The 144,179-nt window shown below is 35.2% G+C and overlaps 5 protein-coding genes and 2 long non-coding RNA genes across 16 annotated transcripts in view; 4 read left to right on the top strand and 3 right to left on the bottom strand.

Moving 5' to 3' along the window:
- Positions 1 to 6,606: 6,606 nt before the first annotated feature.
- LOC125652617 (uncharacterized) lies at positions 6,607 to 8,047 on the bottom strand. Its single transcript, XR_007361624.2, has 3 exons — positions 7,814 to 8,047; positions 6,871 to 7,052; positions 6,607 to 6,704 (listed from the first exon to the last, which is right to left on the bottom strand). It is a non-coding gene; the product is annotated as an uncharacterized LOC125652617 (long non-coding RNA).
- A 9,551-nt stretch (positions 8,048 to 17,598) lies between these two features.
- On the top strand, positions 17,599 to 18,553 carry LOC125649198 (uncharacterized). Its single transcript, XR_007360616.2, has 3 exons — positions 17,599 to 17,658; positions 18,100 to 18,281; positions 18,456 to 18,553. It is a non-coding gene; the product is annotated as an uncharacterized LOC125649198 (long non-coding RNA).
- A 20,553-nt stretch (positions 18,554 to 39,106) lies between these two features.
- On the top strand, positions 39,107 to 72,824 carry LOC125649789 (uncharacterized). The gene is made up of 19 exons (XM_056166166.1): positions 39,107 to 39,254; positions 39,516 to 39,692; positions 53,919 to 53,999; positions 54,143 to 54,688; positions 54,798 to 55,055; positions 55,167 to 55,278; positions 55,365 to 56,505; positions 56,949 to 58,113; positions 58,316 to 59,706; positions 59,816 to 60,491; positions 60,586 to 60,702; positions 63,378 to 63,691; positions 65,043 to 65,150; positions 65,387 to 65,540; positions 65,924 to 66,101; positions 67,696 to 69,263; positions 69,384 to 70,619; positions 70,713 to 71,237; positions 72,412 to 72,824. Exons 1-19 carry the CDS (start codon positions 39,107 to 39,109, stop codon positions 72,678 to 72,680), a joined length of 10,164 nt encoding a protein of 3,387 aa, XP_056022141.1. The 3' UTR covers positions 72,681 to 72,824.
- A 4,516-nt stretch (positions 72,825 to 77,340) lies between these two features.
- Positions 77,341 to 82,032, bottom strand: LOC125651010 (uncharacterized). Its single transcript, XM_048879612.2, has 2 exons — positions 81,953 to 82,032; positions 77,341 to 80,697 (listed from the first exon to the last, which is right to left on the bottom strand). The coding sequence occupies exon 2, from the start codon at positions 80,695 to 80,697 to the stop codon at positions 77,572 to 77,574; it is 3,126 nt and encodes a 1,041-aa protein (XP_048735569.2). The 5' UTR covers positions 81,953 to 82,032; the 3' UTR covers positions 77,341 to 77,571.
- A 780-nt stretch (positions 82,033 to 82,812) lies between these two features.
- On the bottom strand, positions 82,813 to 91,018 carry LOC125651480 (uncharacterized). Of its 2 annotated transcripts, XM_048880102.2 has the most exons (4): positions 90,874 to 91,018; positions 90,499 to 90,693; positions 84,276 to 84,666; positions 82,813 to 83,214 (listed from the first exon to the last, which is right to left on the bottom strand). In XM_048880102.2, exons 1-4 carry the CDS (start codon positions 90,880 to 90,882, stop codon positions 82,835 to 82,837), a joined length of 975 nt encoding a protein of 324 aa, XP_048736059.1. In that variant the 5' UTR covers positions 90,883 to 91,018; the 3' UTR covers positions 82,813 to 82,834. The 2 variants fall into 2 exon arrangements, with proteins under 2 accessions (XP_048736059.1, XP_056022231.1); XM_056166256.1 differs by lacking the exon at positions 90,874 to 91,018 and having other exon boundaries at positions 90,499 to 90,741.
- A 4,328-nt stretch (positions 91,019 to 95,346) lies between these two features.
- The window catches only part of LOC125650360 (sorbitol dehydrogenase-like), an 85,798-nt gene continuing 36,965 nt past the window's right edge, over positions 95,347 to 144,179 (top strand). For 2 of the 9 annotated variants that reach the window (XM_048878587.2, XM_048878588.2), the window contains exons 1-8: positions 95,353 to 95,591; positions 95,858 to 95,891; positions 96,511 to 96,675; positions 102,537 to 102,696; positions 102,883 to 103,001; positions 105,061 to 105,126; positions 105,494 to 105,669; positions 109,509 to 109,630. In XM_048878587.2, the coding sequence (XP_048734544.1) occupies positions 95,544 to 95,591; positions 95,858 to 95,891; positions 96,511 to 96,675; positions 102,537 to 102,696; positions 102,883 to 103,001; positions 105,061 to 105,126; positions 105,494 to 105,669; positions 109,509 to 109,630 (890 nt within the window). In that variant the 5' untranslated portion in view covers positions 95,353 to 95,543. Of the gene's footprint in view, positions 95,592 to 95,857; positions 95,892 to 96,379; positions 96,408 to 96,510; positions 96,676 to 102,536; positions 102,697 to 102,882; positions 103,002 to 105,060; positions 105,127 to 105,493; positions 105,670 to 109,508; positions 109,631 to 111,655; positions 111,864 to 125,978; positions 127,446 to 131,882; positions 131,934 to 144,179 lie in introns of those variants that run through there. The other 7 variants (XM_048878590.2, XM_048878589.2, XM_048878583.2 and 4 more) reach the window with 7 other exon arrangements.
- Positions 137,751 to 142,694, top strand: LOC125650362 (diencephalon/mesencephalon homeobox protein 1-like). Its single transcript, XM_048878593.2, has 3 exons — positions 137,751 to 139,991; positions 140,171 to 140,376; positions 141,983 to 142,694. Exons 1-3 carry the CDS (start codon positions 139,769 to 139,771, stop codon positions 142,412 to 142,414), a joined length of 861 nt encoding a protein of 286 aa, XP_048734550.2. The 5' UTR covers positions 137,751 to 139,768; the 3' UTR covers positions 142,415 to 142,694.

Genomic DNA, 144,179 nt, shown 5'->3' with positions numbered 1-144,179 from the left:
CTGCTACCAAAAGAACAACCAAAAAACAAAACAACAACAACAAAAAACACACCAAAAAAAAAACAACAACAACAAAAAAACAAAACAAAAAAACAAAACAAACAAAAACCCCTAAACAATCCATGAATCAATCCACATTTCGTTTAGATGAAGTTATTTCTTGATGCTTAAAGTCCAATTTCCGTTTTCGAAACTTTCTAATTCGAGTACCTTCGTATCTCTGATGTATTCGAATGACCTTGCTTTCATTTGACTTTAAACTTCCAAACCGTAGGTTCTAGTCCATATTCGAGAACATGAAAAGAACAGCGATCAACCTTATAACTTCTAAAAGGAATACAAAATTAAGGGTTTGGCAAACACGGACCTCTGGACATAGGTGCATGCGAAAAGTAAGCATACCCTGATGACGGGTCACACCCGCCGTAAGCTCTATATCTCGATCAGGTAAACGGAGTAATCTGCAGTCAAAATCACTGGGTAAAGAACCTTCTAACAATCAGTATGATACACATCAGACAGCAACAGACCCAATGAGAGGTTGAATTGGCAAACTAAATCGTTATAACGACCAAAGAATTTGCGAAATGCAGATTTTAAACGAGACCGTTGAAACCCTTGTAACATTAACTTGTTTGTCAGTAACCTACCTCGATAAAAAAAGATCACACGCAGAACAAGTTCTTGCATATCGAATTATATGAGAGACAGAGACACCATAGGCAGGTGATAATGGAATATTGCTGCACAAATATGGATGGAAGAGCTAAAGTCGGCCTATTTGTCATCAAGTTGAGTTGTTAGTTTGCCATTAACAGCAAATGTTCAATAAAATATTTAAGTACGAAGTAGATGTGAAAGGCTGTGGTGTTTTTTATTTTGAGTTCACTGGGATATATCGAATCTACAAATGAATGAAAATTATGATTGTTAATAGATAAAACGTCGTCGATATCAATGTCCAGTTAAAGGCAACAGCAATACATTTTTGTTTCTCAAGTAGAAGCCTTTGAATAAACTCTACTTAAGAATATAAAAAAGGCCAGCTAATAAAGGAGCACATTTTGAGCCCATGGGAATCCCAAACGAACTGTTGGAAGACCTGGTCATGATCACCAAAGACTACGAAGATATTGTCGATGAGGAACTCCATTATATATGTAAGACTCTAAAGTGCGATGGTCGCTCCAAAGTGCGATGGTCACGCCAAAGTGCGATGGTTTCCTATAGGCACGCTACGCCGATGGGTTCATTAACGTTTGTGACGTCACGTTATTATGACGTCGTTCGTAACGTCTTTCAAAATCAAACCGAAGAAATCCAACGTTAATTTGCTCCAACGAAGGTTCTTTCTGCTGACACCGTCGTCTTTGGGATATTGTAGGAAGACACGGATGAATAAGATGGACATGTACGATTGCAAGGGCAAGGTTTACGTTGGTGAGGGTAGTGAGCACAGCAAAGTACAATTGTTATCGAAATATCTACTTTGCCCGAGCATGCTTTGATTCATGATCATTTATTACTTGTGATGTACACGTAATAAATCCTGGGGAGGGGGGAGGGGGTTAATGCTATAATGCAAAACATTATATGCGATTTCGCGTTTGAAAAGAAGTGCGTTTAGTGAAATAAATAAGTTATTATTTTGCATGGATTTTGCATTGAACAACGCACGGTTGGTACATTATGTACCAAAACACTGCGTCGATTACAAACTAACGGACTTCGGTGTGCCACTCCATCGTACGTTTGTTCATTAATGTGTACCATCGGACTTTGGCACAGACCATCGCACTTTGGCGCAGACCATCGCACTTTGGCGTGGCCATCGCACTTTGGAGTCCTACATACATATTTCCCAATGTCAGTCCTCGATTTTCTAAATCATACTTTGAAGATTCTGTGAAATTACGTACTAATTCTCGCTCATCATGATTTGCTTCTGTCAATGCACGAGGATCCGCTCTTTGTCAATGCACGACAACCCGTTCTTTATCAATGCACGAGGATCCGCTCTTTGTCAATGCACGACAACCCGTTCTTTATCAATGCACGAGGATCCGCTCTTTGTCAATGCACGACAACCCGTTCTTTATCAATGCACGAAGATCCGCTCTTTGTCAGTGCACGACAATCCGCAGTTACCGAATTTTCTTTCATTAAGTCAAATGCTGTCTGACATGTTTGACACATATTTTTAAGGCCGTTCTTTACACACTGATTTGACTATAGATTGCTCCGTTTATCTGATCAAGATATGGGGCTCATAGCGGGTGTGACAGCAGATGTTAACTCCTCCTAGGCACCTGATCCCTCTTATGGTATATCCATGGGTTCGTGTATGCCAAACTCTTAATTTTGTATTCCTTATAGGAATTATGAGATTGATCACTGTTCGTTATCTTCACCTTTTTGTTTAAAGTTGAAAAAAGTTTAAGATGCTCATTTCTTCAAAGTCCTAACCTGTTGTTGTCGGTAACATATGTACAAATTGTATTAATAGAAATTTAAATGGTGAAAACTATTTAAACGATAGATCTCCGCTAAGAATAAGAAAGACAACTCGTGCGTCAAAATAGATTTACCCAAATGATATATCTTTGTTGCAGAACAGGTAATCGGATTGTAGACACATTTGATTTTGAGTGCATATATTTGCTATAAAAAAGTTAAAGGTATGATACTGAATTGCTAAAATAAGCATATCACTCCACGAATAAAATCTGCTATAATACGGTACCTTCTATGTGTATTTTGGGTAGCAAATAAAATTTTCTAAGTCGAAAGTCAGTTGTACAAAGTTTCTTGAATACATAATAACGCATTTCGTTGTGATACTCTATCTGGACGGTCTTTGTAAAGTTCTAAGTGGGGTCAGCTTAACGTTTATTGTAAAACCATTCATCTGAAAGTTAGCACTTATCACTTAGTAAGCTAGGAAGAGCTGCGGAAACCATTGCATAATATATTCATGTACGATTTACCTTGCTTGATTAGGACCAAAACTGATGTCTTTGTAGACTGTTTAATGCAAGGATATTGCGTGCAATCAGTCTGTTTTGACTCATGATAATAAAGGTAACTTTTAATTTCACTTCAAATCTTAATTTGACATTCCTTATATGGATTTGGAGATTGATTGCTGTTCGTTGTCTTCACTTTTTCAAAAGTACTTGATGGAAATATTACCTAGGCTAGATATGCCAAGTAAATCGAAGAGATATTGGATTTCACAGTGCATCCAAACCAGGGATTGAGTTCAATGTTTGAATGTTAATGATGCCGATACCAGTGGCGTTTATCGTATGCAAAAACATGAAATAAAACGAGATGAAATCGCAAATAATGTGAACTGAAAATAGTTGTGGGAAATGTACAAATTCATTGTTCGCACCAAGCCCGAGTAATCTTGTTAAATGAACTGCTAATAAGTTGTCTATTTCACAAGAAATGTGCATATTTCATATCCAACCATCTGATTTCTGGAACATTTACTAAAATAAAGAGATCATAGATACTAGAAGACATTGTGTAATTATAAACCTTGTGGTATACAAATTGAATTTGATATTTATTGGATATTTGGACTCTTCTTTCTTCAATATGTCAAACTGTTTTTACACTATACATGTACATTCATTTTCTGGATTGTGAAAATGAGGATTTCATAAGAGGATGGAGAGAAAGATTGTTTTTATCATGTGACTAACACAATATAGGTCATTTACATGTATGTCAGTAAGACTGTTTAGATGTATGTCAGTAAAATGGTTAGATGTCAGTAAACTGGTTAGATGTCAGTAAAACTGGTTAGATACCGGGGTGTAGAATGACGTTACACTGGTTGTTGTGGATGAATAAAATGACAAGTTAACGTACAATCTCGTCACGGTAGCGTACGCCGGTTAACGTGGAAAAACGAAGAAAACAACGGTTACTTCCAATGACTTTACATTTCAATTTTCATTCATCACTTTTACATCAAGTGATACATTTTGCTGCTTGAAATACGAGTATATCACTTTTTTGCAACAAACTGAAAAATCATCATCCAAACAAAAACAATCACTTTAACATTAGTTACATTTTATGCTTCTCTACGCATGTACTGCCGTATTAATCATCAACAATTATGATAAAACAAATTTCTCATTCTGTGAGTTTTGTCATTAAACTGCAAATACTGTTTGTGTAGTTTTTATTTTATGATCATTGCAATTGGGACTTTCTCTGCGGTTTGCTTTGAATTAGTGACAAAAACCGCCAAAGTGCGATGGTCTGATACGCCAAAGTGCGATGGTGTGGCATGCCGAAATGCAATGGTTTGTAAACGACACAGTGTTTTGGTACAGACTGAACCAATCGTGTGTTGTTTCACCAAAATATCAGTGCAAAATCCATGCATAAAAATAAGAATAAGAACTTTTTTCATTACCATTTAGTGGTCATGTTATTAAACACAAAATTTTCCAACGTGAAATCGTATAGAATGTTTTGTATTACAACATACCCCCAGGATTTTAATACATATACACATCAAAGTAATAAATGATCATGAATTAAAGAATGTTTGGGCGAAGTAGAGAGTTCGACAACAAATGTACTTTGCCGTTCTCACTATCCTCAACAGTGTAAACCTTGCTGTTACTGTCGTCCATGTTGTATTTCTTCGGTTTTATTTTGAAAGACGTTAAGAATGATGTCATAGTGACGTGACATCACAAACGTTGCTGAACTGCGCACCACAAACTTCTGCCAGAGTTCGTTAACAAATTCGTAGGTGATGTAATGAGGCCTCGACGGAGAGTTTGCCCCGCACCATCGGACTTTGGCGTGACCATCGCACTTTGGCGTCCGTAACGTTAACAAACCATTGCATTTTGACATGACCATCGCACTTTGGAGCGACTATGGCACGTTGGAGTCTTACATATATAATTCCTAACGATTTCTGTATAGTAAGACGGAAATTACAACGTTACATGTAGGGATCACGGCGGATGTGACCGGTCAACAGGGGATGCTTACTCCTCCTAAGCACCTGATCCTACCTCTGGTGTGTCCAGGGGTCCGTGTTTGCCCAACTATCTATTTTGTTTTGCTTATAGGAGTTCTGAGATTGAACACTGTTCGTTATCTTCAGCTTTCATGTATGTTTAATTTTGATCAGCGGATAACTCAGATGCTAACATGCATACAGTCGGGTGCCTATTCTAGGTCAGGGCACATGTAGATTTAAATTGATTTAAAAACTAATCATTTAGTCTTTAAAATCCACTTAAAAGTCAATATTTCGCAAATTTATGGTTGCTATAATGATCTAATTTACCAATACAATCTGCCATTAGGTAAAATGCTGTCTGACGTGTTTCATATCAATTATTAGGCTGTTCTTGGTACACTGATTTAGACTTTGAATTACTCTATTTACCTGATCAAGATATAGGGCTCGCGGCGGGTGTAACCGGCCCACAGAGGATGCTTACTCCTCCCAGGCACCTTATCCCACCTCTAGTGGGTCCAGGGGTTCATGTGTGCCCAACTCTTAATTTTGTATTTCTTATAAGAGTTATCAGATTGATCACTGTTTCTTTATGGAGGGTAATCATGTTAAAAAATCCAAGCATGTGAACTTGTTAATCGAAACTTGTAACCGTGTTAATTTCGCAGCTTCAGCCATGTATGTGTGTAACTCGGGGGTGTACGTTATGTATATAAACGGAAATACTGTAGGGATGTCCGCGTATAACGTAAGAAACAATGATGCATTTTTATAAAGAGAAATGTAAGATAAAAAATCAAACGATTACATAAATGAAGAGTGCAACACTGAGGTATACATTTTTGAGAAACATAGCTTACACCCCCTGAGTTACAAACATACATAGCTGAAGCTGAGAAATTAACACGGTTCCAAGTTTCGATTAACAAGTTTACATGCTTGGATTTTTTTAACACGATTATCCTCCATATTTCTTTAGCTTCAGATTCCTTTGTAAAAAAAAAATCCTTTGCATAGAAGAACTTATTAGTTGACATGAATCACGCAAGACAATATTCGTCTTAATAACCGGTTATATTTAGAAATTATCTTTTTTTACTCTAACCAAATATGGAAAATTTTCGATAAGTAATTGATTGTTTCACTCATATGGAGACGTCACCAATACTGGTGAAGGGCTTCAGATTTAGGCCTATGCTCAGCGCTTACGGCCATTGAGCTGTGAGGGTTCTTTAGCACGACACGGGACATCCGTTTTTAAGGTCATCTCAGAGGACCCGTGACATTCACACCTGATGCCGAGGATTTAGCGATGGAACTGTAGCTACCTGTTTTAACGACTTAGGTCTGTCGCGGCCGAGATTCGAACCCTCGACCTTCCGTATGCAAGGCAAACGTTCTACCCCTAGATCACCGCGGCGGTCGCTAATTAATTTTCTTTGACACGAGTTCCAGTAGCCATGGGAGCTGTAGCTATTTTATAACTAGCTATTTAATGAATGTAGCTATTTTATAACTGTAGCTATCTTATAACTGATTGGTGTCTATTCCTGAGAATTTACATGCTTTAATGTACACAGACTGAACACAAACGATTCAGATTTTGTTCACATCAATTTTGTTTTATTCCAAAGGCGCACAATTGTACAATAGGAACTTTGTCCCCATGCAGTTGTCTTCCTGAAGAGCCTTTAAAATTCTGAAAGTATACAGAATTCACTTTTATTATAACAAAATAGAAAATATACATGATCACCAATAACTGAAATAGAAGTATTAATAGAGAATAAGAGAAATTTAAAAAATATATTTGAGCTTTTCAAATCGACTAACACAAGATGTATCAATTAAAATGAGATCTTTACCACGATTATGGATGATTCCCCGAGCTTTGCCATGGGGTTCCTCCACCCTCTGCTAATGCTCGGTTGGGATCGGTTTCCTGATTATTGTCCCCGGTATTGCCGCCATTGCCTGTGTCGTCTCCAGTAACGCCATCCATAACATTAGCAACCAAGAGAACAAGAGCGAGGAAAAACAACAGTCTCTGTAAGAAGAGTAAGATGGTTGTGTTAAAATGAATGATCAAATAAAAATCGAAATAATGTTATGCTCTGAACTCGTTATTTTCTTAAACTGAATAGTTTTACAGCTGTGGCATATGGGGAATAGTCTTCTTGAATAACATGTTCAGTATTTTAGATGAAAAAAAGAGCAACAAATCCCGGATACAACAAATAATGATTACCATAGCATAACGGCAAACTGACAACTCAACTGTATGACAAACGGGATGATTTCAGCTTCTCCATCGTCAGCTTCCCATATTTAAAGAGCAATATTCCATTTTCACCTGCATATGGTGATTATATCTGTCAACTGATTCGATACGCAAGAGCTTGTTCTGCATATGGTCAGGTTTTAAATCGAGGCAAGCTACTGACAAACAAGTTAATGGTACAGGGGTTTCAACAGTCTTGATTAAAGTCAGCATTTCGCAAATTCTATGGTCGTTATAACTTTATTTTGTATTGCTTATAGGAGTTGTGAGATTGATCACAGTTCGTTATCTTCACTTTTCATACAAAAGAGAAAATTGACCAATGCAAATGGATATCAGATTATTTTGTACTGTAGACTGAATACTCTTGATATCCAGTTTTCCCATCCAGTCGGTCAACTAACTTATTTTCGAACAACAAGAAATTACAATGGCGATGTAACGACACAATCGGTCTGTTGAGTAGGTTTATTTCCAATTGCAAACACAGTTTAGGAAGATAATCACAGAAATTAAAGAGATCTTACCATTTTCTGTTAGCTGTTGGTGTCTTGAATCCACAATTTCTTAGACTACTGCTGTCAATATCATTCCTTATATAGCAGAGGAACCAACTACGTTCATGCGGGAATGCGATGTGTGTGGATTTGATTCGATGTTGACAATCCTCATATTCGCGCTGTATCAATTCTACTCCGCCCTTTAGTACTCTATATTTATTTTCAGATCCGACACTCTGGATGTTGAGTGCGGTTTGTGTGTGTGTGTGTGTGTGTGTGTGTGTGTGTGTGTGTGTGTGTGAAATAATATTTTGTTTGCATTCAGATGATTAGATATTTTGGTTGGTTCTTTATTTGTTTTACGTCCTGTCATGGATTTTTACGCCCGTACTGAGACGTCACCAGTTGGTGATGTACCACCAATTTATACCTATGCTTGACGCTCATGGTCATAGCAACTAGGCTTCAGTAACGGTCCAAAGCCGGCCGCGACACGGGTCCTTCTATCATAAGGTCATACCCGAAATATTCGTGATTCTCACTTATATAAGCCGAGCAGTTTGCAAAGGAGCAATCACTAACTATGTTGACGTGGTCATGACACGATTACAAGTTGGTAAAATTTTAATATTTTTTACTGGGCAATTGAAGTAGTAGGCGAATAAAATATTTTGAAGGCATTGATCTATATTTCTGATTATTTCGACAATTCAAAATCGTGTAAAAATTGATATATAAATATTGTCCAAAGAAATTTCTTTTTAAAACATGTAAAGAAAATAGTACAAGTTCACTGAGCTAACGAACTGTTAATAATATAATGGAATATGTTCATTGTACATTTACTGTTCTTCACAAAGTTTAATCCCAACAAATGAATATCTTTTTAAAAGTTATACAATCATCAGCTTCGCGTTACAGTGAGTGTCGTAGAAACAACATGTCATCTGTTTCTGGAAAACTGTAGAGAAAGAAACCTAGTGTAACATCGAATTAGAATTTCTGAATAAATTAAATATACTCATACCCGTCAATAATTAGATATTCTGAGTGGAAAACACAAAGAAATTCATCAACATTACAAAATTTCAAATGGTTGGTAGTTTAAGAATACATCGTTGCATTTAAAGATAAACAAAAATAAATATTTTAGACAAAAAAAAAAATAGTTTTAGAATTATTGCAGAAAAATTGCCACTTTAAAGATCGGTAAATTCATAGAGTATGAAGAGCATGGGGGTAGAGAATTGTAGATAAAATAGGTTGAGATATGTTAAAATATGTCATAAAATATGTTAAAATATGATGTACTTGATGAATGCGCCAAAGCATGTCCACCAATTTGCTCTTTTTTCGCTATTTCAGGATAATTATCGAAAAAGAAAAGTAGATATTTTATTAATCTCATCATAATATTACTGATTAAGTAAAATTCAGTTACAACTTACTGACATTACTACATATATGAAACAATATTAAATATGCAAACAATAACTCTGGAGCAAGCGTTTCTGAGTATCTGGCAAATGAATGCGGATGATTGAAGACGAAAACCATGGACTGAAGAAACGAACAGACATACATTTTGTTTATTCAACAATTATCAAAACTTATTTCTTCTGTGAAGCAAGCATCAATAAACATAACCACTAGTTACGGATTTATTTCATACATTGTACTGTTAAATTTAACTTGTCATTATAACATCGCACTGGCTTACTCCTCCTAGGTACCTGATCCCACCTCTGGTATATCCAGGGGTCCGTGTTTGCCCAACTCTCTATTTTATATTGGTTATACACGTAGGAGTTATGAGATTGATCACTTTTCGTTATCTTCGCATTTTATCCGTCACTTTTAAGCGTGTTCACTCCTTTGCTCGTTTTCGCTACTTCGGGGTATTCATTGAAAACAAAAAGATTTTCACCGCTTTCACGATAATTACGTATCAAGTAAAATTCAAAATAAGTCTATGGACTTCACCTCATATATGAAAGAGTATTGCAGATATATGTTAGAATATGTAATGGAGCTAATAATTTAATATCGTATTCTTTATAGCCTAATTATTTACTATCACTATTACTCATTGCCACTCTTCTCTTTTTTCCCCCTTTAAACAAAATATTCTTTTGTTCATATACTGCGATCCGATTTGCATATTGTTTTTATTTGTCAAAAATTACACTTTTAAAGGATTGATTTTATAGTTACTAAATATACGTGTATCTAGATTATATTTGTATATGCTGGTATGAGAAATAAAAGATGTGAAAAGTCTCAGAGAGTGGACAACGATAAATTGTTTAAATTTAACATTAAACTGATGTTAATTTCCTGTCCAGAAATAAACACCAGGGACAGATACAACAAATGTTCAACAGAGAGGAACTATATTATGAATGTTTCTAAAACTGTGGACTTTTTTGCGCAGTACCAAGTTTCACATTTCAATATATGCAGGTAGATTAAAAATGATGCTGTCAAATTACCTACAATGTAAATGTATGCTGATCTATACCCATAAACACAACGGGATCTAATCACTGCATTAGAATGACAAAGAAATGAAATTTAAGAATGCAGATAAAGAAAACGTGTGAAACTCACCAGATCGTTATCATCCTAGAAATTTCAGGTTTAATGTACATTTTGCTTGACAACACATAAATAACATGATCCAACATTTTACCTCTTTAATGGAAAGCATTGTCATTCTAATACAGGTATTATATCCTGTCGTGTGTTTAGGTAATGCGATACCATCTGTGGACGACTCTTATCTGGTGTATTTTACTTCGAGTTCACGGGGATATATAGAACTGACTGAAAATTATTATTGTTAATAGATAAAACGTCGATATATTTAAGTGTCGAGTTGAAGGTCACAGTAAGAGGTTGGTTTTTCTTATGTATCAGTTTTTGAATAAATTTTTGCCTCGTAGGAATATAAAAACAGGTCAGCTGATAAAGGAACACAATTCATGCCCATTGGTATTTCAACAGATCACCTGATCACCAAAGACTACGAATATATTGATATATTATCAATGAGAAACTCCAGCAATTGTTTTTAAAAATATCAACTTGTTCGTAGAATTAGAGAGGCGTTTAACAAAGTAATCTTTTGAATGGCTGATCACAAGATAGGGATTCAACTTTCTATGTCAAAAATTCTCATATCTAATTCATAAAAAAATTAGTCTATAACTTATCGTAAGGAATGGCCGTGTAAAGTGTTGAAAAGTCATACGTTTTGATGTTGTTATTTGAGAGAAGATTTGAGATTTCCAAGTCCTAAGATTTTTTTTTTAGAATTCATATTTGAGTTACATCACTTCTGGCATACATTGTGGCACAGTACGCATAAAATTTCTCTTTCACAGCAGTTAACAGTTTAATGAGGAGGAGCAAAGATAGGGGCTTAGTAGAACATTTCCTGAATCCAGCAATGTACACGTATTTGTGAAGTTTACAAATCCAGTTTAGGAACGTTAAATCATATTCATCCGTCTCATTGACTGGTATATTAGGCCAACTTTTTTAAAATATCTGCTTTACGGGAGCGCCGACCCAAATTTAGGCAAAATTGAAATAAAAATGAAACTACCCGTTCATTGTTTTTTTTTTTAATTCTTCCACCGACCGTTTCTTGTTGTATGAAGAAGAAAAAATAAAACGTCAATCTAGTTCCCGTCACTCATTGATCACTCTTTTGGAGTGACCAATGAGTGGTGGGGACGGGAACCAGACTAATAGGGGTATTTATAAAAGGAGACATGTCATTGGATGATTCCACAGGCATCATCCAATCACTTTGAAACGTATGACGATTATTCGGCTTGAAACCGTCACGCCAAGATGTCAACTCTCCACAACATGAGGCATTTTGAGTGATCGTTACTATTCACCATAATGATAAAACTTCATAGATCTAAAAAAAAAAAGTGAATCTCAATTTCTCTGTCAATGTCATTAACGAGATGGGCGATTCCGTGGTTGTTACGAAATGTTATGGTGAGGGTGACATTGAAGTTACGTAATCTCAGCTGAGATTCAGCTCAGCTGGATATTTTGACTGATGGGCATCCAGCCGAACCGAATCTCAACCGAGATTACACTGTTATGTTCCAGGTTTGCATGACTTTGGGTACGCATTATCGCTGAAATATTTCATTGACACAACCTGAAGTATCACTATAGAACTTTCAATACTTGTTTATGAATAAAAGTACACGTGAAAGACAGATAAAAATTGAGAATTCAACAAAATCTATGACAGAGGAAATTTCGATGAAATTGCTCCACAATAAAAACGATCTATATATCAATTAAATGAGGACATATAAACAAGTCATTAACAGCTGTAGGGCAGTGACCGTGCTGCAAGAAAAATAAATGTTCATTTTATTTGTATTCTTTTGTTAATCTGTGATATGTCTGTGTATATGCATGCTATGTGTCTAAGTTATTGGTACTGAGGACCTAACCTGTCCTATCCTGGATCCCATGGGAAGTTGACGCTGGAGGAGCTGAAATTGAGTTGTTAGCCTGCCATTAGCATCTATGTTCAACAAGCATTCTGAGAGTATTGCATGGCAATACATAGTTCCCCACCGATTGCAAAAATTACTGTACCACAACAATATTCAAAGTTCATAATGTAGGTTATGGTAAAATGGAAAATTGGGGAACCAGGATAGGAAGTCAACTACTATTCGAGTAGAGACTAGACTAGAAAAAAAAGAGAAATCAACAGACCGAGACGAAATTCGAACTTGATCTGTAAGTTGTTATGGCAAAACAATGTACCAAATATCAAATAAATATTTGCAAGTACAACCAAAAAAGTCCGGAAAAATGATAATTCACGCTATTTTTTTTAGTCTAAGGGCCATAACTAAGTGAAAAATCAACGGACCAGGATCAAATTCGAACTTGATCTGTAACTTGTTATGGCAAAGCAATGTAACAAATATAAAAAATATATCTACGAGAACAGAGAAAAAAGTGTGGAAAACTGGACTGACGTACGGAGCGCAAACCTAAAGACTCCTTAGACTTCGTCAGTAGGGGACTAATACAATATTTAAGTACGAATCAGATTGTCTTAAATTACACACTTATTTACAACCTTACCTAAACGAAATGAAAAAAAAAATATGGTTAAACCTACAGGAAAAATCTTTTCGAAGTTTGTTTGGAACAACAAGATTGGCAGAATATCAAGAAAAACTTCGATTTCAGTTTATATGAACAGTGGATTAAGAGTACCATTCTTGAATAGCCTCATTAAATAAATAAAATTCACATGGATCAGAAGACTATTTCAAACTCTACTTGATCACGAGTCTTTTTATGAATGTATTGGGTGTAATGTCTTAGATTTAAGAGGAATTGGCTGTTACTATACAATGCAACTTAGTAGAAAAATTAAATACTACAAGAGCCATTGTAGTATAAGAATATCAAGATACAGTATTTTATAACAATCAAGTTTGTCAATACAAACTATCATTGGGTCAAATGCCGTCTGAGTTATGAGATTGATCACTGTTAGTTTTCTTCCCCTTTTATATGTCAATGTTTGATAAAGGTTTTCATATAGTGTAAGATCTGTTTAATATACATTTCAATTTCATTCCATATGATTTATACTCAGGGGTTATTCTTTTAACTTTATATGAAGGCTAAAACGTATTTTTCGTCAATGGCCTCAGATAAGAGGATTCTCACTTATAACGTAGAAAACTGAAGTCTTCTGCCACAGTAATTCTTTATTCAGCAGAAAGTTAACCAGACATGGGAAAAAGCTGTAACATACACAGACAGAAAATCAATGACAGATATTGCTTTCCATACAAAAAACTATACAAAATTAGAATGCTTATTACTTAAATAAGCAAAAAATCATTTAGATTCATAGAAAACTTAAATTGTAGGATACAGACCGAACCGTAAGCTCCAGGATTTTACAACTGGGTACTTTTGATCACCATGATGAGAGGAAGATGCCTATTGTTTTGAAAGGTCAAAGTATCACTTAGTAGGAAAACCTTGTGGGCAGGATACAAACCCAACCGTAAGTTCCAGGATATTACAACTTGGTATATTTGATCACCATAATGAGAGGAAGATGCCTATTGCTTTTTCAAGGTCAGAAGTCAAAGGTCAAGGGCATAGTGTTACTTAGTAGGAAAACCTTGTAGGCAGGATACATATCCAACTATAAGTTCCAGAATATTCCAACTTGGTACATTTGATCACCATGATGAGAGGAAGATGCCTATTATTTTTCAAAGTTCAAGGTCACAGTATCACTTAGTAGGAAAACCTTGTTGGCAGTATACAAACCGAACAGTTAGGGCTAGGAGAGTCAAACTTTGTACACAGCCAAGTGGAGGATGCCTATTGTTTCTTAAGGTCAAAATTATAATAGCAGGATGTAGACCGATTCGTTGGGGGCAAGGACCATTAAACTTGGTACACATACATCTTATGCAAAGTGAAAATATTACATAGAGGGTACATGATTTGTCTTGTTTTTCGATGTAAAGAAAGTATGTCACACCCTGATGATTGCTGATAGTACTTGAAGGCAAATTCTACAAATCATGGTGTAAGAAAAACGCCCTATATTAGCTTTTCACGGGCGTATTATGTACCGTTGGCAGTACTCTCGTTTCATCATATAGAAGCATTAAGCGGTGCAATGTAAAAAATACCGAATTGAAATAACTGAAGCGGAATTACAATCGCGGGAAAACCATTGTTCATTTCATTTCTGAGAGTATATTCTTATAGAGGTGTTTTATTTAGATATTCATTTATATATCCGGTAAATTCTATCACTATGCCGTAATATTTAAATGAAATATGACATACCGTAATGCAGTTAGGAGGAGCAAATATCCAGCGAAATGGCGACGTCAGCGTTAAAACGCGGCGCACCGAGAAGTCATAAAAGTTTGCACGAAACTCAGTTTGACTCCGACGGAGATTCACAAGAAGTTAAAATTGCGCACAGAAATGTTTCCCGTTCCCTAGTGTTCAAATGGCACATATTATTTTCTGAAGAATATGAGGACAGTACGCCAGGAAAGCCGAAGGGAATCAAGGGAAAAACGATAAAATTACTGGGGAAGACAGACGTCGGACCTACGAGAGATTGAAAAAACAGGGAATCAGCAAACCGTCTGTTCACCGGGTACCGCATTTTATCAGAAAATTGAGGAATGCATAGGGTATGTGCACGTTGGGTACCTCGGCTATTAAATTCGAAGAAAGATATCATGTTCGAAGGATAAACTTACATATAAAAGACCGCGAGAAAATTTTGACGTCGCAAGTTGCGCTGCCGAGCTCAACCTTATTGTAAAATAACTAATTTTCTCAAAAAAAGCTAAGTAAAGTACAAAGTTGAAATTTTGGGTATTAGTCAACAATGGTTTAATTGGTAATGTATAGCAGTTTTTATTAAATTAAATCGAAGTTATAAGCCCAGTCCATGGAATTTTGGGACAATCCTCGTATATGGATACAAAAACATTTGGACAGTTGCTGAAGATTGATTGGCATCCCTTTGATAATTATTCACTCCGATTGAGACGTCACCAGCTGTAGGTGAAGTACCACATTTTAGCGCTTAGGGCAGTAAGGGTTCTTTATCGTGACAACGCCTGCCGCGACTCGGGACCTCTGTTTTCAAGGTCATATCAGAAGGACGAGCGTTTCGCGAAGGAGCATTCACTAGCCATTTTCGTCTTAAGTTTGACGCGGCCATGGTACGAACGGGGCTCGAACTCACGACCTCCCGGTTACGAAGAGAAATTCAGGTGAAAGCATGTATTTTCCAGCAAAAGGTCTGTAGCCGAGAGGAAAGGCGAACAGCCACAAATGAAAGGTGGATTTTTAAGAAGGACAGAGTTCTAGATTGTACACAGTGGCTAAATCCCCCCGCACGGATCCATTATCAGTGAAAGATTCTCGAGAGGAACGTGAAATAATACAATCAATCAATCATACCCTCGCACGGTACCCTGACGGGGGTGGATTCTAGATTGTTCAACGTCCTGTTCGAGAATTTTTCACTCATATGGCGATTGATTGGTTGATTTTATATTGTTTAATGTCCCACTCGGGAATTTATTACTCATATGGAGACGTCACCATTTCCGGTGAAAGGCTGCAATATTTAGGACTATGCTTGGCGCTTAGGGCCTTGTAGCAGGGAGGGATCTTTATCGTGCCACACCTGCTGTGACATGGCCGGGGCCTTGGGTTTTGTGGTCTCATCCGAAGGACCGATATTTAATCGCCTCTTACGACAAGCAAGGGGTTCTGAGACCTATTCTAACCCGGATCCCCATGCACAGGACCACTCATATGGAGACGTCATCATTGACACATATACAATAGATACCCATATATGTGCAATCAAGAGAAATAAATATAATAAGTAATTAATATGCAAATGATTTCCACCACAGATTTGACTACACAGACGAGATGACCACCAGGGAATACGTTCCCGAGAGAAATAAGATTGGTACAGGGATAAACCTAAGCCCTGTTTGTGTACGTAACGTCTGAAATCACAAATACATGTAAACATGTATCTTACATCCCAGTAAAATGTTTACGTTATCGGGAAATCAACATACCGGCATATTACAGAAAAGTGTGATTGAAAGTTTGGTAATAGTATACAAGAGCGTCCAACACAATAGCAGTCAGCATGAATGTAATGACTGTGTAGGATTTAAAAGCGTCAGATTTTCAGCGATCTAAAAGTCTAATTTTACTGTCAACACCTGCACACCGAGATGCCATACCGTACCTAAACGAGTGACAAGTGTTTTTTGTTAAAATGAGGAGAAAAACCTGATGAATATTTGATGCTGTCGCAGACTTAATCTTGGAAACTGGAATGTCTGGGACACAACAGAAAAGTGTGCCGTCTTGCGCTCCCCTTATTCTCACGTAGACCTGGAGACCTTGCACTAGCTGCACAACGATTAGAGTAGTTTGCTGAATAGACCGTAAGAAAAAACGGTTTGCCCATATGATGTTTGTGTGTGAGCGAAATTGTAATTTTATGTTTTTCGATGCAACTTTGATGGTAGAATAGTAAAGTTTTATTAGAAATGTTTTGGCCAGATGTTATTTCACCAATTATTAAAAAGGCATAAAAGGCCAACAAACACATTGATTTAAACATGACTCTATCAAATGAACGGGAGACGGTATATGTTATTGCATCTGATATTTTATACAAGATGGCCTTGGTAATGAGTAGTCTAACATCTTGTGATGGTTTAAGCTTGCGAGCTGCTACTAGTAATTTTTGAATGATGAATGAAGCACTCGGGTCATCCATATTGTTGAGTTTATGAATATAGCTAATGGCTCGGTGGTCTCTTCCCAGGTACATTGTATCTGGGTTTTCTCTTCCATCAATAAAAACTAGGCGCCACCAGATAACTGAAAAATTGTTGAGTGTGGCGGAAAACATCAATCAATATAGCTAATGGCCGAGAGATATGATGGTATAGTTGAAGCGGCATAGTCTTGGGAAAATAAATACGCAACATAGAGTGCCAAAATGTGTTGTTTAACTTCAGGTAGTTCACACTTCTCAGCAGAATTAAGGAATGATTTCCATGCATGGGAGTAGGGGGATGCTAATGAATTGATCAGACTGGAGTAGAATTAATACAGCGCGAATATGAGGAGTGTCAACAACGAATCAAATTCACACACATCGCATTCCCGCAGGAACATAGTTGGTTCCTCTGCTATATAAGGAATGATATTGACAGCAGTAGTCTAAGAAATTGTGGATTAAAGACACCAACAGCTAACAGAAAATGGTAAGATCTTTATAATCTTCTATTGTATTTCTGTGATTATCTTCTTAAAGTGTGTTTACAATTGGAAATAAACCTACTCAACAGACCGATTGTGTCGTTACATCGCCATTGTAATTTCTTGTTGTTCGAAAATAAGTTAGTTGACCGACTGGATGGGAAAACTGGATATCAAGTGGATTCAGTACACAATAATTTGATATTTGCAGAAGTGTAAATTTTACAATTCAATGTCATTGTTATAGTAATCATTATTTGTTGTATCCGGGATATGTTGCTCATTTTTTCATCTAAAATACTGAACATGCTATTTAAAAGAACTATTTCACATACGCCACAACTGTAAAACTATTCAGTTTAAGAAATAACGAGTTCAGATCATAACATTATTTTTATTTTTATTTGATTATTCATTTTAGCACAATCATCTCACTCTTTTTACAGAGACTGTTGTTTTTCCTCGCTCTTGTTCTCTTGGTTGCTAATGTTATGGATGGCGTTACTGGAGACGACACAGGCAATGGCGGCAATACCGGGGACAATAATCAGGAAACCGATCCCTACCGAGCATTAGCAGAGGGTGGAGGAACCCCATGGCAAAGCTCGGGGAATCATCCATAATCGTGGTAAAGATCTCATTTTAGTTGATATATTTAGTGTGACCATCTGAAATGTTCAATTGGATTTTTAAAATTACTTTTATCCCCCTATTATGCATCTATTTCAGTTATTGATGATCATGTATATTTTCTATTTTGTTATAATAAGTTATAATAAAAATGAATTATGTATACTTTCAGAATTTTAAAGGCTCTTAAGGAAAGCAACGGCATGATGACAAATTTCCGATTGTACGCTTGTGCTTCTTTGGAATAAAATAAGATTAACGTCAACACAATCTTGATAGTTTTTGTTCAGTTTGTGTTCAAAGAAGAGTGAAAATTCTCAGGAAAAGACAACAATCAGTTATAAAATAGCTGCACTTCCATGGTTGATATAACTCTTGTTTAATCCAAAGTAAATGTACTTATCGCGAGTTTTGTATATTTAGTTAGAATAAAAAAGTGGAGATAATTTCTAAATACAATTGGTCATCCAGTTGCATGCCGCCTGACGTCATATCAATTAATAGGTTATTCTTTGTATAGTTAATCTTTATCCAACAGATTACTATAGTATTCCATGAATGGGACTCATGACGAGTGTGACCTGTCAACAGCGAATCTGAAGTGATAGAAACAGTGATCAATCTCGTTACTCCTATAGTCTTTATTTGTATAAGGAATTAATAATGGTAATAAAACATTAAGAGCTGGGCAAACATGAGCCTCTAGACATACTAGAAGTGGGATCGGGTGCCTTGGAGGAGTAGGCATCTCCTATCGACCGATTACACCCGCCGTGAGCCCTATACCTTTGTAAACGGAGACACCCGTAGTCACAATCAGTCTGAGTGTGTGAAGAACGGCCTTAGCATTACTTGGTAAGAAACACGTCAGACAGCATTTGACCAAATGATAGGTTGTATTGTTAAATTAGATCGATATTACGACCATAGAAATTGCCAGATGTTGACTTTATTGATTGATTGAATATTGTTTAATGTCCCTCTTGAGAATTTTTCACTCATATAGAAATATCCCCATTCCCGGTGAAGGTCTGCAAAAGTTAGGCCTACATGTATGTTCGAGTGGCTCTTACGGCCTTTGAACAAGGATCTTTATCGTGCCACACCTGCTGTGACACGGGACCGGAGGACCGCCCATTTAGTTACCTCTGACAAGCAAAGGGGTACTGAGGACCTATTCTAACCTGTATCTCTTCGAGAAGATGTGTACAAATGTTGACTTTAATCCCTTCTCTACCGATAGATTTGAGAGGATTTTAAAGACTAAATGAATTGATTAAAGTTTGAATTCGCAGCTAATGAAAATAAGACATATCATTGTAATCTGCTATACTATACAGAAATCATTAGAAACTATATATTGATTGCTTGGTTTGTTTTTAATGTCCAGTCGAAAAAGTTTGAAACATATAAACGTCATCAGCTGAATGTGAAGTACCACAAAGACAAATGACCGATGCTTAACGCTCAGTGCCGTAGCAGTGATGGTTCTTTAACGTACCAACGCCTGCCGCGACATGGGATGTCAGTTATTAAGGTAATATCCGAGAGAGCCGTAATTTTCGCTTCTATATAACGAATTGACGAGGGAACAATATCTACCTATGTTAACTTCTTAGGTTTGATGCGGTCATGGTACGATTGGGGCTCGAACTCACGACCTTCCGGTTACGAAGCGAACACTCTACCACTAAGCTACCGCGACCGGCAGGTTGGTTGGTAATCCGAGATTCCTCTGACTCTTACCCCCGCTTTTATATTTGACATGTGCGGGGGAGAGTCAGAGCGGACTCCATATTGAAAAGTGGGAATTCAGCGACACCAGCTGGTGTCGCTGCTTTACCTACCTCTTACAACTTTATTTCGCGGACCCATCTTCCAAGACGCGATTATTCATTTATCGGAAGATTATTCTACAAATACATCATGATTAATACGATGCTATCGCCGTTTAAACGATGGAATTTTGTGTTTATATGTGCTGACGTCATGCGCAAAGAAATCAAATGGCGAGGCGGCGACCTAATTCAAGTGATGCTCCATTTGTCGGTGTTAGGGCCGTTTAAACGGCGATAGCATCGTATTAATCATGATGTATTTGTAGAATAATCTTCCGATAAATGAATAATCGCGTCTTGGAAGATGGGTCCGCGAAATAAAGTTGTAAGAGGTAGGTAAAGCAGCGACACCAGCTGGTGTCGCTGAATTCCCACTTTTCAATATGGAGTCCGCTCTGACTCTCCCCCGCACATGTCAAATATAAAAGCGGGGGTAAGAGTCAGAGGAATCTCGGATTAGTTGGTTGGTTGTAGATTGTTTAACGTCCCTCTCGCGAATCTTCCACTGATATGGAGACGTCACCATTGCCGGTGAAGGGCTGATAATGTTAGGCCTATGCTTGGCGCTTTTGGCCTTTAAGCAGGGAGATATCTTTATCGTGCCACATCTGCTGTGACACGGGGCCTCAGTATTTGCGGTTTCATCCCAAGGACCAGCCCATTTAGTCGCTTACGACAAACAAGGAGTTCTGAGGACTTATTCTAACCCGGATATCAATTTTAAAAAGTCTGTTTATGAAACACCGCCACGGTGGTCTAGAGGTTAGAGCGTTCACCCCGCACGCGGAAGGCCGGGGTTCAAATCCCGGCCGCGACAGACCCAAGTCGCCAAAACAGGTAGTGGCAGTCCATCGCCAAACTCTTGGCATCAGGTGTGAATGTCACGGGTTCTCGGAGATGACCTTTTAAACGGATGTCCCGTGTCACTGTAAGTGTGGCACGTTGAAGAACCCTTACTGCTCAATGACCATAGCGCCGAGCAATGGCCTAAATTTGAAGCCCTTCATGTGCAATGGCGATGTCTCCACATGAGTGAAAAATTCTCGAGAGTGACGTTAAACAAGATACAATCAACCAATCGTATAGCAAGGAAGTCAAGGTTACATAGTAAAAACAGGAAAGTTCTCGTCACATGTAAAACATGAACCCTACCGTTACTTATTTAAAAGCTGTGATCAATGTTAATGTTTTCGTCAACCTAGAACTATATGCCATAAAATGTTTGTTTTGATGCACTATTGGAAAGAAATGTTACAGATTTAAAGGTGAAGATAACGAACAGCAATCAATCTGGGGGCGCTGAAAAGAATTCACAACATCCTGGAGGCGCCGAAAAGAATTCGCAACATCTGTTATCAGAGGTGGGATTATTTTTTAAATTATTTAATAATATTTATTTAAATAATTATTATTAAAATTATTCAAATTAATTTTGTCATTGAAGCGAAACTAGAGGAAGATATCTTCCCACGAAAGGTTGGGATGCCAGTACCAATTTTAAAGATGAAAAAAAAACAAACAAACAAACACCATAATTAAGCATTCATTGTTTGTGTTTTAAAGCAGATAAGTTTCTAGGTAACAAGGGACAGTTTTGCACAAAAGGTCTGATCAAATTTGGAAATAGAGATAATCTATATTTGAAGTGATATATTCATGTATTAAGGGATTACATGTGTTAAAATGTTTAGTACACATTGTCAGAGTAGCCGAGTGAGTAATGAAAACAATATGCATCATGTACATGTAGGTGTCACCGTGATGCGTAGCATATACAGTGATCGGCGACTAACAGTTCGTTAAATTGCAGGAAAATGTGGAATTTCAAAGACTACAGCACATGAAATTATATCCCGCGATCTAATTATGAGTCGTGTCTGTGTTCGATGGGTGCCGAGAATTCTGACAAATAAAAATTTGGCGAAGAGAGTAGAATTGTCAAGACAGTTTATAAATTTTTTTACCGAGTCGGCGCAAGGTTTTTGGACAGAATTATTACAACCGACGAAAACCGGTTCCACTACTGTGATCCTGAAACAAAACAACAATCTAGTCAATAAGAAAATATGCTAATCTAGATCAAGTGGTACTTCACAAAGATAATGTTCCCGCACATGCATCTCAGACAACTCAATTAGAGATGGATTTACTTGGTTTTGAGTGTCTTAAACATCCTCCGTACAGCCCGGATTAAGCCGTATTTCCGTACATAAAGTCGTTTTTACGCGGACAGAGGCTTGGTGATTTGCAAGATCTGAGACAGGAAGTGGTAAATGTGATTTTACGTATGAAACCAGAACAGTTTGTGCACATTTTTTATGACTGGTGAAAACGACATAAGAAATGTGTTGAGTTAAACGGTGACTCCATTGAGAAAAGTTAACTGTATTTAGCGTTTGACGTCGGATAACGTCAAGGATTTTCATTATGGTGCTGCGGATGTGACTTTGTGTCTGTTTTGCATGTGATAGAATTATAACTATTTGTGCTTTGTTTGTGATGAAAATTTGCATATTAATGAAATGAAACATGAATTTAACGAAAATAATAGTTTCATATATTTTATCAATGTCAGTTTTTATCAAAGCTGTACACGAACTTTACGGACAACCCCAGTACATTGGGGGGGGGGGGGATACGGAAGAAATTCAGGTTAAAACTTAAAGGCTAGGGTTCAGCAAAAAATCTGTAGCTCTCAGAGAATGTCAATGATCCCAGATTTAATGTATAGACAGTTGCTTCTTCAACAAAAACGGAAATATTCATATCTAGTGATCAGTCATTCAAAAACTTACTTTGTTAAACACCACTCTGATTCCACGCACAAGTACTCTGAAATTGAAATAAAAAATATGCTAGAGTTCCTCATTGACAATATCTTCGTGGTCTTTGGTGATCAGGTCTTCCAACAGTCTGTTGGAATTCCGATGGGTACGAATTGTGCTCCTTTGTTAGCTGACCTGTTTTTATATTCATATGAAGCAGAATTTATTCAAAAACTTCTACGTGAGAAGAAAAAATCTCTCGCTGTGACCTTCAATTCGACTTTTAGATATATCGATGACGTTTTGTCTATTAACAATGATAGCTTTCATTCATATGTCGATTTGATATATCCCTAGGCCTGTGAGCTCGAAATAAAGGACACCACAGAGTCGTCCACTTCTGCTTCATACTTAGATATTTTATTGAAAAAAGACATTAACGGCAAACTGACAACTCAACTATATGACAAACGGGATGATTTCAGCTTCTCCATCGTCAACTTCCCACATTTATGTAGCAATATTCCATTATCACCTGCATATGGTGTTTATATATCTCAACTGATTCGATATGCAAGAGCTTGTTCTGGGTATAGTCAGTTTTTAAATCGAGGTAAGCTACTGACAAACAAGTTAATGGTACAGGGATTTCAACAGTCTCGATTGAAGTCAGCATTTCGTAAATTCTATGGTCGTTATAACGATCTAGTTCGTCAATACAACCTCGCATTGGGTGAAATGCTGTCTGACGTGTTTCATACCGATTGTTAAGCCGTTCTTGGCACACTGATTTGACTGCAGATAACTCCGTTTACCTGATCAGGATATGGGGCTCTCGGCGGGTGTGACCGGTCAACAGGGGATGCTTACTTCTCCTAGGCACCTGATCCCACCTCTGGTGTGTCCAGGGGTCCGTGTTTGCCCAACTATCTATTTTGTATTGCTTGTAGGAGTTATGAGATTGATCACTGTTCGTTATCTTCATCTTGCATAAATTTAAGAAGGGTAGATTTGGTTCTTGATTGTAGATAGTGTCTAAATCCCCTTGGATGGTACTCTGACGGGGGTGTGGATTTATTCGAAATCAGAGAAAATCTAGGCAAGAAACATCAGCTCACAACATGCCATCACCAGCATGCATAGATCACCTATAATTTACGTTCATAGTATATTCAAAGATAAGATAAACATTTGTCATATATTACTGAATTATTCCTCTAAGCAGTGTAAAATTGTTATTAAAAATACCACCAAAACAGACAGTGACCTCCAGATTGTCGTTTACTGTCACCAATTTCTCTATGGTTCCTGAGGATTGGTCATACTTTCCTAGCACCAGTGCATCATCCTTCTCCATTATGATTTTTGGTTTCAAAATATTTCCTAGCTCTTTCAGGAACTGTAGGGGTTGGGCGATAGGTTTAAAATGATGGTTTTCATTTTATGTGATTTTATATAACATGTATATAAAATAAATACCAAAACATTGTTTTGAAATCCTTGCAATATTTCTTTAATTATTTTCGCTCCGAGGCTCTACAGATAGTAGAAATGTGAAATCCAAGAAAAATAAATGTTTACAGGTTCATAGTAGTGTGTTTTATAATATATTGTGTTTGTGTATTTTATTAAGAATAAACCAAAAATGCAGAGAGGGAAAAGAGAGATATTATGTTAGTTTATTTTACTGGATCTGGTCTTGCTGGAGCACAAGGTGTTTCTATGCTCTCTTTCGGCATAGTCAAGGTTGGTAAACTTCCTGTGATGAGTTTGTATCCATTACCTGTGAATTCATAAGATTTGTTTTCAAATTTAGAAAGTGCATACACATCAGTGAATCATAGTTCTTTTAAACTTTCATCAGTAATAACTTGGAATGAAACCAATCATTGGACCATTCATGAATGTGTTTGAATGTTATTCTTTTTTCATTGACAATGCAGAATCTGCATGAATGCATTTAAAAGGACACCATGATTCACATCCCTCAGCTGATAGGTCTTCAAGGAATGATGGCAAGTGGTCTGAATTGACGTTTTTTGAAATGCAGTAAATGACACAGTAACTGAATTGTTTGAATGAAATTAGAAGTCACATTCAGTACGTACATTTGTATATCAGTAACCACAAGAGAAATAAACAATACATCATGCATAACCAACTATAGAAGACAATGCAACGCGCAGCAATCTGTAAAATAACTTTAGTTCTATGGAGCGCCAAATTAACATAAACTCAAATAATTGAAGATATCATCAATTATTTGAAGATATCATCAATTCATTTGATGCGCGCAAGAATTGAATTAAAGATCTCTTCAAATAATTAATGATATCTTCAATTCTGAATTATTGCACGCATTAATTGAATTGATGAGAGCATTAATTCTTCAGCTGATTTGATGCGCGCTTTAATTGAATTAATGATCTCCTCAAATGAATTAATGATATCAACAATTGAATTGATGCGCGCTACAATTCAATTGAAGAGAGCAATAGTTGATACAATGCGCGCATTAAATAAATTGATGAGAGCAATAATTGAATTGATGCGCGCATTAATTCATTTGATGAGAGCAATAATTCTTTTAGAGAGAGCAACCATATAATTAAAGATATCTTCAATTCAACATATCCACAATTGAATTAATGATATCTTTAATTGAATTGTTGCTCTCTTTAAAAGAATTGATGCGCTCATTAATTCCTTATACAAAAGCATTGTAAATGATTTAAAAATATCTTCAATTGAATTAAAGAGATCATCAAATTATTTATACCGAGCTCTAAATTAATTATTGCGAGCAATATTTCTACTAAATTGATGTTCTCATCAAATGAATTGAAGAGAGCAATAATTGAATAAATGCGCGCATCAAATCTATTATTGCTCTCATTAATTGAATTAATGCGCGCATCAATTGAATTGAAGAGAGCAATAATTGAATTAATGCGCGCATTAAATCAATTATTTCTCGCATTAATTCAATTGATGCGCGCATTAACTCAATTGTAGAGAGCAATAATTGAATTGAAGCGCACATTAATTCATTTGATGAGAGCAATAATTGATTTAATGCGCGCATTAATTCAATTAAAGAGAGCAATAATTGAATTGATGATATCTTCAAATAATTTAAGATATCTTCAATTATTTGAGTTTATGTTAATTTGGCGCTCCATATAGTTCATGTATAAAAATGCCAATATTTTTTAAAAATAAATTTGGTAATTCATACAGGTGTAACATTAACAAACTTACCGTAAAACAATAGACATTGTCTTTAAAATGTTCCGAGTAAGTATGCCCTGTATCGGGGTTAAAGGACGCATCTACCCTGCTTACGGCTTACGCCATATTGTTTATACATCTTTTCTAATAATCTCAGCGAGATTCGTCGAGGCTGGATATTTGGACTGACGCCTCTTCCGAATCTCAGACCAGTGTCACACAAAGTGATTCGGGAAATCTTGCCTGAACTTTGGTTGCTTGTTGCGATTAAAATGGGTTAAACTGAATTTCTTGTCCTCTTCAACTTTTTGCCTTAGACCCTATCACAATGAAACATGCATTTCTTACCTTTACATGCATCAGACACAATACTTTAATTATACTATTCCAAATTAACACACAAAATAAAAAAGTCCCATGGGCCACATCAGTCACCTTGGCCCTTATTTAAAGATTTTTAATATATTTTTGCATGTAAAACGTTGGTCCCTCTTGCGGCCCCAACCTACTCCTGGGAACCACGATTTTTACAAACTTGAATCTGCACTGCCAGGAAGCTTTCATGTAAATGAAAACTTCTTTGGCTCAATGGTTCTTGAGAAAAAGAGTTTTAAAGATTTTCTCTATATATTAGTATGTAAAATTTTGATCCCCTATTGTTGCCCCAGGAGACTTTCATGTAAATGAAAACTTTTCTGGTCCAGTGATTCTGGAGAAGAAGATTTTTAATGATGAGAACCTGTATAGATGGATTAGAGAGATATGAAAGGACAAAACCGCTCTTAAAATCAAGGAAATTTCCCACTTCACTGTCTACTTCTTTACATACTGTATATGTATAGACCTGAAATATGCTCTAAGTAAACAACTCCCCAACAAGGTTTTGAATCCCTATTCTCTTGCATTCTACTTTATGCCCCCCCCCCCCCCCCAATAGTAAAAACATAAGATCCATGCAATACAGCCAAATGTCAAAGGGAGGTGGCTTGTTTACAAGTACCTACCCATAAATGAGAAAAAGGTGTTAACTGTGTTTTTTGTGTAAAAGATGTCTCTAAATGACTTATTTCTCTATCTGCAAGTATTTTTTCATAAATATGTATCATGGTGCTGAGAAGAAATGTGATCTACTGTATCTGAGACATGTAAATGAGTACAATTTGTTAATTACATGTTAGTACATGTAAAACTACATGTAATCTATGTATAGAGAATACAAGGTACATGAAGTACCCCAAATAACATTATTTTAATCACTAAGCAGGTTTACATGTACTTACATGTCACTATGATACTTGACCAGACTCTGGTTTTTCATAGTCACTAAAGCATAACTTACCCCCTTGACTCTGTTGTCTGCCACTGTGACACTAATGTGATACATCAGTGGCGGATTTAAGGGGGGGGGGGGGGCGCAGCTGGTGCGCGTCCTCGTAAAATTTTCAAAATTAAGGTAAATCGTGATATCTTGTTTAGAAAAATGTATTAAACGAAGCAAAGAAGCAATAATTTCTTCCACTTCCGGAGTAATAAATGACAAAATCCAAAATCTTTTGATTTCTTGAATTACTTTATTGGGAGAACTTATTTTTTCCAAAAACCTTACAATTTGCGTCATTTTATTAATTTCACCTTATGAAAAAAGATAGAAAATAGTACAAATGACTAAATAGGAGACATAATTCAAGCCCTATAAAATATGTAAAATCCAGACCCCCTGCCTCTTAAAGTGGCGCCCCCCCCCCCGTAACCACATTTCCTGAATCCGCCCCAGTACATGTATTGAAATAAAGGGTTGTATTACATAATAATAATGATTGGTTTTATGTAGCGCTTTTCCAGCGTATGCTGCTCAAAGCGCTTTACAATGCATTATTACCCCGGCAGACCTTATATCATCTAGAACTTTCTCAGTCTCCTAGGAAGCATACAGTGCAAGCTGCCATTACAAGCGCTAGAGCACCAACATTCTAACTATCTTTCACTGTCTATAGCCAGGTACCCCTTTTACAATCGAGTTGAGGAAATTCATGTAAAGTGCCTTTCCTAAGGACACAACGTCAGCCCTGCCGCGGCCAGGACTCGAACCTTTCGGTCGAGAGTTTGACGGCCTAACCACTCGGCCACCGACGCCACTACATACCTAATACGTTTATCTTGATAATCTTAATGAAACTGACTGAATTCCATGGGTTTCAAAAATTATTTTACAGGTCTCTGGGTTTCTTGAACTGGTGTTTCACCAGATGGGGATGACCTCTCACGCTTTAGGCTTTCTGCCATGTCTCCTATGTATTCCCTTTTATTAAAATAATCTTGAAATATCCTTATTCTGTTAATTAGTATATTCCCAGTGACTTCACAAAATACCCCCCTCCCCTAAAAAGGGAAGGTAAATGTATGCGTACATGCTAAATGTGTACACAGTGTAAAAATAGTATAAGCATGTGGACCAGGGGCCAGTTTCACAAAACTATCTCACGACTAAGATCTGTCTTAAGACCAAAATTTGTCATAAGATTCATCATAGCTGTTTCACAAAACTGTCATATCTTAAGATTGTTAGAAATCTTGAGACATCCAGATACTTGTCTTAAGTCTGTATTGAACTATGCTTTGTTAAGAGATAGGTAGCTTATCCGGAGGGAACGTGGTTTCAGGGACAGAAACAATCTATTAGACTATATGGAGGATGTGGACATCATTGATATGCTTCGTATACTGCGGCATGTAATCTTTATGATGAACTCAATATTCGTTTCTAATATCCCACAGCTAACTTTTCCCTACTTTCGCTGTTTAGGCATGTCCACTTTTTCTCTATTTCTTCCCCTTACGGATATAATCTGTTGAATTTACAGCATTTACTCTAGAAGTGACATCTCCCCAAGTTTCCTTCATAACATTGGAACTGTAGTTTTATTTTAAAAACAAATGTCTTTTCTTTTCTCCACCTCGTCAAACAATACTGATATTTCAGCGACTGAAGTTCGGACATCGTTTCGTATACATCTTTTAAATCTTTGACACCGATTTGTCATGCACATGGACTTCATAGCCGCTATGTTATCGCAAGTAAACGTATTTGAATACCGTTCATTTATTGTTTGCAGACACAAAAGCAGTGAATCTAGTTCTTCGCGTTTTTATGTTTTGGTTAGTTTTCGTACTATTTCATATCATTCAGTTATTGGCTTTTTCACATAGAAAAGCCTTTGCGCCCGGTATACACGTACATTGTACATGTATAGTCGAACACGGGTACACGTTTTGTGCGATTCAATGCGACGTTTGTTATAAATTTGTTTAAGTATCACTTGTGTCTTAGGTCGTCCCTACCCATCCACACCCTCGTATACTGAATACCTTTTTTTTGTATTTAGTATCTTATTTTGTTGATTAAAACAAGTGCGACGTTGCTAACTTGTAACAAACGCATAAATCATTGTCTTTTTCAAGTTAGTTGGGCAAATATTTTATTTTCGGAGGGGGGGGGGGAGTGGGGGAGAAAATTAATATATATATATATATATATATATATATATATATATATATATATACACACACAGACTTTGATATAGTGTTTCTATAAAAATATCATTCAATGTTTTCTTTTTTGTATCACATTTTCTGAAATCAAATAGTACACAAACCGAGTATAACTTTTGAAATACAAAATAAAGTGTAAGTTCACATGATTTAAAAAAGAAGTACAATGTATTAAATTCCATGAATATATCAAATAATTACAAATGCCTAAAATCGTAATTTTTCAATTTCCTATTTATAGTTTTATATACTTCAATCTTTCATATACATGTAACATTTACATTCATCCATGCAGTTATAAGATTATAAAGGAAACGCGGTATTTTACAATGTAACGAATATACATGTAACAACTTCCTGAGATCTATCTTAAGATATCTTGAAGTTAAGATAGTTTTGTACTACTTGTGTCTTTGGTTTTCCCTACCCACCCACACCATCGTTTACGGAATACCTTTTTGTATTCAGTAATTTTTTTTTTTTTAAAGTGCGGCGTTGCTAACTTGTAACAAACTTATCAATCCTATTATCTTTTTTCTTTATATTTTAAATCAGTTTTGAAAGCAAATATAAAATATAAAATGAGGGAGGAAATAAGAAATATAGATATAAGACTTTTGATATAGCATTTCTATGAAAATATCATTCAATGTTTTCATTTTTGTATCACAATTTCTTAAATGAAATAGAACACAAACCGAGTGTAACTTTTGAAATACAAAATAAACTGTCACATAATGTAAAAAAGAAGTACAAAGTATTAAATTTTATAAATAAATCAAATCATTACAAATAACTAACATTGTAATATTTAAACTTCCTATCTATATTTTTATATATTTCAATCTTTCATATATATTTAACATTTAAATTCATCCATGCAGTTAAAAGTTGATAAAAGAAACACGGTATTTTACAATGTAACGAGTATAACAAACTCCTAAGAAATATCTTAAGATTTCTTGAAGTTAAGATAGTTTTGTGAAACGGTACTGCCGTATCTTATGATTGTCATAAGTCAGATCTGAAGACACTCTTACGATCTATCTTATGACAATCTTAAGATAGTTTTGTGATACCCGACCCAGGCCGGCATATCCTTTGTGTAATTGTATACGGCCATACATCTGTCTTGTTACACAGGGGGTTCAAATTTCAACACTTGACAAATTATTTGCAATGAAAAAATCTAGGAACTTGTTGACTTTTTGTTTACAAATAAGAAGTCTGCCTAATAGCCTTGTTTTATTCATTTAACTGGTGGGAAAAAAAACAACGAAAAAGACAGAAAAAGAAAATTATACATACCTACGTGTACTTCCAACGCTATTTCACATGAATTCTTGAAACTTTAAAAAATCTTAATATAGTAGATATGAATCATATACTCAGTTGGTAAATCATACTTTATTCATCATTTTCAAGGATCAGAATGCATATTTCAAAACTTAGCATGTTAACACCCCCCCCCCCATTATTATTATACTCCAACATTACATGAGCATTTCATACAGGACATCAGTGACGTTTGAGGCGAGTGCAAAAAATATAGCACTCCTCTCATCTTCTTATTTTTTCTGTCAATTAAGGTGTCAATGTTTCTGAAAAAAAAAATATAACTGAAAATATAATTTCAATATTTTGAGGATGCATGTCCCATGAAATGAGCTGCAACGTAGAGCTGACAAGTAGCCACTTGAAGTTTATCATGAAACCAACATGAAATCAAAATTTTGGTCTTAAAGTACAGGAAATCCAGTAGATACCTGAAAGGGAACGAAAGAGTAGGTGCATTTCTCCTACTTGGCATGTCGAAATCCCCCATTAAACAACGGCTATTTAAAAGGGATATGGGTTTCAGAGGTATATTTGTTTAAGTCCTTTAAATGTAAGCTTCGATAAAGCGAACCATTGTAGCATATCCATTTTCTCGGAATCGAGAAGTGTTTCTGGGCATGCTATATTCAGTATGAATTAGAATACTAAAACGTTTACAATGGTCGGATTTCCAAACGGGTTGATTTTTATCACATTTGTGCAGGGTAAGAACCATATGTAAATATGTTTTATACGATGTATTTTTCTTTGATAAACGTTTGTCTGTCATCATCTTTCTTTAGTATATACCATAGACAGTTATATCGCTATGGTTCGAATTTACTATTAAAGAGTAAAGGAACAAAACTCTAAATATAGGAGGGCCAAGTTCGCCAATAAAAAAGTCTGCTCTGTATTTTGATATAATCACACATAATTAAAGTACATCACTAGCAAAGTTCACCACGAAATATATACTATCTTATGCAGAACTGAATTCAGAAAAATGCCTGTTGATTTTGGACGAATTTTAGCTGGGCCCTTCACTATATCAATAAACAGAATGGTGTTCTTTGTTTTACGTCCCGTCGAAAATTTTTCATTCATATTGAGGTGAAGTACCACATTTAGGCCTATGCTTAGCAGTGATGGTTCTTTATCGTGCCAACGCCTGCCGCGACACGGGTCCTCCGTTTTTAAGGTTGTATCCGAAAGACCCGAACTTCTCACTTCTAAATGCCGCGCGTTTGACGAAGTAGCAATCACTACCTGTTAATGTCTTCTGTTTGGCGCGGCAATGACACGAACGGGTCTCGAACTTACGACCTCCCAGTTACAAAGCGAATAATCTACCACTGAGCTACCGCGACCTGAACTTAGGTATTAATATACATCGATTGTGTATGAATATATTAGAATGGTGGTAAAGCACACTGGTTGTACATGAATATATTAGAATACAGAGTAGACTTAAGAAAATTATATTCTTTGTTTGTTTTTTTTTTTTTTGTTGTTGTTGTTTTTTTTTTTTTTTTTTTTTTTTTTTTTTTTGTTCATCGACAAACTTGAGTACCTTGCTCTTTAATAATATTATATTTGAATCCAAGCGATATGAAATAGGGGATTTTCGGGTTCTTCCGTTCCGTGCGTATTTTGTGTTTTAGAATCTACCTAAGTCGCGTGATTTGGCGATTTTTTACTCATGCTTTCTTCCGCCTTAACTAACAATCATACGATTTCGTTCATTTATTTTACGCACTGCTTTTGATTCTGAATTTAAGAACCAGTGTCATTGGCGTGTGACAGAGGGATATAATACGGATTTACCTAAGAGGGGAAAACAGGCACGTACATGTAGCATCGTTTTTCAGGGAGGGGGTGGGGTAGTTCTAGAAGATGCCTTCACACTATTTTGTCTAAAATTCGACAAGAATAAATAAATATATCATCGAAATAAACAAAACCTAACATGTTCTTTTGGCTAATATTCAAAATCTTTCAAATCTAAAATGCATGGATGAAGGTTAAGTATTGGCATACGAAAATATTTAGTCAGTTTTCTTTACCGATCGGCGATTGACTTTCAAAAGCTTGAGATTAATTTTTTTATGCATCTGCACCAACATTTTTGGAATGGATTTCCAAATGTATACCAATCGCAAGCTTACATGTAACCTTTGTATGTTACTTTTACGTTAAAAGGAACAAGAAACACTTATCTGTAACTAAATGTTCTTCAGTTCGATTACACTTGCATAGAATCAACGTCCATTTTAATAGGCCATACACTTACACAAGAGTTACTTGTGTATTTACGTTAACTACGATAAACCGGAAATGACCATGCCCAAAAGAGTATGACGTAATAGTGACTAAATGCAAAATAACACGGACATGGAAGAACTCGAAAATCCCCTATTGCTTGTGGTTTATACACTTAACTTCTTTCGTTTCCAAGACACTGGACAAAACGTTAATTATGCTTAAAATATTCATTACGTTAAAAAGATATCTAAGGGCAAACGTTAGGCTAGTTTAAACTTTCAATATGCACCAATTAACCGCTTTGTACATGTTCGCTACTGCCGATCTTTGAACAATATAACATAGTTACATATGTAATTATACTAAAACTGTAGGGATTGTATAATTCCCGCAAGCTGAAGTACATTTCTTTATTTAAGGACATCGTCGGTTACCCACGGGTGCTTCTCATCGATTCTCTCCAATTGAGGGAACGTGTGGACTCAAAACCGTGGTTTGCGACGATGATTTAAGGAAGGAAGTTAAATTTTATCTATGTTATACAACATATACCTTCAACGACTAAACATAACTCGGTAGAGTTTATACGCTCTATAAATTGCGAAGAGGTTTATAAAAAAAAGCGTATATACTGCACCTAGTCCCGTGATATCGTGTAACATAAGTCAGCGATTCACAAAAATGGGTTTATATTTCCTGTTGCACAAAACAGTCTCCGTCATTTGTATGATGACGTCAAACAGATACAGTAACGTCACACATTTATCGTTTTGCCTTCGTCTATGATTGAAATCACATGTGTTATACAATGATGAGTCTAGTGATTTCCAAGGCGCAACGGATCACAAAACGGTTGAAATTGAGGTAATCCTCGTATTTTCATAATCTCAGGCCAACGAGATGTGAGTTTGGTAGATAAAGGACAGTCGTTAAGAGTAATATGTCTTAATACGTGAACGTGTTTGAGGATAATTCGTGTACCAAATTTCACATCGTTCTGAAATGTTACGTAAAATCCGTAAAAGCATGTAATCCATATTTTCTTAACCATATATAATCACTCCTCCATTTACGCGATTGTACCATGTCTTCTTGGTCATATTCTCAGAACGATGTGAAATTACGTACACGAGATTCAAAATGGAGAAATACATGTCCTCGCGCTTGTTTTCGAATCGACGCCATTTGGACCAAAATTTGGTATCGTTTAATTTTTCATCAGTTATCTATATTTTCCTATTAAACATGTATGTGCGTATTAACTATAGGAAGAGCTCCGCTCTCACGGCCTTTCGAGCCGTGAAAGGGTGTCGCCCTCTTTTTTAGGAGTTTTTTTACGTCAAAAATTCTTTGGACATATATGTAGGTTGAATTTTCTCTGACTTAGTCTTTATAGCTGCACTTGCTATTAACTTGTCTGTTACCCACGTGTGTTGCCGTCATTTGTTAATGTGTTGAATAAGGCAATTAATTTCAATGGATCATGCAATCTCACGTGAAAAAAACCAAACAGTTCAGATACCCAGTACCGAAAATTTCACGTATTATGTCAAGGGTTTATGAAAATTACGGTGGGTCAGAAACCCTTGATAGATCCTCTGCCAAACTCTCTCTCTCTCTCTCTCTCTCTCTCTCTCTCTCTCTCTCTCTCTCTCTCTCTCATGTACCTCGCTATGAATATTGCCTATTGTTGAAGTCGCATCTCCAAAGAATAAACGCAACAAATAATGCTAATCTCCAGTGAAATTTTACTTCTACCTCAACTTATAGTACATGTAACTCCATATTCGCATTATAATCGTGGAATTAGTGTAACACGGGATAAAAATGCCATATACAGGCAAAGTCTTCAGAAGAAAAAAAATAGAAATTCATGTACAAAGCAAAATTTAAATCACAAGGAAATAGAACATTACAATACTGAAATGAAAAGAAAAACACTACCACTCATAAGTATTTGCAGAAAGGAACTAGTTAATGTTATATGTATAATCGCTCAGAATACAGTGCTGGGTAAGCTATTCGCATCTATCCCTCACATCCTCAGTGCCGATAACAGTACCTCCGTATATATCCCTCACTGCCGATAACAGGACCTCCGCATTTATCCCTCACTGCCGATAACAGTACCTCCGTATATATCCCTCTCTGCCGATAACAGTACCTCCGTATATATCCCTCACTGCCGATAACAAGACCTCCGTATCTATCCCTCACTGCCGATAACAAGACCTCCGCATCTATCCCTCACATCATCACTGCTGATAACAGTACCTCCGTATCCATCCCTCACTGACGATAATAGTACCTCTGCATCTATCCCTCACTGCCGATAACAGGACCTCCGCATCTATCCCTCACTGCCGATAACAGTACCTCAGCATCTATCTCTCACTGCCGATAACAAGACCTCCGCATCTATCGCTCACTTCCGATAACAGTGCATCCGCATCTATCCCTCACTGCCGATAACAGTACCTCCGCATCTATCCCTCACTGCCGATAACAGGACCTCCGCCTCTATCCCTCGCATTCTCACTGCCGATAACAGGACCCCCTCTAAGATGTGTACATATCATGTAACAAGAGTACCGCAAACGGTACAATATACGCCCGTCGGACAGTGAAATTCAACCTTGAGGCATATTGTGCACTCTGAATTGATGCAGCACACATTCTAAACAGAAAAGCCTTAAAGTGGGTCATGGTGCACCAATCCATCTGACATGTGAACTGATTGTGTATTTGTCTGAAAGTGAGGTTGAAATAAAATGTCGGTGCAATATCTATACGATGATAAAAAGTCCAGGAAACCATTTGATCTACTTTTAGCCCTACAGTAGGTCATGGTGCACCAATTAAGTTGAAATGTACACTGATTATGTATTTCTCTGAAAGGGAGGTTGTGACTAAATTTCAGAGCAATACCTGTGACCATACCAAAATGAATCCAGAAAACTGTTTGACCTACTTCTACCCCTAAAGTACTGTAGGTCGTAGTGCGTAAAAATAGCTAAAATGTTAACTACACTTGTCTTCCTCCGAGAGAAAGCCTTTGACTAAATATTAGGGCAATATCTGTATCCGTAATGAAAAAAGCCCGGAAAGCTGACTGACCTATTTTTAGCCCAAAAGTAGGTCATGGATATACCAATCTAGCTGAAATGCAAACTGAACTTGTATTCCTTTAAGAGGAAGCCTTTGACTAAATGTCAGAGCAATATTTGTATCCATAATGAAAAAAGCCCGGAAAACTGTTTGACCTACGTTTAGTCCTAATGTAGGTCACGGACGGACAGACCAATCCAGCTGAAATGCAATCTGAACTGGTATTCCTCTAAAAGAAAGCTTGTGTGTAAATTTCAGGACAATATCTATATCTGTAACGAAAAAAAGTCCGGAAAACTGTTTGACCTACTTATAGCCCTAAAGTAGGTTAAGGATGGACCAATCCAGCTGAAATGCAAACAATTCTTGAGGGAGATATCATGACAAAATTTCAAAGTTGTACATGCATCCGTTACGAAAAAAAGTCCGGAGAACATGACCCGGGACGGACGGACAGCCAGCCAGCCAGCCAGCCAGCCGGACAGACGCACGGACAGCGCCATAGCATAAGGTCTAATGACGGGCGTATAAAATTAAACAGACAACAAAATTATTTTTTTCTTAAATTTTGAAATTACATGGATGCACAAACGTGGGGTTTTCCAAACACACTTTCCACATATGCATGCTTTTCTTGAAAATAATAAATCTCGTCAAGCGTTCTTAATGACTACGTGGAGTACATCGATTGTTAAGAGATTTAGTAATCAATGGAACTATACAGGGGAAAGCATGGTTTGATTAATTTTATAAATAACCATTTCGATTTAAATGTTGCCCATGGTGAATAAATTAGGGCCCTAAAAGCTGAGTTTTTAATATTTCACAGTACTTTTACAATCCGAAGGACGTATGTGACGTCACTGTACCACGTGACTACCTACCTAATTAACTAGACTTTTGAAATCGGGGCTTAGATTTAAGTCTGTATCATGGTTAATTATCGCAAAATTTTGGCGAACAAACTATTAGAATTAATTAATATAAGCATATAGAAGACAAAATGCTGATAAAGGAACATAGATAGAAGCCTTTAATATCACCTCCATTTGAAATACTTCTAATTAAAATCTTCTATTTCCCTTTAAATAAACAGACATTATAATCGGTGATCGTGTTAGGTGCAGTGCTTGTGGGGAAATAAGAAACGATTTTTTATGGATTCGGTAAAATGATTTCTTATTAATTAACATGTATTAGAAGTATCTAAATACGAGTTTTAATAACTTTTCTGAATACGATGCGACAGAAGTATAAAACACAGGCTAATTCGGAATTCCTCATCTTCAGTTCATTTTATTTATTCCACCACACTGCCATAGAAGAGTCCTGACTTGTTATACTCCCTGTGAAGGTCGATCGCTATATGTTCCATGTTATGCACTCGTTATGCACACGTAATGCACACAAATGACAAGAAACGGGATACCTCTTGGTGTTAGGCGTAAGTTGACATACCTTGTCTTTTTGACACCGTTTTTTGTTTTCATTTTTTTGTTTGCATGACACTTTACCAGAACGGTTTACGTTTTTATCCAAAGGAAACCTATACAATTAAACACCTGAAGCAGCCAACTTCACATTTGTTTTCTTAACAGCGTCTGTGTCACGCTTCCTTTTCCCCATTATAATTATTTTATCAGAAACTAAAGGAGAAAATATGCTTCAATATTTACGGTTAAAACGATCAAATCCCACGCATTCTTAGAGAAGGCAGAGTTTGTTCCTATTCTATACGTTGTTGTTTAGATTAAAACAGAGTTGCTATTTAATTGCCCTATATATGAAAATAAAAAATAAAAACGAAAAATAATGCTCAAATGTATTTTCTGAAGTTTATGTCTATATATGCTTTATTCTCTCTCTCTCTCTCTCTCTCTCTCTCTCTCTCTCTCTCTCTCTCTCTCTCTCTATTTATATACCAAATGTATGGAAGCCAGTGCTCGCCAGGATAGAGAATTGCTTTCAGGTAGCTCACTACACTAAAGCTTATACTCTTTATGACACTTCGTAACAAGATGGCGATTTAAATGTTTTGTGAAATTATTTGTATCGATCGATTTGTTTCTCTATCATCGTAGCTCAGTGGTTAAATCAATGGGCTGGTGAACCGCAGATCTCGAGTTCAAATCCGCCAGTCTTTTGTTCATACGTGTTGAAATAAATTTCTGAAAATTATATTTTTATCCAAATTTGCATATTTTCAGCCTATTAGATATACATACTTATTATATATCATCATATCTTTCATGATTAAATCAATTTGTACTGATTTGAGAAACTATTTCCGGGTGTAGTGAGCCACCTTAACGGGCGGCCGCCGCTTTATATCATACCCTAACTGGAGACCGCCAGTGGATTTAGTGGACGGACCGGTTATTCATCAGGCGTCTCTCTCTCTCTCTCTCTCTCTCTCTCTCTCTCTCTCTCTCTCTCTCTCTCTGATGAAAGGGATGCGACTCCTGTATTGTATCATTTATTACCATGAACCATAGAGTTCAAAAGTTTGATGTATATGCATGAACTGATTTGTACAAAACACATAATCATTTACAGTGTGACATATACATAAGGCAAAACAGGAAAGTCAAAATAAGACGAAAAACTGATCATGAAATAAATCAATTACCGACAAACGCTATCCAGCAAAAAGAAATTAACACTGATTAGTAATTAGTTAAATGTTTTATAATAAAAAATCTTAATTATATCGTTTGTCGAATCTGCGATCAAATTACAGAGTCTTATGGATGTTCATGTTATTAAATGTCGACAATGCTCATTACTTAGCTATAGCCGTATCACTAATCTCCCTATCAGAGACGACATCATGTTCATTCCAAGGAAGCGGAGGATCGGACCAAACCGACTCGCAGACTTTAGCATACTATAACAAAGGTACTTGTGGACAGTGATATGACATTCTTAAAAAAATGTTTCTATGCGAAATGTTCGCATTCCCTTGAAATAAAAACCCTGACGTTACATATATTATCAAGAATACACCCGAAATACCCAAAGAAATGAACATTAAAAAATACAAGGAGTGAGTGGCACCGGAAGTCCTGTCCACAAGCACCTGTGTATTATAACATATTTCTTAGTAACTGTTTTACATCAGGTGAAGTGTTTCAGATTCTGAATATCAATATATTGTAGGTGTCTTTGGTATTGCATACTACTGTGACACTGGATGGCATCTTCATGGAGGTCGATGTTATCGGAGGTACAGAGAAGCCGTGAATGGATACTCCGCCCGCGTGAAATGTCAGGATCGTGGAAGCACTCTTGCCAGTGTCAAGGATCAGGGTGTACAAAGTTTCCTGCAAAATAATGGTAGAGAATTTGTATGTCTTATATGTCTATAGACCGGGGATTCAGAAAAAACTATATGTAGCACCGTATGATAAAAACAACCCAAACAGATTCCCCCTCATTTCAATGCATTAATACATGTACATTCTTGTGATTGTAGTTCTGAATTCCATGAATTAATGACAAACACATTTCACCACCAAGTTAAAGAGACAATTCGCACTGTTCAAATAAAACAATGTTCTTCATTTCTAATTCTGAGGCAATGTTTCCGGTAGAGAAATTATTAATGTATCTGTGGGATGCAAGAAAAAAAGCATATGTATATTATAGTATGGGTTACACTGTCTGTAAAATTCAAAACATTCGGTAGTTCGTGAAAATTGTCCATATGTTTTGACAGATGATTACATACTGACCGTTTTTATTCTATTGCTAATTTCAGTAGCGGAAGCCGGTAAAGCCTTTATTTCCGGTTCAGATGCAGGTCACGAGGGAATCTGGGTATGGTTGGATAGTGAGGATCCGTTTACATACCGAAACTGGTTTCCAGGTAGTTTAGTTTAAATGATATTCAACTAGAGAGTAAATATATACATACACTGGTGACTCTTGTGATTGAAATATCGTTGTTTGAAACATCCAGGAGAGTATTGTTTTGAACACAGCTGAAATTGGACACATATGTTAGGGCACTTCGACTTTTATGAAGACGGATTTAAGTAGAGCCGATGTAACGTATGCTTTCGCTGGACACAATTCGCCTTGGCATAAACAGATATTGAAAACCATCTCCTTCCAACAGAAAAAAAATGATATTGTGAAAGAGTATTCGTGTACTGGCAGTGACATATAACATGATTCAAGACCGTTTTCATTTGAAGAATGGAGGGGGGGGGGGCACCCCCCTTTTTTTTAATATCAGACACCGACTCATGCACCTTGACATTGTTACCACTGGAGTATGGAAATTTCAGTTTGTAGACACAAATACAAATCCTGGGGGTGGGGGTGGGGGTGGGGTGTGAGCAGAAATAAACATGTAATGCTACACTCAACACAGTTGATCTGTTATTTCGTGTTAACAATTAAACACATGTCATTGCATTCAATATCATTAATATCAGTTCTAATGTATATGTCGACCGCTTATCACATAAATGGTCCTAGAGAAATTAAATCAACAAAGTGGGGAGAGAGAAATGAATCCATCGGAACGTTAGCGAAGTTTGCCTTGTAATATTTGTTGAGCTATCCAAGTGAGTGTATCAAAGGATTGAATTTCAATGAGATGATCGTGACTTAAAATTTCAAAACGCGAATAAACTAAAATCAGACACTGTAGGTTTTTAAATGAATATCTATCGGTTAGTCTATATCAAAAACCTAACGCTGATCTGGTACTCGTGCGATAATTCTCTACATCGGTTTTTACGCTGAAAATATAATTATATACTATGAAAAGTTTGGACCAATCTAATTAAAATCAGATCGTCTCTAACCGTTACACTGGAGAAGGACATTTGAGGTTATGTTAGTGACCCCAGTCTCGTGAATATTTCAATAAAAATTCGACCAATAACAATAGCTTGACAAATAATCAAGGACCAATCAGGAATCGTTTTACTCAACCGATTGAAATTTCACAAAAAATGGCGTCTATCCATGAAATGTTGAGTCGAATGCCAAATTTCAGCGTTAAAGGAAGAGCAATTAAAGAAAGATCTTAGATTATACATCCATTATCGTTAGAATATATTTTCTGTGGCGTTATAACATCCCTCATGGCTGCCGCAATCTCCTTCGATTAATATCCCATGATTCTCGGTAATTATTGGTATGGCATGGTATGTTTCAGGCAGATATAATAAATTTGACATACAATAAACCTTTCAGCTTGATATAAACACTTATCTTTATAAAACCTTAATCTTTTGTTGTTTCATACCCTATGATACAAACAAAGAAGACATGAATACGTATTTCTTATACTATGGATAATTCCGTTTACCTGATCAGGATATAGGGCTCACGACGGGTGTGACCGGTCGACAGGGGATGCTTACTCCTCCTAGGCATCTGATCCCACCTCGTGTTTGCCTAACTCTCTATTTTGTATTGCTTAAAGGAGTTATGAGATTGATCGCTGTTCGTTATCTTTGCCTTTGAATGTAGACCAACTTTTATACGTGATGAACTGGCTAGAAGCGAAATTTAAGGAATGGTTTGCGGTGAGAAATATTCGCGACGGGGTTCTCGTGAACCTCGCGAAATTTCTCAAACGCAAATTAAAGTTACAATATTTATTTATTTATTATTATTAATCCCCCCCCCCCCCCGATATAATCGTTTTAAAAATTTGTAGCATGCTTTCATTATTTTCATAGCACCACAATAGATGCATATAATATCAGATACGTTTATGTTTGACAGGTGAACCAAATAACCAGCAGGTAGAAAATTGTCTGCAAGGAGTTGGAGTTAATTTTGGCTGGAACGACCTTTCTTGCCATGTAGTTCTCTACGAATTCATTTGTATGAAAGGAGGTAAATTATTTGATTTTAATTTCTTAATGACGATCCTTTTGTTTATAACGGGTGTATACATCAATATAACAGTTTTGTCATGTGATCGAAAGCAAAGACATATTGGTAAAATTATGTGTATAATCAAATATTCGTATATTTTTCGAAAGGGGGATTTAGGGTGGTAACTCATACAATTGATAAAATTCGCATTATATATAGCGAGCTTATTCAAACCATATTCTACTGAAAAGACATCAAAAGGGACAATTCTTAACTGAACAATTAATTTTTTTTTCATATACTAGTCCTTACAACGATCTGATTTACCAATACAATCTGTCATTGGGTAATATGCTGTCTGATATGTTTTATACCAATAGAGCTTATTCTTTACACACTGATTGTGACTTCGGATTACTCCGTTTACCCGATCGAGATATAAGGTTCACGGCGGGTGTGACTGGTCGATAGGGGATGCTTACTCTTCCTAGGCAACCGATCCCTCCCACCATAGGTGTGTCGAGGGATTTGTGTTTGCCCTACTTTCAATTTTGTATTATTTGTAGGAGTTATGAGATTGATCACTGTTCATTATCTTCACCTTTATAGGAATTATGAGATTGATCACTGTTCGTTATCTTCACCTTTATAGGAGTTATGAGATTGATCACTGTTTGTTATCTTCACCTTTATAGGAGTTATGCGATTGATCATTGTTCGTTATCTTCACCTTTATAGGAGTTATGAGATTGATCACTGTTCGTTATCTTCACCTTTATAGGAGTTATGAGATTGATCACTGTTCGTTATCTTCACCTTTACTAGAGTTATGAGATTGATCACTGTTCGTTATCTTCACCTTTATAGGAGTTATGAGATTGATCACTGTTCGTTATCTTCACCTTTATAGGAGTTATGAGATTGATCACTGTTCGTTATCTTCACCTTTATAGGAGTTATGAGATTGATCACTGTTCGTTATCTTCACCTTTATAGGAGTTATGAGATTGATCACTGTTCGTTATCTTCACCTTTATAGGAGTTATGAGATTGATCACTGTTCGTTATCTTCACCTTTATAGGAGTTATGAGATTGACCACTGGTCGTTATCTTCACCTTTATAGGAGTTATGAGATTGATCACTGTTCGTTATCTTCACCTTTATAGGAGTTATGAGATTGACCACTGGTCGTTATCTTCACCTTTATAGGAGTTATGAGATTGATCACTGTTCGTTATCTTCACCTTTATAGGAGTTATGAGATTGATCACTGTTCGTTATCTTCACCTTTATAGGAGTTATGAGATTGATCACTGTTCGTTATCTTCACCTTTATAGGAGTTATGAGATTGATCACTGTTCGTTATCTTCACCTTTATAGGAGTTATGAGATTGATCACTGTTCGTTATCTTCACCTTTATAGGAGTTATGAGATTGATCACTGTTCGTTATCTTCACCTTTATAGGAGTTATGAGATTGATCACTGTTCGTTATCTTCACCTTTATAGGAGTTATGAGATTGATCACTGTTCGTTATCTTCACCTTTATAGGAGTTATGAGATTGATCACTGTTCGTTATCTTCACCTTTATAGGAGTTATGAGATTGATCACTGTTCGTTATCTTCACCTTTATAGGAGTTATGAGATTGATCACTGTTCGTTATCTTCACCTTTATAGGAGTTATGAGATTGATCACTGTTCGTTATCTTCACCTTTATAGGAGTTATGAGATTGATCACTGTTCGTTATCTTCACCTTTATAGGAGTTATGAGATTGATCACTGTTCGTTATCTTCACCTTTATAGGAGTTATGAGATTGATCACTGTTCGTTATCTTCACCTTTATAGGAGTTATGAGATTGATCACTGGTCGTTATCTTCACCTTTATAGGAGTTATGAGATTGATCACTGTTCGTTATCTTCACCTTTACCTATTGCATTATGTGGCATTTTTACGAGAACTAATATAATGAATTATGGCTACCCATTTAAAGAAAGCTGTGCATTTATAGGCCTGTCTGTCTGTCTGGTAACGCCTTTTAGTTGTCACTAGACCCCGTGTCAAACCTTTTCGATGTTCTTTACAATTTGAAAAAGTCCAGTGATTTTCTTTTGTATGGATTGGATGAAAACTAAGTGTTTCGTGAAAGTGTTTCACAAATTGTTCTTCGTATATTTTGGTTGGTCCTGTGCATAAATATTGTATACAGATTGTATGCAGGTTGCTCTTTAGTAATCTTGACTTTTCTGAGTGAACACGATGGGTTCAGTTATTGTTATTTCAGATTTCAAACATTTCGGTTGAGCATCACTGAAGAGACATTGTTTGTCGAAATGTGCATCTGGTGCATCAAAATTGGTACCCTATAAGTTTTACATTATGACCCCTGGGTTGAGGCCTCTGCTGGTGGACTGTTAGTCCCCGAGGGTCTCTACAGCCAGCCCAGTAGCTAAGTACTTCAATACTAGCTTGAAAATACGGATGTATATTTAATTGCTGTTATAAAATATAGAAATTCATTTCAAAATTAAGGATTATCTCCCTCATGCATAGATCTTATCCTTAGACGAATTTGACTCCACTTTTTTTGGCACGCTGTTTTTGGCTATACTAGTCTAAAACTTCATTGCTATTTCGGATTTTAAACATTTCGGTTCAGCATCACTGAAGAGACATTGTTTGTCGAAATGCGCATCTGTTGCATCAAAATTGGTACCCTATAAGTTTTACATTATTCTAGTATTTATTGAAGAATTACTACACAGTAAGTGTTGTATCTGTAAATGAAACGGGGATGCGACAGGTGCCCGCATACATGTAGATCCTGGGTTAAGGTAGCTGCAGAACTATAGCTCTCTGAAAAAAATACAGAGAGCTACAGATTCACCACTTATAAAAACCTTCGATTTACGGTGCACAAAAACCTGCGCACAGTTGGGTCCTGATATCATTGTATTTTTCTGTTGTTGTCTCATGAATTTAATATCCAAAAATTCCTAAGTTGCAACATATTTTCCTACTATAATTGTGTCCAAACATACCTTCAAATATTCCTTAAAGTCCTATACGACCCAAAACCTCACAGTTTCAAATGATTTCGTTCGTTGACGTAGCCATGTTAGGTAGCCAGTCAGTTCAAATCCCGGTTCATTTCCATACTTGCACAACAGCGTCTAGATGTGATCTAATACCCCACAAATATTTTAGCTAAATATTTTAGATAATATATTATCCCAGTTCCATTAAATCATAATTATTGAAATAGCTAAACTCACGGCAATGCGGCTTTCATTAGTCTGGTTCGGTCTCCATCCCTGCCACACGAGTGTTAAGGACCATAATGGGCTTTTGTAACATTTTCATTTATCAAAAGCTTATTTTACCTTTAGAAAAACTATATTTTTTTAATTTTTTTTATTAATCATTCATGTTGATAATAAATGAAAAGCGAATCCATAACTTACATGGTACAACGAATTTTATGAATAGATACCAACAGCAACAGGGTTCGAATTGACCCGGCTACCTAACATGGCTACGTCAACAAACGAAATCATTTGAAGCTGTGAGTTTTCGGGTCGTATGGGGGTATTAATGAATATTTGAAGGTATGTTTGGACAAAAGTATAGTAAGAAACATCGTCGGAAACCCACGGTAGGTCGCTCTACGATTACCTACCGTGGGTCACAAGGCCAGTATTTTCGCTGGAAGGTGTGTCTCAGCTTCTATATGCGATTGGCCGCTTTGCCATTCCTTATTTGGCCGCTTTACCATTCCTTATTGCGATATTCAACCAATGAAAAAGCCCCTTATTTCCAGTCCTCGGGAGCATAGAAAAACATGCGTTCGAAGCCAAGATTTTGACTACGTTTAAGTTGGACAAGTTACAAAAATTTCAGCGAGATGCTTTATCTGCATTATTGAAGCGGGGTGCATTTGTGTTTATAAAGACAGGGGAGGAAAAAGCCTGTGTTACCAAGCTTTTGTACAGGTGTACATGTCCATCACGAGTTCGTAGTTCCATCATACGGGAGCAATGTGTTTCTTTTAACAGACTTGGTATTTCATTGGTTTCTATAGGTATGTTAAACTTACTTGCGTATTAAGTACTGCCGTAATTTGTTCTATTTGTGTTATCAGCACAATTTGAGCCATTTATTGTGACCTTCGATCTAAAACACACCTCTCTCGTGTAAACACAATTGATGTCTCACGTACGCTAATTACAAATTGACATGTGAACGGGGTTGTAAGACCATATCTAAATTCAAATTTCCATCTAATTTTTAAATTGTATCATGCATGACTGATTTTATTCAAGTGTCATGAAGCAGTGATGATAATAAACATACCAGAGGCGGACCTAGGATTTCCGAAAGGGAGGGGGCACATGTGAAAGTGAAGTATTAGTTAAAATAGTTAGCCATTTTGGGTGCCAAATCTGGAGTCTTCATCTATATATCTTTGATAGTGGCACAACAAAACACACACACTTTCATGGGCGCCGCCATTACAGCTGACACATTGAGTACCGGGAATATTTACGGCGATTCGCATTGGTCCTCGACAGGTCACGTAGATAACGTATTTTAATGAATTATGCGAAAATATCGGCCTTGTGACCCACGGTAGGTATTAGTAATCGCAGAGCGACCGACCGTGCGTTTCCGACGATGAGTAAAAAAATATTTTATTTGATAAATTTATGAGTCAGCAACACAAAAATACAACGATATCAGGCCTCAACCGTACGCAGCTTTTTGTGCACCGTAAATCGAAGGTTTTTATAAGAGGTGGATCTGTAGCTCTCTGTTCCGTCACAATATTCTTTTCAGAGAGCTACAGTTCTGCAGCTAGGGTTAAGGTCACTATAGAGAAAATTAGAAAAGCCCATGGAGTTTTCCCTCACGAAGTCATTCCCTCCGAGACCTGGTAAACCATTAGCGATGAAGCTGTGGAGACTAGTGTTTCAGAAAATCAACCAAGTCCTTGACTTTTCAGCCCCCCCCCCCTTCTCCAAAGAAAAAATAATAGCCGCCTTTGCTGAAATAATTCCGACACTTACTGAGGCACCGGTTTAAACAAAGACCAAGCCATTTCAATCAACTCCAGTGAATGACCAGGCACAACGTTCTAGTTGGGTTTTTATACTGTATCTCGCAAATCAATTCTACAAATCAAACAAGCAACTACAACTGAATGAAGTTCTTCGTCATATTTGACACCAATACCTTTATTCACCTATTAAAGACTAGACTCAACGGAGACCAAGCTCATTCAAAACTCATTACTAGATATTTTTTATTATGCGTAGTAATACGAAAGAAAAAAATACATGGGTGAAGATCCCCCAATGTTGGGAATTTAAACCAATATTGACAGAAAAGTAAAAATTATCGTAAGATGACCTAGAAAGCCCTCTATGCTTGAGTGAATCGTGTATCAATAGAAATGTCCAAATTCTTTTGAACAAAATTATTTTCAATGTAAAGCACACCTTGCTTAGTTTTCTACATAAGGGGACAGCAATTTGGAGTTATTTGGTTGACGTATTAGCATTCTTTGTAAGAATACAACCATTTTGGTATATAATACAGCAAACTGACTGAATACAATGGGTTGGAAATCAATCTAAGAGAACCTGTTCCGTTTGATTTTAATGAAACCTTTTAAATGAAATAGAAACTTTTGTTTGTCAGTGAAAGTAAACGATTTCCCTATCATAGGAGAGTGTGCTGAAACTATTATACTGAGAGAACCTATTCAAAAGGAAACAAAGATATATTGTGAAAAGAAATGAAACTTCGCTTCTTAAGGACGTACTAACTCTACATCGTCATAATGGCTGACTTCCTTTAAAAACATGGATGAAAAATATTTTTTTCAGATTAACTGTATTTTTGACAAAATAAAGTAAATTTGAAAATGTTCAACTTCAAAATATTGTTGTACATATCCTCCACTTTTCATCTACATCAAATTTCTCTGGTGTAGCATACCTCCTTCAAAGCGTGGTATATTGAAAGGGAGATAAATCCAACACTAAATACTCCTTACAATCAAACTATTACAAATATCAAAAGCACTCTAAAAATACACATCAAACTGCATCTGATAATGGCAGACATATAGGAACTACTGCGATAATAATATTATAATATTTGAAGTTTTTGAATCCAGTAAAAAAGAAATCCTACAAATTAAAGATGAATGCATTTTTAGGCTATCAAAATTTTCTGGACTTTGTTGAGTGGAATTTCATTATTCATACAATAAAGGGGGTCGATGTCGGTGATGATTACAGATATATATGTACGGAGAAGTATATTAAAATGTAATATTCAGAGTCGATAACGATATTTGGATTACGGGTATCAGCCTAGGTCACGCAAGTTCTCGTAGAGCACTGCATTGACAAACGTGTAGGTGACCTGGCCTAGACTGTATACGGGTATATATGCAAAATCCTACATGGACATCATTCGCATTACCATTCATTGTTTCTCGTTATCTAAATGATTGATTGATTGTGTCTACATCCCGTCGAGAATTTTTCACCCATATTGAGACGTCACTAGCTGTAGGTAAAGTACTACTTAGAGTAGTGGCTTAGCGCCAAGGGCCGTAGCAGTGAGGGTTCTTTATCGTGCCAACGCCTGCCGCGACACAGGACCTCCATTTTTAAGATGATATCCGAAAGACCGTTAAAATGTCGAGCGTTTGGTGAAGGAGCAATCACTACTATTTTAACGTCTTGGATTTGACGCGGCCATGACACATGCAGGTCTTGAACTCACGACCTCCCGGTTTTGAAGCAAACGCTATCTAAATGATCGATTGATTGATTGAATATTGTTTAACGTCCCTCTCTAGAATACTTCACTCATATGGAGACGTCACCACTACCGGTGAAGGGCTGCAAAATTTAGGCCTATGCTCGACGCTTATGGCCTTTAAGCAGGGAGGGATCTTTATCGTGTCACATCTGCTGTGACACGGGACCTCGGTTTTTGCGGCCTCATCCGAAGGACCGTCCCATTTAGTCGCCTTCTACGACAAGCAAGGGGGTACTGAGGACCTATTCTAACCCGAATCCCCACGGGATCTATCTAAATGAAATCATGTAATGAAATTAAAGGTTTTAATAAAAATGGTTTGAAAAATGAAAGAAAACTATTACATTATGCTGACGACGTGAATATTAACACTCGCAAGTAATGAATCGTTAGAGGAAAAATGAAATAATAAAGAGCATTAGTGGTGTAGATATTTCTGGTATCCAAAACTCTTCATGAAAATAAAACTATTAGGTGAATATCAGTACATGGTTTTACATGTGACAATGAACATGAGGTGCTTACTCCTTCTAGACACGGCTCCTACATCTAGTGTATTCTAAAGTTTCATGCCTGACATTTACTCGTAAAATAAGAAAAACCCACAAGTTCATCCCTCACTAATTTTTGACGATGTTCATCTAAACGAAAAGGAATCTCGTAAGTATTTAGGTGTTTCGATTGGCAACGATTTATCATGGAATATACATATGAACAAAATAATATCAACCTATAATAGCTAGAATATTTATAAAGTGATACATGTTCGAACACGAATATTTACTCTGGGCCGCAGCAATTTACAAAATATTTCTTTCTTTTTTGTGAGACCTTTATTTTAAAACACACGTATCATTTGTGACAATTACTAAATTATTTATCTTGTACACGTGAGGGCATTCATTTAAAGGCAGTCAGAATAGTAACGGATAGAGAGAGAGAAAGGCTATAGGTGGCGGCTCAGTCTGGCCGTAGGAAAAATGCTGTTGAATTTAGTCTTAGTTACAATATGTATCATAGAAGAACCCGGGATTTAAATCTTCTCCTTTCAACTGCCATCCAAAATCATTAGTTCAACACCAGACAATGTAATTCTTTGCAAGATATTTAAGCTAGACTGTAACTGTACTTTAATTTAACTCGCCTCTGAAAGAAACTACCAGTACGTGGTTGTTTATTTGTTTGTTTTACGTCCTGTCGAGAATTTTCACTCATATTGAGAAGTCACCAGCTGTAGGTGAGGTACCACAAATGTAGACCTATGCTTACCGCTTACGGCCGTAGCAGTGAAGGGTTCTTTAACGTACCCACTCCTGCCGCGACACGGGACCTCAGTCTTATCAGAAAGACCCGTAATTCTCACTTCTGAATGCAGAACGTTTGTTCAAGGAGCTATCACTACCTATGTTTACGTCTTGGGTTCGACATGGCACGAATAGGGCTCGAACTTCTTCCAAACAGACGGTATTTTACCGGAAGTGTAGAAGGCTAACCAAATCTTAGTATTATTGAATGAATGAATATTTATATAAACCTTCTAATTCGCTCAGGTGTCTCATATTTACCATCTTCTGATTTTAAAAAATTCAGAGAAGTGTTTGATTTGCTCAGATATCATTACAGTTCGATATGCTAAGTTAGTTTTAGTACATTTTGATAACTTTTTAGACGTTGACAGAGGTATTAGTGGAGCGTAGCGGGAACGATAACTCTGGGTAGAGATTGCACACAGACAACGGGTTTACAAGCGTAATTTGGTTAGCCCAAAATGAGCCGATTTCATTGGTCAGTTGAATTTTATGTCTCACTAGAGATATTCCGAATGGTAGAGTCCGTTGTAGTCTAGTTATGACGTCAAAGTCTACTGCGCTACGTTACGAAGTTTCGCGCTTCATAGGCCTACTTCACTGTATTCGTAACGTAGTGTAGTCGACTGTGACGTCAAAGTTAGCGTCGTTGTTGTTTTGAAAGAAACTCTCGTTATACGCGTGAAATAACGATACAGCCCGAATCCTGGCCGTCAAAAATTGGCGCTTACCTGTTGTACCCGTAGAGAAGCGAGATCAACAGGGAACCAGTTTACTGGTCTATAAGGCATTGACATGAAACTGAGACCGGTGTTTTTGTAGATAGAAGACCCCGTGTTATATGAAAAACTGACACTCGAGTGCACCCCCCCCCCTCTTAAATTCAAATTCATTTTATAAGAACTTTAGTAATTTTGTAGTAGGTGCATGTGGCATGAACAAAACTAATGAACACTCTTAGTTTTGTAATAACCCTGCTACGGTACGATCACGAACACTTTCTTACTTTGAGACACAGTGTTACTGAAGGGTTCCAAAAATCTGTCCATCATGTCTTCCGAGTTGTTCAAAGTTCTCATTTTGAAAGGAAAGCATTTTCAGATTTTGTGAAAATGTACACTATATTCAAACCTACTGTTTACAGTTTATCTACCTCAATACGTGAATATATTATAAAGTACGAACTCCAATACCAGAGACATATTTCTCATTTTATCTATAAAAAAAATCTTGGTCATGAGAAAAAGTGAAGACAATGAATAGCGATCAATGTAATGAATCACACAAACAAATCAGAATCGAGAGTAGGGCAAATACGGAGACACCAGAGATGGGGTCATGCGCCTTGGAGGAGGAAGCATCCTCAGTTGACCGGTTACATCCGCTATGGGCCCTATTCCTTGGACAGGTACACGGAGTAAACTGTATTCAAAATCGTGTAAAAACGGCCTTACAATTGATATGAGACATGCCAGTCAACATTCGACCTAATGCCTTTATGTATGGTTACTCACATTAGTAACTCTCAAATGTTCCATGCTTAGAGAACGCGGTTGGTATAAGCCGTTTAGCTTGTTTCCCAATATCTTATCTTTGTACTGTATACTGCATTTAATAGTAATGAGTGACTACATGTAGAGGTTTTTGTGGTGGCAAGCACAACAGAAAGACTCCACCTTGTGGCATTATTTGCGAAGGTCAAGGCCAATAACTCTTTCCATAAAGGTCAAGAAAGCCGAATCTCAAATTTGATCTGTAAATCATTGAATTCATGTTTAAATTTCAAATGAATACTGCAGGGATAGCCAAGAAACCCCAGTAAACTCAAAACTTCGTTCAAGGTCCATAACTTTTTCAAAAATAGATCAATAAAGCCCAAACTCAAAACTGATCTGTAAACCATTGATATAAGTTAATGTATAAATTCGCAAATTGATTTCGAATCAACATATCCTACCCGAACAGTTTGCAAAACCAATAGACGTTGTAATTAAGCGATTTTGGTTACATTTAATTATTGAAATCAAGAGGAGGGGATCCGTTTAGAAATATTAAAAAGAAAGAGGACAGAATTGCAAAACTCATTTTTAGAATTGACAAAAGATATAGTATGTTAAATTCTTGACATAATGTTGATATCTGTTCAAGTCGTGATATTGGAATCAGTTATGGTGATTAAGAAAGCACAAAGTAGGAAACTCTTTTCAAATATAGTATCACAATTTTTCATTTACAAGTAGTTTGATTCACATCTGCTCAATCCATAACATTTGAAGTCATCACAACGAGGCAACAGTACGATCTAGAGAGTATAAAATGGAATATATATAATACAACATTAATGATATCAGATCAAACATCATTTAGACCAGGAATAGAAAACACAAAATAAAATCCAAACATCCACGATATAAATTCAGGTGTTTTTAATCTAAATCCCTAGATATCAGAAAAGGAACATACTGTAGAATCATTTAAATTCGTGGGGGCCAATTTTCGAGGATTGCTGAACTTTTACAGGTTCGTGGAGACGTAATTTCGTGGATTTTTATATTTATAAGATAGTTGTATACTAGTTGTCTTTATTCGTTGAGGATGTAAATTCGTGGGTGAGGAGTACCCACGAAAATTGAGTCACCACGAATTCTGATGATTCCACAGTACTAGGGTGAACACCATTTGGGGATTTTTTTTAAAACCTTGATCTGTAAAGAATATTCAAGGTTATCATTTGTCAAAATATAAAAGATCCCCCTTAATTTAATTTACATCGTGTTCGTGTTAGAAATGTAAAAACTTTGTATCTAGTAACAATTTAAAGGAACATCAAGACTAGTCTTTAATTCAAGCACTTCGGTGTGTTATATAATTTGTCAAAATGATAACCACCAGGCTACGCTGCAATAACGACAGTGGTATAAATGTTTCTTTATGATTCAGGAATAGTTTTGTGACCCATAGGCCTCTTTTAACCTTATGTTTAGTTTTCGTATTTTTTAAATAATCTTAAAAGTATGCCTTTTTAAAATCTTGAATATGATCTTTGCGAGCACTGTATATTCATTGACAAATCAGAATACATAATAAAGAGGCATCTAACATCAGTATTTCTTTGACAATCACTAGAAATAATAGTTTAATCGTAATCAATGTTGAATAAAGCTGATTTAAAAACTATGAATTTAAAATGTTAATAACTTTAGCAAACTGCAATATGTCTAAAGGTGGCTTTTTTCACACTAAAACTGACACATGGATACTTACGGGACGAAAAGGAGGCAGTTTGGGAATAATAATTTTATACACCAAAAATTTAATTGGCATATTAGAACACGTTAGAATTTACTTTAGTTTGACTTAATTTGATATGGTTTTATTTCACTATTTACAATATTTGCTAATTGGATTTGTTATACATTATAGAATATATGATATTTCATCATTCAAGGATGATATTTTCATGAGAAAAAAAAAAAAAACGTTCTCTAAATTTATTTGAAGTCAGCAATAGGTACATACTTTAGTAACAAGTGAAGCTTATCTATGAATTTTTTTTCCATTCAGCTCATAGAAACCATTCATCTCCATCTCAGTGTGCATGTAGCGAATCAGACTGCGCCATAGGATCAATTGTGGAACAAAGAAGTATGTATAAGTAATGCTCTGGGTATATACACTGAATGCTTTGGTGAAAAAGTAAGAATCTTTGCATCTTTATCATAGACTCTGCTCCTTTTACCATGGACTTAAACGTTACGATAAACAGTGTTTTCATTCGCTATTTCAAGAGTGCACGAAGATGGACATCCTCTTTCTGATTGATGATTCCAACAGCATGTTCAGCACAGGATTCACGTATGCAAAGACAATTGCCTCCGATCTAGTCGGCTGCTTCACCGTAGGCGTTGATGACATCAGAGTTGCACTAATGACGTTTGGTACAACAACTTCAACTCAGTTTGACTTTGGTGATTACAGTGACAAAAATGCGATAAAATTGGCCATCACCACAGCGCCATTTCGAAACGAAATGAAAACTAACACTGGTATTGCATTGAATAGAGCTCAAAGTATAATGAGTTCAAATCCATCCGATAGACTTGATATTGTAATAGTAATTACTGACGGAGAGTCACATGATTCCGTTGTCACATCTTCAACTGCACTCCATGCAGCAGGCGTGTATGTATTTTCAATGGGGATAGGCGAGTATTCTCATTCATCAAATTTGCAGACGATAGCCAGAAATCCAAACGCTGATTACCACGTGACATCAAACGATTACAACGATCTTCATACGAAGGTTTCCAAATTGATCAACAGTCTGTGTATAGGTAGGGGTCTAGTGTAGTAAACGATTAAAAAATTCTATCAATAATTTCTCCTTATCACCTAAAAAATCAAAATGCAATTTTATAGATTTGATAATGAAAACATTTTTAGGGCATAGCTTCCCGGATTTCATGACTTGTGAGATGGAAATTAAGGATAGTTTCGGAGAGAAGGCACAATCTCCCACGACTGGATCCTCACACTGCGTCAACCAGCAAGACTTCTATGGCAAATACCAGCCTGAATTTATCCATACTCATGTTATGATTGACGGACAACACGCGGGGTTTCGTCCAACTGCAGCTTACACAGATTTTCATTTCGGAGTATTAGCCGCTAGGGTTGATATGGTGAAGCAAAATAAATCAGGTTATGTATTTCACTTGTAAAACTGAAGGGATTATCCATGTACTACTAACTGACGGTCTGATAGTGTACCATTTTATTCATATGTGTGTTTATGTTTACATATTAATATAGGTACAAATGAAAATATTGGAGGCAGCTTGATAAAAAGTTCTACCGATTATCAACATCTGGTCTCTAAGGATATAAACATGACTAATACCGTAACATTTCATGACAGCGAAAGGTATTACATGCATATCAAAAAATGTATTTTGTTAAAATACACTGTTATGTGTTGACTTCTAGAACTAATTTTTATATTTACACCAGGTTTTGTCTCGTATTCAAAGCGGATGTGGGTGGATATATAACATTTGAAGGAAGGTCATACATATACAGTACAACAACGACCAACAGGACACTCTGTTATTTCTATGATGATGTTCCTCCGAGACACTGTTCTGACGATGGTACATGTAGGTATGCTCCACTTCGATTATCCGCAGACATCCTCAACACAACTTCACTAAACGTGAATTTTGAAGGCTGGGAAGATTTCGATTCTACGAGAGGAACTTCAAAGTTTGCTTCTGGAATAAGTCATTTTGAAGTTTATCTTCACCAAATGGACTACAGTAATGGAGTTTTGAAAATGAAACATTCATCTGAGATTCCAAAAACTGTGTGCACCAGCTGTACACATTTTCGGATTAATATTCCCCAAACGAATAACCCCCTTTTGTACGGTGTTGTACTAGAGGTTGTAGATGTAGCCCTCAATTCAAAACAAAGTCGACGATTTGTCTTGTATGATGCATCATCAGAACTCGAAATCCATGAAAAAAATCTATTGAAAGTAACTTCAGCATATGAGAAAACAAATTTTGTCTGGCAAATCAATCATAATAGTGTATGTTACGATTGGAAGAACAGGTATTACAACAACAAGTTTGTACACTACAACCCACTTAGTCCGATACATCCGGGGATTCATAACCATTTTACTGGTGTGTATGAACAGACAAGTGGGACGTTCCCCGTCTCTGGATCAACGAATGTTGACGGTATCATTAGCTTCCGCTACAGTATTCAGAGGGATTTGGTCTCTCTGATAAAAAACCAAGTCATACCAAATTTTCAAGAGCAGAAGCTATGCACAACAGTTTCCGGAATTAGCGATGGAAATACGATTTTATTCAATATAACTACAATTGACATAACGGGACATCAATTAGATGACGGCATTGTTCTTTATGTCGACGCATCGCCCCCTGAAATCAGTGATGCTTGGTTAATACGTGAGGAAACTGAAAATATTTTTGTTCACAGTTTGAAAGATTTATCAACTATGATTTTGAAGTTTAAGGCCTTTGATGTACACAGTGGTTTGTTAAGTGTCCATTGGTCAATAAAAAATGAAGACGATCAAATCAAATTTGGACACGGGGCCCTCGGCGTGTACTCAATTTCGGTGAGAAAAATAATGAAATAATTCACATACACTGCACTTACGATATATGAAACATATCTACGTAAAAAGTTCATATCAGTGCTTTACTGTGACGGTGCTGTAGACATAATCGATTGACTTCATACATGTATTTTAATTCAGCGACCGATCATGGAAATCTCAGATACCTTTATATTTCTAGATGACAAGATCTACATATAAGTTAAGTCAATATATAGGGCTCACAGCGGGAGTGACCGGTCGACAGGGAATGCTTACTTTTCCTAGGCACCTGATCCCACCAGGGGTCCATATTTGCCCAACTCTCTATTCTATATTCCTTATAGGAGTTATGAGATTGACCACTGTTCGTTATCTTCACCTTTCATGTTCCCTTATTGTAAAAAATATAAATCAACGAAATGAACCTTGAAATGTGAATTCACACATTTGTTTAATTTCAGAAATGCAACGATGACGTCAACTGCTACTGCCCTTCGGTGGGAGACTGTCAGTTTCTTAATTACACACTTATAATGAACTCTCTAGTGGCGAATGATTCTCATATGGGGAAACACCACAGACGTTACATTATAGAAATTGAAGTTACTAATCAAGCAGCACTGCACACTACCGAGTCCGTCATCATACTTGTGGATGAGTCGGCTCCAGAAACGGGAGTTGTGAGGGAGGGCATTCCTGGAACAACCGATATTGATTACACTGCTAGTCCGAACATTACTGTCAACTGGGAGGGATTCATTGATCACGAAAGTGGAATAAAGTTTTATCGATTGGGACTTTCAAACTCTTGCCTCAGCTTAGAAACTTTACGGCAACCTATAGGGTTGAATGTTGTATATTACGATACAGTGGAGTTGAGTAAACAAGTTACATTAAAAAGTGTGGAGAAAATATATTCGTCAGTAATTGCTTTCAACAATGCGATGGCACCGTCCAGCGTGGCTTGTAGTGATGGTATCCTGTTAGACAAAACGCCGCCCCACATTTCAAATATCACAGTACGAAATTTAATGGTCTCCCCTTCAGTGGGTTGTACAGATGAAACGTTTTGGTTTGTTACAGAAAATTTGACAAAGATAGAAATCCAGTGTAATAGAACGTGTATGAACAGTCAGACTCAAACACTACTCCGTGCACTACCCGTGACGTCATATAATTCCAACGTTCCAGATGATGTCTGCTTGCAAAATGCATTTATGAATGAATATCTTTATCTCGGGAATGATTTTTTAGATATCTCTTGGGATATTTTTGACGAGGAGAGCAAGATTGAAGACGTTTTTATCGGAATTGGTTCTTCGCTTTCTACAATCTCATCCCCTGATATCAGTGGATACACAAAGACCCATCACAACACTTTTTACCGTCTTAAACATTCTGGGATAGCAAGGAATGCTGTCATTAATATCTTCGTAAAAGCTCTTAATAAGGCAAATCTGGAATCTGTTACTGCTGTAGGACCAATTATCATCGATGAAACTCCTCCATCATGTTTCAATAAGCCTACTGTTGAAACAACTGAAAGATCAGTTCGTGTATCCTGGGATTCCTATGATTTTATAGACAACGAGCAAACAGAGATAAGAAAAATTTACTACCGAATTGGTATGTCTTTTCTCTCTCTTTCCATATGAGTGAAATATTTTCGAGAGGGACGTTAAACAATATTTAATCAATCAATGAATCTCTCTCTTTAATGTTTTGTGATAAATGATTGTTTAACCCATGCATTATCTAATAATTGAAGTAATAGTAATATCTGATGTAAAAGTTATAGCATGGTTATATTCATTTATAATATTTTCAGTTTCTGAAGGTTCTGCTTGGGTGACTAATTTTCAAACGTGGAAGAACAGAAGCCTCTGTTACGATAACCGCTACTGCATTACATTTCCGTTGTCGGAATTACAGTACTATGACGGAGGAAGCAACAGAACATATCAGTTCGAATTTCACGTATACAATAACGCTGGACATCATTGCACCATTCTCTCGAGAGACTTCAGGCTTTCTTCCCCATTACTTCCTACCCGCGGCAATATTTATGACATCGACCCCTCCACAATTGTAAATAATAAGGAACTCGAAGATACATATATTTCATTCACATTAAACACATACTGTTTACATTGGAAGGATGTCATTCACGATGAACCTCTCATTTATGAAGTAGGCGTGGGGAAAAGTAAGCTTTCCGATGATGTAGTGGCGCTACATGCAATGAATAAGACGTCTACCGATGGAGGCTGGCTAATCTGTGACCATACTACAAAGTTTGAAAAATATCAGAAGTATTATGTTATGCTAAAAGCTTCAAGTTTAGCTGGAAATATATTAATGTCAACTGATGGTTTTATAATCATAGATATGAATGATTTTGATAACTTGATGAACGTAAGTGATGGACCAGGATGTTCATTGTCGGATCTTTTATCAAAGCAAAATGTTAACATAACTGTTGAAAAGAACACGAGTTTGTCTATAAGCTTACCACTCCCTCTGACTATTGGATCCGTCTATACGACTTTAATTAACACATCGTTTGCCAGTTATGTGGTTAAGAGCGATGGTGTATTATTTTTATCGAGACACCCTAAGTCATTTTCATTTCTTGCACAAGATCATCATCCATTGTTTCAATTTTCTACTGATGGGACGGAGAATTTCGAACTTCATTCTTTAGAGACATTTCAATGTGAAGAAGATGTGGATGTTCAGGATGTTTCGGCTGAGATAGGCGCCAACTGGAATATTGATTCGAGATTAGAAAAGTTTGTCAGTCATTATCAACTATCATTTTTATCATGTGGTAACACTGTTAACTCTCCTTGTGATACGACAATTTTCAAAACTTTCGCAAAAGGAACACCATACACCTTTAAAGAAATGTACAATTCTCTTCAGGAGGGATTTTACAAAGTATTGTTGAGTGCATGTTTCAGAAACAGATGTATCACTGGTCCAACGTCCGATGGATTTTATTTGGAATCATTTGGACCAGTCCTTGGGAGTTTGTCTGCTGATCTCAGTTTGAAAAAAGAAAATTGTCTGGAACTTGAGTTACACTTGCCAAAAATGCAGTGCTCATATCCGTTACATTACCTGCCTACATTTTACAGATGGGCTATCTTTAGTGACTTTAATGGGCATATGCAGATAACTGACCACCATGTGCATGACGACTCAACAGAACAAGTAGTAATTGTTTTTCTATATTTTTCAGCAAAAGAAAAATGAATTTGATAATTTTACTGCAGATGACCTTGAAACAGTTGAATAAATATGCAACTTGTATTTTATATTTTAGGCGATGTCTTGCATAACGCTTCCCAACTATCATCATAAGAGAATGCATGCGTGTTTAGAGGGTTACTGTAGGTCAGGACGGATGTCCAAGTCATGTACACCAATCACTGTTCACCAAAATCCTAACAGTTTCACAAAGAGAGTCGTCTATGATCTTGATGCAAAGTCGGATTTCTTTAAGGAAATCGAAGTGTACAAATATGCAACAAATATTGGGCAAACACTAAATGCACTGCATTCCAATGAAATTGATTTTATTTCAAACCTCACTTCGTTGGGTGGATTTATGATTGGGATAGGGAATGTGGAAATTTTGTGGACTGTGATGAAACATCCTCATATTTCATTAAGATGTGACGAAGATCCCGAATGTATATTTTCTAAAACAGAAAGAGGGGGTTTGATAACATTTTCCTTAAAACTGCCTTTGGAAAGGGATGTCATTTACTATCTATGTGCCAATAACACAGCGGATTCCAGCATGAATCAATGTAGCAATGGATTTATTGTTGATTCAGACTCACCTACTAAAGGAGAAATTAAGGTCCATTCCAGTAGGAATGGATTCATAACTGACGATACTCGCATTGATCTCTATTGGCAGGGATTCGGTGATGGTGATTCTTATAAGAAAATGGGATATCCATCTAGCATCAAATACTACGAAATTGCAATCGGTAAACCATGGGAAAGATTTCGCTTACTCAACTAATCAACTGTTTAAAGTTAAGGATATTGCTGTATTGTTAACATTTTAACTGATCATTACAGGTACTGCGAAAGAAATGGAAGATGTGATGCGATTTAGAGATGTACATCTTTCTTCGTCAATTTATCTTACAAATCTATCATTAGTAGGAGGGACATCATATTACTTCTCAGTGAAAGGTTCGTGAGTTATTTTCATTCTTAGTTAAATGTGTTTGATGTTTTTCGCTTGTTTATATTTTTCACCCACATTCAAGACATTTTCAATGACGATCTAACTTCCAATTACAATCTCCCATAGTAACGAATGCTATCTGATGTGTTTCACACCAATTGTTAGGCCGTTCTTTACACATTGATTTTGACTACGGATTACTGAATTTATTTGATCAAAATATAGGATAACAGTGGGTGTAACAGGTCGCCAGGGCATCTTCCTAGGTACCTGATCCCACCTCTGGTATATCCAGGGGTCCTTGTGTGCCAAACTTTTAATTTTGCGTTCCTTATAGGAATTATGATCACTATTCGTTATCTTCACCTTTTCTTTGAGACATCACCAGTTGTTAGTTCAATATCAGAATTTATTGATGGTTCTATATCATGCCAAGGCCTACCAGGACACACGCCTCGTATTGTAAGGACTTCCTCAAACCTAAATACCAAGATGTTGGCATAGACCTCTCAATCCTAAATACCAAGAGATTGGCATAGACCTCCCAATCCTAAATACCAAGAGGCTGGCATATACATGTACCTCTCAATCCTAAATACCAAGAGGCTGGCATAGACCTCTCAATACTCAATACCAAGAGGTTGGCATAGACCTCTCAATAGTCAATACCAAGAGGTTGGCATAGACCTCTCAATACCAAGAGGTTGGCATAGACCTCTCAATACTCAATACCAAGAGGTTGGCATAGACCTCTCAATCCTAAATAACAAGAGGTTAGCCTAGACGTCACTACCTATTTTTACGTCTTAGGTTTGATGCAGTCAAGACAAGAACGGTACTTAAATCAACAAGATTCCGGTTACGAGTTGGATATTTAGATAACATTAGATATAGCCTTTTGAGAAGGTCAATCCAATCATATAGTCAGGAATTCCCTATTGTCTTTATTGTGACAAACGGACCAAACCTTTTAACTCAGAGAATACAACGAAACAGCTGTATCTTTAAATGTATTTGATGTCAGTATTAGTCATTAATTGTTGTAAGCTTTTAGCCATTTTACTGTAGAAAGCCGATTTCCTTTTCCACTCGTCCACTAGACCCGCGACAAACCTCTGCAATTGTAAATTAAGGTTGATTTTGATTTGTTTACATTCAAGAGAACAAACTCATGAACTTTTGCCCTCATAATAATAATAGATAATATCAAAATTTATATAGCGCCTTGTTTAAAACAAATTACTCTATAGGGTAAAAAGAGGAATACAACAATAAAACACAATTAAATGACAGTATGACATAAAACCTTGGTCGCTGTTCGTTGTCTTCACCTTGCATCTTCTTATCAAAATAAAACACTATAATTAAGATCGATGGCTAAATGTTTTTGATGATTAAAAACATAGTTTATACATGTTAGAAGTTTAAAAGCTAATTAATGAAAATGAGTTTTAAGAGATGTTGACTTCTTGATGTCACCTGGAAGGTCATTGAAGGTCATTCCAGAGATGTGCTGCAGCCCAGCGGAGTTGGCGTGGTCCGTATTTTTTGGTTCTGATTTTTGGCACCAGAAGTCGCGACTTTGATTCTGACCGTAATGGTCGACTTCGCTTGTATTCATTTAAAATGTACGACGGCGCAGATCCGTGGAAGAAACAATATGTATAGGTTAAAATCTTGAATTGGGGTCGATAATTGATGGGAAACCAATGGAGTTCCACTAGATTTGGAAATATGTGTTCCCTTTTCGACGACCTCGTAACTAGACGAACAGCAGTATTCTGCACTCGCTGCAGCCGGTCCATGTTTTCCCAACTCCAAAATATAGACAGTTTCCATCAAGTTTAGATATTACAAAGGCGTTAATCAGGGTTTTTGCAAGCTTCATTTGTTAAGTAGCGTCTCATCCGCCCGATATTCAAGATCTGATGATGACATGATTTGACGACTGATGGCACTTGTTTTTCCATTGTAAGATGCTGATCGAAAATTGTCCATGCATGTTGTACTCTTGATCGTATGATCTCCACCTTGAAATGTAGCGTAGGGACGTAGTATAAGTTTTGTTTCGTTGAAAATAAAATTAGTTCAGTCTTGTTTGATTTGATTTAAGAAGGTTCAATGTCATCCAAGATCCTATGCAGGATTCCATGCGAGATACATAGTTTACCAAGTTTTCATCAGGTCTGATTACCATGTACACTTGTGTATCGTCTGCGTATTCTTTTTAAAACTTTCATTGAATCGATATTTGTCATACTATGTGTATCAACATCCAGTGATAAAATATCACATGAGATGGAACAAATCAACCGAGGGCTAATATAAAATAATAAAATACAATCACTAGCAAAAACAGAATCTGCCTCACGCTGATCTAAATACAGCGGGGGCATCTTCAATCATATTCTTTTTGGAGTGACATTGCGCAAGTTCAAAATATTAGAGCTTTGAGGAAACAGTAGATGGACAGACGTACAAAATGACGAACAAAGGAGGAAATCAAATTGATGTCCAGGGGTCCGTGTTTGCCCAACTATCTATTTTGTATTGCTTATAGGAGGTATGAGATTGATCACTGTTCGTTGTCTTCACCTTGCATCCAAGTGGGGAATATGATTCATTTTTAGAACACCAGTGTGTAGAAAATATTTCAAAGTACACTATTTTTATTTTTAAGCTTATGATCATGCTGGAAATTACATCATTGGGTCATCTGAACCGTACCATTTTGATCGAACTCCACCTATAAAGGGAGTGGTTTACGTCGGACACTACCTAAAGCATTATTCCTATGTACAATCACGCCAAATCATTGTCCATTGCACTGGCTTTCAAGATTATGAGAGTGGTGTTGAAAAATTTGAGATTGGAATAGGAAGTTCAAACGAGTCGGATGACGTATTTCCAATGTCGGGATCTTACGGGACAAGATCCGAATTTTTAAAAGCGGAAGCACTCCTCGAAGGCCATGTGTATTACGCAATTGCTCGGGTAAGGACATCATTGTCTTTTTTATATTATTTGGTATTCCAGAATGAAAGTTTTTTGGAAATAATGTGACATCATGATGGGGAGTCAGTATATCTCTGATTCAACAGAGATATTTGCAGGGATTACATTCCATTTGAATTCGAATATTTCATGTCACATTACATGCAGAACCTCACTAATGATGTCATAACTGAGTCGAATGTTAATTGCAAATACATGTACATGGAGAGTACGAGATCAATATATAGAAATTACGGTGTTAGGTTTTTAATAAGATCATTGTAAGATTTGTTTAGCAAACACTGAAAATTCATCAAGATGATATAATGATGATGTAAGTTATCATGTATGTATGTGGACAAAAGAAGACAGCCTGCAGTTCATATTGCTAGGTCGACCTTTTCTCTGCCAATCATGAAAATAAAACTATAAGAGATAAACGGTAAACCACATACATTCAAAGTCTTATTATGCACATGTTCAACGTTTGAAGAAGAATATAGGATTAAACATTCTTTTTGAAGATTTTAGCGATGTGTAAACTCTGGACATTTTACTCACAAACTGAATAAAAGTAAAATGTCCAGAGTTTACATATTGATACGAATTCTTCAAAAAGAATGTTTGATTCTTATAATTCAAATTCGTTCCCAGAATTATCAATTTCAAATATTTGAATAGTTTCCCCGCACTAAGATATTTGTTTTCACACGCGAATGTATACATTGTGTTTTTGGATTTGTTTTTCACTATGATAGCTCTACAACTTCATTGTTATTTCGGATTTCAAACATTTCGGTTGAGCATCACTGAAGAGATATTATTTGTCGAAATGCGCATCTGGTGCATCAAATTGGTACCGTATAAATTTTACATTATGACCCCTGGGTCGAGGCCTCTGCTGGTGGACTGTTAGTCCCCGATGGTCTCTACAGTCCAGTAGCTAAGTACTTCGTTACTAGCTTGAAAATACGGATGTATATTTAATTGCTGTTATACAAATCAGAAATTCATTTCAAAATCAATGATTATCTCCCTCACGCATAGCTCTTATCCTTAGACGAATTTGACTCCACTCTTTTGGCACACTGTTTTCCCCTATAATAACTCTAAAACTTCATTGTTATTTCGGATTTCAAACATTTCGGTTGAGCATCACTGAAGAGACATTATTTGTCGAAATACGCATCTGGTGCATCAAAATTGGTACCGTATAAGTTTTACACTGATGTGTATATTCTTGTTTAGATTTATTTTTGTCCAATCAAAGCAATTGTAATAAATAACACACATACACATGTATTTCGGATGCTTTGCCATTATGTACTTGTTTTCTAATCACTTTCCAAAGGTATGGAATCATGCAGGTCTGTTGACAACCGTGTCCTCACTACCTTTCGTTGTTGATAGTTCATCACCTGAAGCTGGCATTGTTCGAGATGGGCCTGTGGCAAATAATGTAATATTCATCCTTTTTTTTTTTTTTACCAAAATCATTTCTATTATCCTTTAACATTAGACTCATCATGTTGTGTTGATGTGCATGAATTTCTTCTTAAATTTCCGATTGCTGTTTGCTTTATTATTTTCCCTTCAATATAATTCAAGTTATATTTTCCTATAAGATATTTGATGTGTGAAGATTTGAAGAAAATGACGTACTGGTGACAGTTGTATTGCTATATCTCCGTTTAGACTGACGAAGATTTCACGACAGCGTCTACAGTAAGCGTACACTGGACGGAGTTTACAGACAAACATTCTCCATTAGATTTCTACAAAATTGGGCTGGGTATGGGACCCGGACGGACGGATGTAGTCAGTCTTGCTTACATCGGGAAAAGAACAGGTACTTGAAAATTTGTTCATTATTGCATAAATTACAACATCGGTCTGAAAGAGGTTAATTGCGGTTTTACGCCGTTTGGCAATATTTCAGCCATTTTACGGCGGAAAGAAAGAGGTTATGAGGAATATGAAAGGTAACTAGTGAGGAATCGGTATATATTGCATATATTACAAAATCAGTTTGAAAGAGGATATGAACAATATGAAGGTTAGCTTGAGAATAGTATGCATAGACAACCTTCCTTACGTTTTGGATGTTGGCGATTCAACAAGAAAGTGTATTTGGATATAATCTTCAACATGTTATGTTTCAGTTTTCAAAATTGTGAAATTTTTAAACATTCAACATATTCTCTATGTGTTAATGACATCTCTGTCTTCTAGAATGGGAATGGAAGATATCCCTTGTACCAGGAATGAGATATTTCACAACGGTGGAGGGTTGTAACGTCGCTGGATTGTGTAGTCAGTCCTCTTCCAATGGAATTGTTATAGATCACACTAATCCTGTCCCAGGTTACGTCTTAGTAGGACCTGAAAACTGCAAATATGTATCACAAAGGTTGGTGGTGAATATTTAAGCAATTAATTATTAATTTTTGATAGATGTAGTCTCATAACTACAATTGTGACCTGTCAATAATCCAATTATTGAATTGATTTTCAATTAAATATCATAAACACAATTTTGTTTAGAAAAGTTGTACAATATTATACAAAATACAAATATAAAGTTGTACAATATGAACTTACTTCCATGAAACAGTTAATATTTTTTTTCAAATTCATCTAATTATAAACAATGTAGGTATGATCACTATAGTTGTCGGTCGACCATGTTGTCAATTCGAGAATTTTACAGTACAATATTAAATGAAGAATTGTTGAAAAATCCCGCGTTTGGATTATTTTTGTTGATGTTTGTTTGGTAATATTAACCACATTAGAGGTAAAATAAACTTTTCTAGGCATCTAATTAAGTGCATTTATGTTGTCTGAGACGGGGAATGGACAACAAAGTTTTGTTTTCATTCACATGCGGCAGAGCACAGGAACCATAATTTTGTCTGTAATGATAATGGTAGGGATCTATACCATACCCCCTAATAAGGGGTAATAATGATTTATCAGGGGTGATGTGGTATAGGCTTCTACTGTTATTATTAAACAAAGTTACCGATATCTGTGGGTCGAGATGCAGACGACATGCTCTTCAGACTTTATGCTCACAGACTTTAGTGAACCGGTCTTTGCAGTTATAAACACTTTCTAATGCTCTTTATAAGAGGATCAAAATATTTGTTCACGATTCGCACTGTATTATAAACAGCGCCGCGTTACTTGTCTTTCACTTTTGTCTTAAGAAACCCATCACCAGTAATCCATACACCTGAAATGTTACTAGCAAAAATATCAAAGCACAGCCAACATTTCTATCTCACACAAGCCACGAATTCAGATGTTCAAGTCGACCATTCTCCAAAAACTAACATTATGTATTGGACGTAATGTTCCAGAAGTTCTGAAATATGACTTATGTCCAGTTGTCCTGCAAGTTGTCGCTCACAACTCCATTCACTTATGCAGCAACATTGTCACTCTCCAAGAACAGGATATATAAAATATTCTAGATAGATCTTTGACACACTTGTTCGTCAATGTTTTTGTTTTCAAATTTAAATAATACTGATTTTTAGATGAAATAAAACTAAGAATATATGCACTATTTCGATACGTTTTCCTCTCAGATGCTTCAGTGTTTCCTCTCACTTACTGCTATTACAATCTGTTTTATGGTTATCTTGATTTCCATGCTAACGAAGATAACTCTAAAATTCTATAATCGGAATACGGTATATTGACATAATGAGTAATAAAAACATAACATTCGTCACTTCATGTTTTAGTACTAGTTTTTGTAGACTCGGATAGAGAAAATGAAAAACGTTACTCATCATTCAAATTATCTCAAGAAACCATTTGAATATAGATTTGTCTGTTAATCTGTTAACAAGCTTACTTATCGTGTTGAAAAGAATTGTTTTTGCTTCTCATTGTTATATACATTTTCGAATGTTAGTCATATCTTGTTTTGAATAGAAACGTTTTCTAACAGATATCTTGCATACTTTTATCTTTCATTTTTGATCTTGCAGGTCTTCACTATCCGTCGAATGGGGGAATTTTGCGGACATTCAATCCGAAATTATGCAGTATGAGATTTGTATCGGAACAACTAAAATGACTTGTGATGTAACTGGATGGAGAAACTATAGAATGGAAATGTCAGCTTTGCTACTGAACTTATCCCTGCCCAATAACGTAGACTTATATGCAATAGTTAAGGCCACTAATAAAGCTGGGCTCTCTACCCTACAGTCCTCCCACAGCTTTAAAGTAGACGATACTCCACCAATAGTAGGACTGTCTCCCAGATTTATCAATACTGAGGATTCTTCAGCAATATATGATTCCTCTGTGTTGCGCTTGAGATGGAGTTTTATTGATAATGAGAGTCCAATAAAATCGTCTTTGCTTTCTATAAAGCCCCACTCTGGAGGTCGAACTGAAATAGATAATATCTTAGTGGAAGGAAATGAAACATTCATAAAATCTCTCTCTTTCAAAGACTGGTTAAGAGATGGTGACTCTTACTACGCCGTGATCACATCGTGTAATATGGCAGGATTATGCACGTTAAGCAAGAGCGATACAGTTTTGTTTGATGGAACTCCACCTTCTCATGGTCATGTGCTAGGTAATGGAACTTGGTCCAATGACAACTCTACCATTGTCATCAAGTGGAAGGGTTATAGCGATCCCGAGTCGGGTATAAAATCATATTTTGTTACTGTTGGAAACACTCATAGTGATTCCGAAATAAGTAAAGGTACATTTAAATTATCACATGTTGGAGATGAAGATTCTCTACAAGAAGGTGTCTTCAGCCTGTCACGCCCTCTTGTAAACGGAGATAAACTCACCATATCGATATGGTCAATGAACAATGCCAATTTAAATGGCACAGTTAGGCGACTTACTTTCATTGTCACTTCCAAAAATAAGAATGTGACGGATGGTGATCTTTTATTGGAAAGACATTCATGTGGTGTATCGTATTGTACCAATGAATGTACATGCGCAGTACTTGGGGGAAAGTGTTTGGATGCTGTAAACAGTGAACAATGTAACCGTCAAAATATGACAAATTTAGGCGATGACTCTAAAATAAGTCTTAGTATTTCGGGCGGTAATTCAATACGATGGACGCCATCAACACGTTGTCTGGGTGTCAATTGGTCCTCTGAAAATTTGAATGTATCGAGATATGAATGGAGCATGGGTTTGAAAAACATGCCGTATGGCTTTGGAATATTTCATACTAAGACGGAGCAAGTTTGGAACGATGTTAGCTTACAGACACGTGCTACACACTGCTTGAAACCAGGAAAACAGCTCTCACACGAACTGGAATATGTCGCTTACCTGAAAACATGGATTTCAGGTTCAGATTACATTTTGACTGAATCAGAACCAATCGGCATTGATACATCGCCACCCAAAATCCGCAGAGGAAAGTTTATTACGGATTCAGACAGTGACTGTTCACGTGATCAAGAGTTTGTGAATACCAAAAACATACTCACTTGCTGGAATGGTGTATTTTCTGATTCACAAAGTGGAATTAAAGAATACAAATTCATGGTTGGTGTGACACCTGGGGGTAAGGAACATTTTTAAGTATTTAGAAAATATTTACAAATATAAATATCAAAATATGCAAAACGGTTAAAAATAGTTTTAGCCTAATTAATTCATATATCTATCTTTTTTTAAATTTCAGGTCATGAACTTGCTGGTGTACAGAATGTTGGATTAGCCCATGCGTTTTATTGGAATTTTACCAATCTCGAGCCCGGTGTGAAATACTACTCCTCCGTTGAAGCTGTGAATTTTGTTGGATTATCCACCATACTAACGTCAGATGGTATTTCTATTGACTCATCTCCCCCTGATTCCGGAATTGTTTTTACTACCAACTTCTTTCACAACACAAGGTGGCTTTCAGAAACGTCAACAATTGGTGCTTCCTGGGAAGGTTTTACAGATTTCGAATCCTCCATAGATCGATATATTGTTTCACTTATCTATTCTAATGAAACTTTTATCAGACAAGAAGAAGTGGGAATCGCAAACAAACACACATTTGATGACGTTTCTCTCGTTCATGGTGAAAGTTACGTGATGCTTGTGAGGGCGATGGATGCCGCTGGTCACATTAGTAACAGTTCCAAGTCTTCATACGTGACTGTAGATGTCACGAAGCCTCATGGATTAAAGTGCACGAAATATGCAATACAATTGAATACAACAGTGAAGATGTCCACACAATTAAAAGAAAACATCATAAGTGTCTTTTCTTTCAAACCCTATACTTTATATAAGATTTCTCTGATAGGCAATATAGATACACACCTCCATACTGTAGAAGTTAATATTAGTGGAGATTCGTATAGTATGCCATTGAATGAACATGTTTCCGAACTTTTTTTCATGTCAAAGACAGGTAGCACTGGTGATATAAGAATCACTATATATTCTCCAAGAACTCATGACGTGACATTACAATTTCTTCTTGATGAATGCACAAGTAAAGTGCAGAGTGATGCAGAAGCTCTCGTTGTTCGCCAGATTTCTCCAAGTTTTCTGACAATTTCTTTGAATGTATTTGACATTGAAAGTGAAATCAAAGACATAAGTATATATTTAGGAACAAGCATTCAAGGAAGACAAATGAAGTCCATGAACACCATCTTGCCGTTCACCTTTCATACCGTCTCGCTAACAATTTCTCATGGTACGAAAGTGTATCCCTCTGCCATGGTGTTTAACAAGGCAGGTTTAAAACAACATTTCTATTCCAATCCAATAGTATGGGATCACACACCGCCAAATATATTTATAAAAAACGTTTCTGTTGAGTACATTGATGTAGCCGGAAGGATACAATCGATAATAATTCTTTATTGGGATATTGAAGAAAAGGAGAGCAAGGTCGAATACTGTCAGTGTGCATGTGGTAAGATTGGAAAATGTTTTCTTAAAGTAGATAAAATTCCATATGCCATTGATCGGAGACATTTTTTCTAAATCATGAATTTTCAATTTTTAGGCGAGGATCGAAGTTTACGAAACATCCAAGACTGGAAGAAATCTAGTGATACTTTGTCCTTTCGATCTCCACCATTAAACATTCCCCATGGGTCACGTGTTTTTCCATCTGTCCAGTGTTTTAACAATGTCGGGCTTCGTTCCGAGGTGAACTGGAAGATGCCAATAATGATTTCTATTGAGGCACCCCGACCCTCTTCTAGGAACATCGACTTTGCGGTTTACAGCACCACAGTCCAAAATTCAATGAATGTTCAGCGGATTGCGACATCTCTCCAGTTTCATTGGCCAGCTTTCGAAGACTATTCCGGAATAACAAAGTACAGTGTGTGTATCAAATCGGATAACTTCATAATTTACAATTGGAGAGACATTGGGAGACACACTTACTTTTCCGTCGACAAATTGTCACTTCCGGTAAACAGGAACTACACTGTTTACGTCTTTGGAACCAACGTAGGAAAGAGAGATAGTCCCTCTATAAATGGATCCATATCTATTATTGATTTTGTTCCCATACAGACTGGTAAGAAATTATGATAATAGAATGCATCCAGGTGTCTCAAAATGTAGTATTCTACAACTGCCGTATAACTATGGAGGGACATTGTATACATTAGTTTTAAAGTTTTACATTATGACCCCTGGGTCGAGGCCTCTGCTGGTGGACTGTTAGTCCCCTCTACAGTCCAGTAGCTAAGTACTTCGTTACTAGCTTGAAAATACGGATGTATATTTAATTGCTGTGATAAAATGTAGAAATTCATTTCAAAATTAAGGCCATCTCCCTCATGCATAGGTCACGTCTCCATATGAGTGAAAAATTCTCGAGCGAGACGTTAAGCATGATACAATCAATAGACGAATTTGACACCACTTTTTGACACTCTGTTTTTCTCTAAAATAGCTCTTACAAATTTAATGTTATTTCGGATTTCAAAAATTTTGGTTGAGCATCACTGAAGAGACATTATTTGTCGAAATGCGCATCTGGTGCATCAAAATTGGTACCGTATAAGTTTTACATACAAAAGTTTGTTACATCTGAACATACAATCTAAACTTAGAGTCAACACGATTGCATGTTCAGTACAACCTGTATACATGTAGGTGCTTGGACTTTGAAATTGATACGATCGCATGCTCGGATTTACAAACTTACACATCTGGTTTTTTAAAACTCGATTACCCTTCACATATAAAAGGAATAATTTTCTCAATGGGGTGATAATGTTGGCTTATTTTAGCGGTTTGGTGTCATACCGCTAATTTTGTAAAGCTAAATTTGCACCTAAATATGTCTACAATCATAATAGATCAGTCTGCGTGCCAGTAGTTTTAATGCTTGATAATCTTCAGTTTGGTAGGTAAATAAAGTTAAGCCTTCATCTATTTTTATGTCAGTTGTTTCTTATGATAGTAAACATTTATTTAGATATGTAATTAATAGCGACTACATTGTTTTTTTGTTTTTATTTGGATATTGTTTAATTCAATGTTCGCCAAAATATATTTCGAAAATTATTTCTAGACCTATGAGGTAAAAAAAAAAAAATGCCAAAATTTACACCCGCGAAAAAAACCCTACTATACGGAATCACATTCTTAGAATCAAATAATTATAAATTCACTTTACTTAGACAAGCTTAGAATTATATGAATGATATATTCACACCAGTGCAATATTGATATATTTTCAGGGAATTCTTGTGTTGTTACTCCTGAAAATACTACGAGTCTTCTTATCTCATGGGACGAAGTATTTGAATTAAATCCAACAATGCAACCATATTTCGTCATCAACATTGGTTCAAATACCGGATATGCCGATCTTCTGAATAATATCCAAACTACCAACACGGAATATGTATTGAATTCGGAAACAAGATCGCTATATGTGGTGATAACAGCAAAGTATGTCACCGGTTCTGAAACTACATATAGAGAACTGTTAACAGTCAATGGTTGAAATAGGGAAGTAGAAAAGAAAATCAATCCATACAAATGCCATTGTGGATCTATGATTAGTGCTACATGGACATATGCTTTGTATACATAACGTTTGATTTATTTCTGCACAATGAATTCAAAATAAATAATGTGTGGACCTTGATCACCCAAACATTATTTAAATTTATAACTTATGAACCATGAACGATTACAAGTAACAGGTCTGGGTTACTCGTACAGAACAGCATATACAACTTCATTCCACTTTTGAAATTCTTATTTCATACAAGGAGTATCAGTGCAAATACCTATTACTATGGAATCATTTAAATTCGTGGAATCCATTTTTTTGTGGATTGCTATATTTTACAATTTTGTTGGGATGCTTTTTCGTAGATATGATTTGCATTGAAACAGAATATATATATTTTTTTATTTTGTGAAAGTATTCGGTCTTCAATCCGCAATTTCCAATGCAGCGAGCACTTCACCACTGGCCTTCATTAACACACCCACAACGCTTATCTTTTTCGAACTATATTTTCCTGAAGAAAAATCCAAATTTTTGACCGAATGATTTTAAAACTATAATCAGTTTATTATTTTATTTTGTTTTGCTACGCCTAGTCGATCTTTATATACAACGTAGGTTTTCTAGGAGTACTAATGTCCCTTTGCCAAAAAGTGTAAGCCATGACCTTAAAAATTGAGATCTGCCAGCCACTGGTACGATAAAGAAACAAGAGGCCCATGGGCCACATTGCTCACCTGAATCACCTTGGCCCATATCTGAAGACTTTCCATATATATGTGCATGTAAAATCTTAGTCCCCATTAGGGCCCCAACCTACCCCTGGAGGCCATGATTTTTGCAAACTTGAATCTACACTATATCACAATGCTTCCATGTAAATGTCAACTTCTTTGGTCCAATGGTTCTTGAGAAGAAGATTTTTAAAGATTTTTCCTATATATTTCTATGTAAAACTTTGATCCCCCCTTGTGGCCCCATCCTACCCCCGGGGGCCTTGATTTGAAAAACTTGAATCTGCACTATGTCAGAAAGCTTTCATGTAAAAATCAGCTTTTCTGGCTCAGTGGTTCTTGAGAAGATTTTCCCTATATATTTGTATGTAAAACTTTGATCCCCTATTGTGGCCCCATCCTACCCCCGGGGTCCATGATTTGAACAAACTTAAATCTTCACAATGTTAGGAAGCTTTCATTTAAATATCAGCTTTTCTGGCTCAGTGATTCTTGAGAAGAAGATTTTTAAAGATTTTCCCTATATATTTCTATGTAAAACTTTGATCCCCTATTTTGGCCCCATCCGACCCCCGGGGCCATGATTTTAACAAACTTGAATCTGCATTATGTCAGGAAGCTTTCATGTAAATCTCAGCTTTTCTGGCTCATTGGTTCCTGAGAAGAATATTTTAAAAGATTTTTCCTATCTATTTTTATGTAAAACTTTGATCCCCTATTGTGGCCCCATCCGACCCCCAGGGGCCATGATTTTAACAAACTTGAATCTGCATTATGTCAGGAAGCTTTCATGTAAATCTCAGCTTTTCTGGCTCAGTGGTTCTTGAGAAGAAGATTTTTCCTATATACATGTATTTGTATGTAAACATCGATCCCCTATTGTGGCCCCATCCTACCCCCGGGGGCCTTGATTTTAACAAACGTGAATCAGCATTATGTCAGAAAGCTTTCATGTAAATCTCAGCTTTTCTGGCTCAGTGGTTCTTGAGAAGAAGATTTTTTAAAAATGTCCCTATATATTTGTATGTAAAACTTTGATCCCCTATTGTGGCCCCATCCAACCCCCGGGGGCTATGATTTCAACAATTTAGAATCTAAGCTACATATGTACCTAATAAAGCTTATCTATAAATTTCATCTTTTCTGGTCCAGTGGTTCTTGAGAAGATTTTTTAATGACCCAACTCTATTTTTACCTTTTCTTAATTATCTCCCTTTGGAAGGTGGCCTGGCCCTTTATTTTAGCAATTTAGCATTCCCTTTACCTAAGGATGCTTTGTGCCAACTTTGGTTGAAATTGGCCCAGTGGTTTTTGAGAAGAAGTAAAAACTGTTAAAAGTTTACAGACGAACGGACGCCGAACTACGGGTGATCAGAAAAGCTCACTTGAGCTTTCAGCTCAGGTGAGCTAAAAAGCGAAGATAACGAATGAAATTTCATGAATCCATGAAAGATGAAGATAACGAAAAATGATCCATCTCATAAGTCCTTTAAGCAATACAAAATAGAGAGTTGGGCAAACACGGACCCCTGGATATACCAGAGGTGGGATCAGGTACCTAGGAGGAGTAAACATCCCATATTCATCGGTCACACCCGCCGTGAATCAAAGATCTTGATCAAGTTAAAGGAGTGATCCGTTGTCAAAATCGGTATATAAAGAACAGCTTATTAATTATTGGTATGAAACACGTCAAACAGCATTCAGTTTAAATGGCACTTTCACTGTTACAGCCCTAAGCGGTATGCATGTGTCAGAGTTGGTGACACTTCACTTACATTTGGTGACGTACGTATATGAGTGAAATATTCTCGAATAGGACGTAAAACAACAACCACAAACATCGTGAAGTGCATCTTTCTGTCATGCTGTAATACACAGATTTCTGAAGTAAACGCACGAAATTGTTCTTCACATTTTAATACCGTAGTGTTGTACTAACATTACAATATTGTTTTCAAATGTCGTTTTAACTGTGTGGTTGACGAAAACTGTCAAAGCGGTTTGACTGGTCATTATAATTAAAAGATGATCACATGACTGCTTTTTTGTGGTTGATATCAAAAGGCAATAGGATTCAACCAACTGTCTCTTTTACCTTGCATTCTCCATCAATTTCAAAACGATATCGAATACACCTTCATATATATTAGTGTCATATTGACTCACAGCGAAAGAATGAATTTTAAATAATGGGAATATTCAAATGGGTTATAGGTATTAATAACCTCTTGTATATCCAGGGGTCCGTGTTTGCCCAACTTTCTATTTTGTATTACATATAGAGTTATGGGATTGATCATTGTTTGTTATCTTCACCTCCCATGTTGACATTTAGAATATTTCGTGACTACAACCTGTCATAAATTTAATTCTAGTTTTGAAAACGTGGAAAAAAACTTGGTTTTCCCGAATCATTCTAGCGAACAATTCTCTGTAATGACTAAAAACTTTCTGAAACGATTCAGTATGCTTGGTTTCAGATTAGGATGAAATTCCCAGATTGAAGAAAGTATTCCATAAAAAGACAGAAAGCATGCATGGTTGTCAGGTGAACCGTAATAGTGGATTTTGATGACTGGGGAACTCGATTTCATAAGCATAAAGATAAAATCCGATTTTTTTTACTTGCCCATAAGCTGCAGTAACAGCAAAATATCGCTAAGTTTGAAATCAGTATTGGGAAATTCATATGTTAATTGCTGAAAATTCATACGGATTTAAGTCTTAACATGGACAATGAATTTGCTAACATTGTACATGCAATGAAAACACATCTGATGGGCCTATTATCAAGTGCTGGAAAAGTGATGAAAATTGCTATATTCACAGCTATTGACAAGAGAAGACAGCGCCTTACAGAAATATGCATATCATATTTACTCGTGCATAGTACTAAAGTAAGTATTTTATATTATGGAATGAAATCAATGAGCATATCATTTATGAAAATACCACACATGTACAATATATACTCTTTATTTAAGTTTCAATACACTTTAATGAATCATAACGTTACTCTGAATCATTGATTATTAACTCATCAGCAGTCTTTTGACATCAAAACATCAAAATATAACTTCTAAAATGGTTGCTATGAGAAACAACCTCTCGGAAAAACAATATATGCCTAAATATTGGACTGATGAGCTAGCCAGTTCCGATAATTATAATATTCAAAATCAATATATCTAAAGCAAATTCAATTGCAGTTATTAACATATTCATTCTTTATCAAATTTATCACAATTCATCATCGTCATTATGAAAGGTAAAAATAACGAACAGTGATCAATCTCACAAGTCCTATAAGCAATGCAAATAGATAACTGGGCAAACACGGACCCCTGGACACACCATTATATCATTTGGGAGAGAGAGACTTCTCATTTTCTTGACATAGACAATAACATGGGATGTCGTCACCTTAGAAAGTGAAAGTAGATATGTAGATTGAGTTGACAATGTTAAATAAACAAATCGGGTATAAGATATGTTTTGTAAAGATTATCGCTCCCCTCTTTTAACCCATACCAGTCCCTACTTCTCTGGGAAAATCATTGCTTTCCCTCACAAAGTATCTATATTCACTTCGGCCTAGGGAGATAGCATTGACTTTTACGTGAATTACCATGATCACTCATTTAATTACTGACGAACGGAATTGTGAGGAAATGCTACATGTTTATCACATAAAAAGGTTAAGATAACGAACAATGATATAAAAGACACCACAGAGTCGTCCACTCCTGCTTCATACCTAGATATTTTATTGAAAGTAGATGTTAATAGCAAACTAACAACTCAACTTTGACAAACGGGATACTTTCAGCTTCTCCACCGTCAACTGTTTCGATTTGAAACTGACTACATGTATATGCGAAACATGTTCTTGCACATTGAATCAGTTTGAAGACAGTCCAAAGATTTATTTATAAACTAAACCATATCCTAAAAATAAATAACAAATCCATAAACGTGACATGACAAATTTTAGCTTGCACATTGGAGATCTCATTTTACCTTCAATATTCATATAATACATTTGACAGGACATAGATATAAGTAGTAGCTTTAATATAAAATCATAGCTGAATAAATACAAACTCATGTGAATATAAAAATATACATTGTAACACCAGATATTAATACCTCAATGTCTTCATCGTTGGGTACAAACTACTGGAACGAATTACATTTTGCTGAAGAATTTTGTGCTTTTGGTGAGGAGAATACGAGGTAAAATGGAGATTCCTCTCGCCATCAACATTGTTACAATCTTTTTCAGTGTTACCTGAAGGTGGCCGTATGTTCCGACCATTTAAATGTGTATTGAAATGATTAACGGCGCTATGACTAGATAGAAATCTTTGTGCATAAAGCGAGTTATTTTTTTCAGTATGATCCATTTTTCTATATCCACTACCTCTACTTGTTTTGTAGGGTACGTGTGATGTTCTTCGATACATGTTCCCATAAGACGTTCTGCTATCGTACGAATTCCGAGGTGTTCTGTTCACGTTCCTATATCCATACCTGTTTCTTGGTCTTTTATAATCATAATTCTTTTTGTAATATTGCTTTCTTAAATTAGATTGATAGCTGTTTGTCCAGGCCTTTTGCAAGTCAATTTTCATAATTTCATTTTCCAATGCATCATCTGTGGACATTTTCTTGAATCGAATATTTCTCATATGTGACATTTTCCTCTTCTTTGGTTTGGTCAATTGCACAGTTCTGAAAAGGAGATGCTTCCGTGTTGGCTTGTGAGGAGGTGGAGACATTGGTATGTTTGGTTTTCTAATATGAGGAATTACATAGATTTTTAACTTTTGTACTTTTGTCATTTTCGCGGGTTTTGGTGGTGTTGGAGGAAGGAGTTTGGGTATAGAAGGAGCAGGAGGAGGAATTATCTGTATCCTGTGTATTTGTAACTTCGGTTTCTGTGGAGGCGGGGGAGCTGTAGGTTGTCTTTGTATTTGTATTTGTGGTTTAGGAGGAATTGTGGGAATGTCTTGTATTGATTTATGTACTATTCGATTGAGAGTGATGTGTTTATTATTCACTTTTGGTGTAGCTTCACTCGAGTCGTCATCATTATTTTCTCTATGATATGTTTTACTTTCCTCTGTATATCTATTGTGATCCCATCTCTCCCAGTAACGTTTGTTGAAAAAATTGCGGTAATAGCTAGCAGAATCGAAACCGTTTTTGGGTTGGTGTACATGTACAACTTTAGAACCTTCGGATTTTTTCGGAGGTTTTGGAATGGTTAAGTGCTTTACAATCGGCAGCAGTCCTTCACTACTAATACTCTTGTCTTCTTCAGAGGCTGAGTATATATCATCACGTAAATGTTCATAACTTCCATCGTTTTGCGTTCTATGTTTCCAATTTCGGTTCGCGGATTTGGCGACTTCAGCAACAAAATGAGCAAATTTATTGTGGAAAATCAGTGGACCACTGCCGATCTCTTCACTCCCAGTATAAGCACTTCCTCTGTCATCGTCGCGTTCGTTTGATCTCGATGACCATTCATTTTGCTTAAACAGTTCTTTATGTTCAGATATCCAAGATAAACTGCTTTTTCTCAAGTTTTTGTTCCCGTTTATTAACTTTATAAAAGATTTAGCTTTTGGGATATCTTTTCCATGATTTGGATGTGATAATAAAGCTTCCTCACTACCTTTCTCATAATATTCGTCACTTTGATTTTCGTCACTGTACATTATTTCCCTTCGTAGAAGTGGGTCATCGTTCTTGTTTGATTTATGGAAAACCTCCCTAATTGTATTGGTATATGCCACCCCATCCTCTGCACCCACGCGTTTGCTATTCCATAAACTCCCTTTCCAAGGTTTCTCTTTGCTTTCATCAACATAATCTTGACTTTCCAAACTTTCGTCATTCTCACTACGTTTAGAAACATTTTCAATAAAAGATTGAGCGGGAGAAGTGTTTTTACTTGCCGTTTCTCTGTATGCTTTTGAGCTCAATTTCCCAGAGTTTAAAATGCGCTCCTCATCTTCGTCGACATAATCGTGGACTTCTTCATCCGAGTAATCTAGGGTCTCCTCATTTCCTAATATGTCATCTCCGTCATCATATTCGTAAACATCTTCTAGTCCATTATTTCTCTCAATATGATACTGGTTGATTTTCTTGTTAGAATCATATGAAATTTCCTTTTTCCTGGTAATTTTATCTGGGATTTCAAACGTAAAAAAGTCTTTCCATAGTAGCTTTTCTAGCTTCGAATTTTCTAATTTTCCCGCAGTATCAACAACACTTGCTTCATTTATTTCAGGAACATGATTTGGACTACGATTATGGCTGTGGTCCGCTGCGAAAGTGTGTTTTTGATTGTTCCGGATTTCCTGATGATTAAACACGTCGTTTGGTTCTACATACGTTTCCTTTTTATCATTCCCTACAACATCCTCTTCCTCGTCTTTACCTTCGAGTACACTTATTATATAGTCTGATAAATCGAAAGTATCATGCATTTCCTCACTATCTTCATTTGATTCATTTCGAAGGTCATTCTCGACCGGAGTATCATGATCCATTTCGTTGCCCTTTTGGCGTATCCTTTTTCGAACTGTAGGGTGTTCGATTTCAAATAATCGAACAAAATCAATTAGTGGCTTTAGGTTTTTTCCTCTTTGATGGATTTTATAGTTTGCAAAAGTTGAATTGGACTCCAAAGTCTTGTTTCCATTTGTTGATACATTCTCTTCATGCTGTCTATAGTTTGACAAAATATCACCAACGAATGTTTTAATTATTAATGACATCTGATGGTCTCGGGTTGTATTGTGTTTTTCGGTGATGTTACTCGAAATGCTTCCCTGAAATATCGAATGGAGTTGAGGAACATTTTTCAGAAGTTTCCGTATTTGTTTTGACCGATACAAATTCGATTGTTCAAAGTTGCTGCTATCATGCAGCTTGGGTGCTGACTTATCGATAACAATTTTCCCAGTTTGATTATATTCCCGTTCATAACCTGCTGTTGTGACAGAGAAGTTCAGTGAATTCAAATTATAATCTGTTGATTTAGTTGAGTTGATTTTTTTCCGTTCTTCAAGCGTTACATTTTGTTCTCGGTCCTTGTTTTTAGCGTGTTGATTATCTACCACTATTGAGGATAAGTTGGACTGAAGGGCTGACGTTAATGCACTTGTGGCAGATGACGTCACCACTGTGTAAGACGGAGCACCATCTACTAGAACTGCTACGAGCAAGACTGACGTGACTAGTATCAACATCTATGATAATAAAAATTGTTTGCATTAGAAAGTCATCATACCAACATAAAATTAAAAACCGAAGTCAATATATCTTTAAAGCACTCTTCAGTGTCACTTAGAGGAACTATTTCATGTTTTATTGAGAGAGAGAGAAACTGAAAACCCCTTCTAAATCTGCATGCACTTTGATGGCTATGAAGACATACATGTATTATCAAAACGATATCTCTCTTACTTTTATAACTACTATAAAACCGAATGAATAGGTTTTCTAGCAATTTATCCTATAAATGTCGAAGAAATTCACAAATATGTATGAACATGAAATGAACGCTGATGATTGGATAAAAAACATAATGGGTATGCCTTTCAGGAACTCAGTTTGTTGATTATCTCCATTCAACCCCTCTTCCCTCAAAAAGAGGCGATTTTATTGGAAATCTTAACAGTTCCTCGTCAAATTTGACAAGACATGTATGACCCAAGAGTTCCACATTATTATACCTTGATTGCAGATCTAATTACGACCTATTTTGAGAAGCAATGAGGTATTTTTGTTTTGGAGATCATTTGCATATACCACGAACTATCAAATCATTTCTTTTTTTTATGGCAGGGCTATAAATTTTAATCATTATGACAATAAGCATCCCACATTTTTACATATATTACAGAAAATCGATTTTTGATATTCATAGTTACCTTCTTATAATAATAACAACATATATATATATATATATATATATATATATATATATATATATATATATATACATATACATATATACACTGTGTACACAGTGTGAACAAATTTTCAGTATGCATTTTGGACAAAATTTTGTGGGTTCGCGAGCCAGATCATAAGATTGATCAAAATGGCAAAATTTGTCAACAAAAAAAGCTACTGAAAAAAAATCATTCCGCTAAAAATGTTCATTGTTTTCACAATATTAAGTTATTTTTCATTGTTTTTGTGTAACATATAGACCTACATGTATATCAGGCAGATGTAATATATATATATATATATATATATATATATATATATATATATATATATATAATTTTCACTTACAGGTACAGGTAGGTCCTATCACCGTATCGAGTAGTTATCAAATGCAATGTATAATCCATTGATACCTTTTATGAATGAATCTCTGTATATCACCTTTGAAAGGCCGTAATCGATGCAGCGTAAAATATTCAATCAATCTATCAAATCGTCAATATATTGATTTTTTATATACATCTATTATAACTTCACTGTACATACCTTTATGCTTGGTATCCCGACGAAACAGTCCCTAGTGCAGCCAATTCATCATACAATTCCGTATCGCACCACCTTCTGTTGAAATTATCTGGCTGTTCGCCGCTATACATACAAATGAGTTGAAAAGGAAAATCCCTATTTGTGGTCAAATCAGTATTGATGAATCTAATTAATACTCGTGGCTCGACATAATAAGTGAGAGGAAAACAAAGATGAAAGGTTTCAAATAGTTCATTTTGGGGATTTTGATTGGCAAGGAATAAAATTTTCAACTCTAATAATTTTACTCGAATTTGTTAATTGTAATGTATGTACATATCATAGCAGCAATATAATTTGTGTCCGTGATATATGCTTATCTAAAAGTAATTTATTGGTTATAAGTTTTAAATAGAGTTCAAATATACAGCACAATGAGACGACTTAATTTTCTTAATCTTTAATTTGCATTTCTAAACAATTTTTTTTTGTGGAAAGCATTCTATTCAAATTTTTAAAACATTGCAGTTTGCTACAGAACACAAAATCTCAAATTAACAAGTATTGGCACCACAAACATGCATCATCTAAGTTAGCAATATAGAATATTCATATGTTGCCATACACAGTAAATAAACAAAATCATTATATATCCCCCTAGGCACCTGATCCCACTTCTAGTGCGTCCAGGTGGGGGAAGGGGCGTGTTCGCCCGGCCCTTCATTTATATTTTTATTAGTATAAAATTTCGTTTTTCCTGAGGAAGGGACGGGTCGTGGAATTGTTTATTTAACCTCGTATCTACTATTAGATTCGACACTTTGGGTGTTGAGTGTTGTTATATACAAATTTGATTACCTTTAATAAAACAAAAACAAAAATTATTATTAGAATTGATTATTTTTATTTGCATATACAGTGTGATTTAGGACATTTTGGACAATTTTGAAAACACCACATGACCATTCCCGGAACTGTCCGCCAACGCTGGGTGGGTCGACAGTGGACGTGTTTGGTTTTCTCCGTCACCGCATTAATGTAATTTCCTCTTCCTCCTTTTATGTCATATTTTGCAATCACATTATCGTCATCCGAACTGTCATTCTCATCCTCTCTTGACCTTTTGTTGTCACTGTTTTTGGAGTCTTCTTTCGATTCTTCAGACGAATCTCTCTGTATGATCGTTACAGGCCTGAGGATGCTGATGTCAGCACAGTTGTAGAATTGTTCTTGTGGACCAACCCCAAGACCACATCCGCTCTTGTCACAACCCCAGCTGTTACCTAAATGATGGAGAGAGTTTGCGATTTTACTGAAAACATAAGAGTATAAGCATTGTTTGTTACTTTTCCATAAGGTATCATGATGATGCAATCTAGGAAATGAGGAACAGAATGCAATCTACGATTTGTCACGCTAAGCAACAGCACTATTGACAGGTGATCGAAGATGTACTTCCTCCAGCTCTGAAGTGTACGCTATATATGTCTATAGCGCTGTCTTATATAAATGCAAGAGAGAGAGAGAAAAAAAAAAAAACAACTGTGTGATAGAAGTGTGGCCAGCCACAGACAGCGTGCAGGAAAAATTTAGGAATGTCAACGATTGCCCTCTAAACCGGGTACTCGATCGAATGTCCGAATAACAAATTACTACATGCATCTTTAAATATTTCAATGTCCTCATTACAAAACTCCGTAATACCTATAAGTGAAATATTCACCCATATACCGTACTTACCGTCACCAGTGCCTGGTCGTTATCGCTTTTGGTTGTTTATACACAGTATAATCACCATGACAACCCCCGATACATGGCAGATCTCACCTCAAATTCTCATCAGTCCTTGTGGTGACTTTCATAATTTGGTTTTACTAAGCATCGTGGAATCGTTTTTGCTTTATAATGTTTCAGTCATTTAGCTAGTGTACTCGGTAGCGAAACCGGACAGACGGAGAAATGCTGCCTCCGACTTCAAATGTGGGGAAATATTTTGGAAGAAGCGAAGAAAATGTTAGCAGTACAAAGTAAATTTAGCGTATACAGAGGAGGGGGAAAACCACATACGACTCAAACACAAAAAGGAAGTCAATCAGACGGGAACCACCCCTCCCATCAAAGAATTTCGTAAAATTTGCTTAGAAACCGCAAGGTTTTAGGAAAAAATAAAACAATTGTCTCTACATTGCTACCAGGTTTTGGGTAATTGATCGGAAAATCGTCAGTGTAACCAATTATTATATATATTGACGGATTTGACATCCCTAAATAAGATTAGTATCGAGATAATTATGACATCCCTAAAGAAGAATACTACCGGGATTATCAAATATTGACGGATTACCTGCGTTGTATTTCCACTGAAGGACGCATTTTTTGCAGTGAAGGTCATATGGTAATTTGACCTTTAAATTCAGCAGTTTCTCCCTTCCTACGTAAAACCTTTTCGTTCTTTTGCTGCCTTTGTCACTGTGCAATATCTGTAGTAAATTGGTATCGAGGCAATGTTGTGTAACATACGGGTTATCGTTGCCATGAGGACAGAGCCTGAACTCGATCCAGCCAAGATGATTGGATGTCAGATTGACAACAGCGTCGATGACGTCACCCGAACGATACGTTCTAATTATGATCCCTTTTCCAAAGGTCCCACCATCCTCATTAGGACGGGGTGGCGGAAGATCGTAGGCATCACCACAAATACCACATTTTCCTCCATTCTGATTCCATTGTCGCTGGAAATAATAAAACTTGGTGAGTAAAATTTGGCACGTTTTGTGCAAATCGACTACCTCATATTACACAATAATTGTTCAGAAATATATTATCCTTTGAAAAAGTGCCAACCAAACAAGCCCGTGGGGATCCGGGATAGAATAGGTCCTCAGTGCCCCCCCCCCCCCCCCCGGGATCCGGGACAGAATAGGTCCTCAGTACCCCCCCCCCCCGGGTTAGAATAGGTCCTCAGTAAACCCATCCCCTGAGATTCGGGATAGCATATGTGCTCAGTCCCCCCTGGGAGATCCAGGTTATAATAGGTCTTCAGTAACCAACCCCCGGGATCCGGGTTAAATAGGTCCTCAGTAACACCCCCCCCCCCCTTGGGAGATCCGGGTAGGAATAGGTCCTCAGTACCCCTTGCTTGTCGTAAGAGACGACTAAATGGGGCAATCCTTCGGATGAGACTGCAAAAACAGAAGCCCCGTGTCAGAGCAGGTGTGGCACGATAAAGATCCCTCTCTGCTCAAAGGCCGTAAGTGTTGAGTATAGGCCTAAATTTTGCAGCCCTTCAACAGCAATGGTGAAGTCTCTATGTGAGTGAAAAACTCTCGAGCGTCCCGCCAACCAACCAAACAAGCAAGTGGTAGTTATTGGAAATAAAGTTAGTAAAATGATAAATATGACGTTTCACGAGCATTAATTGAAAATCGACTAATGATCAAGTACAAGGGCGGATCCAGAGGGGGGGGGGTCTAGGGGGTCCACACCCCACACACCCCTTTGCGGACCAAATAAATTAAGTTATTCAATTTTAACAAGACTTTGAGTCGAAATGATATGAAAGGTGGATACTTGCATGTAAATGCATCATTCAAATTTATTAACACCAGTATATCATTTAATTTTTGGGTAAATAAGACGAAACACTGATGTATATGTACGATATTTTCGTCAGATACAAGTATATTATTAAAAAAAATAAGAAGCAGACAATTTAAAAGTGAAAATGAAGTGTCAAGAAATGCTCGGAATGCAGGATTTTGCACCATTTACCGCAGAGCTTCTGGGAGGCCCCCAGACCCCTGGCCTATTGGGGGTAACCTTTAAATCAACTTTTTTAATAATTAGAAATCAGATCTGAATATAGCGATAACAATGGCTAGAACTTGGGGAACAAGTAGTAAAATAACAAAGCATTTTCATGCATAAACTGTCTCGAGATCTCCCTAAGATGTTATGTACACAGGCAAAAGTGTAAATGGGGTGGGGGTGGAGATTATGAAAAGTAACTAAAAGATCAAGTGCTAGACACCCCTTCCCTATCACAAATTCTTGGATCCGCCTATGAAATGGAACATTGAATTGCAATATTGGTGAAATTCAACTCGGTTATGATATTTGAACTGAAATCTGGGATTGGTCTTTGTGTTCACACGGTCAGACTGTTCACATCTGAATTTTCACGTCTGACTTATCCATATTATTTGCGGTGTTCGAATGGTATTTCATTTTATGAATGAAGGTACCAATACTTCCCTTAAAATATATAGGAGAATGAAATATTGTTATACCTAAACTTAATGTTACTATCTTCAATATAGATAGATAGATAGATAGATACATGTATATTGATAGATGTGTAAGTAGACAGACATAAACACAGATAGAGATAGATAGATATACAGCTAGCTAGATAGATAGACAGACAGACAGACAGATAGATAGACAGATAGATAGATACATGTATATTGATAGATGTGTAAGTAGACAGACATAAACACAGATAGAGATAGATAGATATACAGCTAGCTAGCTAGCTAGATAGATAGATAGATAGATAGATACATGTATATTGATAGATGGGTAAATAGACAGACATACACACAGATAGAGATAGGTAAATAGACAGCTAGATAGACAGACAGACAGACAGATAGATAGATAGATACAATGTAGATAGATAGGTAAACAGGTATATAGAAAGACAGATCGACAGACAAAGAGATAGATAGGAAAAGAGACAGATATACAGATATATAGATATATAGATAGATAGAAAGAGAGATAGAGAGATAGATCGACAAAGAGATAGATAGATGGGAAAACAGATAGATATATTAACAGATGGATAGATAGACTGACGGACAGATAGATGGATGGATAGAGAGATATACTAGGTGCTGGGGATTTTATGGGATATAGAAGAATGCCCAAGCTGTAAAGTTGAATCATTGAAGGACAACCGGCTCAGTTACTCTGTCGTTTTCATCGTTATAAGCTCTTTATACTCTTATTGAAAATTAAAGAGTCGTAACAGGAAGGAAATCCCATTTGACGTGAACATTTTACATACTACTCAAATATAGACGATTTATAGGATTTAATTAAAGGAATACCCAAGCACAGTTGATGCAAGTAAAGCACTCTGTCTTAAATCTACAAGATTTACAATAATTAATTGATTGATTGATTATATTTTTTACGTCCCACTTTGAGAATATTTCCCTCCTATTGAGACGTCACCATTGCCGGTGAAGGGTTGCAAAATATAGGCCTACGCTCGGCGCTTACGGCCTTTGATCGGGTAGGGATTTTTATCGTGCCACACCTGCTGTGACACGGGGCCTCGGTTTTTGCGGTCTCGTCCGAAGGACCGCCCCATTTAGTCGCCTCTCACGACAAGCAAGGGGTACTATTCTAACCCGGATCCCCACGGGACTACATTATTATAGGAATATCCAAGTAAAGTTGATGCGAGTAAAGCACTCGCTCTTAAAGGCGAACATCAGTAGAACTTCAGCGAGAATGACCAGCAACTGTCCCCATATATTTTTTCAAACTTCTTAAAAATGTACCGGTTCACAATCATCCATGCTCATCAAAGCTTATACAGCACATACTAACTTGTTGAGTAACTCCCTCAAGTTAATGAAGGTCAAAATGTTAATTACGTTTAACAATAGACCTTCTCTTTCACTGTAATGAAACCTAACTGTGTATGATGGATGTCACCGCAGTTATGACCCAAGGTCAGAATGCTTGGAACAAATAAAGGAAAGATGTTTAATGGCATATCTTAATTTCTATATTGTTCTAATTTTACGTGATAATTCTCTCTTTTTACACAGAGTAAACCAAAACTCATGTTATAGTAAATTCGAAAGAAATCGTTTTCGTGCTATGCTGTTTTAGTTTGCATTGGCAAAATAATGGACATTTTTTTTTCTGATAGAAAACACTGTCTTAAATAATAACAGCATATTTTGTGAAAGATTCCTGTTCTCTCAAAATAAAACTCATTCAGATACACTTTAAGTTTGTGTTAAAAACATTGACATTTAATACATCTAATTTTGCAAGTAGTTCCACTATTCCATTCTACAATGTACATAATTAATCCCTTCCTTAGGTTTCAGAAATTCTTGATTTAGAATACAAAGAAGACGCCTGTTAGTAAATGAAAGATATTTCAACTAAAAAATATTATGCTACATTCTAACTTTAACAAGTCCAACTAAAATTATATATTGTGGAAGGAAAGCGTGTTAAAAGATAAAAGTGCTATTTAGTTGTCTCTAAAAGACACTTGATACAAACAAAATAAAAATGGATACATGAGTCGATGTATATATATATATATATATTTGGTTTCGATTTGTTGTTATTAGTACAAATATAAAATTCCTAATAGAAAAAAAAAATAAAGGACTTGATGTTCAAGATTTGAAATGATTTTGTTTATTTTTGAAGTCCCTCCCCATATAACTTTAAATAAATATTCCTCATTCTTTCGGACTTAAATCGAGAAATTATGGGATTAAATCACATTCATTTTACTTATGGAAACATAAATCTAGTGTTTGTTTTTATCATTTTTTATGTTTTTCTTTTAACGCGGAAAACCAGTTTAGTAAGATGCATGTAACTTTCTCTACCACGTGGCATGCCATGCTTAACACGACCCATACATCACTTATAGAGTATATTTATAAACATCTGAACACAAATATATTTTAAATAATATACGTCTTTACTAAGAGCAAGTCGAGCATTTGACAAAGCATGTAATCTACATATCATTTATCAACAGGACATTGATTAACTAAGTAGACACAAATTGACCTGTCCACTGTAAAAACCACATACGGGACCGAATAGTGCTAATGAATACACGTACAGACAGGTGGAAGCTCTGACAGAAGAAACAAACATTATTATATGCTTCTCTCCTCCAGAAACTTTCATACACTAGGTTTTCATAATGTTTAACTGACTTTTGATCATTCATTAATGAACGTGTAACTTAAAATGCATTCCAGGAATTAACGGTTGTTAAATAATGTCATTCAGCTCCGTACTTAAATAGTTAATAGACATGAAATTTTCTAACGTAACCACATGCAATGATTAGAAGGTTAATGCTAATTTTTACACTTATCAATCACACGTTTTTGTATCCTTAATTGACGCATATCCCAGAGTGTACACAAACAATCTGCAATCAGTTTAAAACACATTCTCCGTTTGCAAAATAGTACTCCTAGCTCCTATAATATACAGACAAAATAGTACTCCTAGCGCCTATGATATACAGACAAAATAGTACTCCTAGCGCCTATGATATACAGAAAAAAATACTACTCCTAGCTTTGTAATATACAGACAAAATAGTACTCCTAGCGCCTATGATATACAGAAAAAATACTACTCCTAGCTTTGTAATATACAGACAAAATAGTACTCCTAGCTCCTATAGTATTTAGATTGACAACTTTACCACAATAATTGTCTCCAAAAATTAGTCACTCGTCTCCCAATCTGAAACTAAAACATCCAAACTAAAACATGCACACATCCTTTCGTAACTGAACATTTAGTAACAAACTGTGGGATCTGTGCTCCAATATCGACTGGCATTCTATAATCTAAACCTTTACATCAAATGAAGGTAGGTGAATTAGGCGTGAAAAATGCGCATATGGGTTAGAGATAAGAAAGTGAAAAATTTATATACCAAACGTTCTTTTAAAATTGATTTCATATATATATATATCTTCCAAAAAAAGAGACTGTATATATATATATATATATATATATATATATATATATATATATATATATATATATATATAATATGAAAAGAAAACACAGAAATCCTCCGTAAAGCTTTACGGAGGATTTCTGTTTTCTTTTCATATTTTTTAAATATTAGTATCCGATAACTGAGGCTCTATTTCAATTTTGGATATATATATATACATTATGGATTAAACAATACAAGATAATCATATGACACATCAAGAAACATAGACGTCAGTATTACATATCAACTGTAAGGATAAAGCGGGACAATTTACTGATAAATATGTTCCAAAATGATTTTTTTTAAATTTTGATTTCAATTGCTCAAGTATCACATTTACATGTGGTTTATGCTATTGGCGCATGTGTTTGAGAGATGGCGGTCTACAAGATTGCACTGATTTATTACAACTTAGTTTCTCAACAAAATACATATGTTTGTTTGTTTTTGAACATTTTCCGTCAATTATCTTATATGCGCAGGTGGTATATAAGAAATCATTATGATTTTCATGCCGTACCCGCAGCAACATAAAACATTAACAATAAGTCACAGTCATTATTTGTATCCCCACCTATTCTCAATACTGCACGATTCTTAAATGTTCGTAATGTATATTAATACATTTAGTTTCATACAAACCATTATGTCTTACCTCAAACCCACCACAATTCAACCCGTTATCTCTTACCTCAAACCCACCACAATTCAACCCGTTATCTCTTACCTCAAACCCACCACAATTCAACCCGTTATCTCTTACCTCAAACCCACCACAATTCAATCCGTTATCGTCATAGTTTTCCGGTCCTCCGAATCCATGTCTCCAAAGCGAGGACCGTTGGGGAGGCTCTACGAGATAACCGTGACCCCAGACCTTTGGGATGCTGCAAAATATCACGACAACCAAAATCCGGAGCGAGCACCTGTATGTAGTCAATTCCATGGTAATCCTCGACTTTGTGCAACCATCGGAAACAAAGACGATATTCAAATGAAACATACAAAATTGGGGAAGTTAATTACAAAGTCAAAGCTGGGGAACTGTAGGGTATAAATGTTGCTTACATGAAGGACGGGGTTTTATTTGGGTCAAGAACCCGGCTAGCAGTATTACTACCTGAACTATCTGACCTACCTTAGACATCTAAAGAGTTGGCGAGTCTCTTTAGGGCGATTAATAACACACTAACAATCCCAATGCTAAATGTCAAGGGATCGTCACAATGATAAAACATGACAGGGGATATAACAACATCTGCAACAACAGGTTTGGTGGTTTTAAAGAAAAAATCCGAATGTACTGAGTTTTAAACGTTTTTTTTAAATGTTTCTGGACAAAGTTAATCTGCTGAGTATTTGATTTTTAAATTAAAGTATGATTCAGTATCCCAATACATTTTGCCGGGAATTCCTAAAACTTGAGAATATAGTAAGTAATTATAAATAGCTAGACTGTTCCTGTGTATGATCTCCCGACTCCAGACCAGAACTGTATGCAGTTCATAACATATTTCAATATCCTTAAGAGTTTTACTCTTTGTAAGATATCACTGGGCCAGTATTCTGATCAACGTCAAACCAAGACAATAAAGTGGTAACACAAAACTTACAAGTATCTCATTTTTTACTTCATAATTATTTTGTAAAGTTTTTAATTTTTTTTTTATCTAATCAACTGCTGAAATTAATTCACTCTCCATCTTTTGATATAAAACCCTAGATAAATGTATCATATAATTCATTCATGGGAAAAAATTAGAGAGGATAAACGGATGGATTATTAAATACATGAATAATTTCCTCGAGCGTAAAAAAAAATTATTGCGCAGTACCAAAATTCGCTGAATTGATCCAGGATTCATGTCATGAAGGCGTTTCTCGTCACGATTTACAATAACGTTTATTATACATGTAATAACTAGCACGTTGAACTTAACTTTGTACATCATCCCTAATGAATATACGCATGTCCTGCTGTCAATGTTGTGTTCTTTATAAGATTTATGACACTGACCACTGTTCGTTATTTTCATTTTCTTCACGTATATATCATAATAAAATTCACAGTTCAGCTGCCATATTTTATAGCGGTTATGGCTATTGTTCAAATACATTTAAACCTTCTAGTAATTTTTAATCAATTGCGTTTATATTCTATCATCATCATTGAAAAATTCATCAAGGTTCACTTCGCAGAGGTAGTCTTGACTAGTTTTGATGTTCAACATAAAGTACACTATCTGTGGCCTACGTTTATTTGGATTCATACGATGCATTTTACGTGGAGAAGAGAAAAAAAGAGGAGAGAAAATGGGAATGATTGAATATGTCGACTTTAAACAAATGAATTTAACAGAAATGATTGAAATCATGACGAACAGTTTGTTTCAACATTTTCAAACTGGGCGTTTCTAAAATTAAATGAATACACAACTGCACTATTACCTACATAGTGCAAATATGCATTTGTTATCAAAATTATAAATGTGTCTTTCAAACAATCATTTACCATGGTATTTTCATTTACGAGTGAAAATGGAAGCCTTATGTCCATAATTTTTTAAAGATCTCATTTAAAAGAGGTGTTGCTGACATCGTGTTTTACAAGCTTAAGATGTAACGAAATACAGAAGTATTTCTTGTATAACTGGAGGGTCATCAGAGGCTGCAGCAGGTGATATAAATCCTGACCATTTAATCCAGTTATTAGGTCACTAGAGTTTAGATTGCCACAAGAGACACATTAAATATAGAGACGTACACCGATATGTGTGGTACAGGTGCTAAATAATTCGTCTTAATTCGTCTTGTTTATATAATTCATGACTATTTATCTTATCATGTGCATTCATTATCATAGCAAGTTTCGTTTTAGCTACAATTTATATCCCCCTAATTCAAATTTGACATTTTAATGATAGAAATTGTTTTCATCCTGATGTGAGTGTTCGAAGTACCTGATGGCGTCAAGTCTGAGTATATTCAAATTGAATCAAACCAGACAATTTCATTCAAAGCGATGGTATCAGCCAGGGTAATCCCCTTTTACCAGATGTTGTTAATCTATAGGTAATTATATCTTAAGTCAAACGTTCTTTTGTCTTTAATATGATGATTTCGACTTAGATTATTTTTTGCATCCAAATGGTGTTAACTGCCTTAGCTAAAACTTTCCAGAAGTTATCATGTACTTGTTTGTTGGAGTTTTACGTCCCTTGGAGAATCTTTCACGTATAAATATTTTTATAAGTTTTACTACATGCAAATTTTCACAAAATGTTGACCTGGTCAAAGCGCTATTCGCCTTCTGTGATGAGGATCCTTAATCATGACAACCGTAACACGTGATATCAGTTTTTGAGAACTCCTCTAAAACATCCGTAAAAAATCTTGCTAAAAATAAACTATTTTAAAAGTCTAAGTTATAGGTGAATAATCAATGATATGTTTCAAAATATTGAATCCAAGGGCGATAACTCTGTTCTATTTATGTCTTTATCAAGTCTATTATGCGATATATTTCCTTTATTCTTTACAGACATTTTGTATATTTTTGTGAAGATGCAGTTTCATGAAATTGTTATGAATGCTACCATATCATTATTACCAGTTTGTATGAAATTTTGGTAACGCTGTTTAAGGAAAATTGCAATTTTCTGACGATGATATATGATTCTTTTTACGTACGTCTCATATTTTAAAAAGTGTGATGACCTATGTATTTTATTTGATAATTTGCTAGTTTTAACTCTAATGAATGGAGATAAATACATTTTTCAAACTTGTTTAAGATAAAACTGCGAGTATGGAGTTACCTTAAAGTGTCATAATGATGGACGATTGGATATGCTTAGTTAATTTGTTCCAAGAATCGTAGAGTGTTATATATTTTGTCAAGGTTATTTAATTTGAAGGATACAGAAATTGGCCTTTATAGCCTGCAGTAAGTCTAGAGTTTTCAAGTTCGCCAGGTGAAGTTTAATTTGCAATGGCACTTTACATTATACAAATATACATGATGTATGACGTAGCGATTAGAAAAAAGAGGTGAAGTGGCACGTGGACTTACTCTTGTACAAGTTGTGTGCATATCACTGCAAGACCAGGGCGAAACCACAATAGGGGCATCCATTTTTACTTTTAAAGAAGATGTTACCTAAAGTATCACATGGGAACAATATGTCAAGTAACCAATCATCTTCATATATAGTGCACAATTCAGTTTGTTTACGTCATCGCCCTTGGGGTACAATGCATTGTAATGGGTGTTGAAAGTTTCGAATATCATCTCACGAACTACAATAATGTAACTTGTTGAGTTATTATACATACATCCGCGTGATGTTCAGGATTACCCACACTATGACCTGATCTGACCCCTGTACGTGGGATAATCCACCAGAGGGCGGATCACGCAAGCTTCACTTTCCCAAAGCGCACGGAACTTTGGGTAGATGTTTATACATGTATACAGTGTAGTTTAAAGATTAGAAACAAAATATGAATCTCTCTTGACGTATCCTGTACCGCGGAAGGACGGGGGGGGGGGGGGGGGGTGTTCCTGAAGTGACCTTGTTTGAAGGGACAGTCGGCACATTTGTTGAAAAGGTCACTGTCACCAGAAACAAAAGGATGCTGATATATTCTGTCTTCACACGCGATCAAACAAAACCGATATTAATCACACGTAACAAATATAGCAAAGTCATGAAAAAAGAGGGCCGGGTTTTTGATTTTCTTCTCATTCCAACAGTCCTAACCTTAGCTAGACTTGAATCATTGTGTATGCAGATCTATGGTTGTATTTCCCCAATTAATAATAATTAGAAATATTATTTTCACTTTTGAAAGAAATATCGCGAAATATGACACAGTATCCAGTTGGTATTAATTTAAACTAAATGTCCAACTTACTCGGTTTTTTTCTATTGGTGGGGATGGGTGTTATGACTATATATATTTGTCGCTGTTCGCCAACACTTACGTCAAGATTTTTGTAAAACGCGAACTAAATCCTTGAAATAGTAACCAATGATTTTTTCCCCACAAAATAAATAGGAATTTATATTCATTAATGTAGCTAAGATAATGCCAAAAATCGGGCAAATACATGTAATTATGCTTTATTTTGATTTTTAAAATAAGAATTTCTTTACAAGTGATAAACCGATTTGTTCTCTTAAAATGCTGCACCATAAATTGATAAAGCAGTTAAAATGTGTGTACAAACGATTACAAAGCATTTTACAAGAATATTGTAATTTCAGCATTAGTGAGCAGTGACACCTACATGTCATCCGGAACACCTCGGTCCTTTCACCGAAAAACACGCTGAAAAACAGCGTATTTTTCGGTGAAAGGCCCGAGGTGTTCCGGATGACCTACATGTATGGGTAAAGAATAGAAATCTCTCTCTCTCTCTCTCTCTCTCTCTCTCTCTCTCTCTCTCTCTCTCTCTCTCTCTCTCTCTGCAAAACGTCTTTAACGATAATGTGTATTTCCAGATACAGATATGTGTATTTACAATTTTATACATCATTCATTTATACAATCATACAGAACAACTTGTGTTTGATTTATTATTTTTGATAACAGATATTGAGTGACCTATGCACACCAATCCGAAATAGGCGAGAGCATGTGGCAGTTTGTTTCCACGCTTCAGAACAGCACTGTTACAAGAGATAAGTATCGTTATCAATAAATGCAAAGACACTCAACGTGAAAATGATAATGCGAGCGAAACTCAAAATTAAGACAGTGTGGGCATTCCATACAAATAGGGCAAATTCTTATCTTTAAACAATGACGAACATCGCAGCTGTTTTACATGGAGCGAATGATTTACGAGTTGTAAGAATTTATTAGAACATTATTGCGTGAATTTTAATCCAATAGCGTAATTCCTATACCTCGTATGCTTTTGTGTGTTTCGCTACATGTTTGTAGAATATAAATACAATTTGCATGCACAATATGTGACCCTGTCAGCATTTCTACGGTGCCTGGTTAATTTGCCACTAGTCCTTTTGTACCCACTAGAAACGAGGTACTTGATTTACTGGTAACGTTACTAAATTGAAGTTTTTTAATCATTACTGATTTAATCTTTTCCTTAGGAACCCATTCCAGTGCCTGAAATAAAAGAAAATGGTAAGATTGATCTTTCAATCACAGTTACAACATTTATAATATAATGATCTATTTGACATAATCATTTCTATGATAACATGGATATGAAATATAAATTCATAAAAAAAAACATTTTTCACGAATTAAAAACACGCCCCTTTTAAGGTAAAACATCCATGATAACATCCTTTAAAAAGCACATCTCCTTTGATTCAATTCCAACCTTTCGGCAAACTCTCATTAATATTTGACAGCGTTTTGTTTACACGAAAGTAAGAAAATTGTTTTTTTTTTATGTTGTTGGCATGATACATGTGTGTACAGTTCGATTAAAATTTTCAAAGACGAAGATAGGGAGCGAGAGTCCACTCGTATCAAAAATGTTACATTAAAGTGCACAAAAATAGACGATTTTTGTTTGCATGTATCGTTTCATAGATCTATACATTTATTCGATATTTAATGGACTATGTCACTCTAAATATACTTTTTACAACCATACATTGCAGGCCAGTGAGTTATCGAAGAACGAATTCTGTAAATAAGGTTTTGACTTTGAAATTTTCATGTTATTATCTGTCCTTAAATGGGCACTTTATAGGACTTATTTACCTATGTTCTTTATATATGTATTGTACAGAGGTTCTCTTGGCGATGAAATCTGTCGGAATCTGTGGATCAGATCTTAAATACTGGATGTATGGAAAATGTGGGAAGTTCACCATGGAGAAACCCATGGTCATTGGACACGAGGGCAGCGGGGAGGTGGTCAAGCTTGGACCTGGGGTCAAACATCTCAAAATAGGTAGGACTCAGATTGAGGTTAGATCAAACTCTTCAACACATATTTGATCAAACGAAAGATATCGAAATATGCATGGTTACATCCATCGAAATGTAACCACCCCACCCCCCCAAAAAAAACCACCCAAACACCATAATGGTATTAATGTATTTAAAGATTCAGCTTACATTACATATACTAGTAAATTTAAATGTACTTCATTCTTAAGTGAGTACATTTAATGTTTTTCACGGTTTGGTTTGACTAAGCCGGATGGTCCCGGACGCCACCAGATGCATACACGGTTTGTACACAGTGATGACGGATTGTCACGGACCATCACGGATTGACAATCCGGGGTGATCCGGCGTCTCATCCGTGAATGTATAAAAGGGGCTTAAACATGTTTAATTTTCCCCGGATCGCCCCGGAAGAAAATCCTCCGTATTGGTCCGTGTATAGGCAACGTGTACCTCCGTGTATCAACCGAGAGGTCCGTGTATCAACCGAGAAGTCCGTGTATCAACCGAGAAGTCCGTGTTTCAACCGAGAAGTCCGTGTTTCAACCGAGAAGTCCGTGTATCAACCGAGAGGTCCGTGTATCAACCGAGAAGTCCGTGTATCAACCGAGAAGTCCGTGTATCAACCGAGAAATCCGTGTATAGGTAACGTGTACCTCCGTGTATCAACCAAGAGGTCCGTGTATCAACCGAGAAGTCCGTGTATCAACCAAGAGGTCCGTGTATCAACCGAGAAGTCCGTGTATCAACCAAGAGGTTCGTTTATCAACCGAGAAGTCCGTGTATCAACCGAGAAGTCCGTGTATCAACCGAGAAGTCCGTGTATCAACCAAGAGGTCCGTGTATCAACTGAGAAGTCCGTGTATCAATCGAGAAGTCCGTGTATCAACCAAGAAGTCCGTGTATCAACCGAGAAGTCCGTGTATCAACCAAGAAGTCCGTGTATCAACCGAGAAGTCCGTGTATCAACCGAGAAGTCCGTGTAGATACTGAAGTAACCGTGTAAAGTCCGGGGTCATCCGTGAACGAAACTTTTCTGCTGAAGAACACGGATGGCTACGGTTTGTACACGGATTGTTTCCGGTAACTACACGGACAGACACGATGAAAGCAGGGGAGACAGACCGTGGTAATTCGTGAAGAATTTATCGATGTATAAACTCTGGACATTTTACTCACAAACTGAATAAGAATGGAAAGCACTTTTATGTCAAGTTTGTGAGTGAAATGTCCAGTTTACATATCGATGAATTCTTCGAAAAAGAATGTTTGATTCTTATAATTCCAATTCGTGCCCTCAACTTCCCTGTATTATCAATATTAATAATTTGAATAGTTTCCCCGCATTATGTTATTTGTTTTCAAGCGCGTATGTATACATTTATTGATGTGTAATTCTCGTTTAGATTTATATTTGTCCAATCAAAACAATTGTAATAAATAGCATTGGAATTATAATGGTTTAAATTTTATCAATGTTTTGTTATAAATCAATGCTGTTTTATTGTATTTCATTTCATAAAAATATTGACCCTTTATAACTTGACAGGACTAATATGATTAATGTAGATTCATAAATATACGCGAGGAATTTATCATCACGTGATTTAGCTATGAATATGACACAAGAAATAAAATTACTTTCTGTATTTTCACATTGCTGAATTACGGGTAAAACGTCTTGATCAACAAATTGCTCGCGAAATCATTCTCTCAAAATTTGACGTCTACAAGTTATTTCGCCAATCTGCAGTATGTTACGAAATATAGATATAAAAATTAAAATTTTAAGGGTTTGTATTGGGGGGTGGGGTGGGGGGGGGGGCTACGCAATGGAAGCTTGGGATAATTTCTGGGACCATATGCATTATCTCTGCTGTCACTGTTTATATACCCCCATTATACGTATACAGATATCTCTTAATTGAAACAGCAAACCCTTCTTATGTACGAGGAATGCATGGTGATGGCTTGAGCATAGAGTATGACCTATTCTATCTACAATGCAGATGTATGTGCAAAAATTATTGTTGAAAGGTCCTAATCACAATCTACAACGCAATGATTGATAGCGTCTCCGTAATTTGCAATTTAATTAGCGAGATGTGATCAATGCAGAAGGAAGGTAAAAAAGAACAACTACCGTTTTCAACAGACTGTTTGTTCCAGCGTGGACCTTACAATATTTCACAGAAGCTAACAACAAAGAGAGCGAGGCCTCAGCAATGCGTATCGTGTGACGATGGCGGTGCCGGCTGAACTTTTAACTTCAGTTATAACATAATTCCCAGCACGCACGCACGCCCTGCATTCCCAACATTCTATATATAGATAATAAAATATTAAAACAATCAACAATGTTACATGAAGTTAATGAATTGTGATTTCAAAATTAAAAGTGCTATTTTAGTGCTGTAAATACGGTATCTAATAAAACGATGGCAAACGTGTGGAGAACGGACTTACATGTAGGCATGCGCAATACGTACTGAGCGTTCATTTAAACTACTCTCAGTGTCTGTGTAACTTCCATCTGACTACTGGGACCTTTAATTTTCGAAAAGTTTCATTAACACTACATTAAAGATTTATTGTTAATTTCTTTTACATTCATAATACTTCCACCCATTTCTGTTAATGATTCTGTCAATAATCCGTGATTTTCAGATTTGTCTGAATAAGTATACAGGTGACTCTAGAAATCGCAAAAGTTCACGAGGTCAGAAGAAAACTTTGAGAGATCGAGTTTTCGAAAGTCCTGAAATCGACACTTTGTTCGATTGGTTTCAAGTTTTACACTAACCGTGTTCATTATGGTACCTTCACATTCACGGATTTTTCTTACGAATCTTTACGTATTCCACAAATCCGTAAAAGTACACGGATTGTTGCGATTTAGACAAGGATACCGACGAGTGATTTACGAGTGCTTGCGATTGACTACGAGTCGGAAATCCGAAAGGACTCTTAAGAAAACTCTCTAAGTGTGAATGTGGTATTAATCGTAAAGTTTAAGTATGCACTCATAAAGTAATCGTGTCTATACGTAAAGCGCCCGTAATGACTCTGAACAATCCGTAAAGTGATTGTAACCCGACGTGAATGAAATCGTAAATATCACTAATAATCCGTAAACAACTCGTAAAATATCCATGACATATCGTAAACTAACCGAAAACATTCGTAAAAAAACATTTTTACGAGTGTTTTATGGATTCTTTCGAACAGTTTACGTGTTCTTGCGATCAGTTTACGATACTTACGGATAAGTTATTAACGGGTTATTTCCGGAAAATGAAATCCGTGGACAATCGTGAAGTTTTTTTTTGACATGTCAAAAAATTTGCCCCTACTTTCACGGATCCTTACGAGTTGTTCGGGTTGTGACGAGTTATTAACGGATACCGACGAGTGATTTACGAATGCTTGCGATTGACTACGAGTCGGAGATCCGTAAAGACTCGTAAGAAAAATCCGTGATTGTGAAGGTGGTATAACCCTGTTTAGTGTTTTTTATCGTGTTAGTTTGGTGAAATTTATAATTTCCCAAGGTAATACACTTAATCTTAAAACTTTATTTCATCTGAAATATGAAGTATGAATACATAAACTAAATATGATTCTTTTTATCAATGTATATTTATTCTTATTTAAATTAGTGCCCCGTCTTATGATCATGACCGAAGCTGAACAGTTGCACGGAACGTTGAACGATTTGCACGAAACAAAACATAGTGTTACTTAAATTACATGCATGCTATTTTCTTTCTTTCTTTGTTTTAGTAAATATGAATTAAATTACCTCTGTTATTTCCATTACTTTACAGTATTTTACTAATAAGATTATTTAAGCGACTTTAGAATTTGCGAATTGCTGACTTTAAACGAGAAACCCCATGAAAATATACCTTCTAAAAATCATGGAACAGTCTCGCTTCTGAAAATGAAGCCTCAACAAGTATATCAAACTTTTAAAATTCAATTCATCATAACAGAGGAACATGTAGTTCAGACGAACTTTAAACACAACACTGTTCACTTCATGGCCATAGAATGACAAATGCAGTACGCTGTCAGCTGAGAAACAAAAGTCAACAATTCAGACATTGACCTTAGTGACCACCATCTCTCTCAGTCACGTAAATGCTCAGGATGTGGTTTTCTTTGTGACGACACAAACTATTTCTTTTTGCCCACAGCGTGCATCCTACAGGCACGTATCATTGTTTTTCAAAGTGAGGGTGGGGTTGGGGGCGGCCGGAGGAAAAATTGACTTCACAATTAATTTAGATTCTTGACAAACAAACAAAAAAGCTTACTTTGCTCAAAGTTTAAATTCCTAAATCGTGGGGGACGGGGAGGGAAGCAGGAGAAAAACGTCATATTTTCCCTTCTAAATGTTTTTTCCCCAACTTTGAGCGTTTATCTTTCACTACATAAGTGCAATTCATCATTCAACTTTGCATTCTTACCATTCAATATTGCAACCAAAAAAAGTATCTCTTGCTTTGCATATGCAAATAATAATAATTAGCTTTGCGTGTTAAAATAACGGAAAGGGACCCCCCCCCCCCCACGATTTTCTTTGTTTACCATAGGAACAAACAGTTTAATTATATGAGGCAAAATAACATTATATTAAATTAACTGTATGATACCCTTTTTTTCAGCTTCGAACACAAAAGACGTGTAATGTTTTATGACACCCCCCCTCTCTCTCTCATGATATATTAAGTATGGGGTGTTATCTTCGATGTATTGTTAACATATTTCTTTGTGGACTAACATAAAAACAAAACATATAGTTTTGAGTAATTAGTTGTACCTTGATCAAAGGAAAGAACGTTCATAGACGTACCTTGTCACTTGTTCCATCCTAATCATAGAATGTTATGTATATAATTAATTCATTCTTAAATTAAATCAAATTGATAGATATTCATTTTACAAAATCCTAGCATAATTCTAGATGGCATAAATGATCACACAATTGCTTTACATCTACTTAGATATGCACTATCTTTAAAGAGAAATTTCTGAAGGCTGTTATTTATGATCTTACATTCTTAGCCATAAAAGGCAGATAAAAAAGAAAATATCCAGGGATACGTGTTCCGCTGTTGATCAGTTTGAGTGAGTGTGGATATTGACAGGGATAACAACAAGGTTCTACCTTTCTCTTCACTTTCTAAGAGTTATTCAGCTTTGCATGTGTATAAACATTTCAGGATCAAATAAGGATCTGCTTAGGTAATTCGTCTTTATAAAGGATCAAATTGTGAATAAATGCTCACTTCTATTCTAAACAATATTTATTCATGAAAAACATGAATAAGCCTAGGCAGCAGGAGGAACAAGACAGTACACCTGTAGCTGATGACAGCTACCTCCAGAGACAAAATTAGTCTAGCACACTTAATTGTGGTACTGCTAAAATGACTTCCCGATGTTATGTGTGCGTATCTAACTGTCAGCACGGTTACAGTGGGCGCGACATGGTCTGGGGCCGCCTTGAGGCTCCCAGTGGGTCCAGGGCGAAGTCTTGGTGGGTGCCCAGGGGGCGAAGCCCCCGGAAGCTCCTGGATTTTACAGATTTTATAGGGCTTGAAATATGTCTCCTATTTAGTCATTTGTACTATTTTCTATGGTTTTGATAAGGTGAAATTAATAAAATGACGCAAAGTTTAAGGGGTTTTGTTGCTGAAAAATTATGTTCTTCCAATAAAGTAATTCAAGAAATCAAAAGATTTTGTCATTGATATCTCCAGGGGTGGAAGAAATTATTGTTTCTTTTATCGTTTAGTACATTTTTCTAAACTAGAAACCACGTTGGCCAGTGTTTTAATTTGACATTTGTTTTAGGAGATCGGGTGGCAGTAGAACCAGGCGTTCCCTGCGGACGGTGTCCATTATGCAAAACTGGACGATACAATTTGTGCCAAAGTATTTTCTTCTGTGCAACACCCCCTGACGATGGAAATCTGTGCCGGTTTTACAAACACTCGGCGGAATTTTGCTATCGGTATTGTAAACCACTTTGGAATGTAAAAGTACTGAACAATTCTATATCTGCAATGATTTTACTTCATCATCTGGAAATGTAGTTCATGTTTACATAAAGTTAACTTCGAAAGGGTGTACAATTTTTCTTTTTCATTTTTCAAAGTCGAAGAAACTATCCATAACTAGTTATCATGCATACATACAGGCTTCCAGATCACGTGACTGATGACGAAGGGGCTATGCTAGAACCTTTAGCAGTGGCAGTATACAGTTGTCGTAAAGGACAAGTAGGACTGGGTACCAGACTTCTTATCTGTGGTGCAGGTCGGTAACAAGAACCAGAAAATCTATATTGCATATGATATATTTTCTGAAAGTCACATGTACACGCGTGACTCCCGGCTAGGTCACCTTTGATATCCATATATTTACTTTCACTGATTTGTTTCTCTTCTTTTACTTTTGAAATTGAGATTATTTCCATCCTCGACCATGAATACATTTTTTGCAAATTACTCTGATCCGGTTTTCTTATCAAATATGGAGTGTCGACAAGTTCAAAGGGTTTATTAAGTAATGAATGAGTCAACGATATTATGATGCTTTAGTACTTAGATGTAGTTTACATTTAAAAAAAAAAAAAAAGATGCATGAAATATGATTATAAACAATGAAATATCTCTCTTGGTTGTTTTATATAACCTTTTCTGCAATGTTCGCTAGTTCCTACCTTCATCACCGATAAAACAACAAAGGAGGCATTTTATTAATGTGGAGTTTCAAGAGCATTTAGTGAATGGGAAAAGTATTTGAAGCATAAAGAAATGTTTTTACTAGTGCATAACTAATATCTGTCGTATAAAACACAATGAATTTAGAAATGGAATTATACGTCCATTTCAAGGTAACTCACGATATTCAAACTAAATCCATGGCCATCATACATATATTATGGATAGATATATCTGACTATTTACGAAACTACCGATCCCATTCACTTATTTGTGAATGAAACATTGTTTAAGGTAGCTCCACCCTCATGGGACTTGTAAAAATTAATCATTCAAAGTAGAAAAGTTGTATTGATTTCCAATTACTATAGGTTGAGTTAATCAATAATCGAAGAAAATATGTATGTTGCCAGAATTTTAAAGAAAATAAAAGTTTGTATCAACATCAGAAAATCGCACATTTTCATTAAATATCATGATGAAAATATATAAAAACTTGTTAAAATGACAAAATTTTTATTTCAACAAAAAACCCCCCAAAAAACAAACCCCCCAACTGCTGCTTCATAAATATATATGAATTAATTGTGGATATCAAGAAAAATCCTTGTATGATAAACACACAACAGAGAAATACCAGCATAGGAGTTACTGCCCTTGACTACATTTTCGTACATGCAATATGGATAAATGATTATTCATAGAAAATATAAACCTTTTCCAAATCAAATTGTTTACCAGATTTTTATGATACCCAGTGAATAAAATTCCTCCTAAAGATGTATTTCTATCATGCACAAATCTTAATGAAATCAGGGACGTAACAAATGATAAATTGAAGTGTAGGCACCAAGTGGCAAGGGGTCTGTCGACCGCTTAAAGTCCCCAGCGGGTCCGAGAGCAGGGCTCTGTTAGGGAGTCCAGGGGCGAAACCCTTTGTCGAAAACGGATTTAAGCATTCTGAAATGCGATAAGATGGCTGTTTTATCTTCATGAGGATTCAGACAACTCTTTTTAAGAGATACATGTATCAACAAATGACAGAAACCAGAAAATGCGGAGATAGGCATAGACGACTTATTATTTTTATCATTCATTTCAATAGAGGCAGTCGTTGACCACTGTTGTAAAATTGAATTTTTGTTTTTGAAGTATGACCGAGTTTTGTGCGAACTTTTATATAATCTCTAATTTCTTTGATATTCTCAACCCGTTTCCCAACCATTTTTACAACAGTGGTCAACGACTGGCTCTATTGAAATGACTATAAGTTTCAAACGATGTGGAGCTGAAGGCTCGGGTTTATACAGTTGGAAAGGTATTGAATAGATACATTGAAGAGTATCATCATTCACGAAATCGTGCAAAGCGTTATCGCGCTGTGGTACAATACACATTACATATCGAACAGTCCTCGTATGTACATGTATTCATTATATATATTTTCAGATCAAGTACTAAGAAGAATTTTATTTTTCCATATCACTAGCTATATACATATCTACAATGTATTTGCTTTTCGTTACAAAGTTGTTTCATTATTAAATGTATACACTTTATTTCATGATACGAATTCATATATGGAATCTGATTGTTCTTAAAATGACAAGGTTGATTAATCACGATACTCGGACAATATATTCCCTCTCCAGGTCCAGTGGGGATTCTGACGCTGCTGGTTGCAAAACAAAATGGTGCCACAACTGTTGCCATCACAGGTAGTGGTTTAAGAAGTAAATTTCATTTTTGAAAATACATGCGGGCATGGACTGCGCGATGTTTTACGTCGGCGTGAAGCGTTGCAGTTCATATAATATCCTCATGTATTTTCAAAAATGAAATTCATGTTTTAGATTTACATTCTACTTTCATTTCAATAGAAATTCCCAGTCCTTAAAATAGACGCGCTATATTTATCAAGATTCATATGAACATTGTTCACATCTGCATCGCATTCATGAGGAAATGGTTATCATTACAATATGTAAAGATATCGAAGCGAAAAACATTGTAAATATTGCGATATTAAACAAGAGTGTCTCACACACAGTGTTAAAGTTTTGAAATGTTACACGTTTTCTTAAGATATCGATTCCACAAGGTTGGCGTTAGCGAAGTCCTTGGGCGCTGATTACGCCTTCAAGGTCACCACGGATGAGCCCTCGACACTAGCCACGGACATTTTGGATGTGGTTGGAGATTTTCCTGACGTCACTATTGAATGCAGTGGTACCAACTTCGGATTCTCCACAGGGATATATGTAAGATTATCACCAACACAAAAAAGTCTACATATTACAGAGATAAAACCTTACAAAAAAGTTTAGCTATTACAAAGATAAAATCTCACAAAAAAGTCTACATATTACAGAGATAAAATCTCACAAAAAAGTCTACATATTACAGAGATAAATGAGAATAGATAAAATCTCACAATGAGAATAGATAAAATCTCACCAAAAAAGTCTACATATTACAGAGATAAATGAGAATGAAACTAAAACATGTACATGCATTTATTCTATGATATGACAATTTATGATACGACAATATGTGTGAAAGTTGGATACCAAAGACAGACAGCTGTATCAAAAGTTGGGGGGTGGGGGGTGGAGTGTTTCTGATGTTTTGTTTTTGGTATTAATTCATCAATGTCATACATGTACATCTATTAAAATGAACCAATGTTTTTAAATGCATAGTGAAAGAATGAAATGCTTGCAGATACTGTAGTTTTCCGTCTTAGCGAATTTTGCCTGACAAACACACTGTATATACATTGTCAATCGTAACTACTCCGTTATTTCTGTATACGTAACTAGATTTCTTATTCTGGACAAACAAGTAGAATAGGGAAACGTGTCGACATGCCCTTTTAAAACATTTCACACATGCTTTAGTGATAGCTTTACAATTGTCAAATTTCAAGGTCATACGGGACGTTTCTGTCATTGTTTTTAAAACTATTTTCTTATATCTCCTCGATATGAAGAGTTCTTGTATGATTTCCAAAATGGGTTTAAATTTCATATTGTAGTAATATTATACAGTGCTTTGTATATCGTCCTGGTTAACTCAACGATTAGATCGCCTAAACAGTAATGCAAGGGTACTGGGTTTGATCTCCTTTTGATCCAAAGATTTTTCTTCTTCCTTTGTACAAGTGCAATAGCAGTGCAGTGGTACCCATATATACAACCTTCGGTAATGATATACAGTTATTGACTGGGTTCGAGGACAACAACTGTTTTGTTTGACCCGAGAACGGGTCTGTTGCCTTAAGCCGTAGGCTGAGGGCAACCGATCCGTTCGAGGGTCAAACAAAACAGCTGTTGTCCGAGGACCTAGTTAATAACTGTTTTGTACCTTCATTTTTTAGGTTGTTTTTACTAGGTGCACATGGATTGGTGTGTTGACTTTAAACGGATCGACAGTGTGATTGCATACATTTATCACCGATTCCACTTGTTTAAAAGAAAACATACCCAATATCCTAATTGATATTTTTCATGTATGTGCTCTGCTTTTCATCTAATAAATTCCGTATTTCATCATCAGTCAAATCAGTGAACCTCGCCATTACGTAAACAAATCAGCAGACCAAGAATCATGTGACTTAGGTATAACCGCTTTAACACGAATAAAATAAAAATAAGTAAACTTCATCTTAAACAATTGATTCTAGAAAATGATGAAGAAATATTTTTTATGCTCTTGCTGTCCCTACTTTGAAGAATTAATTGAATTTCATATTCCGTTGATTCCGTTGCTGTCGCTAATTGTGCATCCGCCATTTCTCTTTACCCAAACGGCACGAAGAGATAACTCGAGTTAGCGCCATATGACGTCATCGGTCAACAGTCTTTTTTAACAGTCGGTTCCCGGTCCAACAGTCGATTGATTGATTGATTGTATCTTGTTTAACGTCTCACTCGAGAATTTTTCACTCATATGGAGACGTCACCAAGACCGGTGAAGGGCTTCAAATTTAGGCCTATGCTCGGCGCTTACGGCCACTGAGCAGTGAGGGTTCTTTAGCGTGCCACACCTACTGTGACTCGGGTCATCCGTTTTTAAGGTCATCTCCGAGGATCCGTGACATTCACACCTGATGCCGAGCGTTTGGTGATGGAACTGTCAAAATGTTGGACTTTTTTGTAAGGAGTTATATAGGAACTGTTTTATAGGGGTATAACAAATACGTCTGCCATACACAAGCGTTGATTTACAGTTTTGCTTGCCACATCCAGTAACTATACTGACTTTAAAACAGAGGCAACTTTTCTTTTCTTTTGTAGAAATAGGATGCAAGTGAATACTACCTGAAAAGTCACAAAAATTATACATTACCGAGTAACATCGCGTACGTCATTAAGTTCTGATTGTGTTATCATTGTACTACTGCTGGTATTTAGAATAATGGTTAGAGGCATTTCCGATGATAGGAATGTATAGTCAGTTCTGTATGGAATTGCTGTACTACCTGAGTATTATATTGCTACACACTTGTTTCCTCCTGTCCGAGTCTAGTAAATCGTAAAAACATCTCAGTTTGACATCAAAAAGTTACCCCTGAAAGTGATTTGTACGTGTATAAATAAATCAGAGACAACTACATGTATTTTACACGAAGACTAATAGGTCTAAATTTACAACAAATACATGTACTTGGATAATCGCCAGTAAAGTATTTTCTGTTCTTGCAATGAACTTGTTGTGCTTTGATAAAACATGCCCATTTTGATAAACGTGCCCATATGTTGAAGCTTATCGTGACATCGATAGAAAAACATAAATCACCATTCTCATCCCGTTTACAAGTTAAAAGGCAATCAAAATATGTAGCATCATGACTATAAAAAGGATATGCTTTAATGCTAGTATATCACTTCTATTCATTATCTAAGTTGTATTTTTATTTCATTACCAAAAAATTATATAACAAAATAAATGAATAAGAAAACGTTTTAAACTAAAATATACACCCTTCAGCTAGAAACCGAAATAGAACTGATCATAAGTTATTCAAATAAGAACTATTTTTACGCGAAAGTCACCCTGTAAAAAGTGCATGCGCATAGAAACAGTTAGCGTGGTTAGTTTTCTCATATTGTATTCATATGATTTTTCGATTACACTTCAAACAGTTTATTCTTTTTTTTAAATGCAAATTACAAATATATGTTCATCTTTCGAATGATCGATCCATTTGACATGTTGTTAATATTTACTCTATTTGTGGTAATATATTTAAATTTTGAGTTTATTTGTGGTAATAGATTTAAATTTTGAGTTTATTTGTGGTAATAGATTCAAATTTTGAGTTTATTTGTGGTAATAGATTTAAATTTTGAGTTTATTTGTGGTAATAGATTCAAATTTTGAGTTTATTTGTGGTAATAGATTTAAAGTTTGAGTTTATTTGTGGTAATAGATTCAAATTGTGAGTTTATTTGTGGTAATAGATTTAAATTTTGAGTTTAGTTGTGGTAGTAGATTTAAATTTTGAGTTTAGTTGTGTTTGTAGATTTAAATTTTGAGTTTATTTGTGGTAGTAGATTTAAATTTTGAGTTTAGTTGTGGTAGTAGAGTTAAATTTTGAGTTTAAATGTGAGTAATTGTGAATTCAAAACTTGCAACCTTACATACTTCTAAAAAAAAAAGATATAGATAATCGACATGCATAACAAATGATGAACTGGTTTATGACTCGAACGTTAGTCAAGAAATGTGTGTTCGATGATCGGTGATGAGGAAGTTGAGGATGTTTAAATATTTAATTAGTTTCCATTTCACTATTCATCAATGCTCCTGCCTAACTCTCAGTAGACATAGAAATACAATTTTACAGATATGTATATACAAAATGAAAGATCTAATTTCGGTGTCAGAGCGTTGAAGCACCACAACCAACTACAATAACGGAAATAAACCAGAAAACATAAAATCCAAAAAAGCATGTTTCAATCGCTCGTTCCTTTTTTATATCGCCGATATCTTTCCGATCTGGATGATCAAATTTGAATCCTGTCTTCTCTAATATATTTTCCTCTTGGTTGGTTGTTTTTGAAGTGAGATCTGGTCTTGCTTGTGTTGTCAGGCAACCGTCCCCGGTGGAAGTCTGGTCATGGTTGGCCGAGTCCCTGGCGGCGCGGAGTTTCCCCTTAATTTGGCGTTCACCAAGGAGATAGACATCAGAGGAGTATTTAGATATGCTAATTGGTAAGAGATTTGTTAAATTTCACTCTCCGAAATATTTCTTGTTGCGTTTTATTTGCATAAACAGAGAGATGTATGGAGGGATAAACGGCTTATCGGGGCTAAACATCTTGTAATTTGAAGAAAATGAAATTACCTGTGTACGTTTCCTTTGCGATTTAAACGTCTAACAATTAAGATAAGAGAGGAGATGTGAGCAGTCTTTGATTTCAGGTCTTCAGTAATGAAAATTTATGTACATTTTTGATGTTCTGTCGAAAATTGTTTGATCACTTAAATACTTCAGAAAGTTGCATTCTTTAATCCTGTAAATGTAAAATGTCAGGATTGTCGTAGACTTGATCGAAATTAAGCATAAATGATATCAGATGTAGCGAGCGATGTTTCTTAAAGGTTTATCAATATTCATACACATTTATTAGGGAGACAGAATCCAGGACAATAGAAAGAACCTTAAGACATGTATCGTTCAATTCTACAAACCGAATAGTGGTTTGTTTGGTGTTGTTTTTGTTTTTTTTAAAAATGTTTTTGTGATATTTACAATGATTAGAATAATTATATTGTTATGTTTTGTCGCACATAAATCATTTTTGATATTTTGATCATCTTTACTGTTGAAGTTTATAATAGTATAAAGAAATGTGAATAAAACACTAAGATTTGAATTATATAATTATTCCATAAATCCTCTCTTCAGGCAGAATGTCACTCGTGATGCATCTCGCATTACAAATACTTACAATTTCATTACTTAGAACTGATATGATATTGATACAGTAGAAATAAGTAAATTGTAGACAATTTTCTTTCATCATAAATTTAAGACACTGAACCTGAACCCAATCCGTTCTGCATTTAAAATTCAACATATATATAAACAAAATGAAGGACTCTTTGTATTTGCAAACGATATGTTTGAGCTTTAAAAAATGTGATTTATTTTGTGTTTGAACATAGAAAGTTAGGGTACGAATTTTAATTTATTATGTATCTTAACATAGAAAGTTAGGATAAAATTCGTAATTTATTCTGTATTTGAACTTAAAAAGCTACTGTAAGACTCGTACAATTTATTTTGTGTACGAGATTAAAGGGAATGATTCACAGTTCCCCACCCCGAATTTTGTTTTTCACTTTTAATGATCAGAATGTCCTGTCTAACGTGTTTAAATGATCTCACAAAAATTAATAATTATACTTTTAGAAAGAAGTTAATTATATAGTGAATGAATTATATGTTGTGTAAAAAAAGATTGAGGCATGCTATTGTTTACAATATTCTGAAAATGGAAAATGTACGGTTATCGATCTAAATTTAACTTTATATATATATATATCACATTTCAAGTATCCGTAAGGTAAAATGTGCTATTCAAAAGTTATATTTGTGACTGTGCTAAAATAAGATAACAAAATAAACATTTCAGTAGTTTGTTTGTAAACAAAAACAAGGCTCGAGTCGTGTTTACATAATACCGAATTAGGCCTAAACTATTGTCTTCTACTTGCATTATCAAGGTCCCTATATTGCTATGAACTTTAAATGAGTTATAATTTTAATGAAAAATATTTTTTTTCCAAAAACCGTGAACCAGTCGTTTTAGAACAGCCAGAGAAAAATTTGTAATTTATTCTGGGTTTGAGTTAAAAAGGTTAGAGTAAGATTTGTAATATTGATTTGAAACACTTGGTGAGCGTCTGTATTATTCATATGCTTTGCTGTTATTTGTGTTTGAGTGTTCTCGTTATGTTACTTAAAATGATTCCATATACATGCACTTCAATATTGTTATATTTCATTCAGCTGCTTCACAATTAGGATTTATTGAAATCATGTCACGTTTTCAAATCTAACCAGTCAATAGTTTTAAATGAAGAAAATATTGATATATCTACACGGTACTCAACTTTTAGTGTACTGATAACCCCCCTTTTTTATATCTTCGTATTGCGTTTTTTTCTCTTCAAATTTGGAAACAAATGCGAAAATGTCAAAAGAGTCCTATCACCTATTTTATTTTTCAGTTACCCAACTGCACTACAACTTGTATCCAAAGGTCTCGTGAACGTGAAGGCTTTAATTTCCCATCGCTTTACCATAGATGAATCCTTAAAAGCATTCCAAACCGCCGCATCACGTGACACAAAAGCAGTAAAGGTTATAATTCAATGTGAACCAAATTAGTGTGTCATGTACGCAAATCAGAAAGAAATACAATTCTGTTATAACGTATCCGGTGTCGTATTTGTTTATCTACATGTAATTCCAAAACTCTTGGTGTTTTCTTTCTTATATTAACATCTTCGGAATTACGGAATGGCTTTTAGCACTTTCCAAAAAGTAATCAGAAATCCTATTGGACAAGAAAAATAGCATATATCATTTTTTTGAAAGTTATACTCAAAGAAGTCATCCATAGTATTTTCAATCTAGGAATCCGACCCAAATAGTCAGGACAGTGTATAATATTTTAATTAACCAGACAATCAGAGATCTGTGTATTCTCGTGCTATACTGCGCGAAGAGAACCCATCAAATAGTAAAAAAAAAACTCCTTGTACATTGTAAAATTCTTTTTATTGTATATGTTCTACCCAAGGGCAGACCACTCTAAACACACAAAATTCACACTTCTTTTGTGAGAATAATTTTCGTCTCAGCGCCCCCTATATATTTTTTTCTATTGGATGAGTATATCAGTCTCCCCGTTAGTGTCTTATGGCCTAGCACACGGATCTCTTGGTTTACTTAGAAGGACAAAACACACTTATTAGAATTCTTTAACGTGTGCAGAGTATTAAAGTTCCTTAATTAAAAAAAGAGAAAGGAACAGATTTTAAATCCAAATCAGATCAGACCAAAAATAAAGAAAATTGCATTCGAAACAAATTATTTTGAGCTCTGATTAAATTGCCAACACTAGAACGTTAGTGTTTAAATTTGGATCTTTTATCATCATTGCAACCGCTCTCCTTTGAAAAGAAAAGGAAACGCAACTTAATTCAATCAAAGCCAGCATCCAAAACAGACTCTAAAAAAAATTAATAATTTCAATTTTAATTTCTATAGAATAAAAGAATTAATCGTGTAGGCAATTCCAGATTTGCGGTACGATATCATTTCAAGCGTGTATTTTTCAATTTGGTGATAAGATTTTAATATTTAAGCGCAGTGGCTTTGTACCATTTTGGCTGATTAGCAATTGATAGTAGTTCCCCTTGTGTTTTGCTCTCAGAAGTTTGCATTTTATGTACATTTCCTAAGTCTGATAAATACATACCGGATATGGTCGGGCGAGCGATCTGATCGGCAGAGCAGTAATTGGCAGTTATACAAAAAGCAGAGTTAACAGATATTAAACGTTTTTAGTATCGCAACGTGGAGATCCACATCTAGAAATCGCTTTTGTGCTTTTTACAATCACCAAACCGTCGGACAAAATTAGTCAAAGCCATTTTTCTTGACAATGCCTTAATAACCTTTAGAAATTTGTTTGATGTTACGAGAGATCTTATCAATGCTTGTATAGGTACGCTTTCCTGAATAAAAGACAAGATTATTTTAGATATATACTTGCGATAAGAGATACAACTTAATAGGTAATAGCGCATAACGCATTGGCTGAAATCACCTCCATGCCACCACAAAAAGGACAGGTGGAAATCTTCAAACTCATAGCATATGCGCTACTAAATCTTTCTTTCTTTAATATCTGTTGAAACCGATAAGAAGGGATGAGGGCTTTTAATAAACCATGGTCCCATCATATCAAAATATAATGTTCAAAGAAATTCTAATTTCTGATGACAAGTTTTCTTTATATAATCTTTGCACACAATCTGGCCAGATTCAGGTAACTGGTGGCGCCATTTTTTTTTGTAGTGAGAATGAAATTTCTATTTGTGAATTGTATCAAAAGGTGTAAATTGATTGTGATCATGAAAACACTGATTTTTACTGCACTGCAATAATGTGATTAAAATCATAAGCTTTTGATTTAGATCTCTGAAATACTAGTAATTGTTTCATTATGAAAATTAAAATGCGTTTTCTATTTTGCATGACTGATTTTTTTAAGTATGAGGTAAACCAGAGACTGAATACTATTTTTGTTTGGTTTATTTTATAGGTTAACAATAGCTTGTGTATTTGCATAAGAAGAATCAGATATTTTATTCGCAAGAACCATCTAGAAATAAATTCGGAAAGAAAAATCTTCATAATATCCAGGATCTGTGGAAAAGAATGGAAACTACTTCCAATATAATCGAATGTTTTCTCTCTCCAGAAATATTATTGACCAGAGGTTTTTAATTTTCAAAAAAGAAAGTTTTAAGAATGATTATTAAATAACGCATTTTCAAATCACTTCGAAAAACTTCTTTATAAGACTACCATAAATACTTAAAAAATTCTGTAAACATCTTCACTCTCGGGTTTGTAGTTTTTATTTCTTGCTTATCGGATTTTATTTAAAACTTGCCTCGTTCAAAATCTAAAATTAAAAAATTCTACCCATTTACCTTTGATTAATCAAAGGATAACGCATAATATAATTATTTATAAAAAAAAATGCATTGAATAGTGCGTTTGTCTCATTTTATCGTTAAGTTTCTTAAAATACTGCATTCTTTTTTTTCGAACGTTATTATGTATTTATCAGTAATATCGAATATTTCAAAAATTGTATTGGATATAATCTAAAGAAGTAAACAAAGGAAGAAAATATAATAACAAATTCTCATCTTATCTGTGATTAAATGCTAAGAATTACTAATTTTAGGGATGAATATACCAAGACATGACTAAGGCAAATGAATGCGGACAAAACAAACATTTTAAAAATTGATATACGTGAATAAATCTTTAATGAAATTGAAGAATACTTTCAAATAATTAAATTGTCCAAATTGTAATTAAATCAGAGTTGAAATGGTGAACGACATTTTATCTATTGCATGAATATCTAATGAAGCATTTTCATTGGTATGTTAAAAAGGATTGCGACCTATTGAACTGAAATGTCTGTAGCAGACGAATCGATTCGCGCGCAATCAGTTGACGATCTCCATTGGTTGTGTAAATCCCAATTAGACAAAGTGAGAAATGATTCTCAGTGGCCCTCCCTCAGCGAACAAACCCCTTATCTATTTTGATAAATTTTTACATTTCCAAAAAAATTGAATACCTTGTGATTATTCGTAGAGTGCGTAGGATATTTTCTTTTGTATCTTCGTAACAGTAACACGATTTCGTACCGTAATAGTATTGATAAAGCGATATTGGTTGTTTTACAACAAAGCGCATTATAATGTGTGTGATATTTTGTTTTTAATCTTTATATATATATATATATATATATATATATATATATATATATATATATATATATATATATAGTTACTGGCCTCGCTTGCTAAGGCATTTAAGTGATCGTATAGAATACATAAAACAATGACGAAAAGTCTATTTAGAAAATAAGATTAAGAATACGTTATAAATAAATAAGTAAATTGTTTATTATAGTGACGTGTATTTATCGAACATATTTTAATAATCGCCCAATGGACCTATACAGATATACTCAATATGAATATGAAAATAAAGTATGTGTCTTAAAATGTCTTTAATAAAGTGTGTTTTTTTTTGGTCGAATTTAAAATTTATTAATTCATTGAAAATATTCTTAAGAGCTTTTTTTTTTTTTTTTTTAAATTATGTTATTAATATTCTCTACACTTATAATGTCGATGATCATTTTCTTACAAAATCAAGAAAAGTAATTTTGACAATACATATATATTTCAGAGGTGTAAGACATAAAGAAAATATGGTTCACAGTCTAAATGCTTATTCACAAGGCAAAACAATTTTCTATCCATCATCTTAAGGTACATAGGGTACCATACACTTGTAAAATCATATTCACTAATATCCTCTTAAATTCATTAATTTGATAAATGAAATCTTCATCATACTAACATTCAGTGATGTTCTGAACAAACTAATATAATCTATTTTTAAAAAAAAGAAAAAAGAAAAGAAAAGGGAGATATCCAATATATTGGAGGTCTGGGAATCTAAATCTCGAATGTATTTATTTCATCTTTGTGGGACTTAGCTGTCTATCATAAAGTAACGGGTAGCTAGAAGAGACCTGGTATTTGGATACATTTATAAGTAGTCTTTTGTCTTAGGGTATGGTAAAGGACAAGGTTATATCTTAAGGTTAAAGGTTAAATATGATGACGTCTTTTGCCGAATGTGTCAATTTTTTCTTAAGAAAATTTTCTAAAAAGACCGAAATACCCGAAATCCTAGGATGAATTTTCTTTATTTTGAAATATACCAATTTCTGTGTCATTTTGTTCGTAAGGTAATTTTTTATTAACATTTGAATGGTACATTTCCTTTTAAGAGATATTTTTATGTAGGAATTTTGTGTTCAAGATTTTCTATTGATAAGCAATGCATGTTATATTGTACATTGCGATGTACACAAATACATCAATCACAATATATTTTGCTGAGATTTAGTAACAAATAGGTCAGCTTTATAAAAAGTATTGTATATTTTTGTAAATATCTATATATGATTTTTACAAAGGGCACATTCTTATCACAAACGTTTAATTTCACAGTCTTCTAACTGGGGTCTGATACCCTATATTTAAAACTATGAGGAGAAAAAAAATGATTTGATATATTTCTTTTACACCCTGCACAGAAAGAGGTTTTGTTCCTTAGAACACATATTAAAGTTTTTAAAAAAATGAACTTGAGGGAAAGTTTTAAGCATCTGTTTGGTATTACCTTAAATGTTGGTTTTATTTGGAATACAAGTACCCATTTATTCTAATCAAAGTGTAAATATATGTTGGTTTTATTTGGAATACAAGTACCCATTTATTCCAATCAAAGTGTAAATATATGTTGGTTTTATGTGGAATACAATCACCCATTTCTTCTAATCAAAGTGTAATTATATGAGAAGTTTTCCTGCTGTTCCTTATTTCACAGGTCTCCTCATTGTTTTCCTTGCAGGTATTTTATTTAGCATTATTATTATTGCACATTTATATAGCGCCTTTTATAATCAACGCAATTACCGTAAAGCGCTTTACTTGTAAAACAAACTAAAACAAAGAACAATAAATACAGGGAAAAAAACTAAACTGAGGCCAACATAGTAACCAAGTGTAGGCAAATTTATAAAAGATTGCTAAAAGTTGATGAGAATGGGATAACATTTTTTTTATATCGGTATTAACGTATAAAACAACTGTTTACATTAATACACAATTACAAATTAAAAGCAAGTTAAAAAAGATATGTTTTAAGCTTATTTCTAAAAACAGCTAATGAACTTTCAAATCGACGATCCGGAGGGAGGCAGTTCTTTGGGGTTGATGAGGACACATCAATCCCTCCATACAGCTTAGTATCATGAAAGATAGTATAATGTTGCCCATTCCCATGTTTGTATTACCGTACAATAATTATTATATTATATTGTTTCCTAAACCACAGCTATTATTTATTTATATCATTCCTTTCTGTTACTAGTGTAAACTAAACTTGAAATGAAGAAAACAGTTGTACATATATTAACAAATTGAGGCTGATTTTAATTTTTGAAAGCTCCATCTGTATTTGGTAATGATTTTTCTATAAACGTTCTTGTGTTGAAGACATAAACTATCACAAAGACCATTCGAAACACTGGTTGTTTGTTTTTGTTTGTTGGTTTGTTTGTTTTGATTTCTTTTCCACAGATATATTGATATATTTTCACATCAAATATCTAAGAATGTGGTGTTGTTAAACTTTAGCATCATAAAAGGTGAAATACAATTGAAAATATTTTTTTTCTTTTTCATTTTCCTTGATATATTTTATTATATCTCTTTGATTGGCTTACTTGTGTGCTTTGAATGCACTGTTCTGATGTCAAGGAGACTGGTCCATTAAGTAAGTAAATCTGCTGTTATGCTTTAAAAAGAAATTGCGTTGATCATCAAAATCATTTTTGATGTTTATCTTTTGATTAGATTTCATATGATAATCTATATTTTTCTCATTTCACAAACATATGTCGACTACTATTTTTAAAAGAGATGAAATGTTTTACGGTACTAATAAACGTTGAAGGTTGTTCTACAAAGTGGTTTATGAAAATGTTTTATATGTCTCAGCATATCAATGATGTTAAAAAAATTATATTTTACTTTATCTTTATTGATGCCCTGTATTTTTATTGAGGCCCAAAAGTATTAATTAGAACACGCTGACGGGAAACGACTACGTGAAACACGGCACACAAGACCCTTGATCGATATCGGAACAATTCAAAAAGCCCTTTTTCAATTGTTAAATGGATTTTGAAATATATTGAAAATAAAAGTATTCCGAAAATGGTTTGTGACGTAATGTCGCTATGTTACTAATGTAAAGCTTCTGAAGATTTGAAATGAAAGCGCTAAAGCTTTACTAAACGTCTTCGTGTATCTTTTTTTTTAATCCTTTTACCTATACTTTTAATTATATATATATATATATATATATATATATATATATATATATATATATATATATATATATATATATATATATATATATATATATATCTGTGTGTGTATGTATGTATATACAATTTCAATTATTTTGACAAAGGAGCGCAAAAATCGTACATTTTGACAAATCACCCCCCCCCCCCAAGTACTTTAAGAACAATTAAAAGGCGAACAACGAAAGACACATTGCTATAGATATTTGTAGCATATACGTGTAACTGTATACATCGTTTTAAAAGTGTATGTTCTTCGCTGAGGGTTAACATACCTACCCACCTAATGTTAATAATAGTCTGCAGTCTTTTTCTAAATCCCCTATGAATGGATCTGAGAAGTAAGATGCTATTGTAATTGCCTTTTATGTTTTCTTTAAAAAAAAACCCGTAATATTTTGAAGTTGTTTGGTATTCCGATTTTTAGTAAACAAACTAAACAGATTTAACAGAGTAATGGTTATATCAAAAACTATCTACCTATACCTTAATGATGAGTGGAAATTACATTGTTGCTGTACTTTAGTAATATATTTATGATAAGTGTTTAAAATGTCGGACAAAGGAATAAATATTCTAAATATTGAACAAAACGTATAGTATTCTAGATATTGGACAAAACGTAAATATCTAAATATTGGAAAAAACAAAACGTATAAAATTACTAGAACTTGGGCAAAACAAAACGTATAAATATTCTAAATATTGGACAAAACAAAACGTATAAAATGTCTAGATATTGGGCAGAACAAAACGTATAAATATTCTAAATATTGAACAAAACGTATATAAGTATTTTAAATATTGGACAAAACAAAACATTTAAAATATGGTGAATTTAACTTTATATAGCAGAATGTTGACTTTTTGTCCCATGTATCAAGCTCTACATTAGATGTTTACATCGAATCAAGAAAACGCTTCATAAATTTTGGAATTGAAGATTAAGATCAAACGGACAAAAGAAGCTGAAATATCTGATGTGCAACTTTTGTAACTGATGTAATTGTGGAAAGTGACTTTTGCCTTTCATAATCATTGAAATGAAACCTTTAAGTAGGTGTAAGATGATAATGTAGATTACACGAGATAATTATCTAATATTACTAAAAATTACATTTCAAATTTATCCCCAAATCGCATAGTTACTTCAATTGCCATTGACACACAATGAGGGGTGTTAATTTTGCTTTTAAGTCGAGTTCGAGATTTGACTTTCTCTGACCCTCCTTGCATCCTATCTCGGTAGATCTTGCACATAACACCTGACAATGATGAGGAGATTAAAAATCTTGTGGATTTCCATCAAGTACGTTTTAATTTTTATGGTTGCCATTTTGATATGAATCAACTTTGATGAAATCTTAATATCATTAATAATAAGAAGTGATGGCTTTTCCTATGTTCCTGGCTGTATGCAGGTGGTTGCTATATATGAGATAGTATCAGCATTTCCGATACTCTCTGATTAGGTACTTGATATTGGTCAACAATCGCAGTATCCGACAAATACATTGGCATTCTTATTTTGGTGAAATTTATTACCCCAATGGTAATTTTGAAATTTATGTTTCATAAGGGCAGCTGGTTGGACATAATGGACAATTATCATTTTGTCCCTTTTTATTTTTCTGACTCCTTATTTCAAAACGAAAATTTTACATAAATTGTATGTGGAAAACACGACATTGAAGCACAAAAGCTGTAGCTTGTCATTTCTAAGGCCACAATGAGATTCTTTAAGTCACTAAGCTTAATTGGTTTTAAGGACATGATTACAACTCTCGGTGAAAGGACAGATGGAGTAGAGTACCAATGCAACGAAATGGACGACCGAATAGCACACCTAGAGTCAGAAAATCAAGCACTGAAATGGGAAATCATTGACGTAAAAGCGCGCTCTATGAGGGACAATTTAATCTTCTCAAATATTCCTGAGAGAGTCGACGAAACCCCTAATGTGACTGAGAACATTTTACGAGAATTTCTAGAAAAAGAACTGAAAATGGATACGGCTGATGTGAGCAACATTAAGTTTGACAGAGTACATAGAATGACGGGACGTAACAAACCCCGAGCAATAGTGGCGAAGTTTAACAACTTTAAACAAAGGCAAGACGTCAAATTCAGATCCAGAGAACTGAAAGGTACAAACTTTTATATAAATGAACAATTTCCACCAGAAATCAACGAACAAAGACGACAACTAATTCACATTGCGAAGGAGAAACAACGACAAGGACACAGGACACGTTTAGTGTACAATAAACTGTACATTGATGGCGTTCCATACAAACCACCTACCAACCCACGGATCCAGGAACCGATGAGATAGGAAATTGCGGGGGTCGGACATTCATTGCGTATAGTCGCATGGAATGTAAACAGAAATTTAGAGCAAAAGATATGTGACAGTGATTTTTGCACAGTCGTATCTGACTACGATGTAATATTTTTATCAGAATGCTGGATTCAACCTGGAACAGCTCTAAAGTGCGATTGGTTAAACGACGAATTTGAATACAAATGTTTTCCTAGACTGAAGGGTAAAGGCGGTGGCCTTGTGCTGTTATACAGAAAAACACTTCGTAAGTTTGTATCAATTGTTAAATGTGTTGAAGACACACTCATATGGTTAAGAGTAGAACAAAGAGATCATTCCGATATTTATATCTGTTTTGCGTATATACCTCATGATCATAACGTTTACTACACAAAGTATAATTGCGATTTATTTGATTGCATCTTAAATGATATGTCAATTTTTACACAGAACGGCACTGTTGTTGTTGCCGGTGACTTAAACAGTAGAGTTGGTAATTTACCTGATTATATTGTAGAAGACTCTCTTGCTATACCTATTCATGATATGCTGTCAAATGTTTTTGATTATAACACCGATTCGGTCATGCCACATCGAGTATCAGAAGATATGATGGTTAATAGGTTTGGCAGAAAGCTTTTAGAATTATGTAAATCTACTGGTTTAAGACTTTGTAATGGTAGAACACCAGGTGATGAAAATGGTCAGTTAACTTTTTACAATCACTTGGGTACAAGTGTTATAGATTACATTTTAGTAGAAGATGCGTACTTTAACAATGTCACTAAGCTTAACGTCTGTGAGTTTAACGAATGGTCAGATCACGCACCAGTAGAATTTACTTTGAAATGTATGAATGCTAGCTTTTCCAATAATAGTGATGTAATCACGAGTGGTCCAAATACGACACGGAAGTTCAGATGGGACGACGAGCACGTGGAACAAATGGAACGTGACCTCAATGACAAGGTCAGTGATCTGTATAATATTATCGACTTAATACAATCATCTACCCTAACACTGGATCGTGGTATTGAGCAGTTTAATTCTATATTAAATGATGTTTTTCAACCTTGTTCTAGAAATGTAAAATGTTGTAAAAAAAATTCACCAAATAAGAAAAGTTCTACCAACAAGGATAAACCTTGGTTTGACGAAAAATGTAAGCACTTGTACAACACTTATCGTCATTTTATGTACATCTTTAATTCTGAGCGTAGCCCGGAAAACAGATGTAATCTGGTTGAAGCTAAAGGTGAATATAAACGTTATGAACGACAGGTCAGACGTAAGTATTTAAGATCAGAGGGGAACCGACTTAGTCTGTTACGTAGGAATAATCCTAGGCAATTTTACAAAGCGTTTAAGAAGAATTCACGGTCTCCACCTACAGAGTTGTCTTTGAATAATTTTTTTGAGCATTTCAAGTCTGTCTGTAACAATGATGGAGATAACAATAATACAGATGTGGACCGAGCTCAAAGTTGCATTTTCGAGGAGCTAGATGTTCCAATATCATGTGATGAAGTTTGTAATGTATTAAAGAAAACGAAAGCTGCTAAATCACCGGGCATTGATAACTTGTTAAATGAATACTTTTGTAAATTTCGAGTTATTTTTACTCCATTGTTGTCACATCTATTCAATATTATCTTTAATCGTGGCACATTTCCAACATGTTGGTCTGAGGGAATTATTTTCCCATCTTTTAAGAAAGGAAATGCTAACGACACTAATAGCTATAGAGGCATAACTCTGGTGAGTTGTTTGGCAAAAATATTTACTTCTGTTTTAAATGATAGGTTGTTAAAATGGTGTTACGGGAATAATTCTGTGTCAGATGCTCAGTTTGGTTTCAAACCAGGTTTTGGCACTTCAGACGCTATATTTGCATTACAAAGTGTCATTAGTAGAACGTTATCACGCAAAAATAAGTTATTTTGCTGTTTTGTTGATTACGAAAAGGCTTTCGATAATGTCAACCGAAACAAGTTATTTTTTAAATTATCACGCTGTGGCATCACTGGTAAATTACTTACAATCATCAAATCACTATATAGTAACTTAAAATCCTGTGTTAGATTTCAATCCGAATTATCGAACTTCTTCTCATGTACAAACGGATTAATGCAAGGTGAGGGGTTGTCCCCCTTTTTGTTCTCTCTCTATGTGAATGATTTTGAGAATGCATTTATTAATAGCTTATGTGATGGAATTGACTTTAAAGATATATCACTGTTTTTGCTAATGTACGCTGATGATACTGTACTTTTTTCTGAATCAGCCACAGGATTACAAAACATGTTAAATACTTTATCAGTTTATTGTAACGAATGGGACCTAAAAGTTAACATTCAAAAAACAAAAGTTCTTGTCTTTCGTAACGGAGGGAAAATAAATGCCGCCAGCAAATGGTTTTACAATGGTAGCGAACTAGAAGTTGTTGACAGTTTTAATTATCTTGGTCTTACTTTAAATTTTAATGGTAAATTTTTAAAGTCTCAGTGTATTATCGCCGAGCAGGGTAGAAAATGTATGTACCATATTCTTCGAATTTGTGATAATCTGTCACTGAATATTGTAACAAAACTTCATGTATTTGATACTTATGTTTCAAGTGTTTTGAATTATGGTAGTGAAATTTGGGGTTTTAACCCAGGTAACGATGTTGAAAAGGTACATGTGGACTTTTGTAAGCGAATTTTACATGTAAAGAAGTGCACTCCAAATTATATGGTTTACGGGGAACTTGGTCGTGTGCCAATGTATAATTTACGTATGATAAAAATTATCAAATATTGGTTGAAAGTTATCAAAACCGACAATTGTATCCTTCAATCTATATATGATGACATGTTGATTTGCAATCACAAGAACTGTAATTGGCGCTGCCAAGTTAAGCATTTATTATTATCGAAAGGATTTGGTGATGTATGGTTTAACCACTATGTTAATAATGAAGTTTTATTTCTAGAATGTCTCAAACAGCGTTTAACTGACAACTTCATGCAGTCACGAGATGAATTTTTTGTTAATTCACCCAAATGTATTCTGTATAGACACCTTATTGATAATGTTACCATTCAATTTTACTTGACAAAATCTATTCCGGAAAATCTTATTAATCTTTTAGCAAAATTTAGATTGTCTGCTCACCAGCTTAGAATTGAACAAGGTAGATATAATGGCACAGCAAGACAAGATCGATTGTGTGAATTTTGTAATTTGAACGAAGTTGAGGACGAATATCATTTTATTTTAATATGTCCTTTGTACAAAAACCTCAGATCTGCATATATAAAAAAATATTATTGGTCGCATGCTTCTATGTTTAAACTGGTACAATTGATGTCAATTCATAATAGAAAACAAATCTGTAATCTGGGTAAATTTTTAAAAGGTGCTTTACTCTTACGATCTAGCCAAACTATCGTCTAATGTAAAGCTGGTTTTTGTTGGTTTCTTTTTTATGTAAACTTGTCTTATAACTCTCTTCATGTATGTCCATCCTCTAATATTCACTCCACTTTTCATACTGTATACATCTTTTTTGTTTATACTTTGTAATTGAATATGTATTATGCTGATGAGCCGTAAGGCTTAAAGCCAATAAACAATACAATACAATGAAGGAAAAGATCTCTAGGGAGCTGAAATAAGCAGTGGTAGACTTGTATTTTAGTTCGCAAATCGGGTGTGAAGATTTTATTTCATTTAAACAAAGCATTGTAACGGCTACTGCTTTTCAATGCATATAAAATGCAACAAAATGATGAAGCAACTTTAGAATTGAAACCGTGTTTTGAGGTTTTTGGCATCACTGCTCCAAGGAAATCGTTATATTCTGACTTATGACACGAATCGGCCATGATAATTACATCATTAGTCCATTGGTACATAGTTACACTGTAGTTTGTGAGAAAACTTCCATATACAATAGCATGGTTTCTAAGGATTCTCCTTAAACCAGACAAAACAATCGTTACATAACAGAAGGAAGATAGATATCTGGCCATAATACACCCGTTTCCTTGACGATAACTACCTCTGACAATCTGCATACATGGGAATTGTTTCTCGCGATAACGTTTATTCCAATCTGTAAGAAAACACATCCAATTGTTTTTTATTTCATTTTCTTAAGACTGCGTTGATTTATGGCTAAGTTTCAGACAGAGATCACATTAACGATAAAACAGTGGACGAAATCTGATAAGGAATTCCGAGAATATGGTTATTTCAATAACATACAATAATCATTATTAGGAAATATCACGTGACCCAGCTAGATGCATCGTTAAGATGTTTTTCCGGCTGATAGATTGGTACTTTTTGTGTTTCCTGCTGGTGGAATCCCCCTGACCTTTTACCGGCTGTAGAGTAAAGTGACAAATCAGTACTTTTTTCGAGTCCTTCTGGGGATAAATTGATCATACCAGGGTTGTCTTTTCATAGGTTCATGTTCTGTAGAATATGTAGAGAAACCTCCATCAAGCGATACATATTCTCTTAAAACGTTTCGGTGAAAGTTAAAGGCAACAATATTCCTTGGCACCTCATTTCCCCCCTAAAATCACGTGTATAATCATTAGACTACTACAATGTAGCAAAACATACATCTGATTCAGATTCTTTCCGTGAGGCACAGGCTCATTGGATATACGTAAATACAATTATACAAACAAACAAAAATGACATTGTGGAGAGTGAGTAAACAACAATGTTACAACGATGTACAATCTAAATTAAACAAATAGTACCACACCATATGAAAATTTCATAGCTTAGTTGCATACTGTAAAACTTTTCCAAAATCAATCAGTTCTTTAGTATTTTTAACCGTGAGTACTTTGATCAGTTTGAAAACACTGGGTTTTGTATAATTAACTTTCTTAACATATTTTCTTTTCTCAAGTCATCATATCGAGGACATTCTACGGTAGAGTGGAACTCATCCTCTACATCATTTAGCTCACAAACAGTACATAACCGTCGTTCTCTATCACTATATTATTATGTCTTCCAACTTCAATATACAATTTATGAGATATAGTTTCAAATCTCTACTGGGGACATTTATTTCACTTTTCGTGCACAATGAATTGATTTCCCATTGTCTCTGTTGTCATTAGTCCTTTATAAAATGAACATGACTAATGTGGCGAAGAAGTTCAATCATTTCATTATTTCCCGTATAATGTTTCTCTAAAAGATTATATTATATATAATTCATTGTTTTGATTATGGGATGCAAAGTTCCCGTTAACTTACGTGTATCAATTTGTAATTGTAAATTACCTTTTGTAGCGAATTGTGAACAAATACAGTAAGTGTTAAATAAGAAGGAAATGAATGTGAAACTGTGACGTTTTATTATAAATCTCATTACACAAATTAAATTATTCAAGAGTTTGCTAAAGTCTTATAATGTATTTCTTTCGCCATTTACAAAACACAGACAAGTCACGGATGTACGGAAATAGAAAAAGTACTACAAAACACAGACAAGTCACGGATGTACGGAAATAGAAAAAGTACTACAAAACACAGACAAGTCACGGATGTACGGAAATAGAAAAAGTACTACAAATGACGGATTGGTTTGTCCGTGCATCTCCGTGAATTTAGAAACTTTAAAAGTGTGAATAAATAGTGCTACCCCTTATATCTGTAGAACATAGTCCACAGCTGGACGAAGGCAAGGTTTTCAGCATAAACACGTGGGTGAAAGCCTGCTACATATGGAAATTAAGTCAATCACGGAATCACCGAGCCATCCGTTATCCACGATCCCGTTTATTCGACCAAGCGGATTATTCATCCTTACGGATTCAACACTTGCACGGATATCAACTGGGGTTTCCTCACTCACAGATTCCTCCGTCACGGATATTTCTTCCTGGTCATATTTGTATTTCTTCATGGTCATATTTAGATTTCTTCTGGATACCCATACTCTACATTTCATGGTTCGGGCGTTTTTTCCGGGTTTCTTTCTTTCTTCCACGCGCTTTTCCCCTGTAGAACTGTTATTTTTACGGATTTTGTAGACGCGAGGGCATTTACTTCCTTCCATAGTGATATTTTCACGGACAAAATATGACGACAATTATTTGAAGTAAGACAAGAGCATTAGAAACATATCCATTACTTGTACATGTATAAGGTGCTGATAGCTAAATATGTAAATGAAAACATTTACATTATTTTGTACATTTATTTTCTCACAAAACAGCCAAAATCACGGATTTTGCTGGCATGGAAATATCGGCGTAAACGAATGTTTACGGACAAAATTAGAAATTAGACATGAACATTTTTAGGGAAATTCAAACGCTGTAAACTAGTCCAATGCAACCCATAATAATACATCCCATCTTTGGGTGAAGTGCTATTCTGTCACTGATTTTCTTTGATTGGCAACTTTTTGTTCAATTCGAATATTTAGGTGGTTTATGTTTATATCCGTGAAACAAAGTTTTTATAGGATTTACTATTGATTTGTGGCTTCTAACAGAATTAGAATTTTTTTGGTACACCTCAAGGGGAATATGTAGGTGTTGATATCTTTGTGAAATCTATCAGAGGATTTTTGAAATATTAAGTGAAATTTATTTTTCAACGAAATGACACTACGATGAGCAAATCACGTGATCGAACCTACAAGAATCATATAACCTTTCCCTCGATGTGTTCTCGGGACATCCTGTACAGCATCCCTCAGGGGGAGGTACCTCATCTACTTTTCGTAAAACCGTGATTACCTTGACGTCACAATACATCTGCGTCACTTCCTGTAAGTGGATTTTCATACTTAGTAAGGAGCAGAAGGATTTTTTATCCACATTTTTTTGTGTGTAAGTGTCATCACCGGCAGTGTAAATGATCAGCATTCAGAGAGAAAGGAAAATAAAAAATGGTCACCACATTACTTTATTTCGTTGCTTATATATTCTACATATGTTACAGCTAACGCCACAGTGCTACTAATAGGACTAGATCAGCTAAATATAAAAGGACGGATACGGGATTGTTTCCCTTCATAATTTCAATTACATTTCTGTGGTCTTGCTTTGTTTCCGTATAATAAGCAATTCATTGCATGACTGTTCGAGAGATACGAATATTTATTGGCCCAAATATTTGAAAGTCTTGTACAAGAATTAGTGGTGCAAAATAGTTGGAAGCATTACTATTATCAAGTCGCACAACAGTACATATTTGAAAATTATTCAAAATCGAATACTTGTGATTTGAGAAATGCAGGGTTTTAATGAAAACGTTATGTGCAGACCAATATCATACACTATAGCGGTAGGCATAGATCCTTCTCCATCGTCAACTTCCCATATATATGTAGCAATTTATTCCATTATCACCTACATATGGCGTTTATATCTCTCAACTGATTTGATACGCAAGAGCTTGGTCTGCGTATGGTCAGTTTTTAAATCGATGCAGGCTACTGACAAACAAGTTGATGTTACAGGGGTTTCAACAGTCTCGTTTGAAGTCAGCATTTCGCAATTTCCTCGGTCGTTATAATGATTTAGTTCCTATAATGATAATACAACCTGCCATTGGGTCAAATATTGCCTGAGTACTTCATACAGGTTGTTATGCCGTTAAATCTTGACACACTGAATTTGACTACGGATTACTCCGTTTACCTAATCAAGATATAAGGGCTCATGGTGGATGTGACCGGTCGACAGGGGATGCTTACTCCTCCTAAGCACCTGATCCCACCTCTGGTGTGTTCAGGGGTCCGTGTTTGCCCACCTCTATATTTTGTATTCCTTAGAGGAGTTATGAGATTGATCACTCTTCTTCATCCAACACACTAGAAAAAAATATAACGTTATATTCACCTACACGTGTCCTCACGGTGAATATAACATTTGATTTCTCCAACATCGGACCAATATGAAATTGGGAATTTCCAAATTAATACAATCAATTATCATTTTTAGTCCTTCAATAAAAATTCGCGTCTCTACAAGTTTTCAACAAGGTCTCGCATCAATTACAAAGAACAAGTGACCTAAAGATGAACGATCATGCAGGCCTCGTATGGTAAGTTTTGATAGCCGGTTTCGACATTTGAAATTATTTAGTCATATAAAAAATAAAAATTCGCATTTTAAACCCCTTTCAGCTAGGTCGTGCATTGCATGTTTTAAATGAATACACATAGTAAGATATACATAGCCAAAACAAATGAAGCCCCGCCTTCTGTGTCTCTTTCACTGCCTAGACCTAAACATTCGGGACATGGTTTCTCATCTCATTTCCTCCAAACAAAAATTGTATTATTATAACCAAGTTCAGTTTTAGTTTCATCACTGACAATGATGGAAGACCAGTGGTTATCAACTATCCAGTGTCAATTTTGTCGAGAAAATCTAGTTTGATTAACGCTAAATATTGTTGTTTTCTCGGAAACTACACAAGATTTACAGCCGTCTTTGAGTCTACTCACAGTTGTGGTCGACATCCTGTCCTTAGACAAATTTGCTTGTAAAATCTTTAAGAGTCTGATACCAATTGTTATTTATGCTACAAGAGAGGATTCTGTCATCTCGCGGTGTCGTTTTTCTCAATCAAGATAAGTTTCGGATGTTGCCTGTCTTTAACACATTTCAGATTTGCTATTTATCCCTCTCATTTCATCAATTTTATTACTAGAAAAAAACCGTCATTGAACACTTGAACAATGATATATTTATGCTCTCGTCCATTCACTGTGTTGTGTTGTTATGCAGACGACATTTGTTTATCTAAGGGAGATAATTTTAAAAAAATCAAAGAAACGAAAATAGAGAATAACTAAAATGATTGCAGGACACACTTCTTATTCAAGATAACAACGGGTATATTTTTATCTCATTCAGTAATACTTAGGACACACTTGTGAGTTTACAACCTCAGCCATTTTACGAACTCATTGTGTTTCACTACTAGCACTGTGCCTGTATACAAAGATGGCTCACTAAGTATCATATCGTAGACTCTAGTAGCCAGCTTCGATGTTTTTATCATTTAGTCTTGTCATAAACGAAAACTCGCGTCTCTAATTACTTTCAACTAGGCTTTGCGCTCAATTTCTGTACACAAAGATGGCCGATTAGGTATCTATTTGTAGGCGCTAGTAGCCAGTTAATTATTCAATATTATGATAAAACAATTATTGATATTATTGTGTACGTCAAAACGATGCTTCACCTACCCTCGAAGTACAATATTCGGGGTTAGGACCTTCCAGGTTCGGTGAATATATACTTCATAGGTAGCTAAAGCATCGCATTGACCTCACAAATGTCAATAGTATGCGACACCACTATAAAGTAACATTATACCAATGGATTAACTCTAGTTATCTCTATTACTATAGGAGTTCAAAATATAATTAATTACTTATATTAACATTTTTACTCTGATTCAATGCTTTGAAAGATTATCACAGATTCCACATTCTGGTTTTCAAAATAGGTCTTAACTAATTGTGCACAAAGGAGCCACAAGACTAAATAGATCACATTCTAGCATTAAGTGATCAACTGAATAGTTAGTAAAAGACAATTCTGTATTTGGAACGCCTTGGTTTATTTTTCTTGATCATGATGAAAAATTAGATGAGTTCCAAATTTTTGCAGACATTCCTTCGTTGAATCTTTGTTGATTACAAGTCAAATTCTTGTCGAACATGGGTTGCATACCGGGTATTGCTTGAATTTACATTCAATATTTGAGATATATCGACTCTTTGAATCTCGCACATGCGCATCTCACTAGCGTTGCTAGCGCCTTAAGGCAATGTCCAAATTATATATGGAAAATGTGTGAATGATCAAAGATGTACATTTTTAAAAACTGCAAACTTTTAACAATGAATGGTTTTTAAAGAGAATCAGCTAGACAAAAACGCATACACATAAAATCATTATTCATAAAAGTATATTCAAGCCAAAATGACTCAAATTTAAAATCTCTTTTTTTTTCATCTTCCAATTGGATATAACCAAAATGATCATTATTCCACGTGATAACAATACAACATTGCAACTGTTCGGGGCTCTAATATTCCTCCAACTTCTAAGTAAGTTTGCTGCATCAATTTGAAATGTATCCTTTCCAACCTTTTCCCTGAGTATTCAAGATTTCAATGTTGAACAAATTTTGCAATGTTAACATTGAAAACTGTCTTGATTTTTAGCGTTGTTTCAACGTGGAAAAACCGCCCAGTCTTTAAAAATGCCACCCCTTCAATGTTGCTTCAATGTTGAAATTTGTTGTTTTAACCAATATTCATCATATTTTCAGTGGGGCTAAAGGGATACGAATTTACATTAGAGTTCCTACCTGTGTAGGGCGATATCCGGCCAGTTATGTGACAAATACATGCAGATAAATCAAGTTAAATCTATATAACAGTTAAGGAAAAACACTTTAGAGCGTGAATTTTACAATTCATATTCAATCTCACCTGACTGTTTTCATGAATTTACACAATCTATAACGGAACTGCACTGAACCAAATGAGGAGCAGATCGAGTGTGCCTCTTTACAACCTTTCATATTTTTAAAATTCAAGGAAATTGAAACTCAAATATTGTAATAGAATATCGTTACTTCTAATACTTGATTGGAACACAGAAATGAAAATCATATGTGTTCATTTAAATTTACCAAAAGTATAGATGAAAACGATCCAAATGTTTTGTAAAGCATTGTTCAGACAAATTGTTTTATGCTAATCTTTGTTAGAAGATTTAGAAATGAAAGTTTTGTTTAGAAGAATATCACTAAAAAATACAAACTGTAATTGATAGAAATCTCTTATTATTCTCAGTATGCAATACAACATCGATACCGATGCAATGTAATTGTTTTTTTTATTTAAACAATAGATCATTTGCAAAACCTTTTCTGTAAGTCGACTCTTGGTAGAAATAGACATCTTTTTTTCACGTTGTCTGATATTCTATGGTATAGAGTCATCACCCTGTTGGCAGTAATGCGATACTTTGACAGGTATGATACAGAAGCACTTGGAGATGGCACGGCGATATCTCCGACATATTTACCCGTGATGTTCTATTACACGATAATTTGAGAATTATTGCTTAATCCCCACAAAAGAGCTTCTCAATAACCCGGAAACTTTTCCCAGATGTAATGTACAGCCATTCGGATAAATTTGTTTATTTGTATATAACAAGACGTATTTTCTGATAGAAATCTTTCACGAATCTATCACAAACACTTTCATTTTAATATATTTTTGAATAAATGAGAGGAGTGGTAATGTTTATTTAATGTTTTACTTTAAAGATGACTGTGAAGATTTTATGAATTTTAGATCATCATCTTTATAAAGTCTGCAATAAAATTACAAGGTCGGACATTTTTACAGATCGAAAACACATGTACCTACAATTGCGAAAAGATGGAAATCTCCTGAAGGTCATTCCAATTAACAGATTTTTATCACATCCAAATTAATGAAAATTTTAATAATTTCATCATTTCAACTTTTTAGTTCTCCAATTTCTGATTTTACAATTTTGTTTTTATCTTGTTTTTAAGATTATTTTTCTTTACGAAAGTCATCCCGAAAACGGCTGTTACATGTAAGTACATGTATTTATCAATGAAGGCTACAAAAACTTTCGAGCTGTTTTCTGATGTTAAATAAATTATGAGAACACATGTGCTTCTATATTTTATAATTAAGGATGATAACAAGTCTCCCATTCCATGAATGCGTTTAGAAATGTGACATATTTTGAATCAAATCAGAGGGCACATTGCGGGTCTTAAAATTCTAATATTTAATATTTTTTCGCAAATTGGCAGACACAAGGAGCTGCATAATACCCCCGTTTTTGACCACCTCAGTTTATAATGTCATATGACACTTTCAACACTCGTATTGAATGTAACATCTGCAGAAAGGATTGGAAGAAACTGCCTCTTCGTTACTTTTCCAAATTGCAAGAAAATCTTTTGCACATGCAGGTTATGCAAAGACAAAACAAACAAAAAATATTAAGAAAAAATACAACCATCCAAACACTCAAGAAAACAAAACAAATACCCCAGAAACTTGTGAAATATTGTTAACTATATTGCAAGAATGATGGCGAAATCTAAAATACAAAAAATAAAACAGTTCATTCCTCTTTTTTTTTTTTTAGCATTACGGATAATGCCAAAACCTGAAAAAGAAGAAATAAAAAATCAGAGTAATAGTTTAGTTAATGTATTATGCCGAACTTTTGCACTTTTTGAAATCTGGAGTTTTTGGAAGTCCAAAGAAGTAGGTACAGTTTCTACAGTCATCTGGCCCAAAATATTGATGATTTCACATGGAGCTCAAATTCTGGCATTCAATTAAGGAATAGTTTAGCAAACCCAAAATTCACTCAGTTTGATCAGCAAAATGATTTGTGTCATATGACGAGAGCTTGAAGTTGGCATAAAATTGCAAAAATGCCATTTTCAATGAAAATATCCACAAATTCAGGTTGTTTTCCTTTTAGAAAACACACAGCGCATGCGTCGAGCAAATTCATATTGAAGCATGTTTTTCATCTCAAAATAATACACAATATATATCATTTTCATTTTGCTCGACAAATGCGCACATCTTTTCCTGAGCAATGATTTGTATGACATTTGAAAGTTTTCAGGCTTATTTTGAGAAAAAGGCGGGAAATGTCTTATTCATGATGTCATAATGCTATCCATTTAGGACTATCATTCTGATTTTGTTGACATAGTATACCTGGCATTTATTTTACTTTCTTAAAACGCTGATTAAGGTTAATTCCAGACACATTTTATGGAGAGAAATTTTTTGGGCCTTTTTATATATACAACCGTACCTTGTTCTTTGTTCATAGCAGTTACTGAATTTGGACAATTTTGAAGTAAAAAATTGTACATAACAATTCAGAATATTCAAATAGATGAAGTGTTTAGACATACTTTAGTATTTGATGGAGAGTTTCATGTTTAACTCAAAGACCAGAAAATTCAACGTTTCAACACCTAAAGAAATGACAGTTTTGGTTTAATGGATAATGGAATAATTTCTTTCCAATTTAATTGAAGAAATATTTTACTCATTAAATGAATATAATTGAACAGGCTATGCCTATTCATACCCTCTTTTTTCCATCTAGATACAAATAATGTAACAGCCATCTCATTTACTTTTAAATTTCCAACTCAGAATCTATTTTTATGTAAATTAGATTATAAATGTATGGAGCTATTCTTCTCAATCAAAGTCCTCCTGTGATTTGAGGCAGTTTATCGGCATTGGAGTCACACACGAAAGTGTGAAATCCAGCAGTATTGGGTATTGTTTTCATTTAAAGTTATACTACCAGAAGAAAATAGTACTTATCAACATGTGTTGATCATTTCTAAAAATAACTTGTAGTCTTAAAGTATATATGTTTTACTATTTTTTTTTTCCTTCAAAATTATTTTTCAAAATTGATACACAACTCGACACATGCAAGATACGCTTGCAAACTATTTGACACATTAACTGTGCTGCGATATTTTAGTTCAATGATATGCATATTCATCGTTACATGTTTCTGTCATGGGATATATTCCGATCTATCGTACATACTTCAAACACTAAACTAACGACAGGTAAATGGACGATAAAAACACTTTCCTGTCATTATTTATTTCACACCACAACTAATTTTACTCCCATATGATGTTTATACGATGATATGATTATTCGCCCCGAAGCATTAAAAACACCACGGTAACGACTGGACTATTGCCCAAGGGTGGACAATTCCATTGGATTCGTCCTTGTCATGATCTTTAAAACGTTTCAAGCGTCTTTACAACGTTGTTTGATAATCGTCCGCCAATAATGACAGAGCCAAGGTACATTGTAATTCACCAAGATTATGTTTGATTAAGAATTATTGACCTCGGGTTTTACTCGAACAACAGCTCTTACCTCGGGGCTGACAAAAGGACTATATATATTACATGTACCCTCATACACATTTAGGCATTTTCACTTGTAAAGTGCAATTTGATTGGTCCCTTTGACTTTATTAGCATTTTAAAGACATGCAATACCGGTATATACAGTGGCGTAGCTTCCATTGAGGCAACCGAGGCAGCTGCCTCGGTAAAAAAAACCAACACCTTTTACGTTGTTAAAATGTCGACCCCCTGCCTCGGTAATATTCGAACCCAAGCTACGCCTATGATATAAACTGGATGACGTTCAGTCGCGTCACATGACATACTAGGAATGACATCACCATATGTTTGGCTCTTCTGCTTCCGTTTTGTTACTATGGCAATATTGCTTCCGCGTCATATAAAATTCAAAATCTTTTAACATCATTCGTCAAATTCAAAAATCAAATTATGAGGAATCAAAGAAATTTCTACTCACTTTCAACGATACAAAGTAAATTAGAACAGTTTACGCTTTATAAATCGCGAAGAGAAACCGCGAGTAAATGTTTTCTTCTTCATTCCTTAAATATTCGTTTTATCTAAATTGTAAGGATTTTTCTAGAAATTCTAAGGATCCTTACTAAAATCATTCAAACAGATATTTTTTTTAATGGAGTAGAACCCTTTGTATGTGTACACATTGTTTAGTTATATTAAATACTGCACTTTTGTAACACTTTAGAGAGAGAGAGAGAGAGAGAGAGAGAGAGAGAGAGAGAGAGAGAGAGAGAGAGAGAGAGAGAGAGAGAGAAATCTGACAAAGAAATGCATCTAAATTTGCTCTTATCAACTAAGATGTCCTTGTATATTTTGTAGAATTGGATTTTAGCAATCTATATTGAATCGAACACAACAATTACGGAAGAGTTATATCCGACATCAATGTCAAACTCAGTATCCACGGACAGTGACTAAGTAGGTTTCTGATACAGATATTAGATAAATTCGGGTTCTTTGATTTCTCAGTCAATACTATCTCTTAAACTTGTATGAAATTCGAATAAGAAATGATGAATTAGGCTGATCTAATGCTAATTTGATAACTCTAGCTCAAAGATTATTTGTTTTCATTACATTGTAAGAATTCACATAACGGAGATCGGCCTCGTTTGTTTTTAGAGATACGTTTTCTCTCCAAATTTTATTACATACTTATTACATACTAACACCTTCATTAAAAGAAAATAAAACATTTTTACCTGGGGACCTTGTAGTACAAATGAAGCCGTTATTGGAGAAGAGTATTTAGCGCTAAAGGTGAATCGCTTTGTTATCGCGAATGTTCATCTCGTAGTCTGCTTATCAGCAGCGATAGACAAACGAATCAATTGATGTACAGGTTATCTGAAGAATCTCGCCGACATTTACTGTACAATAAATTGACAAAATACGATTTGTAAAAACAAAACCCGGAAGATTCATTTGTATGTAATATTTTCATTAATTACTTGATATCATGCGGATCACGAATCAGTTTGGACTCTTAAAATGGTTTACCTAAGGTCGCGGAAATGAATTTTCAGTATAAATGGGAAAATCTTAGATTTGGATAAAGTAAACGAGAGAGAGAGAGAGAGAGAGAGAGAGAGAGAGAGAGAGAGATTGCAATGGACACGTAAATCATATATTTATCTCCCAATATCGTGGCAACATGAACCTCGATGGTGCGCAAATCCAAATCCGCGTCCACGAAAGTTCCTGTTATTTTTAATGTCAATGCTGCAATAATTATTAAAGAACGCTGGTACACTGATATTCAATTACTACTTCAAAGGGATATTCCTTTGATATAGAGCGAAAGCTTTTTTAAACTTGACAATCTTCGCGTTTTATTGCCTTTCTCACAGTTACCAATTCTTAAGATAATTTTTCAATCCATTTTTAGTGATTATCTTTACTTTTCAATATTGATGACTTCCGTTTTTGTAATAGTGATGCTATAATACCGCTCCAATGGCTTCGGATTATTGTATTTTTTAACGTAAGTTAATGTGTAGGAAACTGTGTCGAGCTCCAAGGCGGTCAATGGGAAATTGATTGGGTGGTTTGCCTGCGATTTTGCTCCGTTTTCCAGGAAATCTGGCCAGGGCGTGTTGCTTATTCAATATAGGTCAAGTACACCATGGCATGATTATTTTTGAAAAGTTAAGTTACCAATTTTGGAATCATTCACTCCAGTGTTTTGCTCTTAATACCGTTCTTTCTTCAACAGGCCATTTCAAATGGTACGGCGTGGATTATGCTCTCAGACGCAAAAATGGTTTTAATGCTAAAACGTACAGAAATAAAAAACAATGTAGTTCATTTGGTTTCAAAATTCACGAAAAATTCATATACATGTAATAATCCACTAGACCAATTTCACATACGTCACATACGTGTAGATGGTCAATTGTAAACGATGTTATCAATGAAAGAACATTTGATGCTTGATGGAGTGAACAAACTTTTGCATCCTTCAGACAAACTGCATTTTGGTCAATTTGATTATTTATTTGCATGTCTTATTGTGTCGAGATTTATGAAGAAAAGTGTCGATTTGATTATTACTTTGTCTTTCTGTTACAAGATTTATGACGAAAAGTGTGACAATTTGTTTCCCAAAGATTGATTTTGTGATCGACTGCAAGTTTTAGAGATTTTAAGTAAACCCTATATTTTTGAGTGGATTGTTAAGATTTTGCAGAGGTTTGTGGCCCCCCGAACACCCTTGTTTAAATATCAACAGTAAAGTAAAAAGTTTTGCTGATAGAATATTCACAGAGTGTATATTCGCTGCTCTTTTAATGATTTTCCTTGTGTTCGCATAAATTTCAAGTGATTGATAAATAAATACTAAAGTTATTCTCAAAAGGGAAATATACACGTATAACTGGTTATGTCTAGAGTTCTCCAGATTTTCAAGGACGATGTAATTTTAAATTTTGCACATTTTATAAATCGTAGTACATGTACATGTGCATATATAAGTGTATGATATACACAATGATCTGTTTCACTGTTCTCCACGAAAACAAGGTACAATAAAAGATTTGACATTTTATTATGGAATTGATTGTTATTTGTTATCTAATCAATCCTGGTAATTTTCTCGTTCTCTCTCTCCCTCTCTCTCTCTCAACACTTTGTAGATAAACGTGTATATATATATATATATATATATATATATATATATATATATAAAACAAAGAAAAGAAAAGATATATAATATGCAGTTCCGAAGACATATATATCACCCCTAAAGTATATTTTAATGATAAATTAGAAGGAATGGATAAATGCCACTTTCTACTTATTTACAATGGTAGATTGACTCCTCTAAGAGATAATAAACCCCCAAACGAGCTGAAATTGGCAAAGAGTTGTTGAAATGTGATTGTGTTGACATGGTTCCCGGATTATTTACACGGCGAACAAATGAACACAGGACTAAAATCACAATGAAAATATTTTAAAATCACCCGATTGGAGGGTTGATAAATAAATTGTTTTCTATGTTTATTTGTTTAGACTTATAGGACATGATATGATTGTAATGATGCCCTCTTTTACACCTATTCTGTTAAGAATAAACAAACTACCTGACATCGGAATAATGATATCTTTAATTGTAAATAGATTGGAGTGTTTGAGGATTTTGCGTCGTGTCATATAGGTAGGATCAATGTTGTTTTCTTAATCACGAATCAACATCGTTAGTAGACGTCCCTCACTGGAATTATAGCGGGGCAATACCCGAGCAAAACGTTCTGACTGATTTGTTATTTTCTACATTTAATATAAAAAAGAAAAGCACTTCATATTTCAATAAAAATCGTAAATAGTCCAATCTACATTAGCATTTTTTTTTTATCTGTACAACATTGTTCGTATGTTCATGTACATTCATCCCAGCTTACAAAATCTTTATTCTTATACAATAAACACATGTCTAACTAAATGTAGCATTTTACGTCACCGAAGCCAATATGAATTTTAAGGAAATGATACATCGTGTAGATTGAATGAAACATACCGTATAAATAGATTAATTGATATAATTGTTTTTTTTTTCCTTTTTGTTAACGTTGATGTATTAAATTTCATTTCATTACTTCAGTTTGATATCAATAGGACGCCATATTTTTTTTTTTTTTTTTTTTTACATTGAAATGTCGATAGATACATTGTATTTAATACCATTTTCAAATTTTATTTGTACAGCAGTGCATAATGATATATTTCATTCAACTTATATTGCATTTGAAGTTTTCAATATCAACACAATGATATATTATTATCTCTTTAAAAATTCTAAATTTCAATATTTTGAACTTTGAATTTGCTTGAAGAAAAAAAAAAAGAAAGTTAAATGCAAAATTAGAAGAAAGAAAATTACGATATCTGCAAGAATACAATTTCAAATTACGTCGTTATTATTTATTGTTAAGTCAGGTTTTTAGGGACTAACAATTACATGGGTTCATCCTGCTGCCCAATTCCATTCAGAATTGAATAAAATATTGTTTAAATTAAATTAATTCAGGTTTCCAAATTGATGTTCATAATAAACGTAGTGCATGAAAATAAGTATTTATGAAAATTTACATCGAAATATTATTGAATTTTTAACACAATATTCAGGTTTCTAATTTCTGTCCGATCATATTTCAGAAGAACATGGCATACCTACCTATATCTTTATCAGCATTTGATCGGAATGTTATCATTTCAAGATCATGTTTTAACGGTATGAAAAGAAAGCGCATAAAATATTAAAGTCTGTTTGCCTGTTAATCACATGATCTGTAAGGCATGTTGTGCAATAAATATTACAAGGGATGGCAAGTTTTGCAAATAACTGATAAAGGGGCGGAGTTTCAATCATTCGCCGTTCTGATTGGCTATCGTATGTGATTCTTTTTGCTCTAAAGAGTTTTAACAAATGTTATTGGCGCTTAATCCCTTGTTGCTTGAAGGACTGACATAGAAATTTTGTGTTTAAATCAAAACTACACCCTTTTGACAAATTTTTAAACTGACATTATCCGAACAATCACTGAAGTAGATATTAGGACAAAGGACCTGTGTGTATGCGTTCGGTATTAGTCCTGAAATTGTTGGAAAAGTTTCGGATGACACTTTGTTGACGCTAAGAAGAAAATTGTTTCTTTTAAGACCTTCGTATATAAATTCTCCAAACAGAGGAAAACATTCTATTTTTGCTTGTGGACGAACATTGAAACTCCGGGGAAAATGCAACACTTCCCCTATCCGTATTCAGCTGAGCAGCTTGCATGTCTGCGGAACTACCAGATAGGTCTTTTAGCGGCGTCCTCTCGTAGCAACAACTCCACCTTGTTCACCATTGACAACATCCTCTCCCCAAGGCCACTCAGCATCCAGCAGACGACACCTGAAGTTCGACCGTCTCCGTACTCCATCTCTCACCTCACACAACTCCAGCGAGACTATTATGGTAAACAAATTACTTTTGATAGAGAATATCATTTTATGCTTTATTCAAAAATTCAATTTCTTTGAGTATAATTTTTTTTCTTTGAATATTAAATAAACCGCTATTTTTATACAGAATTTCGTTATATCTTTTAATCTTACATTTCATATTTATACCAAGCATGCATTCATCTTTCTCAGCCCGATACCAGCATCCTTTCCAAGGTTTGTTCAATTCATTTGATTTTGACAAACTGGGACAAAAACGGAAAAGACGACATCGGACCATATTCACTGAAGAACAACTCGAGGAGCTGGAAAACACCTTCCAAAAGACACACTACCCGGATGTCATGTTACGGGAGGAACTCGCCATGAAAGTAGACCTAAAGGAGGAAAGAGTAGAAGTAAGTTTCAAACAATGATCAAAATTCATACCTCAAACATATATTGCTATAACTGAAGTATTATAATATGAGATTATTCCCAATGGCAGGAAAAATGAATTTGGGCAGAAATAATGCTGATTATTTTATTCTCGTATCAAAATAATGTGTACCATAAATGAATATCAATTCAGCTTTACACTTTGGCTTAATAGAATATTTTTTATTTATTCCTTCAAAATATTTCCCAATTTCACTTATGTTTCTATCATTTTGTTTTCTTCATCGGGTATATTTTATTCCATTGTATATTTTTCGTGATGCAGAAAATAATTTGTAATTCATGTTATTTATAACGACCCTGTTGTTGGTCATTTTAGAAAAGAAATATTTCTTTAAAATATTAATTACTAGTCACTTTAAAAAATAGGGTTAGTTTATTATTATGATAAATTTCGCAAATTCGTAGATTTTGAATATCTGAATTTATTTTTCATAAATCATTACTTGCATGTAAATGTAGACGGTAAGATATAAAACAGATTTGTTAAATTCAAACTTTACAAAACCTCAATAGACTTGTTTGAATTGTATTCATTATACACTAACATGAAGATTTTAATCAGTGTTAAAACTCATAAAGACGTTACTTAAAAAGAATTAACACAGACAAACCAGCAAAACACTCATTCTAACATAGCCGTGAGCTGTCGGTCCCTGTTCCATTTTATCGTGCCATCTTAATTTCACTTCAGCATAGGTTCTGCTTATATCATCCTATCTATATACAAAGGGCTCCTTTTTTCACTCGCCATAAATTTCCTCCTCCTATAATAGGGTTTTAATAAAACGCGATTAAGACTTGCACATTAACTCTTTAAATTCAGTTTTAAGATGGCCCGGTGTAGGTTTTCATGAACACAATTTGTTTACCGTCAAATATCAAAGAGATTTTGTGTTAATATGTTTTACTCTGAATTTTGTATTCTGTATAAGATTTATGAGATTGATCACTGTTCGCTATCTTCACTTTTCCATGAGAAAGTTTATGTTTTCTTTGTTGAACTATTTCTTTTGTCATATATCAATTTTCATCTTATACATGTATTTAATGTTCTTGTACTTTTAAAAAGAATTACGCCAAAATAAGGAGAAATCGTTTTTGAATATTAGTTAATGATCAAAATTGCGGTTCGTTCACAACGATAAACACAGTTTTTTTTTGGTTGATGTTTTTAAATTTATTTCCCAGGTGTCATCCAACAATTTACTAATTTCTGTTATGCAACTTAAATTACCATATAATAGTACTTACGATCATCGATCTCAAATTTTCAGATGCCATTTAAAAGTTAGTTTTTATATCCAACAAAACGTAAATCGTCTAAGTAATCCTATGATATTTTTATCTGATACATTTGAATATTGTTAACAAGTTAAAAAGATTTTGATCTTGATATCTTAAATGTCTTTCCCCATACATTCTAAATTATAACTTAAACGTAAACGAATTCTTCATCTTTTATGAGCGCAGGTGTTTGCAATAAAAATATTAATGTAAAATATACTTATTTCGGTATGTCATATCTTAATTACAATAACAAAACATGTGCCTTTGCATTTGTAGGTTTGGTTCAAAAACAGGAGAGCAAAATGGAGAAAACAGAAAAGAGAAGAAGAATTAAGTAAAACACGGGCGAAATCAAGCAATTCCAATGAGAAAAGCGAACAAAGCAAAGACAAAGATTCTTCGGAACCCTCCGCATCAAATTCTTCGGAAGGTCTCGACGATGTGGAGGTATGTGTTGACGATGACGTAAGTGAAGACTGTGCTAATTCCAGCGCTGCATTTAGTGAAAGCAGCTTCTCTACGAGTTCAGACGACGAGTCCGAAAACGTTGTAAATTACAAAAAAGCAAATATTTCCGATCAGACGAACTGTAATCAGTCATGTGAACAAAGTGTTGGTACGCCATCTAGCGGTAGGGACCAAATTTCAGACAGTTCAATAAATTCAATCCACACAGCGAACTCTGAGGACAGTGGTAATACGGAATGACAGCTCCGGGTTATTCATGTGGGTCTGCTTGGAAACTAGAAGCTGAAGATTGTCTTTATGCCAGTATTTCTACTCTGTCATCGAAGGTCTTATTTATTGTTACCCTGCAGTCAGTTGGATAGCATAGCAGACATTAGAACGGGGTGAACCGGATGGTTTACACATCGTTCAGTAGATTTAGTCACGTGTCACTTTGTTGGGCACATGCAGTTGAAAATGTTGTGAGATGCCAAAATTAGATTATGATTGTTGTTTAATAAATTGACATAAATATACAGTTTATTTGAGTTTTTTGCTTTTAACTTCTGAATTATCCGCTGCTATCAATTGTATGATATTTTCAGAGATAAATGATTAAAGGCCTCATGTTGCACGTTAATCAGCTCGGGAAAAATGATTCATGCATATCAATTGTTTAGGCTGAATATTAACGCAGTTTATCTGATTTTCTTAGATGATAATTAGATGCAACATCTTTGAACATAAACATATGTTCTGCTAGATATTTTAATCCTATACGAAAAACGCACACAAACTCATAAAACGAAAACGCAACAACAGCAGGGAATATGTCGGTCAGCGTGTACACGTTTTACTCGAGAAAATCACGCCTAATTGTGATATAAGAAAATCAGATTGAAATCGCCTCATCTATTTTCGGCATAAATATTTCAGTCAAGTTGGAGAAAAATAATCCATATTGCCGTTATCAATAATTTCTTGGCTCATGAAGTAAAATACCTTGTTAATTTGACCATATTCCGTCTATAATATTTATAGTTTGTAATATGCTAATGAATACATCAAATCGTCATTTTTTTTATTAACGCAAATAATGCAATAAAGATATTCATACGCGCCGTATACATTATATGGAGATTGTCAGCATCAGACGCTATAACCTGAGCACGTACTTCGGTGCGATCTAGTAATCTACAATTAATAAGGCGTAATAATCGGAGTACGATATCAAAATAAAATTGACATGTGTTCCTATTATCATTTAAAGCAAACAATTCTGCTCTATTGTAAAACCATAGTCAGTCTTATCTTCTAGTAGAGCCTGAATACCAGCAGGATTTTAGTGTTGATGGCGGAACTACTCGGGGTTTGTCAATCATGCTAATGAGTTCGTTTATCTCAATTCATTAAAAGAAATGCGGGATTACCTGTGCCTGATTATCGTATTTCAGGTTAATTAACTCGTTGCTAAATTACTCCACTTTTAATTTATATTACAATAATTCGGGTACTTGTAATCTACATTGACGATTTAATGATCACGTGATCTGACGACAAACTTAAACAGTTGGCTGTAAAATTAGTCAAATTACCAAGATATAATAAAAATGCAATTTACATATAAATTTCATGCACTGGATAGTAATTTTCAACAACTGTCAACATATAGGAACTTGCAGATCATAGGATAGCCAAGATTTCAGACTCATCAAATGAAGTAGGACATCACTGTATCTACATGCACGGATTTACTATTGCTTGATGAAACAACAATATAAATCAGTCATTAATACACAAAATGTACCGATAAAAAGATATTGTAGAATTTAAATTTTTTAGTAATGATTTACCATCGAAATAAAGATTTGTGAATAATGCCAAATACAGGTGGTTTCATAGGATAATTTTGTGTTAGATATAGGTGTTTAGAAATATTAAAACATTTACAAGTAGTTTTACAAAATTCTTTAAATATTTTTATGGTATATTCTATGTCCTTAGACCAGCAGTTATTTGTTGCATA

The sequence above is a fragment of the Ostrea edulis genome, chromosome 5, assembly GCF_947568905.1.
Source record: "Ostrea edulis chromosome 5, xbOstEdul1.1, whole genome shotgun sequence".
Lineage (NCBI taxonomy): Eukaryota > Metazoa > Mollusca > Bivalvia > Ostreida > Ostreidae > Ostrea > Ostrea edulis.
The sequence above is the reverse complement of the archived record's forward strand: the minus strand, read 5'-3'. Positions and strand labels throughout refer to the sequence as shown.

Bases quoted from the DNA above. Each gene is read 5' to 3' on its own strand.
- LOC125649789 (XM_056166166.1), top strand. From the start codon at position 39,107: ATGTTCATGTTATTAAATGTCGACAATGCTCATTACTTAGCTATAGCC. The intron at 70,620-70,712 runs GTAAGATTGGAA...TTCAATTTTTAG, and splicing joins ATACTGTCAGTGTGCATGTG to GCGAGGATCGAAGTTTACGA. The intron at 71,238-72,411 runs GTAAGAAATTAT...ATATATTTTCAG, and splicing joins TTTTGTTCCCATACAGACTG to GGAATTCTTGTGTTGTTACT.
- LOC125651010 (XM_048879612.2), bottom strand. From the start codon at position 80,697: ATGTTGATACTAGTCACGTCAGTCTTGCTCGTAGCAGTTCTAGTAGAT.
- LOC125651480 (XM_056166256.1), bottom strand. From the start codon at position 90,738: ATGTTTCATTTGAATATCGTCTTTGTTTCCGATGGTTGCACAAAGTCG. The intron at 84,667-90,498 runs GTAAGAGATAAC...TATTATTTCCAG, and splicing joins TGAATTGTGGTGGGTTTGAG to CGACAATGGAATCAGAATGG. The intron at 83,215-84,275 runs GTAATCCGTCAA...TCCATCATTTAG, and splicing joins TCAGTGGAAATACAACGCAG to GTAACAGCTGGGGTTGTGAC.
- LOC125650362 (XM_048878593.2), top strand. From the start codon at position 139,769: ATGCAACACTTCCCCTATCCGTATTCAGCTGAGCAGCTTGCATGTCTG. The intron at 139,992-140,170 runs GTAAACAAATTA...CATCTTTCTCAG, and splicing joins ACTCCAGCGAGACTATTATG to CCCGATACCAGCATCCTTTC. The intron at 140,377-141,982 runs GTAAGTTTCAAA...TTGCATTTGTAG, and splicing joins TAAAGGAGGAAAGAGTAGAA to GTTTGGTTCAAAAACAGGAG.